General features: G+C 44.1%; 3 protein-coding genes and 3 pseudogenes across 4 annotated transcripts; all 6 read right to left on the bottom strand.

Moving 5' to 3' along the window:
* Positions 1 to 17,334: 17,334 nt before the first annotated feature.
* Positions 17,335 to 20,573, bottom strand: LOC144686482 (gamma-crystallin S-1-like). Its single transcript, XM_078551750.1, has 3 exons — positions 20,565 to 20,573; positions 20,237 to 20,479; positions 17,335 to 17,645 (listed from the first exon to the last, which is right to left on the bottom strand). Exons 1-3 carry the CDS (start codon positions 20,571 to 20,573, stop codon positions 17,370 to 17,372), a joined length of 528 nt encoding a protein of 175 aa, XP_078407876.1. The 3' UTR covers positions 17,335 to 17,369.
* A 21,178-nt stretch (positions 20,574 to 41,751) lies between these two features.
* On the bottom strand, positions 41,752 to 66,167 carry LOC144686970 (gamma-crystallin S-1 pseudogene; annotated as a pseudogene). The gene is made up of 3 exons (XR_013578021.1): positions 65,853 to 66,167; positions 42,954 to 43,196; positions 41,752 to 42,027 (listed from the first exon to the last, which is right to left on the bottom strand). The product of XR_013578021.1 is annotated as a gamma-crystallin S-1 pseudogene (transcript).
* Positions 66,168 to 78,453: 12,286 nt separating this feature from the next.
* On the bottom strand, positions 78,454 to 85,363 carry LOC144686969 (gamma-crystallin S-1 pseudogene; annotated as a pseudogene).
* Positions 85,364 to 92,446: 7,083 nt separating this feature from the next.
* LOC144686968 (gamma-crystallin S-1-like) lies at positions 92,447 to 103,841 on the bottom strand. Its single transcript, XM_078552812.1, has 4 exons — positions 103,824 to 103,841; positions 95,239 to 95,481; positions 93,890 to 93,947; positions 92,447 to 92,722 (listed from the first exon to the last, which is right to left on the bottom strand). Exons 1-4 carry the CDS (start codon positions 103,839 to 103,841, stop codon positions 92,454 to 92,456), a joined length of 588 nt encoding a protein of 195 aa, XP_078408938.1. The 3' UTR covers positions 92,447 to 92,453.
* Positions 103,842 to 116,316: 12,475 nt separating this feature from the next.
* Positions 116,317 to 127,607, bottom strand: LOC144686967 (gamma-crystallin S-1-like). The gene is made up of 5 exons (XM_078552811.1): positions 127,599 to 127,607; positions 125,685 to 125,746; positions 123,767 to 123,776; positions 118,383 to 118,625; positions 116,317 to 116,641 (listed from the first exon to the last, which is right to left on the bottom strand). Exons 1-5 carry the CDS (start codon positions 127,605 to 127,607, stop codon positions 116,366 to 116,368), a joined length of 600 nt encoding a protein of 199 aa, XP_078408937.1. The 3' UTR covers positions 116,317 to 116,365.
* A 4,946-nt stretch (positions 127,608 to 132,553) lies between these two features.
* On the bottom strand, positions 132,554 to 142,500 carry LOC144686966 (gamma-crystallin S-1 pseudogene; annotated as a pseudogene).
* Positions 142,501 to 144,179: the final 1,679 nt, after the last annotated feature.

The raw sequence follows: 144,179 nt of genomic DNA, 5'->3' as shown, positions 1-144,179 counted from the left end.
CACACTATCAGGCAGTATATACAGATCCTAAACACTCCACACTATCAGGCAGTATACACAGATCCAAACATTCTGCATCATCAAGCATTGTATTCAGATCCTAAATACTCCACACTATCAGGCAGTGTATACAGATCCTAAACATGCCATGTTACCAGGCAGTGTATAAAGATCCAAACACTCCACAAAGTCAGGCAGTGTATACACATCCTAAAGACTCCACACTATCAGGCGGTGTATACCGATCCTAAACTGTCTGTACTATCAGGCAGCGTATACAGATCATAAACACTCTGCACTAACAGGTAGTGTGCATGTCCTGAACACTCCACACTATGTGGCCGTGTATATATATCCTAAAATCTGCACACTACAAGGCAGTGTATACCTATCCTAAGCACTCTGTGCCATCAGGCAGTGTATAGAGATCCTAACCACTCCACACAATCAGGCAGTGTATTCAGGTATAAAACACTTCACACTAGCAGGCAGTGTATACCGATCCTAAACTCTCTGTGCTATCAGTCAGTGTATACAGATCCTAAACAGTCTACACTATCAGGCAGTGTACAAAGTTCCTAAACATTCCACACTCTCAGCTATGTATACAGGTCATGTGCACTTCGCAGTATCAGGCACTGCATTCAGATCCTAAGCACTCAACACTTAACAGGCAGTGTGTACAGATCCTAAGCACTCAACAGTATAAGGCAATGTATGGGGATCCTAAGCACTCCGAACTAACAGTCAGTGTATACAGACCCTAAGTACTCCGCACTATCTTGGCAGTGTATACAGATCCTAAACAATCGGCACTATCAAGCTGTGTATACAGATCCTAAACACTCCACACTATCAGGCAGTGTACACAGATGCTAAAGACTCCGCACTGTGAGGCAGTGCATATAGATCTTAAAGATTCTGCACCATCAGGCAGTTTATGCAGCTTCTGAACATTCCACACTATCAGGCAGTGTATGCAGATCCTAAACACTCCAGACTATCAGGCAATGCATACAGATCATAAACACCATCCACTCTCAGACAGTCTGCACATCCTAAACATTCCGCAGTATCAAGCAGTGTGTACAGATCCTAAACAATCTGCACAAACATGCAGATCCTAAACACTCCACACTATCAGGCAGTGAACACCTAATGTTAAGCACACTGTACTATCAGGCAGCGAATTCAGGTCGTAAACACTCCGTACTATCAGGCAGTTTATACAGATCCTAATGACTCCACACTGCCAGGCAGTGTATACAGGCCCTAAACACTCCACACTATCAGGCAGTATATACAGATCCTAAACATTTCACACTATCAGGCAGTGTATACAGATCCTAAACACTCGGCACTATCAGGCAGTGTATACAGATCCTAAACACTCGGCACTATCAGGCCGTGCATACAGATCATAAACACTACGCACTGTCAGGCAGTCTGCACATCCTAAACATTCTGCAGTATCAAGCAGTGTATACACATCCTAAACAATCCGCACAAACATGCAGTGTATGCAGATCCCAAACACTCCACACTATCAGGCAGTGTATATCTATGCTAAGCACACTGTACTATCAGGCAGCGTATACACATCGTAAACACTGCTTACTATCAGGCAGTGTATAGAGACCCTAACCGCTACACACTATCAGGCAGTGTTTGCAAATTCTAAACACTCTGTACTATCAGGCAGCATATGCAGATCCTAAACACACTATCAGGCAGTGTAGACAGACCCTGAGCACTGCACACTATCAGGCAGTGTAGGCAGATCCTGAGCACTGCACACTATCAGGCAGTGTATACAGATCCTGAGCACTGCACACTATCAAGCAGTGTATGAGATTCTAAACACTTCACACTATCAGGCAGTGTATACAGATCCTAATGACTCCACACTGCCAGGTAGTGTATACAGGCCCTAAACTCTCCACACTATCGGGCAGTGTATACAGATCCTAAACACTTCACACTATCAGGCCGTGTATACAGATCATAAACACTACGCACTGTCAGGCAGTCTGCACATCCTAAACATTCCACGCTATCAGGCAGTGACTACCTATGTGTAGGGGGTGGTGGTGTGTGTCAGCTTCACCTCTGACTTCTGTGTGGTCCTAATCGCTCCCACTCCCTGGGTTCTAGACCTTGGACTTATTTGGGGGTTGTGACCAAGTGCAGCAGACAACTGGTTTTGGTGCAAGAAAAAAGACTGTGTTTATTGAAGTCACAAATGAATTTATAACATGAGGATTACACTGAGATTATACAGACTTACAAAGTACACTTAGTTAAGAATGGGGAACACACGGCATAACGAGGGAAAATCACGCTACTAATGCCCTTACCCTTGTCCCACCCCCAAAACCTAACTAAATTAAACTAGGAGAGGTCAGGGATCATGCTCACCAACCAGGGTTCCTTGACAGTTCGAAATCCAGCCAGGTAAGCCGGTTGCAGTTTTGGGGTACGCTCTTTGTGTCCTCTGGGGCCTTCCGTCCCCACATGGTCCTGGTCTGTGGAATCTGCGAAGGTTCTTCAGTTGGGTGGAGGGCGTGGTTGTGGGTGGTCGATGTTCGTAGAGGGCTGCGGTTGCGGCCTTGTTGTATTCGGTTGAGCCTGCCATCCCGTGCCCCTTACCGTGATGTTGCCTGAGGGCCTGCAAACCTCCAGATCTCCTTCCTCCACTTGGCTCAGCTCCCTGCTTAAACTCGGCTTCAGCTGCTCCCAACTGCTCAATTCCCTGTGTCAGCTTTCAAAACTGCTCACCCTTCTGTGTCCCTGCCCAAAACTGTTTTTATTTCGAATTTCTTATCTCAATCCAAATCAAGGTTAGTTCTTTGTTTGATTTTGGTGGGCTTCCCCAGGTGATTGTTGTCTCGTTTTTAATGGGCTCACATGATGTTTATCATTGTCTTCCTGCCCCCGTAACTAGTCTTGAACTGAAAGCCATTGTATGTGTGGAGTATTGCTAGGTTCGCATAAATGCATTGATTGTTGTCTTCCTGCCTTAGTGGTTAGTAGCGATTATTTATGCAAGATTTTGATGGGCTTTAGTTTCGTGTCTTTCTCTGGATTGATTGTTTTAAAGGGAAGAATGCGTATTCTGTCTCCTCTCGTTGTCTGGTTTCAGGTAAAAGTCCAAAAGTCATATCCTTGTTGATGATATTAAAAATATGGGAATTTTGAGAACCCGTCATATGCTAAGCACATTGTACTATCAGGCAGCGTATACAGATCGTAAACACTCCACACTATCAGGCAGTGTATACAGACCCTGAGCACTGCACACTATCAGGCAGTGTATAGAGACACTAAATAGTTCACACTATCAGGCAGCGTATAGAAATCCTAAACACTCTACACTATCAGGCAGTGTATATAGATCCTAATGACTCCACACTGTCAGGCAGTATATACAGGTCCTAAACACTCCATACTCTTAGCCACTGTATACAGACCATATGCGTTCCGCACTATCAGGCAGTGCATACAGATCCTAAGCACTTGACAGTATAAGGCAATGTATGGGGATCCTAAGCACTCCGAACTATCAGGCCGTGTATACAGATCCTAAACACTGCACACTATCAGGCAGTGTGTGCAGATACTAAACACTCCTTCTGCAAAAATGTTTTTCCTCGTGTCATGTTTGGCTTTTTTGTCAATCACCTCAGATCAGCCTCTTCTGGTTCTCACTCCATCGGCAGGTGGGAACAGTGTCTCTCTATCCCACCTGTCTAGACCACTCATGGTATTGGACACCTCTATCAGATATTCTCTCAACCTTCTCACCTTTAAGGTGAACAGTGCCAGCTTGTCCAATCTATCCCTGTAACTCAAGTTGCTCATGCCTGAGGCCATTCCCTAGAAAATTTTCTGCACCCTCCCACAAACCTTTACATCCTTCCTAAAGTGCGGTACCCACAGTTGGAAAATAATACTCCAGTTGAGGTCGAAATAGTGCTTTTATTAAAGTTCTTCATAACTTCCTTGCTTTTGTATTCTATGCCTATATTTATAAAGCCCAGATCCTGTCTGCCTATTTAACCACTTTCTCAACCTGTGCTACCATCTTGAATGAAATATGCTCACATATGCCCAGCAGTACCTGTTCTTCACCCACTTTATAATTGTACCCATTATTTTATAATGCATCTTCTCATTCTTCATACCAAAATGTATTTGTTCACACTTTCCTGCATGAAATTTCATCTGCTATGTGTCTGCCCAAGAGTCTATGTTCTCTTGAAGCTTCATCCTTCTCACAGCTTACAATATTTAAACTAAGGGTACACAACAGCAAATTCCAGATTGTGCTCTGTATTTTCGTAAACCTTTATGACTCCACGTATCTATTTGCTGACATTCCTACCGCAGTGTTGAGTGTAATGTTTATGCCCACTGATTATCACCCCTACTCAATTTTGACTTTTATTGGGGCTTCTTTGTTGCACTCTACCTACTATCTTTAATTTTGTTCTAAATTTTACGTTAGCTGAAGGCACATTAGAACAGGCAAGAGAACAATAGAAAGTCAAATGGCATAAAAGAGGCAAGTGGAATATAAACAGTTTTTGGTATGCAGGCACTTGAAGGAGAAGAGTTGAATCCTTTAGAAGATTCTGCAAATTATCAAATCAACTGAAATCTAAATTATTTTTGAAACAACTTATAAGCAGAGGTGACATCCGCGCCCATATTCCGCGAACGAATAAAAAAAAAACAGCAAGAGTGTCATTATTCACCATCATTAGTCCTTGGAAATTGGCAGCAGATTTTGGAACCCTCACATGGGTGTTTAAACACAGAAATCAGAGTTTGCAATCTATGATTTGATGACTTCCCATAGAGTGCGGTGCTGAAGTAACCGCAGACTACAATCAAGTAGAAATCACTAAATTGATAAAAAGTTCACTTTTACGCTATTTACTTTAACTACTGCTGAAAATGCTCTATTTTGTTGAATGGATTTTAAAAATGGATTATAGGTTGATAATTACCACTGAACAGCCTCAAATTTCCTGCAAAACCAATTTGATATTTGTGGAATGTGAAATATCTCCATATGGAATAAAAATATTATAAAATAATACATTTGAAGCTTTTACACTCTCTGTAAAATATTAATTGAAATTGAAAAATTCCGTGCATTTTACTTTCTGGCTTTGCTGTCTGGGAGAATACTTCAATGTAATTGGCTTACCCTGATTGATGACATCACTGTTGTTGGATGACTGGAGGTTCCATTCACTTGAAGGCAAATTCAAGCTGAGGTGAGGAAAATAGAAATGCACCCCACAGAAATTAGTGGACACCTCTGGGATTTTTTTCCCAAAGCCAGCATGAGTGTAGTCACTGCATTACTGCATATGAAATCCAGGCTGTAAAATGCAATTAGTCGCATTCCTCCAATCTTTGCTCATAACACTGCATTTTTTTTCTTTTTGTAGTATATGCCCAAACCCCTTGTGAAAGTTACTATTGAATCTGCTTCCATCACCATTTTAGACATTGCTTTCTATAACAAAATAACATATCAAGTTCAAGGACAGTGGCTTCATTTGGGTTCATATTTAGTAGTCAGGCAGTGTTCGCGAGCGATCTAGGAGAATTTGTCACAGTGTCAGGCAGTCAGCGTCAGCCAATGGAGTATGGAGGTAGTTGTTGGGGTGGGGGGGTAGTCTTGGGTTGGGATGGTCAGCTGGCCAGTGGGGGTTGAAGGGTGGAGTACTATAGTACCCAGGAGTTAGAAGTGGTTTTAATTATTTTAACCTTTCCTGGGTAACTATTCCCGTAAGACAGTTGGAACCGTCCAAAGCCTGCGATTTAATTCAGAGTATTGGATGGCTCCCAGTATGGGTAATTACCCAACAGAAGTTTGAACTTCCCTGGCAATTGCCATGCAATCCTTATGTGCAGACTTCCGGGAGAGGGGGGGGAGTACTGCAGTGCCCCTTTGGGGTACCTGCTGGGTACGATGTCTTGGAGAATGGGAGTTATGGGCCTTTTTAAAAATTTATTCATGGGATGTGGGCATTACTGGCTAGGCTAGCATTTATTGCCCAATCCTAATTGCCCTTGAAAAGAAACTTTCAACATTGGGAATGTTGCAAATGGGCAATATCTGATCAACAGCCCATTATATACCCACCCTGGTCTCCCATATGCAGAATTTCCTCTCAGTTGTAGTCACTATCAAGATCATTCTAGTGGCCTATATAACATGTTAGATGTTACATGTCAAAACCCTCTGGCAAAGTTGAAAACTCCATTGAGTGTGATTTGTGTTCAATTCCATGTGCAATATAACCCAAGATGTATTTGCATTACACAGCACTGTCATTCACCAATCCATTCAGATCCTTTCCTATTCTACATTTTGTTCATGAACACTTGTTAATTTATCGCTCTAATGTTTATTACATTTTCCTATCTCATAACCTTTCATCTGACCAACTTGCTTTTGATTGTTTGCAATCCGCACCATGATTTCATTTGGAAATTCAGACAGTTTTGTCTCTATTCCCATTTCCAAATCATTGGTCTGCAATGTGAATGGGATGTGCTCAATCATTTCTCAGTATTCTGACACAGCTCTATTTGCGAAACTCCCTCACTCTCTTTCGGTTTCCTTCTCTCACCATTCTCTATTCATTTGATGCAGTAATTTGCCAATCAACTTCAATAATTATACACTAACCAACAAGATGGCACTGTACCAAAGTCCAGATGAAAATATTCATTTGAGTTACTTTTATCCATAATCTCCAACACATTCTTAAGGAATTCTAACTGACGTCCCTCCATAATGACCAGTTAACTTGTTCTTGAAGACTTCATGTTCCTTGGTATTAAATGATGTCCTCGGTTAAGATAGCCTCTTAATCTATGTCCTCAAAACAGATGTCAGACTCACTAACCTATAATTTCCAAGGCTTTCCTCTTTCCTCCTTTTAATGTTGATGGCTATTTTCATTTCTCTGCATACCTTTGGTACAAATCCTAATCCTATAGCCCTCCACCAAAACATGACCAAATTTCTTGGCCATTTCCTAAGTATCCTATTCTTCTGGCCCGAGGGATCTTAACTTTTAAGTGCAGTTATAAGGAGAGACTCCGGAATGAAGTGGCTACTTCCTGTTTTAAGTAGGAACAGTGCAAAAATCCTTCAATCAGTAAATATGTAACAGATATGATTACCATGCACATAAACTTGCTGAGAAAGTGATTCATAGCAATATAAAGTGCAATGTGTATTGTTTGCACACACCAGAGAATTATGGACACGGCACTCATATAGCAATTAATCGCGCAAATATCTGTGATGAGAAACTTGATTGGCAGCAGAGGTTTTGTATATGTTTGTGCACTGATGCAATGTAAAGCTTTGATCTGACAATGAAGAATTCCATTTGCTCCAGACATGGAAAGAAGTGGAACTAATCACTTGAATACCTTAGGGACACTGAGAGTTAATCAGCTGGAATGGAAGTTTCAAACCATTTGCATCTTAGTCACTTGAGTTCTGGGACAGAGTTTGAGTCCAGTTCAACGTACTGAAGCAATCGGCAATCATTTGAACTAATTTAGAAACCAAAAGACGGCTGTTGCAAAAATAAGGTCAGATTGGTTGCATTTATGTGTGGTACTCCGAGGGATGGGGTCAGAGTGCGTTGTTAGAGAAGAACAAGAGCTTTCCTTACTTGTTACTTCTATTTTATTGGCTCATGAATACTTGAGATTTGTGGAGATACAAGCAAGCTCCATTGTATAACACACGTTAACATCAATCAGAGCAAATAATCCCTCATTAAGACATTTGATAACCATTTATCATTGACGTACAATTTTTAAAAATTTATTCGTTGGTGGGATGTTAGCGTCACTGGCACGGCTGGCATTTATTGCCCATCCCAAATTGCCCTTGAGAAGGTGGTGGTGAGCCGCCTCTTGAACTGCTGCAATCCATGTGCTGTAGGTACACCTACAGTGCTGTTAGGAAGGGAGTTCCAGGATTTTGTCGAATTGACAGTGAAGAAATAGTGATATAGCCCCAAGTCAGAATAGTGTGTGTCTTAGAGGGAAACTTGAAGGTGGTGGTGTTCCCATTAACCTGCCACCCTTTTTCTTCCAGGTAGTGGAGCCTGCAGGTCAGGAAGGTGCTGTCAAAGAAGCCTTGGCGAGTTCCTGCAGTGCATCTTGTATATGGTACACACTGCTGCCACTGTGCATCGGTGGTAGAGAGAGTGAATGTTTGTGGATGGGGTGCCAATCAAGCAGGCTGCTTTGTCCTGGATGGTGTCAAGCTTCTTGAGTGTTGTTGGAGCTGCATTCATCCAGACAAGTGGAGAGTATTCCATCACACTCCTGACTTGTGCCTTGTAGATGCTAGACAGGCTTTGGTGAGTAAGGAGGTGAGTTAATCACCGCAGAATTCCGATTCTCTGATTTGCTTGTAACCATCATATTTATATAACTGGTAGAGTTCAGTTTCTGGTCAATGGTAACTCCCAGGATGTTGATAGTGGGGAACTCAGCGATGGTAATGTCATTCAACGTCAATGGGATATGGACTGCTTCAGTATCTGAGGAGTCAAGAATGGTGCTGAACATTGTGCAATCGTCAGCGAACATCCCCACTTCTGACCTTATGATGGAGGGAAGGTCATTGATGAAGGAGCTGAAGATGGTTGGGCCTAGGATACTACCCTGAGGAATTTACACTTTAGAGATTGGATCAGACAATATCTGCTATGTCCATTAGATCAGTAAATATCTGATAAATCACTATTATTTATAAACATTCAGTTAACCTTTTATTATTGCTAAATGGGACTGAGACTAAGGAAAGAAGGAAATGTATTTCTTTATCACACTTTTCACAACCTCAAGTCATCTCAAGGCACTTCACACATTGCAATTAGGAAACAGTTGTACAGAATAATAACAGGAGTAGATATTTTTCTTGGGTTGCGTTCTGGCAAATCTGCTTGAGATGTATTTGTCATTTGATACCTTTCTAAATGTGTTTTTTTTTAATAATTCTCATTCTCTTCATGTATTCCCTATGTAACTCCCTCTGCTGCTTCCTCCCTTCCCCAAGTCCATCATAACAAAAATTCTCTAGGGACCGCCCCTCCCAAGTCCTCATTTTTCTTCTTTCTCCATCTTCTTTCTTATCTTACTACATGCTCTCTCCAAGTTCAATTTGTCCACAAATCTCACTACCCAAATTCCCTATTTGTCCCCCATGTTAGCTGATCTGTTAACTACTGTCTCTCTTTGCATGTGGTTCCCAATTCCTTCAAATCTGCTGTCATCACCCCTCTGTCAAAGAAAACCCTGACCTCGTCATCCTTGCAAATTATTGCCCCATCTCCAAACTCCTTTCCACTTTAAAGTCCTTAAACATGTTGTTGCCTCTCAAATCCTCCAATCCCTCCAATCCCTCCCTTACTCCCACAGGCATAGGACAGAAACAGCTCTTTTTTATTATTCATTCATGGGATGTGGGGGTTGCTGGCTAGGCCAACATTTATTGCCCATCTCAAATTGCCCTTGGGAAAGTGGTGGTGAGCTGCCTTCTTGAACCACTGCAGTCCATGGGTACACCCATAGTGCTGTTAGGGAGGGGGTTCCAGGATTTTGACCCAGCAACAGTGAAGGATCGTGATATATTTCCAAGTCAGCATGGTGAATGGATTGGAGGGGAAATTCTAAGTGGTGGTGTTCCCATGTATCTGCTGCCCTTGCCCTTATAGATGGTAGTGGTCATGGGTTTCGAAGGTGCTGTCGAAGGATCCTACATGATTTCCCGCAGTGCAATTTGTAGATGGTACACACTGCTGCTACCATGCGTCGGTGGTGGAGGGAGTGAATGTTTGTGGATGTGGTGCCAATCAAGTGGGCTGACTTTGTCCTGGAAGCTTCTTGAGTGTTGTTGGAGCTGCACTCATCCTGGCAAGCGGAGTGTATTCCATTACACTCCTGACTTGTGCCTTGTAGATGGCGGACAGGCTTTGAGGATCCAGCAGGTGAGTTACTCGCCACAGGATTCCTACCCTCTAACCTGTTCTTATAGCCATGGTATTTATATAGCTAGCCCAGTTCAGTTTCTGATCAATGGTAATTCCCAGGATGTTGATAATGAGGGATTCAGTGATGGCAATGCTATTTAATGTTAAGGGGCGATGGTTAGATTCTCTTTTGTTGGAGATAGTCATCGTCTGGCACTTGTGTGGCACAAATGTTATTTGCCTCTTGTTGGCCCAAGCCTGCATATTGTCCAGATCTTGCTGCATTTGGGCATAGAGTGCTTCAGTACCTGAGGAGTCATGAATGGTGCTGAACATTATGCAATCATCAGCGAACATCCCCACTTCTGACCTTATGATGGAGGGAAGGTCATTGATGAAGCAGCTGAAGATGGTTGGGCCTAGGCTCCTGAGGAACTCCTGCAGTGATATCCTGGGACTGAGATGATTGACCTCCAACAACCACAACCATCTTCCTTTGTGCTAGGTATGACACCAACCAGTGGAGAGTTTTCCCCTTGATTCCTACTGACTCCAGTTTTGCTAGGGCTCCTTGATGCCATACTCGGTCAAATGCTACCCTGATGTCAAGGGCACTCACCCTAACCACACCTCTGGAGTTCTGCTCTTTTGTCCATGTTTGAACCAAGGCTGTAGTGAGGTCAGGAGCTGATTGACCCTGGTGGAACCCAGACCTACCGTCAGTGAGCAGGTTATTGTTAAGCAATTGCTGTTTGATAGCACTGTTGATGACTTCTTACACCACTTTACTAATGATCAAGAGTAGACTGATGGGGTGGTAATTGGTCAGTTTGGATTTGTCCTGCTTTTTGTGTAGAGGACATACCTGGGCAATGTTCCACATAGCTGGGCTGATGCCAGTGCTGTAGCTGTACTGGAACAGCATGGCTAGGGGCACAGTAAGTTCTGGAGAATAAGTCTTCAGTACTTTTGCCAGAATATTGTCAGCGCCCATAGCCTTTGCAGTATCCAGTGCCTTCAGCCATTTCCTGATATCATGTGGAGTGAATCAAATTGGCTGAAGACTGGAATCTGTGATTCTGGGGACCTCCAGAGGAGGCTGAGATGGATCATCCATTCGGCACTTCTGGCTGAAGGTTGTTGCAAATGGTTCTGCCTCACCTTTTGCACTGATGTGCTGGGCTCCCCCATCATTTAGGATGGGGATATTTGTGGAGCCTCCTCCTCCAGTGAGTTGTTTAATTGTCTGCTGGATGTGACAGGGCTTAGGAGCTTAGGTCTAATCCATTGATTATGGAATCGCTTAGCTCTGTCTATTGCTTGCTGCTTACATTGTTTGGCACACAAGTAGTCCTGTGTTGTAGCTTCACCAGATTGACACCTCATTTTTAGGTATGCCTGGTGTTGCTCCTGACATTCCCACCTGCACTCTTCATTGAACCAGGTCAATCCACTGGCTTGATGGGAATGGTAGAGTAGGGGATCTGCCGGGCCATGAGATTGCAGATTATGGTTGAGTACAATGCTGCTGCTACTGATGGCCACAGCACCTCATGGCTGCTCAGTCTTGAGTTGCTAGATCTGGGGAGTGGGGTGGGTTGGGGGCATGTGATGAGCAGCAGGAGGTTTCCTTGTCCATCTTTGACGTGATGGCATGATACTTCATGAGGTCTAGAGTTGATGTTGAGGACTCCCAGGGCAACCCCCTCCTGACTGTATATCACTGTGCCGCCACCCCTTCTGTGCATGTCCTGTCCCACCGTTGATGCCCAAGGATGGTGATGGTGGTATTTGGAGCATTGTTTGTAAGATATGATTCTGTGAGAATGACTATGTCAGGCTGTTGCTTGCCTAGTCTATGAGACAGCTCTCCCAAATTGGCAGTAGCCCCCAGGGGGACTTTGCTGGGTCAACAGGGCTGAGATTGCCATCGTCATTTCCAGTGCCTAGGTCGATGCTGGGTGGTCCATCTGTTTTCATTCCTTCTTGACTTTCCTGGTAGCTTGATACAATTGAGTGGCTTGCTCGGCCACTCAGGAGCAGTTAAGAGTCATTGCTGGCCAAACCAGATAAGGATGGCAGATTTCCCTCCCATAAGGGCATTAGTGAGCCAGATGGGTTTTTACGACAATCAACAATGGTTTCATGGTCATCATTTGATGGGCCGACTTGCTGGGCCGTAGGGCCTCTTCTGCACTGTGTGATTCTGTGATTAGACTTTTAATCCCAGATTGCCACTGGTTGAATTTAATTTTCACCATCTGCCATGATGGGATTTGAATCCAGGGTAGATATATAGTAGATGTCAGTCATGGAGTGTCCAACCACCACAGCATTACCCTGGGTCACTGGATTACTAGCCCAGTGACAATACCACTACACCACGGCACCCCCCTTTAAAGTCACATATGACATCTTAATGTTACTGTGTAAAAGATAAACTATCCCCCTTCATTCCTTTTGACAAGAGCAACTTATATTTAGATAGCAAAAACAAAAATAAAAATACCTGGAAAAACTCATCAGGTCTGACAACATCTGCGGAGAGGAATACAGTTAACGTTTCGAGTCCGTATGATTCTTCAACAGTTCTGTTGAAGAGTCATACGGACGCGAAACGTTAACTGTATTCCTCTCCGCAGATGCTGTCAGGCCTGCTGAGTTTTTCCAGGTATTTTTATTTTTGTTTTTGTTTTGGATTTCCAGCATCCGCAGTTTTTTGCTTTTATATTTAGATAGCACCTGTCTTGTAATGAACCCTCCCAAGGCACTTCACAGGAGTATTATAAAACAAAGCATGATACAGAGCCACATATTAGATCAGATGACCAAAAGCTTGGTCAAAGAGTTAGGTTTTAAGGAGTGTCTTATAGCAGGAAAGTGAGGCAGAGAGTTGTAGGGAGGGTAGTCCAGAGCTTGGGGCCTAGGCAACTGAAAGCACAGCCACCAATGGCAGAGCAATTTAAATTAGGGATGCTGAAAGGCTAGTATTAGATATCTCACAGGGGAATGGGGCTGAAAGGTGACAAGGATATGGCAGGGCAAGGTCAAGGAAGGGATTGAAAATACATGAATTTTAAAATCAAAACGTTGCTTGATCTGCAACCAATGTAGATCAGCCAGCACGGGCTGATAAGGGAATAGGACTTGCTGCAAGTTAAGACACTGGCAGCAGAATTTTAGATGACCTCAAGTTTATGGAGGGTAGAATGTGGGTGACCAGCCCTGAGTGCATTGGACTAGTCAAGCCTAGAGGTAACAAAGGTGTAGAAGAGGGTTTCAGCAGCAGATGGGCTGAGATAGGGCCAAAGTCAGGCTATGTTACGGAGGTGGAAATAGGCGGTCTTAGTGCTGGCATGAATATGAGGTCAGAACCTCATCTTGGGATCAAATGCGGCAGCAAGGTTGCAAACAGACTGGCTCAACAAAAAGTCTTGTCGATGAAAGGGCTGGACTCAGTAGCTAGGGAACGGAGTTCGGAGTAGGGATCAAAAACAATGGCTTCAGTCTTTTTAATATTTAATTGGATGAAATTTATGCTTATCCAGTACTGGATACCGGATAACCAGCCTGATAATTCAGTAACAGTGGACAAGTTGAGAGAAGCTGAGGTGAGGTAGAGCTGGGTGCTATTAGCTTACAAGTAAAGATTAACGCCATGGCTTCAGATTATGACACCAAGATAGATAAGAAATAGGAGGGGGCCAAGGATGGACCCTTGGGGGACGTGCGGGGTAATGGTGTGGGAGCAGGAGCAGAAGCCATTGCAAATGATTCTCTGGCTACGAATAGACGAATAAGCCTGGAAGCAGGTGAGAGCAGTCCCATCCAGCTGGACAACAATGGAGAGGTATTGCAGGAGGTAGGTGATTTCATCCATGTCAAAGATTGCAAACAGGTCAAGAAGGACGAGGAGGGAAACTTTACGTTTTGTCATAGTCATATAGGATGTAATTTGTGACTTTGATAAGAGCTGTTTAGGTACTGTGGCAGGAGCGGAAACCTGATTGTAGGGATTCAACAATGGAGCACTGGGAAAGATGGGATTTAGGAAGAGGCAGTATTTTCAAGGACCTTGGAGAGGAAAGGGTGCATTGACATGGGATGGTAGGACATGGGGTGATAAGATTTGCAAGGACTGTGTCCAGCATTTGTTGTGGTTGACCACACAACCTTCATGCCCCTCCCTTTCGTACAACTGAATTGGACTACACTTCCATTCTTATCTATCCAGTCATATCCAGGGAATTGCCTGAAATGGCTTCCCTTCCTTCTCCTGCACCATTACTTCTGATGTACCCCAAGAATCCATCAAGGGTCGATTTCTAGTTCTCACCTTAGTGGCAGGTAACTTTTGTACCGTATGCTAATGATACCCATTTCTTCCTCACCTCCACCTGCTCAACCCTCCACTGTCTGTCCGACTGCTTGTCCGACATCCAACACTGGTTGAATTTAAGTTTCAGCTCACGAAATTTTGGGAAGACTAAAACCATTGTCTTTGTGGCCTGCCAAAACTCAATTCACTTGCTAGCATGTCTATCCCTCTCACTGGCAACTCCCTGAGGCTGAAGCGGATTGTTTGCAGTTTTGGTATCATATTTCAGCCTGAAGTGAGCTTCGAAACCCATACCCACACCATCACTAGAACTGCTTAGCTCCAACTCGTAAGTATTGCCGACTCCATCCAGCCTTAGCTTACCTGCTACTGAAAGCCTAATCCAGGCCTTAGTTACCTCTAATTTTGACTATTACAATGCTCTCCTGGCCGGCCTGCCATGTTCCATCCCCTATAATTTGGAGGTCATCCAAACTCTGCTGCCTGAGTCCAATCTCACATTATGTCTCATCATCCAATATCACTACACTTGTGACTACTCTGGCTCCCAGTTAAGCAACGTGTCGATTTTAATATTATCCCATTTGTTTACGAATGCCTACATGGCCTTACCCCTCCCTCTTGTTGTAATCCTCTCCAACTCTACAGCCATTCGAGAGATCTGTGTTCCTCCAATTCTGGCCTCTTGAGTGTTCTCAATGTTAATCACTCGTCCACTGGCAGCCATGCCTTTAGCCAAATCCCCAAGCTCATCCAGTCCTAAAGATGCCAATAGATGATTCCCAACAGGACCACACTGACTGGTTATCCTATCACGCAAATGAGAAACCACATACCCAATTCATGGGGGTTACTCCTGAGCAGGTGTACTAGTACAAATGTAAGACACACTCTGTACAGCATAACAAATTAGTGGCCTTACTTATGTCTCTTCATTGATCAGCTGGTACGGTAGCCAACATTTAAAAGAAAAATCTTTCAGGGGATATGGGCATTACTGGCAAGGTATTTATTAACCATTCCTAATTTCCCTTGAGGAGGTAGTGGAGAGCTACCTTCTTGAACCATTGCCATCTATTTGGTATAAGTACACCCACAGTGATGTTAGGAAGTGAGTTCCACAACTTTGACCCAGTGACACTGTCCATATCACCAGTGCAATACTGTTGTTCCTGCTTCACCAAACAGCAAAACTTCTGCACCACAGACCAGCAACCACTGGCACTTGTAGCAATGCTCTCCCAATTTTGACTGGCACTAAAAGACAGAAGGGGCCTATCTACAATGGGAAAATCAGGACTCATAACTAAATAGGATGCCCACAAGCAGATGGATACTCTTCAGCTGATCAATTTGCTAAAGTGGAAGAGGAGCATGGTCAGCCATGTGGAAATCTAGTCCTTTACAGTAGATGTCAGTCATGGAGTGTCCAACCACCAGCTCTCCACCCACTACACTATTGCCCTACACCCCTTACAAATTCAACATGAGCCCTATTGCCAGAACCACAAGCAGCAAGACAAAGGGAAACCTCTTCCACAACCCACGTCACATGCCCACTGTATGAATCTCCCAATCCGTGAGTCACAATCAGTCCTCATGTATAAAGAGTCTTGGCGCTACTTCCCAGTTGCGTGTTTGCCACCCAGTTATGTGGGGGACTTCTTCTAAATGTTTCACTCAACACCTGTGGACAGTCAAGGGTCATTGGAAGCGATTTTCTCTAAAATCATAGGATCAGCCTGGTGACCCTCTAAATTTGTTGTTGTCCAGAGAGTTGGTCGACATTTAATTTGCCTGCAGCATAACCCAGGTGCTAGTCTTAATAGAGCAATTTTAAGATTCGTGCCTCCCCCAGACTGTCCTTGGACTGTATTCAAATTGATTTTATTGGGCCACTATCACAAATTCTAGGTAGTTCAGTTCACTGTCTAGTCATCATGGATAAGGTTACTTATCCCTGTCATATCTCACAGGGAATTTTTTTACTGAGCTACAAGTAATGTTAGAAATCATGCAGAAGTTAAGCATCTCCCAACAGCGTATCAGGATAAGACCAGAATTTTGCTAAGGATAGCAGGGGGTTTATTTTAGCTAAGGGGAGAAAACAGGCCCTAAATGGATACTATGCTAATAAGATCTGTTAACCTGAAGGTCTGGACTTCGGACACAATTTTGGCCCTAATTGCTGACTATCATAATTTCAAGCTGCATGAGGTGCTAAGCTAGACATCTGCAAATTTGCCACTCAAGTACTGATTAAACACAATGTTCTTAGAGCTGCATATTTGAAGGCCTTGCAGTCAACTCCACAGAAGGTGTGGAATGCACTGCCTAAAACACAGTGACATGTTGTCAGATGATTCAGGGCCTGAAGCACAGCTTCTCAGATGTGGCACTGGAGATCCTGGTGGAGGATGTCAAGAGGAGTAATAATGACAAAGAGGAAGAACACTATCTTGCCCTTTCACATTCCTTCCTGCAGCAGCTGGTGATGATCTGCCTCATGACTTCTTTTCATTCATTGTCCAGTGCCGGGGAGCCCTGATCAAGATGCCAATGAACAAATACTCTTTCCCTTGGTGACTACTGACAAGTGTTCAATATGGTGGACTAGTAAAGCACTTAATCTTTTTATATGAAGATCTCAGAGAACTTCTCTGTTGATGAAGTTTCAACAAAGTGCCCAGAAAGTGTGCATTAAAAACAGAAAATGTTGGAAATATTCAGCACCATATTTTGCATGAAACATGCTGGGGCTTGTCTGAATGAATAACTGAAATCAAGAAAATTAACAGCTCTTGCTATGTATTTTTCCTATTTTCAATTTTATATTCAGAATTTATTTCTCGACAATTACTGTGTTCCCCAGATTATAAAATATGTCTGCAGTAGAAGAAACACAGAAACACGATCCAAAAAAATTAATCAGTTCTGATGATAGCATATTTATTATCTTTAAGAATATTTCAGCCTGAGAAAATTCAGTTTACAATAAGGAATTAAAAATCCCTCGTGCGCCTGAAAGATCCGATAGTTGAGCTGTAGCCGCCCCAGTCACTGTATCTCCTGTATTCACCGGGTCTCAGGAAGTACTGTCGGCCTCTGTAGTTGGGATGTTCATAGAAGACCCAGTAACCGTCCATCACATGGCAGGAGTGGATGTCATGGTGATGGAAATGATCATAGACAGATGGACAGTCATCCATGAATTCCATCATCTGTCCTCCAAAGTCAGGTCTCTCGTAAATCATCATTCTGTAGTTTCCACCTTGGTACTGTTATAGAAAGAAATGAAACATTTGGGACACAGGTGTAAATATATCTACACAACACTCAAGAAAATTATTGCAAAGGTATTCTTTATATGCTTGCAATATTATCAGGAAACCCATCTGCAATTTTGATGAAAATTCCCCACCCAAAACTTCAACCAACCTTAAAAACAAAACACTGCGGATGCTGGAAATCTGAAATAAAAACAGAAATGCTGGAAAAAATCAACAGGCCTAGCAACATCTTTGGAGGGAGAAACTGAGTTAATATTTCAAGTCCAATATGAGTGCTCTTCGGAAATCCAAAACGTTAACTCAGTTTCACTCTCCACAGATACTGTCAAACCTGATAAGTTTTTCCAGCACTTTCTGTTTTTTGTCATGACAGTGGATCATAGCCCCGGATTACTTACCGACATATTGAACCATTGAAGTAAGACCTGTACTTTTTTTAGATAAAGGACATATAAGAAAAATCTGGCTGAGACTGTAAAGTAACCACTTGCTGGGAAATTTCTCGGTGGATTACCTAGTTGGCCAGAGAGAACGGAATGTTGCACCTAAAAAGTTGTCAAGGCCGACTTCAAAAACACTTCAAAGGAAGAGATGCAATGCAAAAAAACTGATTACCATCTCAGCAAAAACCATCTCCTGTTGAGTTATATCCCAGATTGTGGACGTGATCTGAGTTGAAAGAAAGCAGATTCTGGGCGAAAGACTTTTTTGTTTTTCCCTTCCAGGAATGCACAAGGAAAGGGGTTAAAGAGCCAGTTGCAACCCTGATCTGTGTGTGCTAGTCTGGTGTTCTAGTGTGTGCTGTGCTAGTGTGTGCTGTGAAGGTCGCAGCTGAAGAACAGCAACTTGGCATCCCTGCAGCTGCAGGTAAACATCTCTCCTGAAACTACTGATTGCTGGAAGCAAGTCACAAGTCAATAAAGTCACGGTTGAAAAGGAAACAGGACAAATCCTTTCAGCTAACCTGTAGAACCAAGAATCTCCAAACCAACCACTCAACTGCCAAAGTCAGCTCTGCCGGAATCACCCAATTTAACGGTTGCAATATTTCACCATCTATTCCTCATGGGAAAGCCAAAGACTGATACGTTAATATTTTTTAACTTTTGTTTTTGGACTCTAAGCTAAGTGCTGCCTCAGGGAGATCGCTGACATTTTTAAAAATATGAAAAATAGAAAAAAAAAATTCCCTAACATGTCCCCCTCATGTGACAACATGAGATGGGACATGTTCATAATGTACATAATAACTTTATTAAACTTTTTAAAACCCTACACGAAACCTCATCTCGCCGGTGGATGAGGTTTATATTTGATCAATTTGTCGCTGGGGCTCCTGGCCTGCCCGCCAACCTTAAGGTTGGACAGGCAGGTCCTTTAATTTTATAATTGGTCCTGTCAATGGCCTCAATTGGCCATTGATAGGTCAGCGGGCCCGCAGCTGATTATGCTGTGGGCCCGACGTCATCCTGCGTCATTTTATGCGTCGGCGAGCGGGCCCCGCCCCCTGCTCGCCGACGGCAAAATTCTGCCCTTGGACTGGGAAAAAGTGGCGACCAACCAAGGGGGTTGAATAAAGAAGGGGAACCAGTTCATCCCTCCTCACCCGAGAGCATGACAATTTGGGGTACCTCATCTGGGATCATAACAAATTGGGGGAACTTCGCCTAGGGACCAGTCGTAACATTTTAGAAAACAACGTTTTCTGCCTGCATATTTCCTGCATTTTTTCTTTGGTTATCATACGCTAGCAATCAAAAGTTTAAGGTTTCATCAATATTATTAAAACTTCAATGAAAGCCATTACAGCTAAAAGCTATGAGCTAGAAGGTTTTGAATTGAAAACCCACTCCAGACATCACTGGAGAATGGAAATGAAAATTCAGTCGCTGAATACTGATTTGGTATTCACCAGATTACTTGCATTTAGTGGGAAGTTCGGGAAAGAAGTAAGTCATTTAGACCCTCAAGCTTGTTCCGCTGCCAATCCATGAGATCATGGTTGATCAATGACCTAAATCCATATACTCACCAAGAGGGTTTATTTGTCCGGTCTTGTATGCATCACCTGGGTGAGGGATGGAACAAAGTCTGGGCACTTCTTTCGTGCCATGTTTCATGGTAACTTACTCAATAAGTAGCATCGGCTACATCTATGAAAATGCTTGGGGGGCTGAAAATTTCCCTCACTTTTCTAGAACTTGTTTACTTTAAGTGCTTAGGAACTCTTTTATTCTTTCTCTTGCTAAGGCATACTGCATTGGAAGTTTGCTCAGAGATTGTCCTGATTGGTCACTGTAAGTTCTATGGGGGATTAGTGGAAATCCATCCTTGCTCCCACTGGTGTATCCTGCAGTTCCATCAATTTTCCTTATAGCAATCAATCAGGACAGCCCTGAGAGAAGTCCTGAATGTTACAGTGTAGGCCAACATTTGCAGCTGCAACTTAGATTTCATGTTAACATTTGGATTAATGACTTTTGATTTATTAAATAAACAATAGATAAACAGACAATTACAAATATAAATCAATTGATGAGTTAATTAATGCCTATCAGGGCCATGAATTTATTAGTCACATATGGGTAAGAGCGACATGACCTGATGCAGTCATTGAATCCCATCCAGCTCTGGTAATCAGGGTATTCTCCCCTGCTCAGAACATACTGGTATCCCATGTAATTGGGTCTCTCATACATCACCCACCAGGCACTCTCAACACGGATGGAGTTACAGCAACTGAAGTAAGGGGACAGGTCAGCACAGTCAGTACTGCACTCATAGTGGCGACCCTGGAAGTTTCTGTCCTCGTAAAAGATGACCTGTGGGGAAAGAAAATGAAATAAAATACTTGTATTTTTTAATGAATTATTAAAAACATGTGAAAAATGTGAGAGTTAACTTTACCTTTCCCATTTTGAGCTCACAGCTGGAAAAGCAAGAGCCTGAACATATTATTGCTCTGGAAGCTCAGTATTTATATGTTTGTGAGACCATTGCAGAGACTACCTTTGTTATTTCAGACAATCTCAAGCACACATCAGCAAAAAAAAAACAAGAATTAAAAAGTGTCAAGATATTGCAACAAAACACCATTGTTCGGAGCAGTGGACTACCATTGGCTCTTTTTGTTTTGCTTTCATGTCATTTTGATTGTCCTGTAGTAAAAAAGAAACAATGGATGAGAGGCCATATCCATTCTCAAAGTAAAATACACAAAAACTTTAACATCTGAACTGTGCTGAGTTGTCGTAACTCAGATATCATTTTTTTGTTTATTTTGTTTTATTTCGCATACAAGTATAAAGTAAGTGAATACTTGTCACTTTTACAAAGCTTTATATCTATACAACTATTTTGATGTTTTAGGGCTGCACAATCAGCAGACTATTATACTGTAATTGACCATCATCTCTTTCTAACTCTCCATGCTCTGATTTTTCATGCTTTTTTTTCCTTTATTCTTTCATGGGATGTGGGCGTTGCTGGCAAGGCCAGCATTTGTTGCTTACCCCTAATTACCCTTGAACTGAGTGGCTTGCTCAGCCATTTCAGAGGGATGTTGGAAGTTGCTGTGGGTATGGTGTCACATGTGGGCCAGACCAGATAAGGACAGCAGATTTCCTTCCCTGAAGAGCATTAGTGAATCAGATGGGTTTATATGACAATCGATGATAGTTTCATGGTCACCATCACTGAGACTAGGGGTGGGATTTTCCGGTCCTGCCAGCGATGGGTATCATGGTGGGCAGGGGCATAAAATTTGGACTGATGGCAAAAGTTAGTTTTACGCCAGCAGGAAAATAAATTGGAATTTTCAACTCGGACTTACATGGCAGGTCGAATTTCCCACTCCATGTCGGGAACCACATTTGCATCCCTTTTCATCTCATGAGTGCTCATTAAAACCCCAGCTCATCGGAATCATGTTCGCACTCCCAATCTAATTGTCCCGCCAGCAGATAATTAGACGGGTCTGATTCACGACTGGATATAAATAGCAAACTGCTCTTCAGTCACAACTTCGCCTACCTTTCACTGTGCTGTTCTCGCAGCTGCTCCAACCACATGCCAGGGCTGCTCAGGCAAGAACAGTAGGAAGGGAACAGGGTGGAAGGCAGACGCTTGACTGGGGTGTGCAGCGTGAGGGTGGCTTGATGGAGGCAAGGGAAGGGGTGAATGGCAGATGCTTAACTGCCTAACCGGGGGATAGGGTGACTGGAGGAAAGGAGGGAAGAGGTGGACAAAGACACATGACTGGCTGGTGACTGCAGCCCAGGAGGGAATAGGAGTGGACAGAGACAAATGACTTGGGGGGTTACGGGTTAAAGGAAGAGAGGGAATAGTATAAGGCAGTCCTGGGGCAGTGTGCAGCACAGTGTCAGGCCCAGAATTTAAAGGCAATTCTGGGTCATTGCAAACAATTCTACAAGGCTATGCCTGGCACGCATGTCTTGGTCCCTGTCTAGGGAGTGGCAGGACAGGGGTTAGGGGGCCTGTCTGTGCTGTGTCGGTCGTGCACAGCATGATGTGCAGGGTGTGATCAGTCTCTCAAATATTTGGGTCCTGGGGGTTGGTGGCTGGGTACTGGGCAGCAGATGGCACTGTCACGATCAGGAGAAGCATCTGCAGCCTATAAATGGGGAACTGGTTAGTAAGAGGGGGATAATCAATGGTCTCATGGGGGCCTCTTGCAGAATAACGCAATCCTCCGCTCATAAATGCATCCAAGACATTACTGTTGCCCTATTCAGTAAGGCATACAATTGCATCCAGTTCTCCCTGGATGCCAGAGCACTGGGATTTGCAGTGATCTCTGGCTTCCCACAGGTGCAGGGTGCCATCCACTGCACACGTGGCCTTAAGAGCTCCTTCCACTCTCTCAACGTGTAGCTGCTCTGTGATCACCAAAAGCAGATTATGCAGGTCGGTGTGAGGTACCCTGGGAGCACACACAGCTCTTACATCTTGAGTCACTCGCAGGTGGCACAGATCTTCAAGGGCCCTCAGCACATTCAGGGTTGGCTCATTGGTGATAAAGGCTACCCACAAAAAAGGTGGTTAATGATGCACATTCGGTGGCCACAGAGCACTTCAGAGGAGAGGCGCAATGTGGCTCATTCTGCAACACGCTCCTTGACTGAGAAGACCATTGGCATGTTGAATATGCGTTTCAGATGTCTGGACCAATCAGTTGGCACTCTCCATTACTCTCCCCAGAGGGTGTCCTGCATCATTGTGGTTTGCTGCGCTCTACACAACCTGGCATTCCAAAGCGGGGTTGAGTTGCCACATGGAGAGATGGAGGAGTTGCATATCTCCTTCGACGAGGGGGACACCAAAATGGATGACCTTGAAGAGGTCAAGGATGATGATGCCCCACAGGAAGAGGCCATTGCATGGGCCAGATACACAACAAACATGCACATGAGACCCTTATAGCAACAATGTTCCAGGGCGATGAAGAAGACTAACTCATACAAACCCATTTCACCTGTCCTTTCAATGCAGGATAGACATTAACACCTTCTCAATATCTCAATGAAGGACATCAATCTCAGAATGAGTAGTCATAATCTTGCGTAATGATTGCCTCATCCTTAGAAGGCAAGGCACCCTATGGAGCATGTAACTTCTGTTATGGGGTAGGGACTCCACCAGCGTGCACTGTGAAGAAATTGGACATGTTGCAGTCCTCTCAAGCATCACAACAACGTTTCACTGCCTATGGCATCTTTCAAGAGGCAGGAGCAGCACAGCAAACATCAATGCGCTCATGGCAGTATGGAGCATTGCAAGGTTCCTCAAAGAGGACAATCATCTTGATTCTTGGTTCTTGCTTGACCTTTTGAGGACTGATTTGAATCTGAACTGCGGCATCTCTCTAAAGGCCATCTCTCATGCAAGAATAGAGTCCCCAGCGTGAGATCATTCTTTGAGACACTGTGATCCATCACTGTCAACCATGGATGGGAGCCTGCGAGTCAGGTTACCCTTGTGTGCACAGAGAGAGCTTCAGCAGTACCATCACCTGATCATTGTCAAGCACTCATGACCCAGCCTTTGTTTGGAGTTTCCCATGTTCTCATTCAGTATTGCCATGGTATCCGGGAGTGAGGGTGGCCCAGTCAATCTTGAACCTGCTTTTAAAGATTACTTAGTAATTTTGTTTATACTAAAGACCACACAATAGATGTACCAGAGCTTTGCTCTCATCCCTTTAGAGGCCTCCACATTTTCATTCTAACAGATTAAGCTATACACGAGGGAGCCTAGGACACTGATGACACTGTCACAATCAGATAACCATGTCAATTGCCTTTCTGAGAGCTAGCACAGGGATTATGTTAAGCCACGCTAGCCAGACCTTCAGGTGCAAACCAGCACCCTCACACTAATAGACCAGCATCATGAGGTTAGACACATACCCATAACATCGCATGGTTGTGGCCGTCAGCAGACATTTTAGCAGTCCCCAAGTGCTAACTGGGTCCATTGCTCTGCATCATGTCGGTGGAGAGTGGGAACTATTATAAGATATGTTTAGCTGTAAACACAGTCATGAATTAATGGTGCACGCTGCCAAGAAAGGCTAAGGCTGCTGACGATTTCTTAAACTGTAACCCACACCCAAACCTATTGAACTTGCGAGTTAAACAGGTAAACTTGTAGCCTATCTGAACTCTTTAAGAACTCTGCTACATTTCTATTTTGAAACACTTTGTATCATGATCATATGGAGGCCATTGGAAAGTTCACTGGGTTGGAATGACTCCAAGGCGGGCTGTGTATAAAAACTATAACATCCACAGGGAACAGACTTCAGTTCAGCAGCATCAGGTGAATAAAAAAAATCCTAAAATTATACTCATGAGGCCACATTATATGGTCCTCTGACACAAGCCTTACATGTGCATTGTCCAAACATCATGCTCATGTAGGAACTGGCTTTGTTCATGTCGCTTCTGTGGACATAAAGGCAACTGATTGAGCTGAGAATGAGCGAGACTCCATAGACCTGAGGGACGTGATGGGAGGTACTTGAGGAGGGGCGGCATCTTTTCACTCGGATAACCTCGGAACATTGCATCACATGGAAAAGCCATTCACGAGCTGAGATTTTGAGGTAGAAAAGCACAACACATGAGCAAAGTATATACAGTGAATGAACACCCATTCACCGTTGCGCACTCAGTACTTCTTAATTTTTCTAACCCTACAGCTACATCTAGGTGCAGTACCTATAACTGCAGCAGAGGTGCAGACAGTCTGCTGACTGCTACGCCCTGTTGTCTGAGTTGACCTTGGTCGACATTCTCTGGTGGCTCAAGGCCCCCAGCTTCCTCTGCCTGACCAGCTGGAGTTGATGGGGTCACAGGCAGAGGAGCTTTAGAGCTGCAGGATCCCCTTGGAGCATCCTTTTTGGAGGCCTCCAGGGTGTCTGACTGATAGTCCTCTTCCCTGTGGGTCCCTGAGGGCCCCATACTTCTCAAGGCAAAGGGGCACCTGGAAAGAGGTCAAGGTGCCCCGTCCCGCTCTTGCCTAGCCACAGATGGATCCCACCCACGGCTACAGCGGTGACATGCAGGTCTGAGCACATATCCGGCACAAACTGCTGGACCAAGGTCTTCATGGTGGATGTCACCCTTTTAATAGTGACCTTGATGCAATCTCATGTTGGAGCCACGACATCAGACAGAACATGGAAGACTCCTCCATCCTTCGTCCTAATCTGTTACATGTCTATGGAGCTCCAATATTTCTCTGAGCGGTGATTCCAGAGGCTTGTCATTGGACTTGGACTCAGCAGGAACCTGGCCTCCAGCAGTCCTCTGAGTGTCTGAGACCTTGGCTGACACTGCCTCTGCCTTCTGTGGAGCTGTTTCTGTGTTGTGCTCACCAGGTAGTGACCTCGAGCCTGCTCTAGAACTAGGTCTCACTGAAGTGTGTTTCTCCATGCTGGTGGAGGGTGCAGGTGATGCTTCCTCAGGATTCTCATCCGAGGTGCCCTGGGGGCTAGGGCTCATGGGCTGACTGGTGGTGTTTCTTCTTTCCTTGCTAGTGGCTGTACTAGAGGGAAGAGATAATTAGTGATTGGCTAGACAGTCACCTACATTAAATAGCACTCACAGTTTCAGAGGGTGGATGAAGACTCCTAGAAGGATCCTCACTGGCTTGTTGGGGGACACTAATCTTGCTTTTGGCACGGGAATGGTCTCTGTCCTAGCCAGCCAGCTTTGCCCCCTGCTCCTCGAAGCAGGTGAGTGATCTCAACTCTGGCATCCCCCCCTCCGGTCTGGGATCTCTCTCTCTTGTTTTGGGTGATCCTGTTCTGCATAAAGACAGTTGGATAAACTGTGAGCAGCACGTATGCAAGAGCAGATCATAAGCATGCATGACTGCTGTGTGTGCTGAGTCCTACACAGTAAGGGCTGAAGACGTGACTTGTGCAGGATGTTACAGGAGATGATGACGTTGAAATGTTTGTGAGACAATCAGTAGTGATGTCCCTTGTGCTGGTAGTGTGTGAGATCCCTGTGGACTATAAACCTGTGAATGCCTGATGGCCTTATCAGAGTGTGAGATTGGAGTGAGGAGAAGATTGACTTACCCTGGCAGAGCGGATGAGATCATTCATCCTTTTTCAGCACTGCAGGGCGGTCCTCTTATGAGGTCCACAGATGCCAACCTCCCTGTTGACCTCTCCCAAGCCTGCATGGTAAGGTTGGTGGGCTTCCTGCTGCCATCTCTGCGATAGAGGACCTCCTGCTGGCCCTGGACTGCCTGGAAGAGTCACTATAGGCACTTGTTGTTGAACTTGGGAACAGAGGGCTTGGATGTTCTCAGGGCCTTTCTTGTCTTTGCCACAAGTCCTGGGTTACAGAGAGTGAATATGCGTGTGGGTGCTTGTGGTAATTGTAAGTTAAACCTTTCCTTACTGTTATGGGAATCATGTGACTGTACAGATGAATCAGCCTTAAGCATGGAGAATCTTAGGGGCGGAGCTTCCTAGCCTTGGTCTCGGAACAAGCATGTAGCTTCACCAGAAGCTCTGTAAATAAAGTTTAATGCTTCTTATAAAAAACCTGCCCTGCATTCCAAGTTTATTACAATTGGCAATGAGGATAAATAGCACCGACACAGCACCTCACCTTGTGACTGAGTATTTCGAAATTTTAGGGAAAGAAAAAAAAGAAGCATACTGACCAGCAATGCCTCTCTTTGGCAGAATTGACGCGTCCGTCGAGGACTGGAGTCAGTACGTAGAGTGCCTAGGTTTCTACTTTGTGACTAACGAAATAACGGCGGAGGAGAAACAGAAGGCAATCCTCCTAAGTGTCTGCAGGAGTAAAACTTATAACCTAATCTGTAGTTTGATGGCTCTGAAAGCACCCAACTCCAGATCCTTCACCAAGTTAGTTAAACTTCATTTTCAGCCTAAACCCTCGGTAACCATGCAAAGATTCAAGTTCAACTCTGAGTAAGGTGAGTACACTGCAAAGCTAAAACAGTTAACAGAGCACTGTGACTTGAGTGATACTTTGAAAGACATGTTGCAAGATCGTTTGGTTTGTGGCATAAACGACGACACCATTCAATGCCGTTTGCTTGCAGAATTTGAGATAGACCTGAAGTGCACCATGGAGATAGCACTAGCAATGGATAGTGCTAAGGGAGACTCACAGGCTTTGCAGAGTGTGCAACACGCTGCATTCTGCAGTTAGGGTGGAAGCTTGCTGCCAGGCATGGCATGAAGATCAGGGAGGCTACGGTGAAGTGGGACATGGTTCCTACCATTAGAAAAACAAAAGGAAATGATGGAAGCAGCTTACCAGTGTTACCGATGTGAGGGAAATCATGTACCCAAAGCCTGCAGATTTAAAGAGGTAGAATTCCACTACTGTCACAAAAAAGACCATGTTGTTAAACAGTGCAGGGCTAGATCAAGACAGTCATTTAGACAGCAGGTCAAGTTAAGTGAAGTGAACAGCATCGATGAATCACTGAGACTGACATTTATTCCCTACACAATATGAAGGCCAGGAAAACTGGACTAATCACTGTTACCCTTCAAGTAAATGGAAAGTTTCTTCTCATGGAGGTTGACACAGGATCAGCGACCACAGTGGTGGGAAAACACATCTTTAAGTACCTCAGAGAAGGTACCCAGCCATTAAGTTTGGAGAAAACCGCTGCTCAGTTAAAAACATATACAGGAGAAGCAATACAGGTGAAAGGCATCACCTCTGCACCTGCATCCTACAGGTAACAGCCCAGCTGCCAATAATTGTTGTAACAGGAGAAGGACCTGGTCTTCTGGGCCGTGATTGGTTGAAAGAAATCAAACTAAACTGGTCAGAAATTTTTCAGGTCAGGACTGGAAGAAATCCTGAGTTGACAAGGGAATGTGATGGTGTCTTTTTGAATGTGAGTGAAGAACTATAGGACCTTTTCAGGAAGCAAGGACCCCTCAGGTCAGCGTTGGTTCCATGGGAAAATCATGGAAAGAAGCTAAACAAATGCAGTACCATTCTGAATAAACTGAAGAAACAGTTGGCAAAAAAGACTCGACAATGTTTAATGTTCCAAGAGGAAACCAAAAGATACAAAAAAGAGACAGAAGAACTGAAGAATCAGTTGATTGAGACAGAAGAGGCATTAGAAGGAAAAGCTGTGGAACTTCCCAAGATGCAAATGGGTAGCTCGACCCCCGAACTGAATCAAGTTAAGATTTCACCAGAGAGAAACTTGGCCAACTGTGGAATCAAAATGAAGGATTGGACAAAACCTTGTGACAAACACAAGAAGGAAAAAAACAGAAATCAAAGCTGAAAAGCTGATCGGATATCACAGAATCACAGAATTTTAACCGCACAGAAGGAGGCCATTTGGCCCATTATGCCTGCACTGGCTCTCCAAATGAGCATTATGACTTGCTGCCATTGCCCTGCCTTTTCCCATACCTCTACACATTGTTTCTATTCAAATAGTCATCTAATGCCTTCTCGAATGCCTTGATTGAACCTGCCTCCGACACACTTCCAGGCAGTGCATTCCAGACCTGAGCAATCATGTGAAAAAGTTTTTCTCACGTCACATTTACTCCTTTTGCAAATCACTTTAAATCTGTGCATATGTATACAGAACCCTTTCTGTAGCCGAGAAAGGTTACTCACAAATTAAAAAAGAAGGCTTATCTATCGTATTTGGAGTAAAGAAGTTCCATCAATATTAGCACGGTCAACACTTCACCATAGTGTCAGATCACAAGCCACTGTTAGTATTGTTTAGTGAAGATAAGGCAATCCCACCGATAGCCTCTGCTAGAATTCAAAGATGGGCTTTAATTTTGTCGGCATATGAATAACTTTTTATGCACAGTCCAAATGCACAAGTCCCTGAAGAATTAAAACTATTCTTTGCCCACAAATCTAAATTGAGTTGTCAAGATGGTATCTTGTTATGCATATAGCAAATGCAGATGCTCTCAGTAGTCTCCCTTTGTCAGATGGCATTACACATGTTCCAGTCCCTCAAGAGATAGCACTTGTGTTGAATTTCCTGGACTCCTCATCAGTCTGCGCAAGACAGAAAAAGAATTGGACAAACTGGGATCCAATTTTATCAAGAGTGCATGAACAGGTATTGCAAGGATGGTCAAATGCACAAGTCCCTGAAGAATTAAAAATATTCTTTGCCCACAAATCTAAATTGAGTTGTCAAGATGGTATATTGTTATGGGGAGCAAGAGTCATCATCCATTTGCAAGGAAGAGAACCACTGTTGACAGAGCTTCATAGTGCACACCCTGATATTTCAAAAATGAGGGGTCTTGACAGGGTGGATGTGGAGAGGATGTTTCCTCTTGTGGGAGAATCTAGAACTAGGGGTCACCGTTTAAAAATAAGGGGTCACTCATTTAAGCCAGATGAGGAGAATTTTTTTCCCTCAGAGGTTTGAGAGTCTTTGGATCTCTCTTCCTCGAAAGGCGGTGGAAGCAGACTCTTCAGATATTTTTTTAAGGCAGAGCTAGATAACAAGGTGGGTGAAAGGTTATTGGGGGTAGGCAGGAATATATGGTTGAGGTTACATTCAGATCAGCCACGATCTTATTGAATGGCAGAGCAGGCTTGAGGAGCCGAGTGGCCTACTCCTGCTCCTAATTTCTATGTTAGGCTCATCAGGGAGCTATCTTCCTACCTACCTCTTAGCCATGACCGATGTTTGAGATGCCAGGGTTTGAATAAGGAGGAACATGCTAAAATCAGCTGCAGACATGGCTCCAACCCTCTAATATTTCCAACTTTGCTGAATGATGATCAATTGTAATATTTCCAAGTTTGCTGATGACAGAAAACTAGGTGGGAGTGAGTTGTGAGGAGGATGCAACAAGGCTTCAAGGGGATTTAGTCAGGCTAAGTGAGTGAGCAAGAATGTGGCAGAATGTGGAATATAATGCAAAGAAAATGAGAAGTTGGTAGGAAAAACAGAAATGCGGAGTATTTGTTATATGATGAGAGGTTGGGAAGTGTTGAAGTCCAAAGGGATATGGGTGTCCTTGTTCATGAGTATTATTTAAATGGAGAAAGACTGCAGAAGGCTGCAGCACAGAGGGATTTGTGAGTCCTTGCGCATGAATCCCAAAAAGCTAACATACAAGTGCAACAGGTAATAGGGAAAGCAAATGGAATGTTGGTCTTTGTTGCAAGAGAATTTGACCGACTGTAGGAGTAAGGAAATCTTCCTGCAATTGTATGGACCCATGGTGAGACCACACCTGGAGTTTTATGTACAGTTTTGGTTTCCTTAGTTAAAGAAGGATATACTTGCCTTAGAGTGAGCAATTGGTGTTTGACCATAGGCAGCAAATCATGCAGGACAATGCTCAGTACTCTGGCAGTAATCCCAATGTTGTTAATTCTGCCACAGTCCTCAGTGTCAGCTAGGTCATAGGATCATAAGAAATAGTTGCAGGAGTAGGCCTTTTTTTTTCTTCATTCATGGGATGGACAATAAATGTTGGCCTCCCCAGCAACGCCCACATCCCATGAATGAATAAAAAAAAATCCAGCCTGCGCCACCATTCAATAATATCACAGCTGATCTGATTGTGGCCTTAACTCCACTTTCCTGCCCACCGCCATAACCCTTGGCTCCCTGTAGATCAAAAACCTGTCTAACTTGGCCTTGAATATATTCAATGAATCAGCCTGCACTGCTCCCTGTGGAGGAGAATTCCAAAGGCTAACAGCCTTGCGATAGAAGAATTTCCTCTTCATCTTCATCCAAAGATGCAGGACACCTTTCTTCTGTCTCACTTCTTCAACTAAGGTCTCCAGTGCTGCATCTGAAAATCTGGGTGTCCACTGTCTATTTTGGTCAGCCATTCCTCACTCTTTCCCCAGATCTGGTTCACTTTTCGAACAATTCCCAACATCTATTCCAGCAACAGGGTATTTCCCTTTAAAAGGTGCAAGCTAACTTGAATTAGTGTAGACAAAATTTAAGCACTGCTAGGCACCCATAATATTGGGCCCCCTGCTGATGCACGTACCAATGAACAGTGTGAGGAGTGCTGGCTGCACATAGCAATCACCGTAATGAATAAGCAGCACAAAGTTGTTGTGCTGCATATATGGTACTGAACAGGGGCAGGTTATCCCACATTGTAATTACTAAGCCCATTTTCATAAGCAATTGAACCTCTGTGAATATGCTTCTTAAACATTTTTGAATTCTCCAATAATTCACAACCTGCAGGAGTGAAACTCTACACTGTTAACTGTTCACTTTGTGGGCAAGAGTCGTTAACTGGTAATCATTAACAATGATTATGTAATTAAACGGTATTTACACTGTTAATTACTAGCCATATCGTTTTGTGGTGTGTTTAATGGGCAAGGAGAACATGCTGTTTTTGTGACACTAACATGGGGCAATGTCAATCAGCCAAAAACTTACAGCAATTTGCAATTCATGGGGTATCTCTTCCTTATCACAAATTGTTGGCCAATTTGTTCATTAATAACAGTGTTTGGCATTCAGATGCTGTTAGTTATTCAGCATCTGAATGCCACATGCTACATTTTAAGTTATTTTTTCCTTCTTGGGAGAAAGCATGGACTTTGTTCAGTACTTCTCCACAGCAATGATAGAGAAGAATAGAGGGTGGTAGCTCCAAAAGCAAAAATACCCGTCCATGTGATAATATGCTTTGCTGTGCTGTACTGTGTTCACTGACTCAGCGTTCATCCAGACGCCTACAGTGTTAAAGTCAAAGACATTTGGGCCATGGCTCTGTGCACAGCTATCTGTGAGAACAAGGAAATATTAAATCTCTCACTTAAAAACAAGGTGAATTAGAAATAGCTACAAACAGCAAAGGAGTCAACTGTCTTGATACAAACTATCTCATAAAATAGTTTCTAACACTTATTTGTTTCTCCTTCAGAACCTTAACTTGAACTCAGAGGGCCTGACATGTGACACTAATTGAGAGGCCAACAAAAAGCTGATGGAAAATGCTACAAGTGTGTCAGAGGAAGGAGCTTCATTCCGTATCTAACCTGTGCCATAGTCAATCTATAAATGCTCAGGTAATGCAGTTAAGTAGTGAAGATGTTATATTAGCACTGACATCTCACCTGAATGTGCATAAATTATTCTCCCCATAACTGTCACTGACCATTGTAGAGAATATCAGTTGGATCTTTTGTCATCAGCACCAATAAAAGTGATAAACCCAGACACAATAATGCAGATAAATTGACTTTTTTACTATATGGCTGTTGATATGGCAGCAGCTGTGCAGTTTCATTGTCTAAAGGCTTACCAGCCTGTCAATTTCTGTCAACGATCCCCCACTGCGCTCTCGCCTTGTTCACCCTGGCGAGTTCTACACAGGCTGTTAAAGCCAGAATCCTGGGTTAAAGGCAGAAGTGGATGTTTGAGCTGCTGACTTGGCATTCCACGGGGATTTCCCACATACCTCAAAACCTAAAAGTTTGAAGTGAGTAGATCATGTTGGGTTTCTTACATGCTGGCATTTTTGGGGGCTTTAACTTGCTGTCTACATCTGAAATGCTTCAGCCTTGGCATTTAAAATTTTGTCCAATTGCCATGCAATTGTTGAGAAAGTAATTCAGAGTGATATAAGATGTAAGTGTACATTGTTTGCATGTACCAGTGAAATATGGACACTCTGCAATCTATCTCTCAGACATCTGTGATGAAAGACTCAACAGACATGGGAACAATGTTTTTGTTTATGTCCATGAAGCCAAGCAAATAAATATTTTGATCTAATGAGGATGGTTCGCTACAGAGCTGTGCAGGAGTGGAAGAAATCATACGAATACTATCACTTTAAGGACACTGACAGTCAATCACCTGGAATGGAAATTTGAAATAGTTGACATCTTAGTCGCTTCACTTTCACTACATGGGTTCCAACTGAGGTCAGCAAAGAAAACAATTTGTGATCATTCAAACATATTCAGAAAGCAGATGACGGGAGTTGGAAATGTAATGTGTGTGGTGCTCCAAGGGTGAGGCACACTGTTAGGGAAGAGGAATGAGACCTCTCTCCTGCATTTGACTTCTGTTGTGTTGCCTCATGAATGCTTGACATTTGATGAGACAAGAATATGCTCCATCCTATAACACTGACATAGTTCACCACAATCACACAAAGTACTACCTCCCTGTAGTATTCATAGTTTTGGGAAATGTTGGATTGTAGCTTTAAGAATAATCCTGTGCTGTAAGATCACATGATCTGTGTAAACCAATGTGTTAGCAGCACGGGGAACCTCTACAGGAAAGTTCTTCTTTAGTTATGGAGTTTGATGAATACGTGTAGTTGCGACTGCTGCCTTGCAAATAAAGGTAAATGTTTCCACTAAGATAAATTGGCTGAAGATCAATTCTATAATAAAGTGGTGATAAGGATAAATCAGAGTTGGTGCTGTACCTCGCCCAGTGATTGTATCTAAGTTTGTTAAACATAACAGAAAATATACTCATCTGAAATGCCATAGTTTGGCAGAATCGATCCATTTCAGCCAGCCACAGACAATTGGTCTCCATATATAGAACGTCTTGCATTCTTTTTTCAAGTAAATCACAGGGGAAAAGAAGAGGAGAGTGATCCCCCTGAGTACTTGTGGGAGCAAAACCTACAGTTTCATTCAAAGCTTGACAGCCCCCAGTGCCCCAGGTCCGAAGACTTTCAGTGAATTAGTAGACCTCGTTAAGGGACATTTTCAACCCAAGCCCTCAGTCACAATGCAGAGGTTCAGATTCAATTCACGAAGTAGATCCCCTGGTGAGACATTTGCTACCTTCTTGGTGAAATTAAAGCAACTAATGGAATACGGTGATTTTGATGAAGCCCTTTATTTTTGTTCATTCACAGAACACCTGCTGGCTGGGCCCTCATTTATTGCCCATCCATAGTTGCCATGCAGAAGGCGGTCGTTGGCTGCCTTCTTGAACCGCTGCAGTCCATGTGGTGTAGGTACACCCACAGTGCTGTTAGGAAGGGAGTTCCAGGCTTTTGACACAGTGACAGTGAAGGAACGGCAATATATTTCCAAGTCAGGATGGTGAGTGACTTGGAGGGGAACTTCCAGGTGGTGGTGTTGCCATCTATCTGATGCCCTTGTCCTTCTAGATGTTAGTGGTCATGGGTTTGGAAGGTGCTGGCTAAGGAGCCTTGGTGAATTCTTGCAGTGCATCTTGTCGATGGCACACACCACTGCTACTGTGTGTCGGTAGTGAAGGAGTGAATGCTTGTGGATGCGGTGCCAGTCAAGTGGGCTGTTTTGTCCTGGATAGTGTCAAGCTTTTTGAGCATTGCAGGAGCTGCACTCATCCAGGCAAGTGGGGAGTATTCCATCACATTCCTGACTTGTGCCTTGTAGATGATGGACAGCCTTTGGGGAGTCAGGAGGTGAGTTACTCGTCACAGGATTCCTAGCCCCTGACCTGCTCTTGTAGCCACAGTATTTACGTGGCTAGTCCAGTTCAGTTTCTGGCCAATGGTAACCCTAAGGATGTTGATAGTGGGGGATTTAGCGATGGTAATGCCATTGGACATCATGGGGTGATGGTTATATTCTCTCTTGTTGGAGATAGCCATTGCTTGCCACTTGTGTGGAGCGATTGTTACTTGCCACTTGTCAACCCAAGGGTGGATATTGTCCAGGTCTTGCTGCATTTGTATATGGACTGCTTCAGTATCTGATGAGTCATGAATGGTGCTGAACATTGTGCAATCATCAGCGAACATCCCACTTCCGACCAAATGATGGAAGAAAGGTCATTGATGAGGCAGCTGAAGATGGTTGAGCCGAGGACACTACCATGAGGAACACCTGCAGTGATGTCATGCTCAGAGATCGTTTAGATTGTGGCATGCAGGAAGACTCTGTTCAGCGAAGATTGCTAGCTGAAGTGAATCTTGATTTTAAGAAAGCATTAGAAATAGCGTTGGTAATGGAAGCGCTGTACGGGATTCACAACCAATTCAAGGTGCCATATTCCAAACTGGGTGGGAACAGTCAGCAGAAAGTGGCGCGAAAAGCCTGGACTCCGCCACGAAGCAAGAAACAGCCCTCGCTAACCAAAAAATGAGAAGAAACAACTTAGCACCTAAATTGATAAATAACTTTTAGTGAGGTGGAAACAATCAGTCTTCTAGTGATTGGCGATATAAGAAAGTAGAATGTTATTTTTGTCACAGAAGTGGACACATAATGAGACAGTGCAAAGCAAGCTTAAAATAGACTTCCAAACAACAAACGAAGTCCAATGAAGTCTTTAGTGTAGAAGAGCCTGACATTCTGACATTCATTATTCAACATGAAAGTTGGGAAGATAGAGCCAATATTTGTTACATTGCAAATGAATTGTAAACCATTAAAAATGGAAGTAGACATGGGAGCTTCTACCACTGTAATAGGAGAACACACTTTCAGATATTTAAATAAAGGTGATCAACAATTACATTTGGAACAACATCTGCCAAGTTGAAAACATACACAGGCAAAGAAATCCAAATAAAAGGCATCACCGGAGCAACTGTTCATTGTAGAAACCAATTGGCATTTCTACCAATGATGGTATTGAAAGGCAGAGGACCAAAGCCTTCTAGGGCGAAATTGATTTAAGGGAAATCAACATTGATTGGCCAGTGAGATTTCAAAAAGAAGCTGGAAGAGTTCCTGTCTTGAAAAAGAAACAAGGCGAGGTATTGCAGAAAGAGCCTGGACAGTCCAAGGACCGCAACTGTATGAAAAAGGAGTGTGTAAGGATTCAAGAACCTGAAGAAATGAAGACTGCCTTAAACAACAACGTGGAAGAACAGCAGAAAAAACTCAAGGAGACTCTGCTGAATGATAGAGTTCAAGATGAAGTGAGTAATCTTCACAAAGGAAGGGAAAATCTGTTGAAAGACCTTCACGCACTACAAGATTCCCTCGGGTCAAAGTTTGCGTCTCTGGAAAAGTACAAATTATAACAGGAAGAATTTGACACCTCTCTTGAACAAACTGAAGAACCAGTTGGCAGAGAAGATGCAGCAATGTTCAAGTTTCCAGGAGGAAGCCAACAGATATAAGAAAGAAACAGAAGAGCTGAAGAATCAGCTAAATGAAGCTAAAGAGGCTTTGAAAGCAAAAGTCATAGAACTTTCCAAGAGGCAAGCAGATAATGAAATCATGGGTAGCTCAACTACTGAACCAAGGCAAGTTGAGATTGCATCTGAGAGAAGGCTTGCCAACAGTGAAGTCAAAAAGAAGGCTGAGATTAAATTCTGTGGTAAAAAGATGAGGACACGTAGAAAGAAGATGCAGAATTATTGATGAGGCACCGTCTTCGGACAAAATTGAGCCTAGCACTTCCCAATTTAGAGAAGAAGGTGGAGAAAAGTTGAGGGAACCAAAAAAGCAACTCATGATTTGCATAGTTGTGAGAGACAATTAACTGTTGGATAAGCAGTATATGTATGGAATTTCAGTGGAGGACCAAAATGGTTACCTGGTAAAGTAAGTTCAGTGACCAGACCATTATCATACCACGTGGAAGTGGAGGGCCAGATCATCTGTAAGCATGTGGATCATTTAAGAAAAAGAGAGATACCACAACAAGATATTGTTCCACCTGTAACTATTACTGAACCAGTGGTTCCAGTTGAAGATGCTCAACCAACGGCAGACATGCCTGATGTCTCTATCAGAGCGGAAGATACTGAACTGCAAGTGCCTAGTGAGGCATCTGATGTTAATGCGGTTCCAGAGAATGTGTTTCCTGCAAAAGAATCTGAAGTCATGGAGCTGCGACGTTCCACACGGATCAGGAAACCACCTGAAAGACTGAACTTGTAATTTCATGACCTTTCTAAATATTGTAATGTCATGAGATAAATATCCTTGTGGATACAAAGTGTATAGATAAGTTAAAGGGGGAGGAATGTTGTAATGAAGCACATGATCTGTGTAAACCAATGTGTTAGCAGCGTGGGGAACCTCTACAGGAGAGTTCTTCTTTAGTTGTGGAGTTTGATGAACATGTAGTTGCTACTACTGTCTTGTAAATAAAGCTAAATGTTTCCACTAAGAAAAGTTGTCTGAAGATAACTTTATAACACTCCCTTAAACAGATGTGTCATTTATTACTAATCGACATTAGAATAAAGAATATAAATCACATCTAATTTATCAGAAAATATCTGATCAATTGCTATTATTCACGAACATTTACATAATCTATTCTTTCATTTGTTTTCATTTTTTCATGCATGGGATTTGGGCATTGCTGGAAAGGCCAGCACTTATTACCCATCCCTAATTTTCTTTGAGAAGGTGCAGGTGAACTACCATCTTGAACCTCATGTTTGGACCAAGGCAGTGTCCTGGCAAAACCCAAAGTGAACATTGGTGAGCAGGTTATTGCTGGATATGTGCACTTGATAGCATTGTCAGCAACAGCTTCCACCATTTGCTAATGTTTGAAAGTAGATGATGGGGTGTTAATTGGCCAAATTGGAGTTGTACAGCTTTTTTTGTGAACAGGACATGGCTGGGCAATTTTCCACATTGTTGTAGGAAAAGAAACCACTCGAGTCTGTAAACTGCAAATAACCTAGGACTTTAATTTACAAGCATATGTTGGGAGGACACAACCTGGGTTCTACAGTCTGACTCCCCAATACAAAGATGGGTATATTTATATATTTTAATTATCACATTTCACTATACTGCCTAGTACAAACTCCAATTACATACCTAAATGAGCAGAATTATTCAGGCTGCAGATGTCTCTTATCTCACTGGGAGGCTGGGAAATGCCTCGGTCCTAATGCCTCCCAGTCTGTGCTCTTATCACCCTAACATTTGTTTACCGATCCTGTGAAGGCCATCAAATTTTATAACTTGTGATTGTTAGTTGGGTTCCCACAGTACCATGCCCATCATGCCTATGTGTTGGCTATATTTCCCATCATGCTTAGAAAGAGCTCTCATAACTACAGTTATCTACTTTTCAAGCTGTTAATGCACGTCTTAATATCAAATTATTTCAATTACCCCACTTCAGTCCCTCCTTTGGAGCCCTAATCAGGCACTACCTGGCCCAGGAGGGACATTCCCAACATCCTCTGCCCGCCAGAAGCTCTAGGGATTCTACTCCAGTCCGGTGGGCTTCGGGTCTGGTATTCTACTGTTCTCTTACAGCTTTGCCTAAGTCCTACTGACCTAAGCTAGGCCCGGAACTATCATTTCATTAAATTGCAACATCCTAATAAATGTTCTCGATTTTTGTATTCCCTGGGAAGGGAGTTTCAGTTGCAGTGAGTTTTTATTTCAGAGTTCCAGCATCCACAGTATTTTGCTTTTAACATCATGTAATATCACTTTGGGTTTCCCACTTCTAATTATCCCATCCTGGGATGGTGACATGTTGGCTGGGCACTTAGTGGGTTTCTGATACCCACAGGTAAGTGTCACTAGCTAGGTTAGCATTTATTGCCCATCCCTAATTGCCCTTGTTCAGAGGGCATTTAAGAGTAAACCAAATTGCTTTGGGCCTGGAGTCACATGTAGGCAAGAACAGGTAAGGACAGCAGATTTCCTTCCCTAAAGAACATTAGTGAATCATATGGGTTTTTACGAGAATCGTCAATGGTTTCATGGTCATCATTGGACTTTCAATTCCAGATTTTTATTGAATTCAAATTTCACCATCTGCTGTGGCAGGATTTGAATCCAGATCCCTAGAGCAATACCCTGGAATATTAGTTCAGTGACAATGTCACTATGCCATTCCCCCCGTCATAGTTACATTTGCATTTGTCTCAAAATAAAAATTTAAGGGTCCTTTCTGCTCAAGGCAGACTGGACTAATTCGGCAGCCTGAAAGCTGAAGCTGCTAGTGGAAAGAGTTAACTCCCTGCTAGTCTGCAAGAGGGTGGTGCAAAGGCTGGTTTGTTCCAAACAAAGGAAAGCTCTGTTATATCTATAGAATATCTTTTGAATTGTGATTTTTGGTCAGAAATCTCAACTTGAACCTTATAACTTAAAAATTGGAATGTTTGAGTATACTTTCCTTTAATCCAACTCATAATCCGAGGCTTTTAACTCAAAGTGCTGAAGAAAACACATTAAAGCTCACAAATTCTTCACTGCACACAAACATACATATATATATAAAGATATGTGTATTTTCATTCTTATAACATATATCTTAACAACTTAAAACTTTCAGACTATAAACGAAACTTCTAGTAGCATTGGGGAGAAAAGGAATTTTCCAGACTTCCATCTAGAGGTACAATCAAATCGATAAAGCTCATATTTCCTCTGCCCCTGCCTGTCATTGCTTATTAACCCCACTAGGGGTATGAACCCACCACCCTCCCCACCTCTGCCTGTCTCGCTGTCTCGCTCTCTTGCTCTCCCCAGATCGAAAGCTTTAATGACTTATATAAGTTTAGTTTTGTTTTCACCTTATCAGTTATTTGCCAAAAGTTCAGCCGGGGCCCTTCGAGTCCCTACTCTAAACTTTTGTCTACGATGGCTAATGTTATATTTACAGTCTGGCTACTATTATTGCTTTCTTACTAGGTGATGGATCCCTCCCTGTTCCACAGCTCTCTCACTACACCGGACACTAGGAAATGGTCGATACCGTTTTACTGCACCGGTTTTCTTACTACATCAGACACTAGGAAACGGTCAATACCGTTTTACTGCACCGGTTTTCTTACTACATCAGACACTAGGAAACGGTCGATACCGTTTTACTGCACCGGTTTTCTTACTACATCGGACACTAGGAAATGGTCGATACCGTTTTACTGCACTGGTTTTTTCACTACACTGGACACTAGGAAACGCTCGGTACCATTTTACTGTACAGTGTAGTGAGAAAACCGGTGGGGTAAAACGGGATTGACTGTTTCCTAGTGTCTGGTGTAGTGAGAAAACCAGGACACTAGGAAACGTCAGTACCATTTTACCTCTCAGGTTTTCTCACTAGATTGGTCCCTTGTCTTGATGGCAATGGTAGAGTGAGGGATATGCAAGGCTTCACATTGTGGTGAAATATATTTCTGCTGCTGCTAATGACACACAGCATCTTGTTGATACCTGGTATTGAGCTGTTACATTTGTTTAGCACAGTGTTAGCGGCACACTGCAATGGAACATGTCCTTGGTGTGAAGATGGAACCTCGTTTCTGCAAGGACTGTGCACTGATCACTCCTATCAATACTGTCATGGTCAGATATATCTGCAAAAGGTAGATTGCTAAGGGTTATGTCAAGTAGGTATTCCTTTATGTTGGTTTTCTTACAACCTGCTACAAGACCAGTCTGGCACACATGTCCTTCAGGACTCAGCAATCTCACTCTCTACTGGTGCTACCAAGCCACTATTAGTAATGGGCATTGAAGTACCCCACCAAGAGTACATTCTGTGCTCTTGTAACCCTCAATTTCTCTTCCAAGTGGTGTTCAACATGAAGGAGTATGAATTCATCATCTGAGGATAGCAATAGGTTGTAGATTGATACTGATATTAAAGAAAGAAAGAAAAAATTGTACTTATATGGAAACCTTTCACAACCTCAGGTTGCACCAAGGTCCTTCACATGTTAACATGTAGGAAATAGGCATGAAAACTAATAGCAGGAATAGATCTGTTTTGAAATATAATGAGATTTTTGTCATGTGACACGTTTCCTAATGTGTTTTCAATTTAATGAATCACATTCTATCGGGCTATTCTCTGCCCCACTTCCTTGAGCCCAACGAGCCAAAATTCCTCTGAAAATCTGCCGTGCCCTAGACCTGATCTTACATCATTGTCTAGTTTCTCTCTTATGTTCCTCATGCCCTCGCCAAGCACATTTTGCCCAAAGAAACATCTCCAAATCCCTTGAACCTGTCCCAACTAAATTGCCGACTTATCCAACTTCCCTCCTTATCTCACACGTTAGATAATAAGGTTAATGGTTTTCTCTCCTCAGATTCTGTCTCTCTTTCTTCAAATCCGCTTACATCACCCATCTGCTCATGAAACCTCAGTGTGGGAGGTGCTGAGGATGGGGATTGTGCTGCAGGTTCCCATTTTTCCAGTCTGCAGATGTGCTGGTGGAACACTGGAGCCTGAATAGGCCCAGTGAGCTGAAGCAAAACAGCTTCAGGAAAGCTGGAACTCTTCATTATCTGAGGATGTTCTAGGAAAAAGGTGCCTGCAGTTTCCAGAGAAATTAGATAATCTCCTGTTGACCACACAACCTCCTTCAAGATTAGCACTAAATGGTACTATTGGCCCCTTCCCGACTTTTCTGGCAGGATCGTGGTCCACGCATTTCCAACTTCTCTATTTTCTCAATTTAATGATAATCACATACTTGAGATCATTGTGGTAAAATATTCTACATGTGACCACCAGATAAGCCGCACTGTTTTGAACAATTTCTAAGAGGACCTAAAAATAAGTGATTTCAACAAGATGACAGTTTATTAGAGGGTATTTATTATGTTGACAACTGATTCAACAAAATGAGATCATACTTTACAATAACAGTCTAGAAATCTCTCATTCGCCTGAAAGATCCGATAGTTGAGTTGTAAACGCCCCAGTCACCGTATCTCCTGTATTCACCGGGTCTCAGGAAGTACTGTCGGCCTCTGTAGTTGGGATGTTCATAGAAGATCCAGTAACCGTCCATCACATGGGAGGAGTGAATGTCATGGTGACGGAAACGATCATAGACAGATGGACAGTCATCCATGAATTCCATCATCTGTCCTCCAAAGTCAGGCCTCTCGTAAATCTTCATTCTGTAGTTTCCACCTCGGTACTGTAAAAGCAATAAGATGATATTAGCGATGAAACTGCAAAGGTACATTCGGTATATGTAGAAAAAGAGGAACATGGTAAAGGAAGGAATATAACGGAGCCCAGATGGTGACATCAACAATGAGAGAAAAGCTGAGATAATTTATTAACATCAATTCAATAGGTTGATTATATTTGAGACATGTTACCAACAAGTAGCTCCTATGTAATTTTATACAGTTAATCAGTGAAGTGTGTGTATAAGTGCACAAGGGACTGATGTTGGTTGGTGCACAAAGACAGAGGTTTATCATATCAGTAAAAATCTAAATGTGCTTCTGGTTCCTATTCGGATCAGACTCTTTCTCTGTTTTTCTGTGTGGGGGCAGCTTTCTCTTTTCTATAATGTATTAAACAATTACAGTAGGATGAATGGGGTGAGCACAAGTATGTCTGTCAGCCAGTTTTAGCCAGTCATGTCTTAGTCAATCTGTCAATGAATTTATCACTCTCTACAATGTCAATGCATCAATATGGCTTTCAGTTATCTGATTAATTGTAAATAAATGTATCCAATTATATCCCAGATGATCTTGCATTTTGCAACAGGCTGCTGATATGACACTCAGGACTAACTTCCCAATTTGCAAATTATTGACTTAAGGAACGAATCGTACAACTTAACAGCAACTACAAAATTAAGAGGGCTGATCCTAACTTCTGGCAGTGACAGAAATACATGTTAGTGGATTGGTAAATCAGGCTGGCTGTGTGACAGGCAGGCAATCCACTACCTGTTAACCACCACTGAAGAAAGTTAAAATCAGACCTGTGAAAATAGCTGATGGCTCTTCAGAGCTGATGCGCACAAACTCAAATGTTGAGCACACTGATCATTTTCTCAGCATCAGTTCGGGTAGGAAATACAAACCAACAAAGGCAACTCACACGTGGGTAGGTGCGACATGACCTGATGTTGTCATTGAATCCCATCCAGCGCTGGTAGTCAGGATATTCTCCCCTGCTCAGAACATACTGGTATCCCATGTAATTGGGTCTCTCATACACCACCCACCAGTCGCTCATGACACGGATGGAGTTACAGCGGCTGAAGTAAGAGTGCAGGTCAGCACAGTCACTACTGCACTCATAGTGCCGACCCTGGAAGTTCCTGTCCTCGTAAAATATGATCTGTGGAAAGATTATAGGTTTGTAAATTAACAATTTATCAAACCCACCAATACTTAATGAAGTATTCTTATACAATATACTAAATGAATAATTCTTGCCTTTCCCATTTTGAGCTGAGAGCTTAGTAACTAACTGTTTCACTGCTTCACACAGCTTGGTATTTATATGCTAGACAGAAATGCCTCTCTGAGCTGTACTTTTGTTATTTTAATGATTGCAATAGTTTGAACTCAGCACAAAAGCAGCAAAACACATGTCACATACACTCATTGTAAAGACACCTATGTGTTTTGCCTCCATATCATTTTAATTGTGTGAAGAAGGTAACAATGCATTGGTATCTATTGTGCTCCTTTCACTGTCATACACTGAAATTTCGGAACTGTGGCATTACACATTCAACCACGTATGTCTCAGATAGTTCAGTGTAATTACTGAAGCCAACTCCAAAACTGGTTAAGATGCAGATGTACGTTTCCAGAACAAGTTGCTTTATTTACAGCACTCTAAATAATGGCTGATGCATGACTGCCAGTGTGTTTAGGTTCCAGACTGTGCTCCAAAGGCCATTAAACTTTTCTTATTGCATATAATTGTATGACGATATTGCGACTACAGTTTTGGGGGGGTGTTGTTTGTTAACACTGGTTACAGTCCATACTCATTTTCATATTTTGTTGTATATTACCTTTTATATTGCTCTAAGTTTCAGTTTACCTGGGGCCATATTAGGACAGTAAACAGAACAATAGAAAGGCAGATGGTAGTGTGACCAAAGTCATTTTTGAATATATGTAGAGGCGGGGGGAGGCTGGATTCTTTACCAAACAAAAAAATCTGTAAAGGAGAAAAGAGGCTCTGGGGTGAATGAAACCTAATATGATTTTGACATAATCACAAATTCAACCACCAGAGGTGATATCCTCAAGCTCAGAAACAGCAATGTGACATGAAGAGGGTTATTGAATCATGAAATGTAGATTGTGGTTCATCCCACAGCGCCTGCTCTTTCTTTGAATGAGTGATCCAATTAGGCACAATCCTCTGTTCTTTCCCCATAGATTTCAACTTTTCCCTTTTCATGTGTAAGTCAATAAAAGAAATCCATCAATAAATAAAGAGATAAGAGACAACATTAAAATAAAGAAATTGCATACAAAAATGGAATCAAAGCAATGATACTAGTGACCGGGAAAGATACAAAGAACAGCAGCGGTGACAAACCAGATTGTACAAAAAATAAGTATGAAGAAGAATTTGCAATTTGCAAAGGAAAGCAATTTCAAAACAAAAATGTTTTACCATTATTTTTGGAGAAAATATATTGATCAGGACCCTTGCATACTGATAACAGTGATGTTGTCAATGATAATAAGGAAGTGGTGAACAAGCTAAATAGTGATGTTGTGTCAGTACTTACATTAGAGGAAGAGGTCAGAATGCTAGACGTCCCAAGGAAATTAATATTGAATCAGAGACGGTGATTCACTCAAATTAACTTAAGCAAAATAATGGGAATGAAGAAAATGATGACACTAAAGCATGGCAAATCTCTAGGATCAAGATTTAAAAGAAGTAGGGGAGGCCATTGCAATTATGGATGGGCAATAAATGCTGGTCTTCTCGTTGCATCCACATCTCATGAACAAATATTTTAAAAATGACATCCTAAATATAACCGTCGAAATTTCTCTTGATTTGGGAACTGCTCCTTTAGATTGGGAAATTTTGCATGTCGCTCTGTGGGGACAGGTAGATAAGGTGGTTAAGAAGGCATTCGGCATACTTGCCTTCATTAGACGAAGCATAGGATGCAGGGAGATTATGCTGGAACTGTATAAAACACTGGTTAGGCCGCAGCTAGAGTATTGCGTGCAGTTCTGGAATCCGCATTATAGGAAGCATGTGATTGCACTAGAGAGAGTGCAGAGGAGATTTACCAGGATGTTGCCTGGGCTGGAGAGTTTTAGTTATGAGGAGAGATTGGATAGACTGGGGTTATTTTCCTTGGAGCAGAGGAGATTGAGGGGGAACATGATTGAGGTGTATAAAATTATGAGGGACATAGATAGGGTAGACAGGAAGGAACTTTTCCCCTTAGTGAAGGGATCAATAACCGGGGGCATAGATTTAAGGTAAGGGGCAGGAGGTTTAGAGGCGATGTGAGTAAGAATTTTTTAACCCAGAGGGTGGTGGGAATCTGGAACTCACTGCCCAAAAGGGTGGTAAATGCAGAAACCCTTATAAAATTTAAGAAGTATTTAGATATGCACTTGCGATGCCATGGCATACAAGGCTATGGACCTAGTGCTGGAAAATGGGATTAGAATGGTTAGGTACTTGTTTGACCGGCACAGACTCGATGGGCCGAAGGGCCTTTTTCTGTGTTGTAGACTTCTTTGACTCTATAAGAAACCCTTGTAGGGTGTGGTGGTGTGTGTGTCACCTTCACCTCTGATTTCTGAGCGGTTCGAATCGCTCCCACTCCCTGGGTTCTAGACCTTGGACTTATTTGGGGGTTGTGACAAAGTGCAGCAGACAACTGGTTTTGGTGCAAGGAAAAAACTGAATTTATTGAAGTCACAAGTGAATTTATAACATTAGGATTACACTGAGATTATACAGACCTACAAAATACACTTAATTAAGAATGGGGAACACACGGCATAATGAGGGAAAATCACGCTACCAATCCCTTTACCCTTGTCCCACCCCACAAAACCAAACTAAATTAAACTAGGAGAGGTCAGGGATCATGCTCACCAACCAGAGTTCCTTGACAGTTTGAAATCCAGCCAGGTAAGCCGGTTGCAGTTTTGGGGTACGCTTTTTGTGTCCTCTGGGGCCTTCCGTCCCCACGTGGTCCTGGCTGTGGAATCTGCGAAGGTTCTTCAGTTGGGTGGAGGGCGTGGTTGTGGGTGGTCGATCTTCATGGAGGGCTGCGGTTGCGGCCTTGTCTTCAGTTGAGCCTGCCACCCCGTGCCCCTCTCCGTGATGTTGCCTGCAAGCCTGCAAACCTCCAGATCTCCTTCCTCCGCTTGGCTCAGCTCCCTGCTTAAGCTCTGCTCACCCTCCGGTGTCAGCTTTCAAAATTGCTCACCCTTCTGTGTCACTGCCCAAAACTGCTTTCAAAACTGCTCACCCTTCTGTGTTCCTGCCCAAAAACTGCTTTCAAAACTGCTCACCCTTCTGTGTTCCTGCCCAAAAACTGCTCATTTCAGATCTGCTGGCCCAGTTATACTGTTGTTTTTTTCAAATTTCTTATCTCAATCCAAATCAAGGTTAGTTCTTTGTTTGATTTTGATGGGCTTCCCCAGGTGATTGATGTCTCGTTGTTTTTAATGGGCTCGCATGACTTTTATCATTGTCTTCCTGCCCCCGTAGTCTTGAACTGAAAGCCATTGTATTTGTGGAGTATTGATGGGTTCGCATAATTGCATTGATTGTGGTCTTCCTGACTTAGTAGTTAGTAGCGATTATTTATCCAAGATTTTGATGGGCTTTAGTTTCATGTTGATTGTTTTAAAAGGAAGAATGCTTATTCTGTCTCCTTTCGTTGTCTGGTTTCAAGTAAAAGTCCAAAAGTCATATCCTTGTTGATGATATGAAAAACGTGGGAATTTTGAGAACCCTTCACCCGATGGAGGGAAACCAGGGAATTATAGTTCAGTTAGTCTAACATCTGTTGTCAGGTAATTTCTAGACCTATAAATTGAGGATAGGGTGACTGAACACCTTGAAATTTTTAACTGATCAGTGAAAGTGAATATTTGGAAGAGGTGACAAAGGTAATGGTCAGGGAAATGCCTGTGGATTTTATTCATATGGGCTTCCAAAAGTCATTTCATAAAATCCTTCATATGAGACTGTTCATCAAAGCTGAAGTTCATGCAATTGCAGGTAAAGTATTGACCTGGTTAGGAATTTGGTTGAATGGCAGGAGTACAGGGAAGGGGTAATGGGGATACAAGTGGGTAGAAGTTATGCTTCATCTATACAAAGTTCTGGTTAGACCACATCTAGAGTAATGCGAATAAATCTGAGCATCACCCCTTAGGAAGAATAAACTGGCTTTGGAGAGACTGCAGAATAGGTTTACCAGAATGATACCTGAGCTCAAATGATTAAATTATGAGGAGAGAAGATACAAACTGGCCTTTTATTTCCTTGAATTCAGAAAGTTAAGTGGTGATTTGATTGAAGTTTTCAAGATATTAAAGGAAACAGATAAGTCAGATAGATAGAAAATAATTCTGATATTTGGGGAGTCTAGGATCATGGAACATAGTCTAAAAATTTGAACCAGGCATTTCGGAGGTGAAATTAGGAAACACCTCTTCACACAAAGGGAGGTAGAAATTTGGAAATCTCTTCTGCAAGCAGCAATTGTTGCTAGATTAATCATAAATTTTAATCTGAGATTACTATATTTTTGTTAACCAGAGGTATTAAGGGATAAAAAGCAGAGGCAATTGGAGTAAATTGCAATTACATTTGTCTGTGGGAAGCCTCTTTGCATGACTTTCCATCAATGCCCATCAGGAATGAGGAGTTAAAGTAGCCCAGGGTTCTTTTATAGAACAATGGGGAGAGTTTCATCGCTTTCCTCAGTAACCATCTACCTAGAGTGAAAATCAGGTCTGTCAGGGTGGGGAGCTGTGATTGTGGGGGCTACGAGTTCAGATTGAAATGGATTAACGTGAGTAAAGGTAGGATGGAATCTGAGGCAGCCGATAGCATGGTGCCATTTCTCAATGTGAGGAGTGCAGCAGAGGCCAGAGGATGGGAGCTGAGAAGGTTTCAGAATTCACGCATGGAAGTTTCAAATTTTGTAATCAAAGAATCACGGAATTGTTACAGTGTAGAAGGAGGCCATTTGGCCCATTGTGTCTGGACGGGCTCTCTGAGCATTTTAACTTAGTGCCAATCTCTTGCCTTTTCCCTGTAACCCTGCACATTGTTTCTATTAAGATAATCATCCAAAGCCCTCTTGAATGCCTCAATTGAGCCTGCCGCCACCACACTTCCAGGCAGTCCATTCCAAATCCTAACTACTCGCCATGTGAGAAAGTTTTTTCTCACCTCGCATTTGCTTCTTCTGCAAAACACTTTAAAACTATGTCCTCTGGTTCTCGATCTGTTTATGAGCGGATTCAGAATTCACAAGTGGAAGTTTCAAATTTTGTCCAGACCCCTCTTTATTTTGAAAACTTCTTTCAAGTCTCCTCTCAGCCTTCTCCTCTCCAAGGAAAACAGTCCCAACTTCTTCAATCTTTCCTCATAACTGAAGTATCTCACCCCTGGAACCATTCTTGTAAACCTCTTCTGCACTCTCTCCGGTGCAATCACATCCTTCCTATAGCGTGGCCCCCAGAACTGTACACAATACTCAAGCTAACCAGTGTCTTATATAAGTTCATCATAACCTCCCTGCTCTTGTACACTATGCCCCTATTAATTAAGTCTAGAATACTGTATGCTTTAGAAACAGCTCTCTCTACCTGTCCTGCCACCTTTATTGGCTTATGTACATATACACCCAGGTCTCTCTGCTCTTGCACACCTTTTAGAATAGTATCCTTTATTTTATACTGTCTCTCCATGTTCTTTGTACGAAAGTGTATCACCTCACACTTCTCTGAATTGAACTTCATCTGCCACCTATCTGCCCACCTCACCAATGTGTCAATGTCCTTTTGAAGTTCTATGCTGTCCTCCTCATAGTTTACAATTCTCCCAAGTTTTGTGTTGTTCGCAAACTTGAAATTGTCCCCTGCACACCAAGATCTAGATCATTTATTTATATCAGGAAGAGCAAAGATCCCAATACCAAACCCTGGGGAACTCCACTGCAAACCTTCCTCCAGCCTGAAAAATACCCATTAACCATTACTCTCTATTTCCTATCTCTCAGCCAATTTTGTATCCACATTGCTCCTGCCCTTTTTATTCCAAGGCCTATAACTTTCCTTGCAAGCCTGTTGTGTGGCACTGTATCAAATGCCTTTTAGAAGTCCATATACACCACACCAATGGCTTTTCCCTCATCAACCATCTCTGTTATCTCTTCAAAAAACTCCAAATTAGACTTTCCTTTAACAAATCCATGCTGACCCTTCTGAATCAATCTAATTTTTTCCATGTGACTATTAATTCTATCCCAAATAATTATTTCTAGAGGTTTCCCCACCACCAAGGTTAAACTGACTGGTCTGTAATTGCATGGCAGATCTTTACACCCTTTTTTGAACAAGGGCGTAATGTTTGCAATTCTCCAGTCCTCTGGTACCTCCCCTGAATCCAGGGAACATTGAAAGATTATTGCCAGTGCGTCTGCAATTTCCACTCTCACTTCCTTCAATGTTCTTGGATGCATTTCATCTGGTCCCGTTGCCTTATCAACTTTAAGTACTGACAGCTTATCCAATATCTCCTCCTTATCAATTTTAAACCCTTCTAGTGACTGAGTTTACTCCTCTGTCACCAAGGCCTGGGCAGCATCTATCTCATAGGTAAAGAGAAATGCAAAATATTCACTTAACACCTCAGCCATGCCTCTTGCCTCCATGTGTAAATCCCCTTTTAGCTCCCTAATTGACCCTACTCCTTTTACCACACTTTTACTATTGATGTGTTTATAGAATACTTTGGGATTTCCTTTTATGTTAGCTGCCAGTCTTTTTTTTAATAACCCCTCTTTGCTTCTCGTAATCGCTTTTTCACACCCCTTCTGAACCTTTTGTATTCAGCTTGGTCCTCAATTGTATTTGTTACCTGACACTGGTCGTAAGCACTATCTAATTTCTATCTCCTTTATCATCCAGAGAGCTCTGGATTTGTTTGTCCTACCCTTCCCTTTTGAAGGAACATACCTTGACTGTGTTCAAACCATCTCCTCTTTGAAGGTAGCCCATTGTTCAGCTACTGTTTCCCCGTCAACCTTTGGTTCCAGTCTATTCGGCCCAGCTCCGTTCTTGCCCCATTGAGGTCTGCTCTGTGCCAGTTGATTATTCTTACTCTGGATTGATCAATATCCTTTTCCACCGTACTCCTAAACCTTATGATACAACGATCGCTGTTCCCCACTGTTACTTGATCTACTTGGCCCACCTCATTCCCAAGAACCAGGTCTAGCAGTGTCTCTTTTTTTGTTGGACTGGACACATTCTGCTGTAGGAAATTCTCCTAAACACAATCTAGGAACACTTGTCTCTCACAGCCCCTTACACTACCACTATCCCAGTCTATATACGGGTCATTAAAGTCCCCCATAATAACTAGTCTATGATGTTTGCACCTCTCTGTAATTTCCTTTGCAGATTTGTCCTCTATATCTTTCCCACTGACTGGTGGTCTATACATTACACCGTGCAATGTAATTGCATCCTTCTTATTCCTTAGTTCTAGCCAAATCAATTCTGTCCTTGAATCCTCTGACACATCCTCTTTCTCCACTATTGCAATACTCTTCTTAACCAAAAATGCCACCCCTCCTATCTTTTCTGAACACTTTGTAACCAGGAATATTTAGCACCCAGATCGGTCCTTCCTTAAACCAGATCTCCATTATCGCCACAACGTCATAATCCCACAAGGCAATCTGTGCCTATAACTCCCCAATTTTATTAACTATACTTTATGCATTCACATACATGCAGTGTAACCCTAATTTAGACTTCATTACTTGCTGCCTTACTCCCACTCCATCTATTAACTTACTATTCTCTATTTTAATGTTATCTGCCTCTCCCAACATTCCATGCACCCTGGCATTACTTTATAATATTCTCTCCTGGTTCCCACATCCCTGCTGAATTAGTTTATACCCTCCCCAATAGCACGAGCAAAATGACCAACAAGGAACTCAGTCCCAGCTCAGCTCAGATGCAACCCATCTGGCTTGTACAGGTGTCATCTCCGCCAAAGCCAATCCCAGTGTCCCAGGAATCTAAAGCTCTCCCTCCTGCACCATCTTTCCAGCCAGGCATTCATCTGTCTTATCTTCCTAGTTCTGTACTCACTTGTACTGGGAATAATCCGGAGATTACTATTTTAGAGGTTCTGATTGCTAAGTTTCTACCTAGCTCCCTAAATTCCAATTGCATGACCACACCCACCTTCCTGCCTATGTTGTTAGTACCAATGTGGACCATGACCCCTAGCTGTTCACCCTCCCCCACAAGAATGTTCTGCAGCCGTTCTGTGACATCCTGACCCGAGCACCAGTGAGGCAACAACCCATCCTGGAGTCACGTTGATGACTGTAGATATGTCTGTCTGCTTCTCTAGCTAAAGAATCCCATCAGCACTGGCTTTCCACTCTTCTTCCTCCCCTCCTATACAGCTGGGCCACCCGTGGTGCCGCTTGCTTGGCTCTTGCTGCAGTCCTCCAAGGATCCATCACCTTCACCAATATCCAGTGAGCGGGACCTTTGGGGACTCCTGCACTACCTGCCTGTTTCTCTTGAACTGCCTAGCGGTCACCCATTTACTATCTGCCTGCTTGACCCTAACTTGCAATGTGACCACCTCTCTGAATGTGCTATCCACACAGTTCTCTGCCTCACGGATGCACCTCAGTGACTCCAGCTGCTGCTCAGGCTCCGAAATGCGGAGCTCAAGCTTGTGTAGCTAGTGACACTTCCTGTACATGGGTTCATCTGGGTCACGAGAAGTGTCCACATCTCCCCACATGCCACAGGACGGGCATTCTGCTTGGCTGAGCTGTCCTGCCATGCTTTAACCCTAAACTTTTAAATCACTTAAACTTTAAAATCCTACTTATTAAACCTTACCAAAAAGGACAGTTCCTACTTTATTCTAAACCTTAGGAACAGAATAAACCTTAAACAGTTACTAGATACTCAACAGATACTCAGCAAACAGCTAGCTTCTTCTCCAACCAATCAAATTGCTTCTTTCCTGTGATGTCACAATTTGTTTTTTCTCACTCTCCTTTCGAACTCAGCCTGGGCCGATTTCCAGCAGCTGACAGGTCCGCCTCTCCGACTGCTCTTCCTGAAGGTGAGTGATGTAGGCCGCGCTCCCTGGGCTGTATTTATTCTCTCCCCGCTCCATGTATCTCCTGCAGGTCTGCCTATCTGACTGCTCTTCCTGAAGGTGAGTTTCCATTGTGACTACTGTCAAGGTAGTTCCAGTGGGCTACATAATAGGCAGCTGATCCACTATTAGTTTTTTAAAGCCCCTGCCGAATCATTGCTCATAACTTTGGCCAGAATCTTTTGCTCCCGTTGGCGGCGGGCGTGTTTGGTGGCATCAGTGGACAATATGGCAAGAAGGCCAAAAATCGGTTTTACGCTGTTGTGAAACCAGTTTGCAGTCGTCCACTCCGCCTGTCAATGGCGGGCTGCGTTTCCCACCGCTGCACGTCAGGAGAATTTTAATACTTTAGCACCTCATTATAAACTCATCACCACCACCACCCCCCCCCCCACCCCCCGCCCCACATGCTGGATCATCCGGGCACATTGGCGTGATTGCACGGCAATGTTTTTCACAATTGTACATAAGCGACATGCACCTGGTGAGCTGCACTTTGCTCAGGACTTCAAAGTTTGTTTGCCTACCTTGCTTCGGGCAGCACTCATGGTCATCAGCGCCAGACTTCACAGGCAGTGCCACATCACTTTTAGGGGGGCTCACGGGCAGGTCTCTACCTACCAGACCAGCCGTAAGGCGGGGGGTGACTTTTCAGTTGCTGCAGGGCTAGAGCTTGCCTGGGGAAGGGAAGGGAAGGGAAGAGACTGCAGGGTGGGGATGGCACTGGGGAAGGGGAGAATCCCAGGGTGTGTGTGGGGGCACATGTTGATCTGTGCAAGTGGCCTCAAGATGGTGAGGGCTGAGGCCACGGTCTCCAGGGCAAATGAGGCCAGATGGAGATGTGAGGGTGTATGAGAGAGAGCGAGTTGTGATGTCCCTTGAGCTGGCAGTGAGTGAGATGACACTGAATGTGTGATGGGCTTGTGACTATGTGACTTTGGAGTGATGAGATGGTTGTCTTACCCTGGTGGCACGGGTAAGATTATTCATCCTCTTGTTGCACTGGATGGCCAACCTGTTCTGTGCAGTGTTGGCACTGACCAGCATTGCCATTGCCTCCCATACAAGAGTGGTGAGATTGTTGGACCTCCTGCAGCCAGAGTGGGGGTGGAGGGCATCACGGCGGGCCTCCAAAGGGCATTCCAGTGATGGGTCACTGAATTCTTCTTGGCTTTCAGGGCCATGTCTTCACTGGAGCAGTCCTGGACTGCAAGCATTGAGAACTGTGTGCATGGCTGCAATTTAGAAATGGCACCCGGAGTGAGGTAAAGGCATGGCGGACGATTCGGAGGCTGCGTGCCAGTGAGATGGAGTGTTTCCTGTGGTTGCATAATTAATGAGGTGGGAAGTGGACAATATGACGTGAAAAGCTGCCACTGTAGCCAGCAAGTAAAACATCGTTTTTCATGCCCGCTACCGCACTTAGTGCAATTCAGGGACGATTCCGCCCTTTGACCATTTGCACAATTCTTTCTCATACTCACATTCTCTCCTCCATTTAATGCAATTATTTGCCAATCAACTTCAACTGTTCACCAACAACTATACAGCACAGTATTAAAGTATAGATAAATAATATCCATAGAGCTACTTTGAGCCAGATCATCCAATACCTCCTTCAGGAATTCTCAATATGGACATGCTAATTTGCCCTGATGACTTCATGCCTTCCTGGTGTTAAATGATGTCTTTGGTTAATATAGCTGTAGTAACTGAAGGTATAACTCTCCTACTGCCCATGGGGGTCATGTGATTGTTCTTGGCGGCTCCAACGAATGAGCCCTAAGCGAGGGTAATCCGGGGGAGGGTGCTGCTTGTCTAGGACCTGCTTCAAGCCTGTAGCATCTGAAAAGCTCTCTGTAATAAAGTTACCTGTTTCTAGTTGAACCTGTCTGGTACGTCAAGCCATTGCATTTGGCGATGAGGGTAAAATAGCTCTGCTGCACCTCGCCTTGTTAACGTGAGTACATCAAATCTAAAGAAAAAAGGAAAGAATACTCATTAGCCATGCCACTCTTCAGCAGAATCAATCCCTACGATACAACTGGAAGACTGGAACCAGTATGTAGAGTGCCTCGGATTTTATTTCAGAACTAATGAAATTACCGCGGAGGAGAAGCAGACGCAATTCTTTTAAGTGGATGTGGTAGCAAGACATACAATCTCATTCACAGTCTGATGGCCCCGAACGGGCCCAATTCTAAGTCCTTTAATGAATTAGCAGACCCCATGAAAAGGTATTTTCAGCCGAAGCCACCCGTAATAATGCAGAGGTTTAAGTTTAATTCCAGAATTCGTGTCCCGGGAGAGTCCATCGCAACCTATATAGCGAAGTCAGAGTGCTCAGTCAACTGCTTCGACTTAGGAGACACACTTAATGGTATGCTGCGGGACCGATTAGTTTGTGGAGTTCACGACGATGCCATTCAGTGCAGTCATGGAAGCACGTCATGGAAATAGCAGTAGCCATGGAAAGTGCTGAGAGAGACTTGCAGGCTTTACAACACATACAACATGGCGCTGTTCTCCAGGTGGGGTGAGAACCTACAGCTAGGCGTAGCACGAAAAGCAGAGAAACAGCAGCGAAGAGAGAGAGGCAATGTCCACTGTTAGAAAAAGAAAAGGCCTAGTAAAAACATTTCAGCAGGGAATCCAAGGTTAATCTGTTACAGATGTGGGGGTGATCACGTAACAGACATCTGCAGATTCAAGGAGGCAGAATACCATTACTGCCATAAGAAAGGTCACGTAATAAAGCAAAGCAGGGTGAAATCGAAACAGCCCATAAAGCAGCAAACCAAAATGATTGAATTGAATAATACAACAGAACCTGAAGCTGCCGATACCGACATCTATTCCCTGTACAACGTCACAGCGGTAAAAACCGAACCTATTATTGTCACAATCCAAGTTAATGGGAAGCCATTAATAATGAAGGTAGATATGGGAGCCTCAACCACAGTGGTGGGAGAGCACACATTTAAATACCTAAATGAAGGTATCCAGCCACTGAATCTGGAGCGAACAACGGCTCAATTGAAGACATACACTGGAGAATCCATACAGATAAAGGGCATTGCCACAGTACCTGTGTCCTAGAGGCAATAGACAGCCCAGCTTCCAGTGATCATAATGACAGGTAAAAGACCTAGTCTCCTGGGACGAGACTGGTTACAAAGAATTAAGCTCAACTGGTCTGAAATATTTCACTTGAGAACAGGAGGAGTTCCTGAGTTGTTATGGAAATGCAACAGTGTATTTCGTGATAAATTAGGGAAGTTAAAAGGTTTGCAAGCAAAAATATATGTGGATATTCAGGCGACAACCCATTTCTTTAAGGCCAGATCTGTGCCTTAGGCCTTAAAGGAGAAGGCGGATGTAGAACTGTGCTGGTTAGAAAAGCTAGGCATCATCCAAACAGTCCAATTTTCGGAATGAGCAGCGCCCATAGTCTCAGTGGTGAAGCCTGACCAAAGTATACGCATTTGTAGGGACAAGGCAGCCGAACTAGATAAATATCCTATCCCAAGGATAGACAACTTATATGCAAATCTAGCTGGAGGCAAATCCTATACAAAACTCGACATTAGCCATGCATACCAACAGTTAGAGCTTGATAGCACATCTAGAGACTATTGTAAAGAACATATTTTTATTTTTCTTGGACTGTGGCTTTAGGATTGGAATGTGGATTCAAAAATTACCATGGCTGCAGTTTAAAAGAGATGTTTACTGGAGCTGAAAGAAGAAAATCTACAATGTTGCTATCTCTTGGAACAGTGTGTGCCAGGTTGGACAGAATGGTGCTGGAAAGGAGACCAGGTTTAAGAGGAAACTGCCTAGTGACGGTGTTTTGATTAGCTCCTGACCAAGTGGCCAGGTTCGGTGTGAGGATACTGCAGTAGATCAGCTCCTAGTCTGAAAAAAGGAAAGACCTGAAATCTCTCTCTCTTGTGTTTTGTAAGATTCCACTAATCCTGCCTTAGTAGCTAGCTGGCTATTCCTCTCATCGCTGTATCCTACTTTCTTTGAGAAACACCTGTCAGGAGGAAAAGGGGGAAAATCACCAGTAGAGACATTAAAAACAAGTTTCAACCAGAGAATCACAGACTGAAAGCGCTGGGAGACCACCTCGTGTCAGTCACAACAACCTGCAAGGAATTTGGAAGAAAGCAATCAAAGTCAACCCATCTAATCCTGAACTCCGAATTGGTGCTATTGAACGGTTTTATCTCACCGTTAAAATCCATGTTTTGTGTGTCTTATATGTGTGTGTGTGTTTTTGTATAGGGGTTTAAGAAGGGGTAGAGTTTAAGTTATAGAGTTAAAAGTTATCAGTTCACATTTCTTTCTTTTGCCGCTGGTTACAGACAATTGTTTAATAAACAATCATTTATTTGTTAAGTTTACAAACCTAGTGCTCGTATTCTTTTAACCTAAGTTAAACAGTAAGGTAGAATTGGGGAAATTTGGTGGTCTGATTAAACGTCTCACATTTTTCATGGCTCGGGGAGCAGTGGGGCTTGATACTGCAGTGCATTATCCCCAGTGAGTTATGACACTATGTAATCATCAACACGCAGAAGGGTTTGTATCAATATACTCGCCTACTCTTTGGAGTATCGTCTGCATGTGCAATCTTCCAAAGGACAATGGAGAGCCTTTTGCAAGGACTTGCCCGAGTAGTAGTATACCTAGATGATGATCTGATCACAGGGTCAACTGAAGCTGAACACTTGACCAACCTGAAGGAGGTGTTAAGAAGATCCGTGGAAGCCAGTGTATGATTAAAGAAAGAGAAATGTATATTCCAAGTGCCAGAAGTTACTTACCTGGGTCACAGGGTGGAAGCCATAGGTTTGCATCCTGTAGAAGCGAAAGTTAGGGCAATCAAAGATGAGCCCTCTCTGTCCAGTGTAACCGAACTCAAGTCTTTTCTGGGCATGATCAACTACTATGGCCACTTCTTGCCAAACTTGTCAACAATGTTAGCACCATTATACTTGTTAAAAAAGAATCATTGCTGGTTGTGGAATTCACAACAAGAAGAAACCTTTGTGAAAGTTAAGAAGCTATTACATTCATCATGTTTATTGGCACACCAAGATCCATCGAAAGAATTGGTGACATGATGTGTCTCCTTATGGTGTGGGAGATGTGTCATCACATAGGATGGAAGATAGATCAGAAAGGCCAATTGGATATGTCTCCAGACCCCTCTCTGCAGCCGAGAAGGGTTATTCCCAACTAGAAAAGGAAGGTTTATCAGTGATATTCGGAGTGAAGAAATTCCACCAGTATCTGCACGGACGACACTTCACCATTGTATCGGACCATAAACCATTAATGGGTTTATAGAGTGAAGATAAAGCCTTTCTGCCAATAGCATCAGCAAGAATTCAACACTGGGTTTTGATATTATTTGCATATGAGTATACCTTTCTGCACCGTACTGACTTGCATATTGCAAATGCGGACGCACTCAGTTGCCTCCCATTACCAGATGCCAAGTACATGCTCCAGTGCCACAAGAAGGTGTGCTAATACTGAATTTCTTGGTATTGTGTATTGCCTGAAGCAAATTAGAAATTGGACGAACAGAGGTCCAATTTTGTCAGAAGTTAGAGACCTTGGGCAGAATTTTCCGAGTCCGTTGGCGGCGGGCGTGATAGGTGGCGTGTGCGGAAAATATGGCGTGACCTGCTTCATGACGGCGTGAAGGCAGGTTGCGATTGTCCACTGAGCCCGCCAGTATTTCCTGCAATTGGTCAGCGCGGAGCTTATTGTAATACATCAGCATATAATTAAAAGGCCATCTCGCCAGGCTCTTGGAACCCCACCATATCGTGCGTACATGTCGGTGGGAAAGCAAGCCGACATGTTTCACAACAGCATGCAGGCAATGTAGACTTGGCAGCCTTCACTTTGGGGTAACTGAGGTGAGCGAGCAGCAGCATTTTCCACAGCTCGCCTGTTGTTTACAGGCCTCAGGGGCGCCATGGGGTGGGGGCAACTGATGCCTTGCCCCAGAGGTGACTGCTGAGGGAGGGGTGTCTAGGGCAAGCGCTGGCCAGCCTTGGAGGTGACTACCGAAGGGGGGTTGTCCCTGGGCAAGTGCTGGCCAGCCTTGGAGTGACCATTGTCGGGGAGGGGGGTGTCAAGTGCTGCCCTGGCGCTGCATCCCGTGCATGGGCAATCGATGTAGGGGTCAGGCTAAGCGAGGGAAGAGGCCACGCATTAGGGACACCTGTATAAACTGACCATGCCTCTGCAACTGAGATAGATCAGGCGCAACCACCGTGATATGATTGGGGTCGGGCTCCTAGCCTGCCCGCTTATGCAAGCAATGAGGCGGCACCAAGTGCTCCATATCTTACCATTCCCCCCACGCCAACCCCCTCAGCGCAGATTTTGAGTCTGCCACTACTTTATTAGGCCGCGGAGCAGTTGGGCTGCACATGTTGTACAATCTCCTCGCCAGCGCTGGCCATGTAGCAGTCACTGCTGGAGGTGCTCACAGCCCCTTGCAATCTCAGCATCCTGGTTTGGATCAGTGTCCCCCATGTTGCAGGTTGACAGGACAGCCATGCAGCGCACTCATCTGTGGTCATCCAAGGGGTGACCAGCACTCTCCGGGAAGCATTAAGGGCCGGTCACACAGGGCCAGGAAAGGTGCTAAGTACAGCCATGATAACCACATCTGTCTCTTCTTCATGCTGCAGGAGGACCACATCAGAATCATGGATCCTGGTGACCTAGCTGTATGCCTGATGGCCAGAGGCCGTAGAAGATGGAAGAGAGAGTGACTGAGGCACCTGGCTGCACAAAGGCAGGAGCAGCAACCTCATGAAGAAGGAGCAGCAGGGCTCCCGCACACGCTGCCCAGAAGCGACAGTGAGCCTTGGCTAGTCGGCGCCTAGTGACACCCAGGGTCTATAGAAACCACCTGTCCTTCCTGCAGATGACTGAGAACCAGTATCACCAATGACTGCGCATGTCTGGGGACCTGGTGGCTCACATCTGCCTCTTACTGCAGGATTTGACGCCAAGGGGACATGGAGGGCATCCACTGCCAGTGGCTGTGAAAGTGACCGCGGCGCTCAATTTCTATGCCAGTGGCTCCTTTCAGGGCTCCAAAGGTGACCTCTGTGGGATATCACAAGCCGCCACCCACAAATGCATCCATAAGCTCACGGATGCCATCTTCTCCATGGCACACAACTTTGTGTATTTTGCCCGGGACCGGGACAGCCAAGATGCAAAGGCCATTGGATTCTCCCTGATCTCAGGATTCCCACAGGTGCAGGATGCAATTGACTGCACTCATGTGACCTCAGTTTTCCGTCGCTGTACTCGGTGTACTTCATCAACCGCAAGGGCTTCCACTCACTGAATGTGCAGCTGGAATACGACCACAAGAAACGCATCCTGCAGGTGTGCGCAAGGTTTCCAGGGAGTGTGCACAACGCCTACATCCTGAATCGCTCTCAGATCCCTGCAGCCTTCCATGGTCGACAGAGCATGCAGGGTTGGCTCCTTGGGGTAAGGGCCATCCACAGAGGCCATGGCTGATGACACCCGTGCAGCGACGCTATAATGAGGCTCATGCAGCAGCTCACAACTTGGTGGAGCAGACCATCGGGATGCTGAAGATGTGGTTCCAGTGCCTGGACCGGTCTAGTGGAGCCCTGCAACACAGCCTGCAGAGGGTGTCACACATCGTCCATCTGCTGCAACCTTTACAACCTGGCGCTCCAACAGGGAGAGGAGTTGGTTACGGAGGAGATGGAGGAGCTGAAGGTCTCCTCCGATGAGGAGGACGCTGATGGGGATGAGGGTGACGGGGCCCTATGTGGTGATGATGACAGGGATGAGGCTCTCGCACTGGCTAGGTGCGGGCATGCACGGGAGGCCCTCATAGCTGCCAAATTTGTGCAGGATGATGACGACATGCAATGCGGTGTCCCCAAAGATACTCACATCGCAGTTGTGAACGTTTGACACCAGTCTGGCTTATGGCAGCGCCAATACCATCTGTGAGAATGCTCCTTTCATGGAGATGCAGTGGAGGCCCAAATAGTCACTCAATCACAGGAGGATGATGAAAACATGCAGTGAGGACACTCTATAGATCTTCACATAGCCTCTGAGAATGTCAGACTCCTGTCTGGCCGAGGGCAACTCGCTTCTGCTCCATGATCAGGGCCATCTCAGAGACGTAGCCATGAAACTTTAGACGCATCTGATGCTGTGTCCGCCTTCAGCACCTCAGCCCTTCAGGAGTTGGTGCACAGCATCATTGGTCACAGATGCTGGTGTGATGGAGGCCAGCCCCATCTTAAAGGTGCTGAGAGGGAATGAGAGAGTTCTGTGGTGCCTGCCCACTACATTCTGGCAATAATAACCAGCACCGCCGAAGTGCAGGAATCAGTAATATTTCCAGGGAGTGTAAGGTTACATCATCACTGTGGTCTAATGGCTGCACAGAGCACAGGGAAGAGGCCCTGACTGAGGCATCTGCTTTTTATGTTGTGCAGAAAGGTTTCATATCTGAGTGACAAGAACACTGCTCATCAGAACAAGGAGCCATAGGCAGGGAGACATTCTTAGGAGTGTTTTGATAATAGTGAACAGTATGTACAAGTGATTAACGCCCGTGCCCAGGCTGTGCTTCCTGATTGGTCTCAGCTGTAGCTTGTTACTGCTGAGCTGTGTGCTGTTGCTGAGGTTGTGCTTGGTGCTGGCTGTTGCTGTTGCCATTGCTGCTGCTGTGGGATTTCCTGTGGCTGTTCCTGCTGCTTTGGGATTTCCTGTGGCTGTTCCTGCTGCTGTGGGATTTCCTGTGATTTTTCCTGCTGCTGTGGGATTTCCTGTGGCTGTTCCTGCTGCTGTGGGATTTCCTGTGGCTGTTCCTGCTGCTGTGGGATTTCCTGTGGCTGTTCCTGCTGCTGTGGGATTTCCTGTGGCTGTTCCTGCTGCTGTGGGATTTCCTGTGGCTGTTCCTGCTGCTGTGGGATTTCCTGTGGCTGTTCCTGCTGCTGTTTTCCTGTGGATGTTTCTGCTGCTGTGGGATTTCCTGTGGCTGTTCCTGCTGCTTTGGGATTTCCTGTGGCTGTTCCTGCTGCTGTGGGATTTCCTGTGATTTTTCCTGCTGCTGTGGGATTTCCTGTGGCTGTTCCTGCTGCTGTGGGATTTCCTGTGGCTGTTCCTGCTGCTGTGGGATTTCCTGTGGCTGTTCCTGCTGCTGTGGGATTTCCTGTGGCTGTTCCTGCTGCTGTGGGATTTCCTGTGGCTGTTCCTGCTGCTGTGGGATTTCCTGTGGCTGTTCCTGCTGCTGTTTTCCTGTGGATGTTTCTGCTGCTGTGGGATTTCCTGTGGCTGTTCCTGTTGCTGTGGGATTTCCTGTTGTTGCTCCTGCTGCTGTTTTCCTGTGGCTGTTTCTATTATTGTGTTGGTGCCTTCCCTCAAGCCTCCTTCCATCCTTTGTGTTACTGGGGACCTGGAGCCTGCAGGGCCTGAGGCCTGGAGGAGAGAGAGAGAGAGGAGGTGCTGCTGCTGCAGGACAGGGAGGCCAGGAGGCAAGGACTGTTTGATTTAACATCTGAGGTGGGCGCCTGGCCTTTTGTTTGGTGGGAGCTGAAGACAGCCGTATGTTTTGTAGGGGGAGGAGAGAAGACCACGGCAGAGACTTGGGGAGAAGGGGTGTGTGTGTGCGTTGTTTAAGATCTTGCCACCACCACCATCACCACCCCCCCCAACCCCCTCCTCACTCCAGTCGTGTCTGAGTCCAGGTAGCTGGTGCTGCCTGGTGAAGAGGGACAGGGCTGACTCCTGTGTGCCAGGCAGTACCAGTTGCCTGGTGAAGACATCGCCCTCCCCCTACGGGAAGAACATCGAGGTCCTCCCCACACTCCACTCCATCGAGTGACACCCACCTACCCTTTACACTTTCCCTCCTGTGTCTCCCTGTGCTTTACCCATCTCCCTCCTCTCCTCTCTTTTTTTCATCATCCCAGAGGGGGAGGTTACACCATCCTTTTCCCCTCTCCCCGGGCTGGGATATTGTTGATTATAGAGCTCAGGGTGGGTGTGACTCAGCCCCTATGGCTGCGATAGGGTTGATGGTAGTCGGGCCTTCCCGGTGACTGTGGAGATGGTGCTGTCACCGGAGGTGGGGCCTCCCAAGAAAACTTATGCAGGTGTAGCTGCGTCTGCAGCCCCTGCTGCTCCCGCGGCCCTGTCAGCCTTCCGCCTCCTCACCAAGGTCCTGGGGGTGGAGAGCTACACATACCCCGAAATGACGATTGAGGTGTGTACGAAGGCTATGGCTTGGGTTGTCGGCCCCTCAGCCGTAGTCGCTGCCTCGAAAATGTAGGGCAAAACTGTAACTTTCTTGAGGTCAGAGCGGGCAGTACACCTGGCCCTAGAAAAGGGGCTCACTGTGGGCGGGATGTTTCTGGCCGTGGACCCCTGGGAGGCCACTGCCCAGAGGATCATCATTTCCAATGTCCCGCCCTTTGTCCCCAGTGAGCTCCTCCTCCCCCAGCTCCATCAACTGGGGGAGGTCAGGTCAGGGGTTGCACCGATCCCGCTCGGCCTCAAGGATGCGGCCCGCCGACATGTCTACTCCTTCCGGCGCCAGGTTTTCGTCTGCCTGGCCTGGCAGGAGTACGTAGATGGGGGCTTTAATGTGGAATATGAGGGGGCCACCTACAGGGTCTTCTGGATTGCGGATGGCGTGCGTTGCCATGCCTGCAAAGAGGTGGGGCTCGTCTGTAAGAACTTTCCCGCCTCCAAGGCTGCCAGCACCATCCAGGCAGCTGCGGCTGGCACCACTCCATCTCCCTCCCCACAAGGGGAGGCGCCGCCGGCAGCCACCACCATCTCGTCTGCCAGCAAGGCAAGGGGAGAGACTCCATGTTGCAAGAAGGCACGGAGGAAGACCCGCCACCCGACCCCCCAGACCCCCCAAACCCACCCTGATCCCCAGACCCCTGAAAACACCGGCTTGGGGGTATAAACATCATCCAGCCTCAGCGACGTGTCAGCGCGTGCTCCCGGGGCCGAGTGCGTCTCAGCGCCATGTGCTGGACCTAGTGGCATCCCTGTGCAGGTTACTGGGTCCTGCAGCGGTGGGGCACACAACCCTGAGCCAGTGGTCCTATTAAAGAGGGTGGACCTACCCAAACCCCAGAGAGCGGTGGGTCCGGAGGGGCTGGACGAGGCGGCGGGGGCCTTGCAGATAGAGGTCTCCCCAGCCCCCACCTTACCCCGGAAGAGACGCCACCCCGAGAGGGAGGACCTCGCGCTTCGCGAGGTCGGATTTGTCCCCTCCCCCCATGAAAAGGTGGTGGCGTCTCCGCCCCATAAGTCCTCGCTCTGTCCTCTGGGGGGAGCCCAAACCCCTGTTCCCTTGCTGCGCTTCCCTGAGCAGGGCCCCTCAGGGATCGGTGAGGGTATCGCTCTTGCGCTGGTGCCCAACCCAGACCCAGCTTGTACCCCCGAGACGCCATCTGGCGTACCAGGGGACTGCAGCAGTCCCTTCTTGGCCCCGACAACAAAGGCATCGGGCGACGGTGGCGAGGAAGGCCTCCCAGCTCCCTCCCAACTTTTAGCGCCGGGGCCTCCATGCTAGATCCAGAGCTTTTTCCGGACTCATGGACGACCCAATGCCTGAGGGGGAGCAGGGCTCTGAGCCACCACCGGCCTTTGGCCCATATCCCCAAGAGGAGACCAGAGAGGACCCTCTGCCCTTGATCCTGGGGGTGGGTTCAAGGTGGAGGTGGAGCCGACTGGCAGCTCTGAACCAGCCCCCGTACTCAATACGGGGAAGGGGTTGGAAGCTGGAGGCGACGACATAGAGGATGATGGGTTTTCGGTGTTGAGCACCGGGGACGACTTAGAGCCATTGTCGGGTGAGGTAGTGGATCCCCTGGTGCCCCTCACTGATTTTCCCCTCATCCCTTTATGGGAACTCCAGGATTTTTTAGCGAGTAACCGCGGTCACTGAGACAAGGTCCAGTCGGCCCTGGACCGGTGGTATTCTTTTCCTCTTGTGTTCTGGTCCACCCGTGAGACCCTAAAAGCCCCTGGGCTGGACCAGAACAGTAAGAGGAGGGTCTACATGTTTCCCACTGGGCTCCTGAAGGATAGGAAGGATTAAAATAGTCCTCTCCTTCTTGCACTTTGCATTAGGTGATGGTAGCACATACTTCTGACAATAAAAACTACCATAGCTAGCCTCAACATCAACGGCAGCAGGGACACACAGCGCAGGTCCCAGAAATTCTCGGTCCTCAGGGACAGGAAGTATGCAGTGTGCTTCCTGCAGGAAACCCATACCGCTCTGGGAGACAAAGCTACGTGGCTCCTGGAGTGGCGAGGGGGGGCCTACATGAATCACCTAGCCTCCAATTCTGGCAGGGTGGCTATCTTGTTGGCCTCACATTTTCAGCCGGAGATCTTGGGGGTCAAGGAGCCAGCACCAGGCCGGTTGCTACACCTTACTGTGCGCCTAGGGGGTGCGGTACTTCACTTTGTGAATGTGTACGCTCCCCTGGGCGCGCAGCAGCAAGCGAGCTTCTTTGAGGAAGTGTCCACTCATCTCAGCTCCATCAACGCGGGCAAGTGCATCATCCTTTTAGGGGGGAGTTTCAACTGTACCCCCAGGGCCAGGGACCATCATGGTGCCCAGCACTGGTCTAGATGTGAGTAAGTTGTGGGACCTGGCCGGGTCCTTCAACTTGGCGGACATCTGGTGACATCCCCATCCTGACTCCAGCGTTTTCATTTTTGTGTCACCTGGAGTCGGAGCGTTTAGACTCAACCGCCTTACGTTTCCAAGGCGTTTGTATCCTGTGGAACGTTGGCTTCTGTGCAGCAGGTGCCATGCACAGACCACCATCTGGTGTGGGTGGAGCTTGTTCCATTCTGCGCTCGGACGGTATCCACGTACTGGTACTTTAACAACCTACTGCTGGAGGATGAACGGTTCCTGGACTCGTTCCGTCATTTCTGGGCTGGCTGGAGAAGGAAGCAGGGAGGCTTCCCCTCCTTGAGCCCAGCAGTGCTGGGCACCATGGTAGGACATGGGCAAGGCTCACGTCCGTGTCTTCTGTCAGGAGTACATGAGGGGGGTCAACAAAGAGGCGGAAATCCAGGGTCGAGGAGTTGGAGAAGGAGGTGCTTGACCTAGAGGCACATCTCCATCAGCCTGATGTGGATCCGGCCCTGTGGCTAGTGTACGATGAGAAGAAGGACGCGCAGCAGGACCTGCAACTCATCGGGTCCTGCGGTGCGTATGTGAGGTCACAGATCCAGTTCCTCAAGGACCTGGATCGTGGCTCCCCCTTCTTCTTTTACTCGCTGGAAAAAAAACGGGGTCTATCAGCAACTCCTTACGTTGCTGGCTGACAACGGATCCATTATCTCGGATCCAGAAGGCATCAGGGCCATTGCCAAACCCTACTACACTGCCCTGTTCTCTCCGGATCCATCCAGTGAGGATGCTCGCAGAGTTTTGTGAGAGGACCTGCCGCAGGTTGGCCTGGAGGGCGCCGGAAAGCTCGACTCCCCTATAAGTCTGGGGGAGCTGACCGGCACCCTCGACAGCCTCTGCAGGGGCAAGTCCCCTTGGTGGGACAGGCTGACCGTGGAGTTCTTCAGGGCATTCTGGGTCCTGGGGTAGAGTATCGCTACATGGGAGATGCCCCTCTTGTGGCACAGGGCTGTGATTTCCCTCCTAACTGGCACCAGGTCTCCCTCCTCAGCACGGATTATAAAATCTTTGTCAGGGCAATGTCTTCTCTCCTTGGCATCATGCTGGACCACATGGTCCACCCTGACCAGTCCTACACGATCCCGGGCCACACCATCTTTGATAACATCCATCTGGTCCAGGACATTATCCATTTTTCCCAGAGTACTAGTCTGTCGCGCGCCTTCCTGTTTCTTGACCAGGAGAAGGCATTTGACTGGGTGGATCACGAATATTTATTGGGGATCCTGTGAGCATTTAGGTCCGGGGTGCATTTCGTCGCCCAATCCGATTTCTGTATGCTGCCACAGATTGTCTATTTAAGGTTAACGGGTCCCTGTCGGTGCCCCTTTGCTTTGGGAGAGGAGTGCATCAGGGCTGCCCCTTGTCTGGCCAATTGCATTCTATTTGCATGGAGCATTTCCTGCGCCTCTTGCGGAGGAGGTTGCCGGGATTGGTTCTGCTTAGGCCGGACATTGGGGTGGTCCTCTCATCTTATGCCGATGACGCGCTCCTCATGTTCACCAACCTGGCTGACCTGCAGAGGATGCGCGAGTGCCAGGAGGTCTACTCTGCCGTGTCCTCTGCCAGGATCAACTGGGACAAGTGTTCTGGCCTCCTGGTCGGTCAGTGGCAGATAGATCCCCTACCCGAGGAGATCAGGCCTTTCACCTGGAGCAGGACCAGCCTCCACTACCTGGGGGTCCATCTCTGCCCTGCTGAGGAATCCTGGCCGCTGAATTGGCAGGAGCTGGAGACCAAAGTCACCACTCACCTGCGCGCAGTACAGGACTGCTCCGAGTGCTGTCTTAGCGGGGTCGAGTTCTGGTCATAAACCAGCTGATTGCCGCCATGTTGTGGTACCGGCTGGTCACTTTGACTCCTCCCCCGGACTTTGTCACAAAAATCCAGAGAATGCTCATCGACTTCTTCTAGGACAAAAGGCTGCACTGGGTCGGTGCTGAGGTTCTGAGTCTCCCACTTAGGGAGGACGGTCAGGTGCTGGTGTGCCTACGCACCCTGATGGTGACTTTCTGCCTTCAGGCCCTGCAGTGATACCTTTACGTCGAGCCCCCTCCGAGCTGGTGTGCCCTGGCGACGCACTTCTTCCGCCAGGTGAACGGCCTGAATTATGACGTGCAGCTCCTGTTTATAGACCTGAGGGGTCTTCATGGCTCCTTGCAGGCGTTACCTGTCTTTTACCAGGACCTGATAAAAGCCTGGAACATGGTCACCTCGCGACGCATCTCTCCGCGTCAGGAGTAGCGGCTATCATCAGAAAGCTGCTGCTCAGGAATCTGTTCCTTTGCCTTTTCAGTGGCTGGCGGACAGAAGGGCTGTGGCTGCTGGGGTCAGCACGATCAGGGACGTGTTGGGTGGCAGAGTAGTGGACTGGATGCTACCACAGGAGTTGGCGCATCGCACGTCCATGGACGTCCGGCTCGTGGCCAATGCATCCAAGACCTTAGACAGCTGTGCTTGGCCCCACATTCATACTGGGACTCAAGGTGGCACAGGTGCACGGTGGTCTTCTGTTCAAGCGTACCACTGTTCGGATGGAATTCCATATTAGCCCCAAGCCCTGAACCCTCCCTCAGAGCCAGTGCCCTGCAACCTGAGTCGCCTTGCGGAAGTGCCCTCCATGGCCTTTAGCAGGGGCTGCTGCTGCACGCCCTTCACTTCCTTGCCCTCACCCACTGCCCAGACATGCCCTGGTGTGCCTTGTTGTCATCCAGCAGCAGAGGTCCCCAGTGGGGGGCCCTCTATGGGGGTGTCCTCCCATTTTCCATCGGGGACCTGGGGTAGAGGGTATTGCATGCAGCAGTCCCATATAATCATAGGTTGTGTCAATTCAAGGACACCCAAGATGCCTGCATCTTTTGCGGCCTTGTGAAGTCCGTGGACCATCTATATGTTAATTGTTGTAGACAGCACTCCCTTTCCAGTTATTTAAAAAATCTTTTACTGTTGTTTTGTTTGCACGTCAGTCCCATGTTCCTGACCTATGGGCACCCGGTGTGGAGGGGTCCGGGAGGGAGGAGGGCTCCTTGTGAACCTGCTCCTGGGCCTGGCAAAGTTGGCCATTAACAGGTCTGGGCAGCGGGCGATCCTGGGGGTCATCCGACCCGACTGCCTGCCCCTCTTCTGCGGCTACGTTTGCGGCCTGGTGTGCCTGGAGAGGGAGCATGTGGTGTCTGCAGGCACTGTCGAGGCCATCCGTGCTCAGTGAGCACCATGGGGACTGGGGTGCTTTATTGACCCTCGTAATCACATTTTGGTTTAATGTTTGCAAGTTTCCTTAAAATTTTGTCTTTGTTTTTGCAGTTTCCCTTTAAGGGGCTGCCTTTTACTTTGTCCCTGATTCTGTTAGTTTAGTTTACTTGGTTGACTCAAAAGAATTACTTTACCTAACTTTCCGAACCCTGCCGCTATGTCTTGGTGCTCCCCGGACTTCCACAGAAGAAGTGATGCCTTCTGACTGTGACACCCTGTCTGTGATGACTTTGCCAGGTGTCCTCTGGAGGGCCGAGACTTGGAGGGCCCTGGCCTGTTTTTGGAGTCCTGTTGTGTGGTAGTGGCACCCTCCTCGGCCTGTGAAGCTGGTGCTACGGGGGCCACAGGAAGATGGGGTTCAAATGGACCGGTCACTCCCAGAGTCACCTGGGTGGATGGCCCCGGAGTGTGCACCTGCTGATCCTTCTCCCTATGGGTGCCCGAGGGCCCCTGGCTGACTCCGTGAGCGGAAGGGGTAGCTGGAGTGAGATTGAGCTGTCCAGCGCCTCTCTCGCGTACACACTGTTGGAGGCCAACTAAGGCATCAGCGATGGAGTTCAGGCTGCGCAGCAGTGCAGGAGTGATGTCCTGGACCAAGGTCTCCTGCTGGTATTGACGTTGGTGCTTTGCAATGCTGGTGCTATCGCCTCAGCCTGAAGACGGACAGAGTCTTCCATCTTGCCCTGCAATCTGAGGAGTTCAGCGGACATCCCTTCCTGATGTTCCCTAGCTTGCCTTTAAGCTCCAGCAACTGTGCATGGCTGAGCCCAGAGGCTCGTCATCGGACTCAGACTCAACAATGTTCACAAGATAAGATTACATGGAGTTAAGGGTAATATATTAGCTTGGATAGAGGATTGGCTAACCAACAGAAAGCAGAAAGTCAGGATAAATGGGTCTTTTTCTGGATGGCAAGCTGTAACTAGTGGGGTGCCACAGAGTTTGGTCCTTGGGCACCAACTATTTACAATCTATATTTATGACTTGAATTCAGGGATAGAAGGGTACTATAGCTAAATTTGCAGATGGCACCAAAATAGGTGGGAAAGTAAGTTGTAATGAAGAAATAAGAAATTTACAAATGGATATGGACAGGTTAGGTGAATGGGCCAAAATTTGGCAGATGGAGTTTAATGTGGATAAATGTGAGGTTATCCGTTTTGGTTGGAAGAATAAAAAGGCGATTTATTATTTAAAGGGAGAGAAACTTCAGAATGCTTCAGTGCAGAGGGATCTGGGTGTCCTCGTGCATGAATCGCTGAAAGCTAGTCTGTAGGTATAGCAGGTAATAAGGAAGGCAAATGGAATTTTGGCATTTATTGCTAAAGGAATAGAGTATAAAAATAGGGAAGTGTTGTTGCAACTGTACAAGGCATTGGTGAGACCGCACCTGGAGTACTGTGCACAGTTTTGGTCCCCTTACTTGAGGAAGGATGTAGTTTCATTGGAGGCGATTCAGAAGAGGTTCACTAGATTGATTCCAGAGATGCGGGGCTTGTCTTATGAGGAGAGGTTGAACAGTTTAGGCCTATACTTGCTAGAGTTTAGAAGGATGAGAGGAGATCTAATTGAGGTATATAAGATGCTAAAGACAATGTAGACGTGGAGCGGATGTTTCCCCTTGTGGGGTATTCTAGAATGAGAGGCCATAGTTTTAGGCTAAAGGGTGGTAGATTAAATCAGAGATGAGGAGTAATTACTTTTCTCAAAGGGTCGTGAATCTGTGGAATTCACCACCTCAGAGTGCCTTGGATGCCGGGACGCTGAATAAATTTAAGGAGGAGATAGACAGATTTTTAATTAGTATTGGGTTGAAAGGTTATGGGGAGAGGGCGGGAAATTGGAGTTGAGGCTGAAATGAGATCAGCCATGATCGTATTGAATGGCGGGGTAGGCTCGAGGGGCTGAATTGCCTATTCCTGCTCCTAGTTCTTACGTTCTTAAGTTCTTATTTCTTATGTTATATTCTTTTGTTATATATATTAATGATCTAGCCTTGGGTATGCAGGGCATAATTTCAAAATTTTCTGGTGACACAAACCTTAGAAGTATTGCAAACTGTGAGGAGGATAGTGTTAGACTTCAAGAGGACATAGACAAGCTGTTGGAATGGGTGGATATCAAACAAGCAGATGCCATTTAATGCAGAGAAATGTGAAGTTATACACTTTGGTAGGTAGAATGAGGAGAGGCAATAAAATATGAAGGATACAATTCTAAATAGGGTGCAGGTGCAGAGGGCCATGGGTGTATATGTGCACAGATCATTGAAGGTGACAGAGCAGGCTGAGAAAACGATTAATAAGGCATGTGGGATCCTGGGTTTTATAAACAGATGCAAAGAGTACAAATGCTAGGGAGTTATGATGAACCTTTATGATGAACCTGGTTCAGCCTCAACTGGAGTATTGTGTCCAATTCTGGGCAATGCATTTTGGGAAGGATGTGAAAATATTAGAGAGGGTGCAGAAAGCATTTACAAGAATGGTTCCAGACATGAGGGACTTTTGTAACATGGATAGATTGGAGAAGTTGGGGATGTACTCCTTACAGAGGATATTTGACAGAAGTGTTAAAAATCATGAGTGGTGTGGGCAGAGTAGATAGGGAGAAACTGTCCCCATTGGTGGAAAGGCTGAGGACCAGCAAGCACCAATTTAAGGTGAATGGCAAAAGAACCAAAGGCGAAAAGAGAAAGCTTTTTTACACAGCGAGTAGTTAGGATCTGGAATGCACTCCCTGTAAGTGTGGTGGAGGCAGATTCAATCAGGGCTTTCAAAAGACAATTGGATGATTATCTGAAGAGAAAATTTTGCAGGGATATGGGGAAAAGGTGAGGGAGTGAACTAACTGAGTTACACTTACAGAGAGCCGCCATGGTTACAATAGGCTGAATGACCTCCTCCAGTGCTGTAACCATTCAATGATTCCATGATCTGCTGCTGAATCATTCATCCATGCCTTTGTTGCCTCTAGACTTGACGATTATAATGCACCCCTGGCTGGCCTCCTAATTTCCATACCCTATAAATTTGAGATCATTCAAAATTCTGCTGTCCATGTCTTAACTAGCATCAAGTTCCATTATCCATCAGCCTGTATCAAAGACCAACATTGACTGCCTGTTAATCAATACCTCGTCTTAAAATTCTCATGATTGTTTTAAAATTCCTGCAAAGCCTCAATCCTCTCTAACCCTGTAATCTTCTCCAGCACCACAACCCTCCAAGATACCTCCCTCACCCAATTCTGGCCTCTTGAATATTCGGGATGTTAATCACTCCACAATTGGTAGCTGTACCATCAGGTACAAATGCCTTAAGCTCTGAGGTTTCCTCCAAAAAGTTCTCTAGTTCACTTCCTCTCTTTTCTCATTTTAGGCACCCCTTAAAACCTACCTCTTTGAGCATATTTTTGGTCATATGCCCTAATATCGCTTTATGTGGCTCAGTGTAAGATGTTTCTTACCACTCCTATGGAAGGCCTTTGGATGTTTTACTCTGTTAAAGACACTGAAGGCAATGTTATGGCTGCCTGCTGGAGAATTTTATGTAAATCCTAAAAAGTTTTTGCTTGAAAAGTATACCTTTGTTTTGAATTCCTTGGCAAACTGAAATGCTACAGAATTGACCACCTTAGATTCCATCTTGGGACTAGCAGTCCTTGTTCATAGTGAGTTACATTTTCAGTCTCTCCTTCTTGAAGTCACCATGTTAAATTGTCAATGTCACTCGAATTTACGTGTCTTAATGTCTTCAGACATACCAGACACCCGACCACAAAGCTGGGCAAAAGGCCATGTCTCAGATATGTCAAGATCTGATCTTAATTGTGAATTCCCGCTCAGCCTTGTAAGTGATACAGTCTCTGCCCTGCCCAGGGAAGTTGTAGGTTGCAAGTTCCTGTTTCTCCAGTCCACAGATTTACTGATGGAACATTGGAGGCTATTAGGCCCTGTAAGCTGAAACATGCCTCAAGGAAATTAAAAATAATTATCAGCAAAGGAGGACCAGCTTAGGTCCTATACTCCTACTGACTGCACAGATTCCCAAAAGACCAGCAGTGGAGGGTGGACCATTCACAGTTTTTCTTTTTTTGGGCCCATGCATTTCTCCTTTTTCTGATGACTTAGTTTAATGATAACCATATAAGTGAGATCATTGTGGTGAAAATATTCTGCATGAGAACACCAGATACCAGAGCTATTTTGAACAATTTCGATGAGGATCTAGAAATAAATGATTGTGCCAAGATGACAGAGTAATGGAGGGTATGTTATTATGTTGCCAAATTATTCAACAAAATGAGGTCATGTTTTACAATTGCAGACTAAAAATCCCTCATGCGCCTGAAAGATCCGATAGTTGAGTTGTAGCTGCCCCAGTCACCGTATCTCCTGTATTCACCGGGTGTCAGGAAGTACTGTCGGACTTTGTAGTTGGGTTGTTCATAGAAGATCCAATAACCGTCCATCACATGGCAGGAGTGAATGTCACGATAACGGAAACGATCATAGACAGATGGACAGTCATCCATGAATTCCATCATCTGTCCTCCAAAATCAGGTCTCTCATAAATCCTCATTCTGTAGTTTCCACCTTGGTACTGTAACAGAAATAAAATGAAACCACAAATACACATTCAGTATATGTAGAAAAAGAGGAACATGGTAAAGGAAGGAATATAACGGAGTCCAGATGATGACATCAACAATGAGAGAAAAACTGAGACAATTTATTCAATAGGTTGATTATGATTGAGACTTGTTACCAGCAAGCAGCTCCTATGTAATTTTATGCAGTTAATCAGTGAAGTGTGTGTAAGAGCACACAAGGGACTGATATTAGTTGGTGCACAAAGACAGAGGTTTATAAATATCAGTAAAAATCTAAATGTGCTTCTGGTTCCTACTCGGATCGGACTCTTTTTCTGTTTTTCTGTATGGGGGCAGCTTTCTCTTTTCTATAATGTATTAAACAATTATAGTAGGATGAATGGGGTGAGTACAAGTATGTCTGTCAGCCAGTTGTAGTCAGTCATGTCTTAGCCTATCTGTAGATGACCTTATTACTTTCTACAATGTCAATGTGTCAATTGGACTTTCAGTTCTGAATATCTGATTAATAATAAATAAGTGTTCCCAATTGTATCCCAGATGTTCCGTATTCCGTATTCCGTATGCTAATCAGTGCCCTTTTGATGCATACAACATTTCACTTTGTTCTAAATGACACATTAGCTGAAGCCATATTAAAATAGTAAGCGGAACAATGGAAAGTGAGATGGTACTGTGATCAAAGTTGTACTTAGAATGTACGTACATGTGGAGGGATACTGGATTCTTCAGTGGTTACTAAAAGAAATCAGTGAAGCAGAGACTCTGGAGTTACCCAATTCAAGGGACACTGTTCAACTGAAATCTAATACGTTTATGACATAATCACAAATTCAGTTACCTTAACTGACATCGTTAAGCTCAGAAAGGGGAATGTGAGCATGGAATCATTGAATAAGACAGCACAGAAGGTGGCCATTCATCCCATTATGCCGGTACTGCTCTTTGAAAGAGCTATCCAATTAGTCCTGTTCCTCTGCTCTTTCCCTATAGCCCTGCTTTTTTTTTTCCTTTCCACGTTCATGTCCAATCCCCTTTTAAAAGTCACTACTGAATCTGTGTCCTTTATGGCATTGTATTCCATAGTGAAATAATACATTCAGATTTTACGGTTCCACCCTGACAGTGCAACGACAACTCATTGAAACAGTGAAGATTTGTTAATTCATCAATTAATTGGGCTGATAAGTAGCAAGTGTCATTCATGCCACAACAAGTGCCAGGCAATGACCATCTCAAACAAGAGACAATCAAACCATCTCCCCTTGAAGTCCATTAGCATTACTATCACTGAGCCCCTCACTACAAACATCCTGGGGGTTGGTTAGGAGAATGGGCAAAGAAGCGGCAGATGAAATACAACGTGGAGAAGTGTGAGGTCACGTACTTTGGTAGGAAGAATAGAGGCATAGATTATTTTCTAAATGGGGAGAGAATTCAGAAATCTGGAGTGCAAAGGGACTTGGGAGTCCTAGTCCAGGATTCTCTTAAGGTTAATTTGCAGGTTGAGTCGGTAGTTAGGAAGGCAAATGCAATGTTGGCATTTATTTCAAGAGGACTAGAATATAAAAGCAGGGATGTGCTGCTGAGGCTTTATAAGGCTCTGGTCAGTCCACATTTAGAATATTGTGAGAAATTTTGGGCCCCGTATCTCAGGAAGGATGTTCTGGCCCTGGAGAGGGTCCAGAGCAGGTTCACAAGAATGATCCCAGGAATGAAAGGCTTAACATATGAGGAACGTTTGAGGACTCTGGGTCTATACTTGATGGAGTTTAGAAGGATGAGGGGGGATCTGATTGAAACTTACAGAATACTGAAAGGCCTGGATAGAGTGGACGTGGGGAAGATATTTCCATTAGTAGGAGAGACTAGGACCCGAGGGCACAGCCTCAGAGTAAAGGGAAGACCTTTTAGAACAGAGATGAGGAGAAACTTCTTTAGCCAGAGAGTGGTGAATCTATGGAATTCATTGCCACAGAAGGCTGTGGAGGCCAGGTCATTGAGTGTATTTAAGACCGAGATAGATAGGTTCTTGATTGGTAAGGGGATCAAAGGTTATGGGGAGAAGGCGGGAGAATGGGGTTGAGAAACTTATCAGCCATGATTGAATGGCAGAACAGACTCGATTGGCCGAATGGCCTAATTTCTGCTCCTATGTCTTATGGTCTTACCAGTGACTAGAAACTGAACTGGGCCAGCCATATAAATTCTGTGGCTACCAGAGCAGGTCAGAGGCTGGAAATTCTGTGACAAGTAACTCACCTCCTGATTTCCCAGGTCTTGTTCACCATCTATAAGTCACAAATCAGGAATGTGATGGAATATTCTCCACTTACCTGCATGAGTGAGCTCCAACAACACTTAAGAAGCTCGACACCAACCAGGACAAAGCAGCTCACTTGATTGACATCCCATCCCCCACCTTCAACATTCACTCCCTCCACCACTGCCGCACAGTGGCAGCAATATTTACCATTTTCAAAATGTACTGCAGCAGCTCACCAAGGTTTCTTCAACAGCACCCGCCAAACCCGTCACCTCTACCACCTAGAAGGATAAGGGCAGTAGGTGCATGGGAACACCACGAGCTGCAATTTCCCCTCCAAGCCACCATCCTGACTTGAAATTATATCGCCGTTCTTTCAATGTCGCTGGATCAAAATCCTGGAACTACTTTCCTAGCCTCACTATAGGTGTACCTGCACCACATGGACTGTTGTGGTTCAAGGCAGTTCACTACCACCTTCTCAAGGGCAATTAAGGATGGGCATTAAATGCGGATCTTGCCAGTGTTCACATCCCATGAATGAAAAAAAAAGGTAATTTGTTGTTGTTTTTTCAAAATCTGGGAGAGCTGCTTTTGAAGATAACTGGGAAAATGGATTTTGGAGGACTTGGAAATGGCCATTATAGTTAAATGTTTGGTGTCTGAGAGGCAGTGTTCCTCTCACCTTCAACCTTTCCGTTTGTTGGTCAGATTTTGTGGAAGTGAGATTGCGTGAATTTTATAGTATTGTCTTTGATCATCTTGGGATAACACAGTATTTATGAAGATCTTTCCTCAGGAGATTCAATTATCTGTTAGATTCCATGGTAACCGTACACGTTGGGGTGACTTTCACCTCATAATTTATGTGCCAAATAAGTGAAGAGTTGGCCACGTTGGGGTTGTAAGCTGAAAAGATAGTTTAGTGCAAGTTGCCATCTTGGTATTGGAGTTGAAGTCAGTGCAAGGGCCGGCTGTCTGGAGACTTGTCAAATAGCTGATTGAGACTTAAAACATCTACTAGAGCTCATTAACGAGCGCTGCATGGCATTTTGGTGCTCAGTGCTTCAATTTTCCCCTTTCCTAACGGCAACTAACTATTTTCAAGTAAACATGTTGATGTCAATGTCAAACACTATTTAAAGTGATACTCACAACTTAAAGGGATACTCACCATTTCGTAACCATTGCTGATGGAGCTGTGAAGAGGATCTTTGAAATACATCAATAAACTTTCTGGGGCACTTTGTCAAGCCTTCACCAACATCTGAGCAGGATTTATTTCGGAAATTCTCTGAGGACTTCACCTGCAAAGAATAGATGTTGTGCTACTCTACATTATCAAATGCTTTCTAGAAGCTACCAGGAGAAATGGAGTGCTTGGTCATGGGCATCTTGCTCAGGATCCCCTTTGGCCTGAATGAGGAATAAAGGGAGGACCAGAGACCAGGCAGTGCAGCATCAACTGCTGTGGGAGAGGAGGGTGAGCAGCACAAGATGGCATCCTTCCTGTATGCAGGTGCAGGATCCTTCCTGCTATGGACCCCCTCCAAGAGGATCATGAGAACCTGTGTGCCGCTCCTTGGCCCCCAGAACCAATCTGAAACCTGCCCTAATGTGTCAACTGGAGCAATCCACAACTTCAGTGAAAGTGAATGGATGAAGCCCACATATACAGCTCCAAGAAAATCACACCCAAACAGCACTTGTATTCTAAACCAGCACGGGTTCTCCTTGGTGTCTGCAAACTCAGTCAGAATTACTAGGGTTAACTAGGACCTTATCTGGGGTAGCAAAAACTATTCTGGCTTTGTTTGCCTTCCTGAGTTGCAGTACCTTAAGTGGCCATAGTCTTAGCTGGTCATAGGTCATTGCCTGAATGCAATGGTGGTGCTGCTGAGCTGTTTCTGGTTTCCCAGGTTTAGGTTAAGCGCTGCCTACAAAACAGTGAATTTGGTGTATGAATGGACTCCAGACTTTAAAGGGAAAATGAAACAGTGAAAAAAGATGTTTTGTAGCCTTCTTCTGGCTGTTAGAAGTTGTTGGGAGCTGTCTGTGGTAGAGATTGACAGCAGTTTAAGGTATGTCACTTTAAAGGTACATGCACATCATATCACAACAAGATATATGAAGATGGCTCAGGAAAAACACCACTTTCCCATTTTTCCAGCTTTCTCTCTCTCTGAGGAACAGCCAAACCTCAGTTTTAAGCAGTTACAGAACTATGAAAAGCTATTTTAGAAGCGAGGGGAGTGGTGCAAAGGACTGCAGCTTCCAAATCCTCTCACACCTCACTGCAACTTCATCGCTTGATTTTCTAACTTGCTGTGTTACATCAGCAAATTGTGGCACTTTTCTGTGCTTTAATTTTTGGGTTTGTATTTCTTTCATTACACTGAATATTGCATCTTTCTGCTTTTATTTTCTCCAACACATTTGGTTACACTTTATTTCTCCAACTTGTTTTCATTTTTTTGTTTGCAGTTTTTATTTGCAGAATAAATTCACATGTACCTGCCTTGTTCTCTTTTTCACATCAATTAATACAAATGCTTATGCTCATGCTTAATGTACCCTCAGTACTTTATTTCCCACGTTGTTAAATCTAAAACGACATTTCTCGTACACATTTCCATGCTTCGTGTGTCTTTAGCCATTTGGCCCTGTTTTAAATATGGCTATTGTTATAAAAGTAATATATTCTAATAATCTGCAGCAAACATGTAATCTGTAATTGGGCATTTAGATGTCAAAGTGATGCTTCTTGCTTTGGAAAAATTACGCAAGTTTCAGCATGGCTGGCGGTTTGGATAATTGATCTTACATAAGGACTCAAAAACAGAAATCCGGTAGATCTTTGGATATTTTCCACATTTTAAGTTCAAGAGAATCACATTCTTCCGGAGCTGTGTGCACAGTGAAACTTGACTTAATCTTCTTTACATTTTTACTGTTAAGCTTTTAGCCAGCTTTCAATGAAGGTAAAAACTGAACAATTGACCAGCTTTGATTTCCACTGGGGTAAAGAAGCATTCATTCATCGTGCCTTACACCTTCATTTTCTTTCTCAGCAGTTCAAATCTTCAGGGTAGAATTTATTTTCCACTTGAATGGCAGCTGAGACCAATTTTGTAAAATACTCTGCCTGTGATTCTGAGATATCATTGTATTCTGATGAAAATTGTACAGTTAATGATAAAAACACAAGATGGTAAGTGAAGTAGAGGATATTTTATTATTCTCATAAATATTTCAGAGAGAAAAAATGATATTTTAAAGCAACAATCTAGAAATCTCTCATACGACGGAAAGATCCAATGGTTGAGTTGTAGCCGCCCCAGTCACTGTATCTCCTGTATTCACCGGGTCTCATGAAGTACTGTCGGCCTCTGTAGTTGGGATGTTCATAGAAGATCCAGTAACCGTCCATCACTTGGCAGGAGTGAATGTCATAGTAACGGAAACAATCATAGACAGCTGGACAGTCATCCATGAATTCCATCATCTGTCCTCCAAAGTCAGGTCTCTCATAAATCCTCATTCTGTAGTTTCCACCTCGGTACTGTAATAGAAATGAAAGATCACATTTGTAATAAAGCTAACAATCTTTAGTATTTCAAAACAAAGACCCCCCCAGTTAGAAGAGAGTGTAAGAAAGGTTCTAGATGTTCCTGAGCAGCAAGAGACGGCTCGGTGACATCCATTTAAGCAGTTATTATTTGCTAATGGAAATCACCAAGCGACTAATAGGGAAAACTGTTACAGAAATCAGAGAAATGTTTAGAACAACAAATTCATGACTGATGGTATATGGACACACACAGATAGGAGGTTTTCATTATCATTATTTAAAATTTCCATATTAAGCATATGATATTTCTCTCTCATTTAATTTTTTTAAAATTGTAGTGCAAGTGTGAACAATGGCATCAATGATTAGCTGTCTGAGTGAGATCTAAGTCTCACTGAAAGTGATATTTTTACATTCTAAACTTCCAATCTAACCATTAGCCTTTCAGTTAAAAATAATTATTGTAAAACTATTCATGGAATTAGGTAGATGATACAGCACAGAAGCAGACCATCCAGCCCTACTAGTCCATGCTCGTGTTATACTCTACACACGATTCCTTGGATTCCATCTACCTCATCCCAGCTTGCAGCAGTCCTTGCTTGTCCTTTGTTCAGCCAATTAACTGCCTGCAGACATGGCTTCTACCCCTCTGGGATTGCCACAGGCTCCAGACCAGCAGCCATCAAGGAGGCCCAGAGAGCAGGCCAAGCACGGTCGAAGATCACCATGGCCAGTCAGGCAGCCCCCTCCTGTGCTGGGGGGACTTCCAAGGGCCAAAGGGCACCTGATCTGGAGGGAAACCCCCTCGAGTTAGCAGGGAGGACTCCAGGTTTTACTGAACAGCCTCCCCAGTGGTGAAGTACCCATTTCTCACTTGCAAAATACCAACAGCAGCAGGAAGAAGGCCTTAACTGGCTGTTAATTGGCATCCCCTGCTATCCTACTTGATTTTACAATATTACATCAACCAATCCCGCACCCCCAACACCACCTTCTGCTGGGTGTGTAAAATTCTGACCAAAGCTTTAGTACACAAGAAAACATCTGATGGTTGATACCAATAAACTTAATTGATCAGTGTTGTTATTTTCCAGTCCTTCATTGGGGCGAAATAAGCAAATTTTCAAAGGTCACTTACATATGGGTAGGAGCGACATGACCTGATGCTGTCACTGAATCCCATCCAGCGCTGGTAGTCAGGATATTCTCCCCTGCTCAGAACATACTGGTATCCCATGTAATTGGGTCTCTCATACACCACCCACCAGTCACTCATGACACGGATGGAGTTACAGCGGCTGAAATAAGGAGACAGGTCAGCACAGTCACTATTGCATTCATAGTGACGACCCTGGAAGTTCCTGTCCTCGTAAAAGATGATCTGTGGAAAGATACAGAGCTGGAAATTAATAATTTCTCTTACTAGTTGAAGAATTCTAATGCAATGTATAACTCAGAGTTATCCTTGCCTTTCCCATTTTGAATTCACAGTTAGTTTCGTAACTGACTGAATATTTCACTGTATCACACAGCTTGGTATTTATATACTGGGCAGAAATGCCTCAATGTGCTGTACTTTGTTATTCTAATGATTCAACCCTGAAAAATCAGCAGAATTCAACAAAACACATGTTGTATTTATTGTAGTTAAACACCTGAAAGACATTTGATGCGTCATTGATTCTTTTCCATTTGCCTCCATGCCACTTTAGTTGTTGTTTGAATAAAGCATTTCTGGAACATTCACAGCTCATAAGTCACCCAGATCTGTTTAAATAGTTTGGTGTAACCACCTGGCTCTGCTCTCAAACCGGCGAAGATAAATTTTTACATATATAGACAATGTAACTTTGGATCTGGCCTTGTACCCTAGTTAATATATAATTATGTGGTAATTTATTCTCCAGATTGTGCAATTATCCACTCCCGAAACCTGTCATGTAATAACATCGTGGCTGGCATCAATTGTTGCCTGCACATGCGGCTATACTGTGGATAAAAACAAAAAGCTAAAAGCTACTGCGGATGCTGGAAATCCAAAACAAAAACAGAATTACCCGAAAAAACTCAGCAGGTCTGGCAGCATCGGTGGAGAAGAAATCAGTTAACGTTTCGAGCCTTCACGGCCCTTCGGCAGAACTGAAGCATAGTTAGGAGAAAGGTGAAATATAAGCTGGTTTAAGGTGGGGGAGGGCGGGGGGGGAGAGAGAAGTTGAGGGTGTGGTGATTGTGGAGATAAGCAAGCAGTGATAGGAGCAGATAATCAAAAAATGTCACAGACAATCAAAAAATGTCACAGACAAAAGGATCAAAGAGGTGTTGAAGGTGGTGATATTTGTCTAAGAAAAGTGCTAATTAAGAATGGAAGACAGGACACTCAAAGTACAGCTCTAGTGGGGGTGGGGTGGAAAGACTAACAAGGTTTTAGTTTTAGATTTAAAAATAATGGAAATAGGTGGGGAAAGAAGAATCTATATAAATTATTGAAAAAAAAGTGGGGGGGAGAAACGGGGTGGGGATGGGGGAGGGGGAGTTTAAGATCTAAAGTTGTTGAATTCAATATTCAGCCCGGAAGGCTGTAAAGTGCCTAGTCGGAAGATGAGGTGCTGTTCCTCCAGTTTGCGTTGGGCTTCACTGGAACAATGCAGCAAGCCAAGGACAGACATGTGGGCAAGAGAACAGGGTGGAGTGTTAAAATGGCAAGCGACAGGGAGGTTTGGGTCTTTCTTGCGGACAAACTGCAGGTGTTCTGCAAAACGGTCGCCCAGTTTGCGTTTTGTCTCTCCAATGTAGAGGAGACCGCATTGGGAGCAACGAATGCAGTAGACTAAGTTAGGGGAAATGCAAGTGAAATGCTGCTTCACTTGAAAGGAGTGTTTTGGCCCTTGGACGGTGAGGAGAGAGGAAGTGAAGGGGCAGGTGTTGCATCTTCTGCGTGGGCATGGGGAGGTGCCATAGGTGGGGGTTGGGGAGTAGGGGGTGATGGAGGAGTGGACCAGGGTGTCCCGTACTGTGGATGGTGTTTATTAACACAACTTGCAGATCATACTTAGCTCATGTATTCTAAACAGAGTCGTGCATACGAATGCACTGCCTGCGTTTTGTTTTAAAGTTCAGGGCAACTAAATATCAATATTGGTAAGACAACAACAGTAAGTTAAGATGTAGAAAACAGTGACAGGGACAATTGGCGACAATAGAAGGTAAAAGATCAGGAAAGAACAGGCTAGGTTGGAGTAGGGCTGATTGGCTGAACAACATTAGAAACTGGAAAAATGACAGTGGCACGCAGAATTGCAGTGAACAGCGAGAGATGCCTACATCCCTCACGGACAATGGCTAATTATAAATGGATCCTGAAGGCAAGTTATCCTTAGAGATAATGTGGAAAAAATAATGTGAGATTGAAGAACTTTCCTCGAGATCGCTGTATTCACCTAGACATCATTGTATTGTTACAATCCCCATGGGAAACTATAAACTAACTTAATCAAATTTATTGAATGACCCCCAAATGAAGAAATTACCATCAAGATTTCCCTTTTTGTAACTTTTAAGAATCAAAACCAATGTAAATTAAACATGAATTGACAGGCAAACGATGCTTCAATTAAAAAGGTAAGTAACTAACTGATACAACAAAGATATGTCAAACTCAACCACAAGAATCAGCATTACTTCCCGCAGACATGTGGCACTACGCTTCTGCTTTAGCTGTGTTGACATCACAGCCAAATATCTGTATTCTGCCAATATTTACATGCTAACGCTAGCTAAACCAGGCGCGACCTGCTGAGATGGTAATCTTCATAATGAAAACTTTTAAATGGGGCAGAATTTTGCCCTCGTCGGGCGAACGCGGCAGGCGGGCCTGGGAGCGGCCGGGAAACTGACCGCTGCCCACAATTGGGTCTGCACCACAATTTCACGCTGGCTGGCCAATTAACGGCCAGCCATTATGAAACGTGTGCTGCAGCGCTCAGCACTGCCATGGTTGGGGGTGGGAGGAGGGTGAGCTCTGAAGTTTGTGCATGCGTGCGGGTGCACGTAATAAAAGCTCCCTGAGGCACAGAGCTGCCTCAAGATTTCCATCAATAAAAATAAATATTTTTAACACAATGAAAACATGTCCCCTCATTGACTCGGTCACATGGGCACGGACATGTTAAATATGAGTGTAAAAAGTATTTTTTAAATCACTGGTCGAAACCTCATCCTGCCTGTGGATGAGGTTTCGCCAAAAATGCAAAGGCTGCTTGGCCTTTTCACCCACCTGCCAACCGAATGGTTGGATGGGCAACGAAAAATTCCAATCAATTAGTTGATTAAGGGTCTTAATAGGCCACTTAATTGTCAGCAGACGTACTGCCAACTCCCACGTGCGCCCACTGACTGAATTATCGCGTGAGTGCACGATGACGTCGGGACGCTTGCCCAATGTCACCGTGCGTAATTTTACGCTCGAGCATGTCGGGCGCACGCCTGCATGCCGAGCGAAAAATTCTGGCCATGGAAATAATCTAAATTCGGGTCTTAAAGAGTTAAATGACAGGTCTGTGATCTATTTCCTTTGGCAGTTTGTTCCAGTGTGGGATTGTCCTTTGGAAGAAAGATCGTTGATACACTGGGCGGAATCGTCCCAGATTTGCACTAAGTGCGGTAGCGGGCAAATTTTACCCACCAGCTGCAATGACGGCTTTTCATGCCGTATCATCCCAAACCCATCGCATTAATTATGAATTCCCGGGAAACACGCTGTTTCGATGGCAGACGGAATCCGATTTGCCTGCCATGCCGTCACCTTGCTGCTTCATCACGCCGGGCGCAACATTTAAAGTACAGCCACACGCACACCTCTCAGCTTCCAGCCCAGGACTGCTGCAAAGAAGACTGCAGCCCCTGGTTTAGTGATGCATCCCTTGAACACCTTTTGGACACTGTGGAGGCCTGCCGTGATGTCCTCTACCCACGCTCTGGCAGCCGGAGGGCAGCAACATTACCATTCTGGCTTGATAGGTGATGGCAGTGGTGAGCAGTGTGAAGGGTTCTCAAAATTCCCACATTTTTCATGTCATCAACAAGGATATGACTTTTGGACTTTTATGGCAGAGGACCCAACTGCTGGGTTAAGTGTAGAACCCTGCAGACAGGAGGCTAGGCCCATGAAGGCCTGGGACTGGACATGCCCGGGCTTGTTGAATCAAAAGTAGTATTTTGCTGTATTTTCCCTGAGGGCAAAGGGTTAAAGGTCAAAACTGAAAAAGGGGATGATAAAGGGCCAGAGAGGGAGTTTAGAGAAATGGAGTTTAGGAGAATGGAGTTTAGAAGAATGAGAGGTGACCTTATTGAAACATATAAGATTCTTAGGAGGTTTGACAGGGTAGATTCTGAAAGGTTGTTTCCCCTTGTGGGAGAGTCTAGGACCAGAGGGCATAATCTCAGAGTAAGGAGTCACCCATTTAAGACAGAGATGAGGAGGAATTTCTTCTCTCAGAGGGTAGTGAATCTGTGGAATTCTTTACCGCCAAGGGCTGTAGAGATTGAGCAGTTAAGCATATTCAAGGCTGAGATAGACAGATTTTTAATCAGTAAGGGAATCAAAGGTTATGGGGTAAAGGCAGGAAAATGAAATTGAGGATTATCAGATCAGCCATGAAATAAGAGTGCCTGGCTTATTTTTGTATTCATTGATGTTTTTGAGCTGCCTCTCAAAATGTGGTTCAAAAGGTGAACAGTGATCCACCAGCAATGATTATATTTTCCCCAAATGCTGCCAAGGCTCTTTTTGACATCACCTTTCAAACCCACAACCTCTATTACCTAGAAGGACAAGGGCGACATGTGCATGGCAGCAACACCACCACCCACAAGTTCCTCTCTAAGTCGCACACCAGCCTGACTTGGGACTCTATTGCAGTTCCTTTACTGTCACTGGGTTAAAATCCTGGATCTCACTCCCAAACAACGCTACACCACATGGACTGCAGCAGTTAATAAAGGTAGTTTACCACCCCTTTCTCAAGGGCAATTATAGATGGGGCAATAAATGTTGGCCTTGCCAGCAATGCCTATATCCGCAAAATTTAAAAAAACAAACTCTTTCTACTCTTTCTGCTCTTTTAATTCTTTTAATTTAATTCTTGTAATTTACTCTTTCTACTCTTTCAACTTTTTCAATGTCCAGCTGGTGTGTAACAATAGGCATCAAATCATGCATGTGTCCCAACAACTGTCATGATGCCTTACTCTCTGGCACTCTGCTGTGCCAGCTGCATTTGAAAATGAGCGTCACAAATCAAAGGGTGGCTACTGAGCAATAAGTGATACCTGCTGATTACATGATGGGCGGAATTTTCCCCTGATTGCACCAGGTGCAGCAGTGGGCATGAGAAATGGCATTCTACCCACTGGCCGCAATGACGGGTTTTCATGCCATATTGTCCGCTTCCCAGCACATTAATTATGCACGCACGGGAACCACGCTGGATCACGGGCTGGCAGCCTCTGATTCGCTCTCCCCGCCGTAAGATCACCACTTCCTCACTCTGGTCACCATATTTAAATGGCAGCTGCGTACACATTTTTTATTGTCTGCAGCCCAGGACTGCTCCCTGGAGGACATGGGTCCCAAAGAGAAGAAGCATGTTGCACCAAAATTCAGTGATGTCTCACTGGAACGCCTTTTGGACACAGCCAAGGTCCGCCGCAATGTTCTCTACCCCCGTGATGGCCAAAGTAGGTCACCAACCTTACCATTCCAGCTTGGCAGGCGATGGCAGCGATGGTCAGTGCCAAGGCAACACAGTGCCAAGGTCAGCCGCCCAGCACAGAAAGAGGATGAATGAACTCATCTGTGCCACCAGGGTAAGTCAACCATCCCATCACCCTGAACTCACACTCACACGCTGCCAGCTCAAGGGTCATCACCACTCACTCCCTCACACACACCGTCACATATCCATCTGGACTCATCTCTCTGGAGTTCACGTCCACATCCTGTCCATGGCTGCACCCACTACCCACACATGGCGGGCATCCTTATCATCTGTCCTGGCATGCATCCTGCTCACACTCCCCATCTGTCTTTATGCAAGACAAGCTCACACATAATCACAGGGAGAGGTCTCAGACTGGGGGTGGATTGGCTGAAATCCAAGTCCTCACTCCCTACGAGAATGGAGCCATCGAGCTGGCCAGAGAGGATATGGAACCTGCCTGCGCCAATGGTGAGGTCAGCATTGGACACCCAAGTGAGGATCCTGCACCAGCTTATCCCTCAGACAACCATACTGTGAGTGCATTGTCCTGTTTGAGAGTCACCTGCCATGCCCTAATTATCTCTCCATTCTTTCATGAGCACCCCTGGAAAATGCCCAAGAGCATCCACAAGTCAGGCCCTCAGCTTCAACCCCAAGGTTAAATGAGGAACCAGAGGAGAGCACCATTGAAGACCCATCACAGTGCTCACCCACACCCTTCAGCATCACAGAGGCACATACCTCACTGGGACCTAGTTCTAGAGTAGCCTCAGGGCCGCAATCTGGTGAACATAGCACTCGATCTGGTCCACAGCAGGCAGGGGCAGGGACACCCAAGGTCACTGGCACTTGGAGGACTGCTGGAGGCCAAGATTCTGATGATTCCGAGTCAGATGACAAGCCTCCAGACTTGGTCATAAATTCGTTGACGGAGCTGCAGCAAAAATCATGGGAACATCAGGAAAGGATGTTAGCAGCATTCCTCAAATTGCAATGGACGATGGAAGAGTCCTTCCACGTTCAGTCTGAGGTCATAGCACTGTCATGCCAAAGCACCGAGGCCAATACCGGTGGGATGGTGGCTGCCATGGAGACCTTGGTCCAGGACATCGGTCCTGCACTGTTGCAGGGTCAGCACTCCATTGCTGTAGCCCTTGGTGGCATCCATCAGTGGCTAGACAAGAGGGGGCAGGAAACCTAGATCTCACTCCAGCTGCCCTTCTGCTCAAGGAGTTAGCCGGGAGCCCTCCAGCACCCATTGGAAGGAGGATCAGCTGGTGCATACCCTTGGGCCATCCATCCAGGTGACTCCGGAACCCTCCGGCCGATCCCAATTCCCTCTTCCTGTGACCCCATCACCTCCAGCTCCACAGGCCGAGGAGGGTGCATCTGCCCCACAGCAGGGTAACCAAATCAGGCCAGGGCCCTCCCAGCCTCTGTCATTCAGAGGCCGCCTGCCAAGTTCGTTATAGACAACAGGCCGTAGCAGTCAGCAGGCTGCCTCCACCTCCACTGTGGATGTCGGGGGGAGCACCAATAAGTAGCAGTAGGGTTAGGAAAGTTTAAAGTTTTAGGAGCACAACAGTGGTATAGGTGTTCACACCATGTATATAATGTTCACAAACGTAAATAGGATCACATCCATTTCACATCTCTTTACAGAAGGTAAAGTCACACAGGATCAGAGGTGAGCTGGTGAGATGGATACAGAATTGGCTTGGTCATAGAAGACAGAGGGTAGCAGTGGAAGGGTGTTTTCTGAATGGAGAGCTGTGACTAGTGGAGTTCCGCAGGGATCAGTGCTGGGACCTTTGCTGTTTGTAGTATACGTAAATGATTTGGAGGAAAATGTAACTGGGCTAATTAGTAAGTTTGCAGACGACACTAAGGTTGGAGAAGTTGCAGATAGTGAAGAGGATTGTCAAAGGATACAATGGGATATAGATCGGTTGGAGACTTGGGCGGAGAAATGGCAGATGGAGTTTAATCCGGACAAATGCAAGGTAATGCATTTTGGAAAGTCTAATACAGGTGGGAATTATACAGTAAATGGCAGAACCCTTAAGTGCATCGACGGGCAGAGAGATTTGGGTGTACAGGTCCACAGGTCACTGAAAGTGGCAACACAGATGGATAAGGTAGTCAGGAAGGCACATGGCATGCCTGCCTTCATCGGCAGGGGTATTGAGTATAAAAGCTGGGAAGTCATGCTGCAGCTGTATAGAACTTTGGTTAGGCCACACTTGGAATATTGCGTGCAATTCTGGTCGCCACATTATCAGAAGGATATGGAGGCGTTGGAGAGGGTGCAGAGGAGGTTTACCAGGATGCTGCCTGGTCTGGAGGTTATTAGCTATGAGGAGAGGTTGGAGAAACTCGGATTGTTCTCACTAGAGCGATGGAGATTGAGGGGCGACTTGATAGAAATTTACAAAATTATGAGTGGCATGGACAGAGTAGATAGTCAGAAGCTTTTTCCCAGGGTGGAAGAGTCAATTACTAGGGGACATAGATTTAAGGTGAGAGGAGAAAATTTTAGAGGAGGTGTGCGGGGCAAGTTTTTTACGAGAGGGTAGTGAGTGTCTGGAATTCGCTGCCAGAAGAGGTGGTGGAAGCAGGTACGATAGTGGTGTTTAAGAGGCAGCTTGACAAATACATGAATAGGATGGGAATAGAGGGATACGGACCCCGGAAGTGCAAAATGTTTTAGTTTGACAAGCAATTTGATTGGCGCAGGCTTGGAGGGCCGAAGGACCTGTTCCTGTGCTGTACCTTTCTTTGTTCTTGTTCTTTGTATGCCTTCTTTTTATGATGAGCTGTGTTCTGTCAATCAGGTTTGACACCATGGTGCCTCCCCCCACTTATCACAGATGTCAGTATGATGGGCCTCTCGTCTATGTAGTGTGTTTCCGTATCACCACAGTGTGCGCCCCTTTATCAGATCATTCCCGACATCAGTGATGCCTCGATCTTAATGTTGTGTGTGTGTGGAAGGAACCTTGTTCAAATGCTTTGCAAGGTCATGTCATGTTTATTCTTGGTTGTGTAAGATTGCGGCAGAGGTGTCCTCCTATCTTGTCTGCATTCTTTAAAGGTAAAAGTGGAGTGTAGATGGAGAAGTGAGTTTACGCATGGAGAAGGGTCATATATCCTGGAAATCCATCTGTCATCCAGCAGAGTTTTTGTGCTATGAGCCCAAACTCAGATCTCATGTGAGCTCCTGTCTGTCAGCCACATTACTGACTTTGAGTGTACGTCTGCTAAGCTCACCAGTAAGTGGGAGCACCTTGCCACCTCAAGGTGCCGAAGCTTTGCTCCTCTCAGCCACATTATTGCCTTGATACTCAAACTTACAACCTTGAGCATTTCTGTAATTATCTGGATTGTGGCCGCAGGGCTCTTGTCACAATGTTCAGATGCAACACTGTGCATCCCCTCATCTAAACACTGGCCGAGACGTGTGATGCTAATTGCAAATGGTGATTTTTGGCAGTCAGTAGAGCCTTTGAGCATGCTCTGGAAGTGCACATTATAGCTTTAGACAATGTTGAGGGATAGGAGAAAGGATGTACTGAAGCTGAAGGCTGCTCTTTATTAGCAATGCATGTCATCTTGAGGGCCTCATAGTGTCTGAGAATTTTGGAGTTCGCAAGGGCCAGGGCTGGCTATGAGGGCACAATGTGTGTCTTAAAGAGGAGGCATTTTAATGTCTGGCACGCAAGTAGTTGAACATCATCATCCTCAGGTAGTCCATATACTTGGTAAGGTGAGGATAAAAGCATGTCAGCATCTCTAACTGAGATGGCTGGATGTTAATGTGATAGAGAAGAAGACGGCACAGAGGATTGCGCCATCTCAGATTAGATGCACGCCTGTGGGACGTCCTCAGCTGTCTTGGCCCAAGTGTCACCTATCAGTTTCACCATCGACATTACACAGAATGCCTTGTCCCATTGTCCCATTGCTGGAGATGGATCTCCTTGGGGAGATTTGTCACACTGAAGGTATGCAGCTACAAGCTCACTGAGGATAGTGGAAGAGCTCCTGGCTCTTGTAGGCTGCCGCTGCGACTGGGATGCTGGGGAGACTCTTGAAGAGGCAGTGCCTTCTGACATCTGGTGCCAGGACTCCCGCCTCCAGTTATCTCTTCATCTCAGCAAGGACACATGCTGCCGAAGGTTAATCATCCTTCAAAGGACCAGGACAATGTGAGCCTGTTGGCCCTTGGTCTTGAGGATTTTGTTTCTCCCTTTGGCGAGCCAGGCACCTCCATCACAATCTTCACCTTCTTCTTTTCTAACTGTGTGTGATTGTGCAAGCAGCAATAAATCCAGCCTCCATCTTCCTGATGGTCTCCTTTCTGCAGCATCAGTGAGAAACAGATATGAGTCAACATTAGACTCCAAAGGTCCTGATTTTGTCAGTGACTTGTCAGTGAATGTGGGTTCAAGGGCTTTGTTTCCGTGTCAGCAACGACTCATTTCTGAAATGATGGCCAGTGTGGCGTGTGTTTCAAGGTGCTCCCCACCACACCCCCTTTACATGACCAATTTCTATGACTTTGCTTGGATGAATTGCTTTCAGCCCAGGCACTGGGATCTTCATTCACTGCACTCTTTGAAATAAACATGAGGGTATATGTTTGGTCAGGAAATGAGATTGTTTGAGGAGAACCTGAGGCTTCTCTTCTGTAAATCTACCAGTGCTACAATTCTAACACTTTTGTGAAGCTTGTCCAGCTGCCCAAATGCTCTGGAGTTTGTTATGGCTCTAGGGAGTCTCCACGCTATGAAGAAGGAGTTAAAACTAGGAGATCAATTAGCAGCACTTTTCTGGATTGATCTCGCATGAATAGCTTCACTTTCCTGATTCCCTGCAATGTCATTGAAAGACTCCTAACATGTCTCAGCTGTGCCTCTCTCCTCATTTGGAAATGCACAGTTCAGTTGCGTGCCAATGTAATTAGGCCCCCCAGTATGTGTAGCTGCCCTTCAATCTACCCACAGAGCCCTCATCAGCGGAGCTTGTCCTCATTTTAATTTTGTACTTCACCATCACTGCAGGTTGGAAGATGGTGGTACAGAACTCTCAGTGTCAGAACAGCTCGGACCCCCTCTGTGTGAGTATGGACATCCCTCCCATTGTCCTGGAGGAGCTTCATGTCCAGGTTTCCCTCCCTCAAAGACCTCTCCATCCACCCCTGTATTCCTTGACCCCATCATGCTTCTGGTGCATGTCCAATTGTTAAACCCTGAACATTTTGAAGTGAATGTGCCTATGGCATGTGTTGACCACACCCATCCCCATCTCGAGGCTGCTTACACTGTTTGACTTTCCATTTCCCGCACCCTCCACCACGCCCCTCCCCCCGCTGTCATGTGTCTGGGTGCAACCTTCCCCACTCGTAACGCCCAGTACAGCCCTAGCCCTGCAGCCCTTTCTCCTGCCTGAGGCTACTCTTCCCCCTTTCCCATTACAGGCCCAGCCCTACAGACCATGAAAAACCACCACCAACTTACCGTGGGTCTGGTAGGTAGACACTTGCCTGTGACAATCCCCTGAAAACGATGTGGTGCAGCCTGCGAAGCTTCACACTGATTTTCACGAGTGCTATACGATGCAAGGTAGGCGAACTAACCTTGAAGTGAGGAGCGAAGTGCAGGTTGCCAGGTGCACGTCATTTTTACGACCTGGTTTTATGACGACATAAAACCGATTTTTGACCTTCTCGCAATATTTTCAGCTCCCACCCACCATGACGGCCGCCACCAACTTGAGTGGAAAGTCCCGGCCATCTTGTGCAATTAGTCAAGTATGTGTTTTATTGGCAGTTTTGAAAAGGATTTGTTGTTATTCAAGACTGTTTGGTGCCAGTCACTTTCCAGGAAATATTTAGCAACCTGCCTTGTTTAAATCAGGATTTGTCTGAAACCTTTAAAGAGAGATATTCGGCTCAGACAGCTTCAGTGGATGGTGATAAAAAGAAAAGAAATATACCATAAAACATATTACTTAAATCAAAGGTTAGAGCAGCAGTTACAATCCATTTACTTTACATTTATTGTGGTCCATACCCTTAGTTTTATCAATTTTAAATAAATTTTTTTTGTATCGAGTGGAGAGTCTGCCAGGGCTTGACTGTGTTTCATGGTACAGCTTCTGTAAAGATGAGTTGGAACCAAAGTTGTCAACACCAGAAAAGCTCTGGGATTGGGGCATGTTGGTGAGAATACCCGTGCAAAGAAAAGGCCAAGGTGTACATGATACCAGATGTATTGACCTCTTGGCATTCATTAAAGCTTTCTTCAATCAATTTTTCATGTGTTAATGCAAAGGTTAAAGCTTTCAATGCTCTCTGCCCTAACCGTATGATTAAACACGAAACTGGAACTGAATTTAACTATTGATACATTTGGCTTCTATGTTTTAGATTCAGAAGTTAAGAAAAATGGAACTTCTGATCCCGTTTAGATATTAGGCAGTCCTATTTCATAGTCTGGTATATTTGCATTATCGTAAAATTTGTTTATCTAATGGTCAATGTCACGGGCACAATTTACCAAAAGGAAAAACCAGTAAAATTCGGAAATGTCTGGTACTGGTCCGAACTGGTCTTGTATACCTTCAAATGGAACTCCAGTTCAAACCAGTACCAGGCATTTCCAGGTTTTACTGGTTTTTCCTTCAATCCCATGGAATGAAAAATGAGACAGCGTCTATAATGGGAAGACCTTCCCATATATGCCCTAAATTTGACTTTTATCATCCTGAACATGCTTCTGAAGCTATTGCCTCAGGCATTCTTTCTCCATCCTATTCAATATTTTAACATTATAGACAATTTTCCTGACAATTCAAACACAAAGTAATTGAGAGAAACAGTAGTTAAGTTATGTATATTTATTCTGCTAACACATATGTCAGAAAAGCAAAACTATATTTGTCAAAAACTATCTAGAAATCTCTCATGCGCCTGAAAGATCCGATAGTTGAGTTGTAACCGCCCCAGTCACTGTATCTCCTGTATTCACCGGGTCTCAGGAAGTACTGTCGGCCTCTGTAGTTGGGATGTTCATAGAAGATCCAGTAACCGTCCATCACATGGCAGGAGTGAATGTCACGGTAACGGAAACGATCATAGACAGATGGAGAGTCATCCATGAATTCCATCATCTGTCCTCCAAAGTCAGGCCTCTCGTAAATCCTCATTCTGTAGTTTCCACCTCGGTATTGTAATAAAAATAAGATGATATTGGTGATGAAAGTATTCATTATATGTTTGAAATATGTAAAAATGGAGCAGGTTGGTTAGAAGGGAACATCTAAGGATCATTTCATCAACACTGAGATCAAAGCTGAGGCAATTTAATAATATAAACAGGACCTGTTGTTTATATTCTCACCTGATTGCCAGTGTGCAACTTTTGGATAATTTTATACAGGTAAAACAGAAATATTGGTCACACCAAATGTAAGGCCCATGCAGGCAGGATGTTTCTTATTATCAGTAAGAGCCTGGTTTACTTTTTTCCTTAAGATTAATACCATCTTGTCTCTCTATATGGGTGATGCAAGAATGAGAGTTCAACTCCCTGACAGCCTCAAAGTCCTGGGCTGTTTGCGAAATCGGCACATCATGAGTTGTAACAGCTTTCTGCTGAGCATTAATGCATTGTGCAAGCAGACTTAGGGAAAGGATATCTTCACAGCTAATGGGGTGATGGAATGGGAGCAATTCATTCCACCTTGTCTGTGATGGTCTGGAATATACTAGCTTGATTGCTTGTGTTTATGGGTAGGCCAACATAACCAAGCGAATAAAATGATTAGAAGGCTTTGAGTATAGCGATGTGCATTTTTGTTAGGCTCATGTTATTCTCATGTCACTTTTATGTATCTTAGATGTAAAATGAAGCGTGACTGAGACTCTCTATGCTACAGTCTCACTGGAATGGTGGAGTACGATATTTCAGTAAAAACCTGACCTTACATTGTGACAAAGCAAGTTGGAACAAGAAAGCAGCCTGCCAGGTAGCAATAACAACTTGCATCAATAAGTCCTATCCAACAGCTTCTCAGCCTAAACCTACATTCTAAACCCTTAATTTAACTCTTTGAATTGATCCACTTAGTGAGTCAATGCGGTGATTGAAGTATTATCAAAAGTAGAAAATATACTATTCATGCATTTAAGGGGAAGCTAGACAAGTGCATGAGGGTAAAAGGAATACAAGGATATGCTCACAGTGTAAAATGAAGGGAGATAGGAGAATATTCGTGTAGAGCATCAACACAGCTGATGCGGTCTGTGTTTCTGTGCTATAAAGTCTACGTAAGTAAATTATCCAATCACAGTCAAATATTCATGGTCTTTAACTAATACTATTTACGAGGTAGAAATTCGTGTCCCATTTTTGTTCCTCGGCTTGGAGGCAGCCATGTAGCAACCTAAGGTCCAAAATTCAGCATCAGCACTCATTAACACTTGATGCACAAATGCCTTCCAGATGCAGTTTGCGCATTTGAGGGGCAGAGAAGTGGATTAGAGTGGGCACTGGGGATGGGGGCTATGAAGATGGTGGGTTGGTTGTGATCACAATGACTGTGGAGTCAGGCAGTACCCCTACTCTGCTTAGGCAAACAGGAAGGCTTTTCATGTTTCTTGGCAGTCTCTGCTTATGACACTGCAGCAATTTAAGAATCCATCACAATCAAGCTTCTCTGAGGGAACTGTTTGTTGCCAATGCTGTGCATATGCAGTTGTATGCGTGGCTGCCATATTTATAGGGGGCAATGTGCAACATGAACCCAGTTAATCTACTTTCAAGAACTATGTACTATGAATCAAAATAAAGTCACTGTCAGTACTTTGCAAAATCATATTTAGTTCTGCAAAATCATTAATTAATTGATTGTTCTTAAACTGAAGACATTTGAGAATGTGACAGAATATGCAGACCTTTTAAGGCAGGGCTCTGCCCTTTTGCTAAACCGCTAGAATTAGCGAGCTCAGTACAACATTGCAACAATTTTCTTTCCTGTCTTGCCTGAATCTTTTGGATCACTGAGTGTTTAACAACATATGTTCACAGCGCTTATAAATTGCGAGAAGACAGAAATCATTAAAGTGAATTGAAACATCAGTGTTCAGTAATGATTCTGGATTGTCCCTGTCAGTCCTTGTAAAATACTGTAACACTTTCTCCAAAAATCAGTACAGTGCTTATGAGCTATCATTCTGAGCAACCTGCTGACTAAGTGATGTGTGGGATCCATGGAATCCACAAACTAACAGCATATTACAATAACCAAGTTAGAAAGCAAAATGAGTTGGTGGTGCACTGGGTAAACTGATGTGCCATTGGATTTCTGCGCATGCACGGACCAGTGCGCATGTCACATACAGATGGGTATCAGCCTGCCATATTGCGTTGGCAGGAGACACAGTGGCACCGGAAACCAGGTCTTAGGTCCCTTGTTTGCATTTTAAATAACCTAACCCCTGTTTTAAATGGCCATCAGTAATGCCTGAAAAATGACTTGACCCAATTTCGAGGATCAACGTGTTCCAATTTCTGTCAATGCACATTTATACCCTTAAGAACTCAGCTGTATATCTTTACTGTTATTACAAATATCAAGTGTGAAAAAAAGGATAACATCCCAAACTCAGATGTTTTGCTCAATGAACATTTTCTATACCTCAATCTGAGTAGAAATATGTAAACAGCCAACCTACATATGGGTAGGAGCGACATGAGCCGATGCTGTCATTGAATTCCATCCAGTGCTGGTAGTCAGGATATTCTCCCCTGCTCAGAACATACTGGTATCCCATGTAATTGGGTCTCTCATTCATCACCCACCAGTCACTCTCAACACGGATGGAGTGACAGTGGCTGAAGTAAAGGGACAGGTCAGCACAGTCACTACTGCACTCATAGTACCGACCCTGGAAGTTCCTGTCCTCGTAAAAGATGATCTGTGGAAAGATACAAGATAAATGAATAAGCTTGAAAATCTAGAGATAGGAATAAAGAACTCTAGCATCTTGTACAAAATCAGACTGGTTCTTGCCTTTCCCATTTTGAACTCACAGTTAGATGAGTAACTGATTTAACATAGCAATGCATGGTATGTACATGCTGTACAAAATGACCACTCTACTCTGTACTTATTATTCAAATGGTTTGGTGCTGAACATCAGCAAAAAGTTAACAAAAGACATCACTTGAAATGTTGCTGGACATGTCACTGATTCTTTCCACTTTGCTTTCACTTCATTTTATTTGACGTGTGAAAACAAAGAGGGAGCGTCCATTGTGCTTTCTACATTCGAACAGTTTACAATTAGCAATGGTTAGAAAATTCATTTTCAAGAACTTATTTCCAAAGTATAGCCAGTTAGCTCGGTTTCTAAATTCACCAAAAGAGGAGAAACAAAACCTCCAGTATTTGCTTTGCTGATTGTAGCAACTATTTGCACTTACAGTACATATGTAAATGGTTTGTTGCTCTGTTTGAGTCCAATGAAACTAACGTGCACATGAACGTGATACATGAATGAAGGTGGAAAAGTTTTGTAGGTTATGTGCTAACCACAAATTTGTGCTTAAAGACTCTACCCCTGATTTTATTTGCTGTTTTTCATTATGTCCATGTGTGTCCTGTTCCACAAAAAGCAGGACAAAAACAACCTGCCCAATTATTGTCCCGTCAGTCTACTCTGGATCATTAGCAAAGTGAGGAAAGGGGTCATGGACAGTTCTATCAACCTGTTCACTGGTGCTCAATTTGGGTTCGGTAAGGGCCATTCAGCACCTGACCTCATTACAGCCTCGGTCCAAACATAGACAAAAGAGCTGAACTCATGAGGTGAGGTGAGAGTGACTGCCTTTGACAACAAGACAGCATTTGACCGAGTATGGCATTAAGGAGAACTAGCAAAACCGGAGTCAATGTGTATTAGGGGGAAAACTCTCCACTGGTTGGAGTCATACCTAACACAAAGGAAGATGGTTGTGGTTGTTGAAGGTCAATCACCTCAGTTCCAGGACATAAGTGCAGGAGTTCCTCAAGGTAGTTTCCTAGGCCGAACCATCTTCAGCTGTTTCATCAATGACCTTCCTTCCATCATAAGGTCAGAAGTAGGGATGTTCATTGATGGTTGCACAAAAATCAGTGCCATTCACGACTCTTCAGATATTGAAGCAGTCCTTGTCCATGTGCAGCAAGAGCTGGACAACATCCAGGCTTGTAGTAATGAATAAAAAACAAAAACAGAATTACCTGGAAAAACACAGCAGGTCTGGCAGCATTGGCGGGGAAGAAAAGAGTTGACGTTTCGAGTCCTCATGACCCTTCAACAGAACTGAGTAATATTAGGAGAGGGGTGAAATATAAGCTGGTTTAAGGTGGGGGGGCGGGGGGGGGGGAGGTGGGGGTGGGGAGAGAGAAGTTGAGGGGGGTGGGGGGTGGTTGTAGGGTCAAGCAAGCAGTGATAGGAACAGATAATCAAAAAATGTCACAGACAAAGGAACAAAGAGGTGTTGAAGGTGGCGATATTATCTAAACGAATGTGCTAATTAAGAATGGATGGCAGGACACTCAAGGTACAGCTCTAGTGGGGATGGGGTGGAAAGACTAACAGGGCATTAAAGGTATAGATTTAAAAATAATGGAAATAGGTGGGAAAAGAAAAATCTTTATAAATTATTGGAAAAAAACAAAAGGGAGGGGGAAGAAATGGAAAGGGGGTGGGGATGGAGGAGGAGTTCAAGATCTAAAGTTGTTGAATTCAATATTCAGTCCGGAAGGCTGTAAAGTGCCTAGTCGGAAGATGAGGTGCTGTTCCTCCAGTTTGCGTTGGGATCTTTGTGGCAATGAATGTCAAGTAATATTGAGGCCACAAGTGCCAGGCAATGATCATCTCCACAAGAAAGAATCTAACCATCCCCCCTTGACATTCAATGACATTACCATCGCTGAATCCCCCACTATTGACGTCCTGGGGGTTAACATTGACCAGAAACTGAACCGGACTAGCCATATAAATACTGTGGCTACAAGACCAGGTCAGAGGCTAGGAATTGTGCAATGAGTAATGAGTTGACTCCCCAAACCTTTCCATCATCTACAAGTCAGGAGTGTGATGGTAAACTCTCCACTTGCCTGGATGAGTGCAACTCTAACAAGACTCAAGAAGCTTGACACCATCCAAGACAAAGCAGTCTGTTTGTTTGGCACCCCATCCACCATCTTAAACATTTACTTCCTCCATCACAAACACATAGTGGCAGCAGTTTGTACCATCTACAAGATGCACTGCAACAGCTCACCAAGGCCCCTTAATAGCATCTTCCAAATCAGTGACCTCTACCACCTCGAAGGCAAGGGCAGCAGGCACATGGGAACACCTGCAACCTGCAAGGTTACCCTTCGCCCTCCGCATCCTGCCAGCTCCCCTCCCCCTCGCCCACCAGCCACATACCATCCTGACTAGGAACTATATCGCAATTCCTTCACTGTTGCTGGGTGAAAAATCCTCCCTAACAGCACTGTGGGTGTACCTACACCACGTCAACTGTAGTAGTTCAAAAAAGTGGCTGACCGCTACCTTCTCAAGGGAAATTAGGGATGGGCAATAAATGCTGGCCTAGAGAGCGATGCACACTTCCCATGAAAGTCTGGTCTGGTCAGGGCTGTAGTCGGTTTGGTGGGGTTTGGTGGTTGTTGGGTTTTAGTTGGGGTGGGTGCTTGGGTCTGAAAATCAGTTGGTCGGGAGTGTGATCAGGTCTGGTCGGGGAGGAGGGGCAATCAGGTGAGGTTGGGACATTAATCGGATCTAGTTGGGGGGGATGTCAGGTGGGTAGGGATTGGTGGTTGGGGGTTTAGATATGAAGTGCCCCAGCTGTTGGACCAGGTTTTAAACTGTCTAACCTCTCCTGAGTAACTATCCAGATAAGTTGCATGGATCTGTCCCAAGTCTCCGACTCCAGCTCAAAGTCCAACACATTCACGGAGGGTCCTGTGCAGCAGGGAATTAGCCACTGGAAGTTTGAACTTCCCATGCAATTCCCAGGAATGACCACACATCAGGACTTCGACAGGGTCCTGACACATATCTTCCATTGTATGTCCAAATTCTGAAGACCCCGAGACCGGAAGATTTGGGCATTGTAACATTAATCATTTTCTGTCATTGTAGCACTGTCAGTGATCCAGGACAAGACAGCATCTTGCATCCTTCGATCATTGTTTATCTATGTCCAAGACAGGATCTAACCATTCAATTTACATTAGGATGGATAACAAGGGTTTGAAGGGATGGAGAAGAGGTTTAGAAACAGAAAATGCTGGAAAAACTCAGCAAATCTGATAGCATCTGTGGAGAGAGAAAGAGTTAACATTTCGAGTCTGTATGACCCTTCTTCACAGCTTGTTAGATTTGCTGAGTTTTTCCAGCATTTTCTGTTTTTATTTCAGATTTCCAGCATCTGCAGTATTTTGATTTTATTTTACTGGACTGGTACCTGAGATGTGGGATTTTAATTACACAGAGATATTAGAAAGCTGGGATTGGCTTTCCTTTGAGCAGAGAAAGTTCAGGAGAGAGTTAATAAAGGTGCGCAAAATCATTAAGCCTTTCGATAGAGTAAATAAGGATCAACTGCTTCCAGTGGGAGAAGGGTTAGGTAACCAGGGGACACAGATTTAAAGTGATTGGCAAAATAACTAGAGGGGAGATCAGGAGAATTTTTTGTTACACTGAAAATTGTCATGATCTAGAACACACTACCTGAAAGGGTGGTGGAATCAGTTTCAATCATAACTTTCAAAAGGGAATTAGATAATAGATCCTTGGCTCAGATGTAGCAGTCTTGCTTCTGAGTCAGAGGTGGTGAGTTTTAATCCTGCTCCAGCACTTGAGCCCAACAATCCAGACGGTCACTTCAGTGCACTACTGAGGGAGTGCTGCATTGTTGGAGATGTCATAAACCAAGGTCCTGTTTGTCCTTTGATGTGGATATAAAAAGTCCCAGAGCACTATCATGAACAAGAGAAGGGGAATTAAGCCCAGTGTTTTGGCTAAAATATATCACTCAATTAATGTCACAAGAAACAAGTTATCTTGACATTATCACATTGCAGTTTGTGGGAGCTTTCTGTGCGAAAATTGTCTGCTGTGTTTCTTACATTAAAACAGTGACTCCAGTTCAAAAATACTTCATTGGATACATACATACGAACATATTAATTAGGAGCAGGAGTAGACCACTCAGCCCCTCGAGCCTGTTCCTCCATTCAATAAGATCATGGCTGACCTGAATGTAACCTCAACCTCACATTCCTGCCTAACCCTGATAACCTTTCACCCCCTTGTTAATCAAGAATCTATCTAGCTCTGCCTTAAAACTGTTCCAAGACTCTGCTTCCACCACCTTTGAGGAAGAGAGTTCCAAAGACTAACAACCCCCTGAGAGAAAACATTTTTCCTCATCTCTGTTTTAAATGAGCGACCTCTTATTTTTAAACAGTGACCCCTAGTTCTAGATTTTGCCACAAGAGGAAACATCCTCTCCACGTCCACCCTGTCAAGACCCCTCAGGATCTTAAGGTTTCAATTAAGTCGCGAATTACTCTTCTAAACTCCAGTGGATACAAGCCTAACCTGTCCAGCCTTTTCTCAAAGGACAACCTGCCTGTTCCTGGTATAAGCCTCGTAAACCTTCTCTGAACTGCTTCTAATGCATTTACATCCTTCTTTAAATAAGGAGACCAGTACTGTACACAATATTCCAGGTGTGGTCTCAGCAATGCCCTGTACAACTGAAGCATAACCTCCCTACTTTTGTAATCAATTCCCCTCACAATGAATGACAACATTCAATTAGCTTTCCTCATTACTTTCTATACCTGCATACTAACCTTTTGTGATTCATGCACTAGGACACCAGATCCCTTTGAATCTCAGAATTCTGCAATCTCTCACCATTTAGATAATAACCTTTTTTATTCTTCCTGCCAAAATGAATGATTTCACATTTGCCCAGATTATACTCCCTTTGCCAGATCTTTGCCCATTCAATTAACCTATCTATGTCACTTTGTAGCCTCCCTACGTCCTCTTCATAATTTACTTTCCTACCTCTCTTTGTGTTGTCAGCAAATTTAGCAACCATTCTTTCGGTCCCTTTATCCAAGTCATTTATATAAATTGTAAAAAGTTGAGGCCCCAGCACTGATCCCTGTAGCACACCACTCATCACATCCTGCCAACCAGAAAAAGACCCATTTATGCCAACTCTCTGCTTCCTATTAGTTAGCTAATCTTCTATCCATGCAAATATGTTACACCCTACATCATGAGCTTTTATTTTCTGCAATAACCTTTAATGTGGCACTTTATCAAATGCCTTCTGGAATCTAAGTACAGTACATCTGCTGGTTCCCCTTTATCCACAGCACATGTGGTTCCTTCAAAGAACTTCAATAAATTGGTTAAACACGATTTCCCTTTTACAAAACCATGTTGACTCTGCCTGATTACCTTAAATTTTTCTAAGTGTCCTGCTATAACATCTTTACTAATAGTTTCTAACATTTTCCCTTTGACAGATGTTAAGCTAACTGGCCTATAGTTTCCTGCTTTCTGTCTCCCTTTTTGAATAAAGGAGTTATATTTGCTGTTTTCCAATCTAATGGAACCTTCCCCGAATCGACGGAATTTTATAAAATTAAAACCAGTGCAGCTATCTCACTTGCCACTTCTTTCAAGACTTAATCTCCAGACCTGGGGATTTGTCAGCCCGCAGCCCCAACAATTTCCTCAATACCACTTCACTGTTGATTGTAATTTTCTGAGTTCGTCCCTCCCTTCCATTTCCTGATTTGCGGGATGTTACTTGTGTCCTCTATAGTGAAGACTGAAGCACAATACCTGTTTAATTCATCCGCCAACTCCCTACTTTCCATTATCAATTCCCAAGGCGCATTTTCTATAGGACCAAAGCTCACTTTGTTAGCTTTTCTTATTTAAATATCTATAGAAACTCTTACTATCCGTCTTTATGTTAATAGCTAGCTTTTTCTCGTACTCTAATTTTTTCCTCCTTATTAATCTGTTTGTCATTCTTCGCTGTTCTTTATATTCTTTCCAATCTTCTGACCTGCCACCCATCTTTGGCTGGCTTTAACATTTTTAGTTAACCACGGATGATGGGCCCTCCCCTGGGAATTTTTCTTTCTCATTGGAATGTATATATTCTGTGGTATTCTGAAATACCCCTTTAAAAGTCTGCCACCGAACTTCGATTGACATATCCCTTAACCTCATTTGACGGCTCACTTTAGCTAGCTCTGCTTTCATGTCCTCATAATTGCTCTTATTTAAGTTTAAAATACTAGTCTTGGACACACTCATTTCTCCCTCAAAATGAATGTACAATTCAATCATATTGTGATTGTTGTTATGTGTGGGTTCCTTCACTATGAGGTCATCAATTAATCCTATTTCGTTGCACAAAACCAGGTCTAGTATAGCCTGCTCTCTGGTTGGCTCCAGAACATGCTGTTCTAAGAAACTATCCTGAAAACATTCCATGAACTCCTCATCTACGCTACCTTTACCCATCTGATTTTTCCAGCCTATATGTAGATTAAAATCCCCCATGATTATTGCTGTACCTTTCTGACAACCTCCCATTGTCTCTTCTTTTATACTCTGTCCTACACTGTAGTTACAATTAAGGGGCCTGTACGTCACTCCCACAAGTGACTTCTTAACTTTATCATTCCTCATCTCAACCCAAACTGCTTCTACATCCTGGTTTCCTAAACTTAGGTCATTCCTCTCTAATACCATCATACCCACCCCTCCACCTTTTCCTACCTCCTGTCCTTCCTAAATGTCACATACCCTTCAATATTCAGGTACCAAGCTATGTCATCCTGTAGCCATGTCTCTGTAATGGCTATCAAATCGTACTTATTTATTTCTATTTGCGCTACCAGGTCAGTTGTTTTGTTTCGATTGCCAAGTGCACTTAGATACAGGGCCTTTAGTTTTGTCCTTTTATTATATTGTAGCGTCTAGCCTTATCTGCTAATTTACTCTTAGATTTGTACACTCTGTCCCTTCCTGGCACAGTCTACTATTTCCCATATTAATACCTGCCTCTCTTGCCTTGTCCCTACTCTTTGGTTTACTACATCTTCCTCAATTTGATCCCTTGCCCCCACTATTCAGTTTAAAACCTTTTCCACTTCCCTAGTTATGCAGCTCACGAGGACACCAGCCCCTAGCACGGTTCAGGCATAGACCGTCCCAACGGTACAGATCCCACTTTCCCCAATTCTGGTGCTAGTGCCCCACGAACCAGAACCCACTTCTCCCAGCACTAGTCTTTAAGCCATGCATTCATTTCCCTAATCGTATTTGTCCTATGCCGATTTGCATGTGGCTCAGGTAATAATCCAGAAATTATTACCTTTGAGGTTCCGCTTCTTAATTTGGTGCCTAGCTCATCATATTGACTATGCTGAGCCTCCTTCCTCATCCTGCCTATGTCATTGGTACCTACATGGACCATGACCACTGGATCCTCCCCCTTCCACTGCAAGTTCCTCTCCAGCCCTGAGCAGATGTCCCGAACACTGGCACCGAGCAGGCAACAAAGCCCTCTAGACTCTCGCTCTTTGCTACAGAGAACAGTGTCAATCCCCCTTACTATACTGTTCCCTACTACCACTACATTCCTTTTTGCTCCCCCGACTTGTATGGCTTCCTGTACCACAGTGCCATGATCAGTTTGCTCATCCACCCTGCAGCCCCCACTCTCATCCAAACAAGCTGAGAGAACCACAAACCTGCTGGACAATTGTAGAGGCTCACTCCTGCACGCCTGCCCACTGGGTCCCCTTACCTGCCTCACTCGCAGTCATACCTTCCTATCCCTGGCCACTGACCAAATCAGAGGACCCTATCCTAAGGGGTGTGACTGCCTCCTGGTTTAAAGCATCCAGGTAACTTTCCCCCTCCCTGATGTGTCTCAGAGTCTGCTGCTCAGCCTCCAGCTCAGTGACTCTGAGCCGAAGCCACAAGCACTGCTGATATGTTTGCCCTGGATCACAATGTTATCCAGGAGCTCCCACATGCTGCAGCCTTGACACATCACCTGTCCTTCCATGCTTAATGTGTTTTAAGTAATTACTTAACTATATTAATCACTTAGAAATGTTGCTTTCTTATATATTGTATTAATTTTACCACCAAATTGTGTACTATTTTAAACCTTAGGGACGGAATAGAACTTACCCACTTACCAGGTATCCAGATATCATGCTGTATATCATGCAAACTCATGAACGTGCCTAAGGCCGTCACTTCTGGCCCTGAAAAGTGCCCTGTGGGATATCCAGTGTCTGTGAAAGGTGCTATATAAATGCAAGTCTTTCTTTATTTGGAAGGGGAAAATTTTGCAGGGCTATGGGGAAATGACAAGGAAGTTGAATTATTTGGCTGGGTATTTCAAAGAAGCATGGTTCGCTGAATGGTCTGTAATGTATCAGCATTTAATCAATGATTCTATGAAATAGAAACATGAGTCTTGCTGAAAAAGAAGACATGTCGAATATCATTTCGCGCTGTATATCACGCAAACTCATGAACGCGCCTAAGGCCGTCATTTTAGGCCCTGAAAAGTGCCCAATCGACCTCAGATTACCCTGAAAGGGCAAAGTATCTCAAAAATTTGAGCAGCAGGAGAAGCTAGCCATTTCATGCTGCTACTGTGCAGTAGCAACACAAGTGTTATTCGCCATTACCGGATGCTGCCATCAAGCCAAAGAGACTTTCTGCCTATCACCAAAATGAGTAATGTGGTAAATGAATGGCAGTGCCAGTGTGATGCTAGGTATTATGCTGTACATCCCAAAGACTGGAGGATAGTATCAAACAACATGCCCCAGCCACTGTTTGTCATGGGCAAGGTACAGACTGTACGCAACCAGCCTGTGTTTGCAAAATTCAAAACACAGTGTCCAGCACTAGTTGTGATTCTGCGATTGGACAACATTTGCTAAATAATCCTCAGTGTACTAAAAATTACACTGACAACCAGTTTAAGATTTTCATTTGGGATTGCAGTATGGTGCATTTGCATGACCTGGGAGCTACATATATCAATACACAGAGCCCTGTTCTTTGCAGGCAGAAAGAACATGTACCCACATTGCACCTGTTTCAGCTAAACAAAATAAATGACAGCCATTCACTGATTCATTCCTCAGGGCAATGCCTTGACCAATCAGGGTCAAGCTGCCTGGTTTAAATTTCAAATAACGCTTGGCAGTTAACTGTCAGTACCATAAGCAGTGCATTCTCTATGGCAATACCTCTATCAATCAGAGTCCACTTGCCAGCCAGTCAGCACTCTCTTCTTATACAGCCTAAATTGTTGATTTCCCCTTATATTTGTATTCTTGCAATGTTTCCTGATGAGTGCTTTGACATGTCTCTTTTTTTCAGTAATACTTAAGTTCTGTACTACCAAACCACTATAAATAGAAATATCTTGTATAATTAGTCAAGAATATGGTTGGTTGGCAGGTTTAAAGGAATTGATTAATCAGGGTCAGTTTTAAACCTTTAAAGAGAGATATTCAGCTCAGATGGCTTCAGCTGATGGCGAGAAAGAAAGAAATATTCCATAAGACATATTATTTGAATCAGAGTTTAGGGCAACAGTTACAACTATATACTTTCCACTAATCAAGGAATGATATAAGCCTCATACCTACTGTGAAGGAATTTATTATTGCTCTAACTCCTTTATTTTATTAATTTTAAATAAATTTCTCCTCTATTGAGTGGAGACTATTCCAGGCTTGACCTGGCTTCATAAGAAGAGCCTTGATCAAAATGAACTGGAACAAAGTGGCCAACACCAGAAAAGCCCTGGAACTGGAACATTTAGTGAGAATGTTGTTGCAAAGAAAGAGTCAGAGTGTATGAACCTAGAGATCTTTTCATTCATGGCAGCTTCCTTCAATCAGTTTTTCATGTGTTAATGCAAAGCATAAAGATCTTACTGCTCTCTGTCGCAACATTTCAATTAACTGCAGATCCAAAGGAATACAGGCATCTTCTGTTATTTAGTTAACTATTAATACTTATAGCTCCAATGTTTTAGACTCAGAAATTATAATGATCAGAATGTTTGATTCTTTTAAGAGAGCATACGAACAAGGAGCAGGAGTAGGCCATTCAGCCGCTCGAGTCTCCTCCTCCATTTAATAAGATCATGGCTGATCTGATAGTAAGCTGAAACCTGCATCCCACCTACCACCAATAATCTATCATCCCCTTGCTTATAATGAATCTATCCACTTCTGCCTTAAAAATATTCAAAGACTCTGCTTCCGCCACCTTTTCAGGAAGAGAGTTCCAAAGACTCACGACCCTCTGAGTGAAATAATTTTGCCTCATCTCTGTTTTAAATGGGTGACCTCTTATTTTCAAACAGTGACCCCTAGTTCTAGATTCTTCCACAAGAGGAAACATCCTCTCCAAATCCACCCTGTCAAGTCCCCTCAGGATCTTATATGTTTCAATCAAGTCACCTCTTACTCTTCTATTCCAGCAGATACAAGCTTAGTCTGTCCAACCTTTCCTCATAAGACAACCCACCCATTCCAGGTATTAGTCTGATAAAGCTTCTCTGAACTGCTTCCAACGCATTTATATCCTTCCTTAAATAAGGTGACCAATACTGTATACAGTACTCCAAATGTGGTCTCACTAGTGCCCTGTACAACTGAAGCATAACCTCCCGACTTTTGTATTCAATGCTCCTTGCATTAAATGATAACATTCTATTAGTTTTCCTAATTACTTGCTATACTTTCATACTAGCCTTTTGTGAGTCATGCACTAGGACACCCAGATCCCTCTGCACCTCAGAGCTCTGAAATCTTTCACTATTTATATAATATGCTTCTCTTTTATTCTTCCTGCCAAAATGAACAATTTTATATTTTCCCACATTATACTCCACCTGTCAATTCTTTGCCACTCACTTAACCTCTCTTTATTTGTTTGTAGCCTCCTTATGTCCTCTTCATAACTTACTTTCCTACCTCTCTTTGTGTCACCAGAAAATTTGGCAACCATCCTTCAATCTTTTCATCCAAGTCATTAATATAAATTGTAAACAGCTGAGGTCCCAGCACTGATCCTGCGGCACAGCACTGATTACATCTTGCCACAGAGACTTGGATTTGTATTATCATGAAATTAGTTTAGCTAATGGTCAATGTCATGAACACAATTTGTGTGGAATCCTCAATTTCAATTCCATTAAATGGCAAATAAGACAGGGTGTATAATGGGAAGACTTTCCCATATATGCCCTATGTTTGCCTTTTATCACCCTGCACATGTCTCTAAAGCTATTGTCTCAGGTATTCAATACCCATCTGTGGTAATCTGATGTGTCATACACCTTTGAGAAGAATGTTATAATGGAAGATCACATGATCTTAGTATCCAATAGCAAAGTAATGCGGGCTACCTTTATAGTCAGTAGTCAGTAGGAGAAGTCTAGAGTTAGAGTCCATAGTGTAGAGACAAGGTTTGAGTTGTAAGCACACAAGTGTAGCTGTTGAATTCCTTTGTAAATAAATAGAATGTGTTCTACATAAGAACTGTCTGCTGATCTACTCTGTCTATGGTACCAACTCGGCCATCCCAAAACGAGGGTGCCATCCGGATCCATTAGTCCAACTAAATTAGTGACTAGGATCCCACAAACTGGTGATGAGGAAAACCAAGAAAAAGCAAGGAAGGATGACAAAAAACAAGAAAAGGTGAGGAAGGAAATCAAGTGAACCGAAATCGGGCCATACCTCGCACAGTAATTGTAAGTAGAATTTCCGCCCTAAGGTGTCGAAGCAGTCCCCACAAAGCATGCTGCAGTTTGGAACAGTTGATCCTTTTGACTCAACCAACGATGATTGGTCTCATTATGTTGACCGCCTCATGTTCTTTTTCCAACCTAACGGCATTGAGGGGGAGAAGAGGCAAGTGATCCTCTTACCTATGTGGGGGAGTAAGACCTATGGATTGATTCGAAGTTTGAAGGCACCCAGTGTCCTGGATTTGAAAAGCTTTGATGACTTAGTGAACCTTGTAAAGAGTCTTAACCAGCCCAAGCCTTCGGTAATGATGCAACGGTTCAAATTTAACTGAAGAAATAGAGCCCCAGGGGAGACAGTTGCTTGTAATGTGGCAACTCTGAAACAGTTAACAGAATATTGCGAGTTTGGTACATCTATAAATGATATGCTCAGAGATCATTTGGTGTGCGGTATAAATGAAGATACGATTCAGTAGAGATTGCTGACTGAAACAAATTTGGATTTTCAGAAGGCACTAGAAATAGCATTGGTCATGGAAAGTGCGGTGAGGAACTTGAAAGCCATACGTGAAGCGCAAAATGGCACCATCCTCCACGTTGGGTGGGGAGCTCCAGCCAAAAAGGGCGCAAAAATGCACAGCTCTGTTGAGAAGTGGGAAGCAGCCATCGCTTGCAGACAAATAAAAAGAAATGACTTAGCAGCGAAAACATGGAATGATGGTAACAGAGGTGGAAGCAGGCAACCTTGTAATGAATGGAAGTTTTAAAAAATTGAATGTTTTTACTGTCATCGAAATGGACACCTCATGAGACATTGCCAGGATAGAATCAGGCAGATTTTCAATCAAAAGAAAAAAACCCGTGAGATCCATAACGTAGAAGAGCCTGAAGTATCAGATTCAGATATTTATTCATTGCGTAATGTAAAGGTAGGATGAACAGAACCAATCTATGTAACAGTAGGGTGAATGATAAACCTCATAGTCACAGAGTCATAGAAGTCTCCAGCACAGAAAAAGGCCCTTCGGCCCATCGAGCCTGCGCCAGTCAAACAAGTATCTGACTATTCTAATCCGATTTTCCAGCACTAGGCCCATAGCCTTGTATGCCATGGCATCACAAGTGCACATCCAAATACATTCTTAAATATTTTGAGGGTTTCTGCATTTACCACCCTTTCAGGCAGTGAGTTCGAGATTCCCACCACCCTCTGGACGAAAAAATTCTTCCTCACATCCGCTCTAAACCTCCTGCCCCTTACCTTAAATCTATGTCCCCTGGCTATTGATTCCTCCACCAAGGGGAAAAGTTCCTTCCTTTCCACCCTATCTATACCCCTCATAACCTATGAACTATCAGAATGCAGATGGACACAGAAGCTCCCACAACAATAAAAGGTGAGTATACCTTTAAATACCTGAATCATGGGGAATATAAATTAAATTTAGAAGAAACAGATGCCAAATTGAAAACTTACATGGAAGAAGGCATCAAAATCAAAGGCATAAGCAGGGTTACTGTACAGTACGGAATTCAATCAATAAAATTACCCTTGATGGTGGTAACAGGTGAAGGGCCAAGCCTCCTTGGACAAAATTGGCTGAAAGAAATTGAATTGGATTGGGCTGAGACTTTCCAACTGAGAGCCGGTGGACTACCTGAACTACTACAAAAATACTCTTCAGCTTTCCAAGACGAACTCAGGAAGATCCAGGGGCTACAAGCAAAAATTCATCCAGACTCTACACCCCCTCAAACCACCCCACGCCGCCCCCCCACTTATGAAGGCAAGACCAGTACCTTATGCAATGCGGGAAAAGGTAGACACCAAATTGGATAGATTAAAGAAACTGGGAGTTATACAATCTGTTCAGTTCTCAGAATGGGCAGCACCAATAGTCCCTGTACTTAAACCCAGCCAAAGCGTTCAAATTTGTGGAGACTACAAATTGACTGTAAATAAAGTGGCTAAGTTGGACACCCTATACCAAAAACTGAAGACCCATATGCTAAGCTGGTAGGTGGAACTGCCCACAAGAAGCTTTATATGAATCATGCTTATCAACAATTGGAGTTAGAGAAGGCCTCCCAGAAATTTGTTACAATTAATACACACAAAGGATTGTACCAATATACCTATTTATCTTTTGGTGTATCCTCAGTTTGCACCATATTCCAGAGAACAATGGAAAGTTTACTGCAGGGATTGCCCCACGTTGTAGTCTATTTAGATGACGTTCTGGTGACAGGACTCACTGAAAAGGAGCATTTGGCAAGCTTGAAAGAAGTTTTGAAATGTTTCTCACAGGTGGGAGTACGTTTAAAAAAGAAAGAGCGAAAGAGGTAATCTATTTAGGTCACAGGGTAGATTCACAGGGCCTCCACTCGGTTGAGGAAAAATTGAGAGCCATTAGAGAGGCACCAGCACCAAAGAAGCCCTCCCAGCGCAAATCATTCTTGAGGATGATCAATTACTATGGACGCTTCTAGCCTAATTTGTCAACAGAATTGGTGCTCCTATATTACCTACTCGAGAAAAACCAACGTTGGTCTTGGCAAACACCACAGAAAGCAACTTTCAAGAAGATGAAACAACTGTTACACTCATTCAACCTATTAGTACATTTTGAGCAAAGGAAAGAGCTAGTTTTGACATGTGACACATCTCCCTATGGAGTGGGAGCAGTGCTCCCCCATCGACTGGATGATGGCTCAGAACGTGGATATGTATCAAGAACACTCAACACAGCGGAAAAGGGATACTCACAGATAGAAAAAGAAAGCTTGTCAATCATCTTTGGTGTCAAGAAATTTCACAAGTATGTACACGGTTGTCATTTTACTATCATTTTGGACCACATTTCGGATCATTTCAGATTGTTCAGTGAGGTCAAGGCTATACCACCCATAGCCTCAGCAAGAATACAGAGGTGGGCATTGATCTTGGCAGTATATGAGTATACTTTCATCCACAGGCCTGGAAACCAGATTGCAAACATTGATGCACTTAGTCATTTGCCTTTGAAAGAAAATGATGAGGATGTTCCAGTTCCTCAAGATGTTTTATTATTGAGCTTCTTAGGTTCATCACTGGTATGTGCTGGACAGATTAGAGATTAGAGAAGTCGAGACCCAGACTTATCCAAAGTACAAGAACAAGTTCTTCACGGTTGGTCACAAGAACAGGAATCTGACGAAATGAAACTGTATTTTCACAGAAGATATGAGATAACCAGCCAGGATGGCATCTTATTGTGGGGAGCTCGAGTGATTGTTCCTCCAAAAGGATGAAAGCCATTGTTAACTGAACTACATACTGCACATCCAGATATTTCCCGAATGAAGACCATAGCACGCAGTACCTATGGTGGCCTGGAATGGATGGAGAAATAGAGAGCCCAGTGAAAAGTTGTATGCAGTGTCGGCGAATGCAAAAGTTACCTACTACAGTTCCGTTCCATCCTTGGAAATGACCAGGAAGGCCATGGATGTGATTACCTATTGACTATGTGGGAGCTCTTATGGGAACAATGTTTCTCCTTATTGTTGATGCTCATTCAAAATTGATGGACATATATGAGGTGAAGTCACCAACATCTTCTGCTACAATTGACAGGCTACGTCAAAGTTTTGCCATCAATGGACTGCCAGAAGTGGTTGTATCAGATAATGGCACGGCATTTATGAGTGCTGAGTTTCAACGGTAAAAACTTCATCATACCGCCTTTCCTCAAATGGACTGGCTGAGAGTGTGGTTCAAACATTCAAAACTGGCATGAAGAAATTAACTGGAGACTCCATAGCGACCAAGCTAGCACATTTTCCTTTCCATTATAGGACCACCCCTCATACAACAAGAGATGTCACACCTGCGGAATTGTTGATAAAATGCCGTTTCAGAAATAGGGGAGAGTGCAAGAGGACCTTGGGACAGGCAGTCAGCAGTACCGAAAGGAAGACCCTGGGTCAGGCAGTTAACAACACCTAGAGGACAGTGTGAGAGGAGGACCCTGGACAGGCAGTCAATAGCACTAGAGAGTGCGAGAGGAGGACCCTCATATAGGCAGTCATCAGCACCTAGATGAGAGTGCGAGAGGAGGTCCCTGGGACAGGCAGTCAGCAGCACCTAGAGGATCTAGTCTATCTAGAGAATCAAGCAACTAGTCCATACTCAAGTAGGAGTAAAGGTAAAATAAAAGCAAAGATCCATATTCTATTTAGTAAAGATATGTCTGGGGAGGTCAGTCCCGTTATTTGCACACCCTGTGCAATGTAGGAAACCCTAGATGCTCCTGGCTGTCTGGATGACCATGTATACAGGAAGTGCCTCCAACTGGAGGAACTCAGGCTCTGGGTTTTGGAACTTGAGCGGCAGCTGGGGGAACTATGGTGCAATCACGAGGCTGAGAGGTTCATGGATAGCACGTTTCAGGACATGATCACCCACAGCTTAAGGAAATGCAAGCAGAGGGGGAATGGGTAACCACCAACCAGAAAAAGGGGACTAGGCAGGTAGCGAGGGAACCCCTGAGTGCATCTTGCTCACATACATTCTGCTTTCTTACTTTACTACCACTATCAGCACCTCCTTTAGACCTAACCACTACCATTAACACCCACTTTGTCCTTTTGTTCATGATATCTTGTCCATCTCCCCTTTGCCCCCACCTATCGCTTGTCTTCTATCCAGCTTCCCCTGCTCCACCCCCCTTAAACAGTATAAATTGCATCACAATTTTACTTCCCTTTAGCTCTGAAGAAGAGTTATACGGACTCGAAACGTTAACTCTGTTTTTCTATCCATAGATGCTAGTCATAAAGTCATAAAGGTTTATAGCACAGAGAAAGGCCCTTTGACTCATCAAGCCTGCACTAGTCAAACAAGTACCTAACTATTCTAATCCCATTTTCCAGCACTAGGCCCAATGCTGAGTTTTTCCAGCATTTTCTATTTTTGTTTCAGATTTAAACTAAATTGGCAGGGAGATGGGATTCTGAAAAGTAATTCAGAAGGGAGAGAAGCTGAGATGGAATTAGAAGTTAAAACGCTAGTAAGTGAGCCTGAAAGGCAGAGGAAACAGAGGCTAGATAAGAAAGAAGTAAGTTTAGCAAGGCTAAATGTAATATATTTTAATGCAAGGAGCTTGAGGAATAACGCAGATGAGCTGAGGGCACAGATAGGCACATGGGCGTATGATATCATTACTATGACCAAGACTTGACTAAAAGAAGGAAAGGATTGACAGCTCAACATTCCTGGTTATAGGGTATTCAGATGAGATAGAGAGAGGGATAGAAGACGGTGGGTGGGGGTTGCAATATTGATCAAGGAATCAATTATAGCAGTGAGGAGGGATGATATGCTGGAAGGATCATCAAATGAGGCTATATGGATAGAAGTAAAAAACCTAAAAGGGGCTAACACACTTTTGGGTGTGTACTATAGGCCCCCAAACAGTCAGGCAGAGATAGAGGATCAAATATATAATCAGATTTTGGAGAAGTGTAAGAATAATAAGGCAGTAATAATAGGGGATTTTAACTACCCAAATATTAACTGGGATAGTTTTAGTGTGCAAGGTAGGGAGGGAGCAAAATTCTTAAGTTGCATCCAGGAGAGCCTTTTTAGCCAATACGTAGAAAGCCCAACAAGGGAGGGGGCAGTTCTGGACCTAATATTCAGAAATGAACCTGGGCAGGTGGAAGACATATCAATAGGGGAGCATATTGGAGACAGTGACCATAACTCAGTTAGATTTAGGATAGGTATGGAAAAGGGTAAGGTTGGGCCAGGAATAAAAGTTCTAAACTGGGAAAAGGCTAATTTTACTAAAATGAGATGCAATTTGGCCCAAGTGGACTGGGAGCAGCTACTTGCAGATAAAACTGAGTCAGAGCAGTGGGAGGAATTCAAGGAGAAACTAGCGAGAGTACAGAGCAAATATGTTTCCATAAAGACAAAAGGGGGGACCAAGTCCAGAGGACCCGGGATGTCAAGGGACATAAAGGTTAGGATTAAGAAGAAAAGAGAAGCTTATGGCAGATGCCGAGGGCTCAGTATGGCAGAGTCCCTAGAGGAGCATAAAAAGTGCAGGGAAGAGCTTAACAAGGAAATTAAGAAAGCTAAGAGAGTGCATGAGAAAGCATTGGTGGATAGAATAAAGGAAAACCCAAAGGGTTTTTTTAAAATATAAAGAGCCAGAGAATAACTAAGGGAAGAGTAGGGCCAATTAGGGACTTGAGAGGTAATCTGTGTGTGGACCCAGAAGACGTGGGTACAGCCCTCAATGAATACTTTGTGTCGGTCTTCACAATGGAAAAGGATGACGCAGGTATAGACATCAGGGTAGAGGACTGTGAAATATTAGAGGAAATTAACATAAAGAGAGAGGAAGCACTAGTGGGGTTAGCAGCCTTAAAGGTGGATAAATCCGCAGGCCCAGGTGAGATGTATCCCAGGCTGTTGAGGACTGGAGGACTGCTAACGTTGTCCCATTATTAAAAAAGGGAGGAAGGAATAGACCAGGAAATTATAGCCAGTCAGTCTAACCTCGGTGGTGGTGAAGTTACTAGAAAGAATTCTGAGGGACAGAATATATCTGCACTTGGAGAGACATGGATTAATCGGGGTAGTCAGCATGGATTTGTTAAGGGAAGGTCATGTTTGACAATTTTTATTAAGTTTTTTGAGGAGGTTACCAGGAGTGTTGATGAGGGTAATGCACTTGATATGGTCTACATGGACTTTAGCAAGGCTTTTGATAAGGTCCCTCATGGCAGACTGGTCAAGAAAGTAAGAGCCCATGGGATTCAAGGCAAAGTGTCACGTTGGATCCAAAATTTGCTGAGAGGCAGGAAGCAGAGGGTGATGGTAGAGGGATGTTTCTGTGACTGGAAGTCTGATTCCATTGGGGTTCCACACGGCTTGGTGATGGGCCCTTGCTGTTTGTGGTGTACATAAATGATTTGGACTTAAATGTAAGGGGGTATGATCAAGAAGTTCGCAGATGGTTCGAAAATTGGTAGGGTGGTAAATAGTGAGGAGGATAGCCATAAACTGAAGGAGGATATTAATGGACTGGTCAGGTGGGCAGAACAATGGCAAATGGAATTCAACCAGGAAAAGTGTGAGGTAATGCAATTGGGGAGGGCTAACAAGGCAGGGGATTACACTATGAATGGTAGGACCCTGGAAAGTACTGAAGATCAGAAGGGCCATGGTGTGCATAGCCACAGTTCCCTGAATGTACCAGGGCAGGTAGATAAGATGGTTAAGAAGGCATATGGGATATTTGCCTTTATTAGTCGAGGTATAGAATACAAGAGCAGGGAGGTTATGCTGGAACTGTATAAAATGCTGGTTAGGCCACAACTGGAGTACTGCATGTAGTTCTGGTCATCACATTATAGGAAGGATGTGGCTGCATTGGAGAGGGTGCAGAGGAGACTTACCAGGATGCTGCCTGGGCTGGAGGGTTTGAGCTATGAGGAAAGATCGGATAGGCTGGAGTTGTTTTCCTTGGAGCAACGAAGGTTGAGAGGGGGCCTGATAGTGGTGTATAAGATTATGAGGGACCTAGATAGGGTGGATAGGAAGGCACTTTTTCCATTAGTAGAGGGGTCAATAACCAGGGGGCATAGATTTAAGGTAAGAGGTAGAAGGCTAAGAGGGGAATTGAGGAGAAATTCTTTTCATCCAGAGGGTGGTGGGAGTCTGGAACTCACTGCCTGAAAAGGTGATTGAGTCAGAAACTCTCGTAACATTTAAGAAGTATTCAGATATTCACTTGTGTTGCCATAGCCTCCAGGGCTATGGGCCAAGCACTGGAAAATGGGATTAGTGTAGTCAGATCTTTGTTGACCACATGGACATGATGGGTCGAATGGTCTCCTTCTGAGCTGTAAATGACTATGAGATTGAGCTTAATAATGCCAAATTTAGGACCGAAGGTGGAAAGGAGTCAGGGAAATCAGAAAACTGAACGTGACTGGCATAGTTGTGACAGAGAGCTTACCGTAGGAGAGCTGGTATATGTGAAACATTTTGGAGAAGGACCCAAGTGGTTATCAGGTGAAATAAGTGCAGTTACTGGACCTCTTTCTTACCATGTGACAGTGGAAGACCGAGTCATACGGAGACATACAGATCATATAAGGAGAGAAACACAGTATCAGGAAATGATTCTTCCAGTGTTCACAACTGCATCAGCATCTCCTGTTGAAAGAACTCAACTGAGTACAGATGTGTCTGAAGGATCGGCTGTACCTGCAAGAGTTGAGGAAACAGATTTGCAGGTGCCCACCGAAGAACCTGATGTTCAGACAACACTAGGAAAGGAGGTTCCTGACAACGCATCTGAAGCTGTAGCGCTGAGATGTTCTACATGCATAAGGAAACCCCCAGAAAGACTAAATTTGTAAATTACTTATCTGTGTAAATAATTTTATATTTTGAGTAAAGGGGGAGGGATGTGGTAATCTGATTTGTAATATACCTTTAAGAAGAATGGCATAATGGAAGATCACATGATCTTAGCATCCAATAGCAGAGTAGCGTGGGCTATCTTAGTAGTCAGTAGTGAGTAGTCTAGAATTAGAGTCCGTACTGTACAGACAGGGTTTGAGTTGTAAGCACACAAGTGCACAAGTGTAGCTGCTGAATTCCTTTGTAAATGAATAGAATGTGTTCTACATATGAATTGTCTGCTGATCTACTCTGTCTATGGTACCAACTCGGCCATCCCGAAACAAGCATGCGACCCGGATCCATTAATCCAACTAAACTAGTGACCAAGTTCCAACACCATCCTATTCAATATTTTAACATTATAGACAATTGTCCTGACAATCCAAACACAAATCAATTGAGAGAAACAGCAGTAAAGTTATGTATATTTATTCTTCTGACTCATGCATCAGAAAAACAAAACCATATTTGTCAAAAAAAATCTAAAAATCCCTCATACGCCTGAAAGATCCGATAGTTGAGTTGTAGCCGCCCCAGTCACTGTATCTCCTGTATTCACCGGGTCTCAGGAAGTACTGTCGGCCTCTGTAGTTGGGATGTTCATAGAAGATCCAGTAACCGTCCATCACATGGCAGGAGTGAATGTCATGGTAACGGAAACGATCATAGACAGATGGAGAGTCATCCATGAATTCCATCATCTGTCCTCCAAAGTCAGGTCTCTCATAAATCCTCATTCTGTAGTTTCCTCCTCGGTACTGTAATAGAAATAAAACCACATTTGTGATGGTATCAATTTTTTACTTGAAATTTGTAAAACAAAAGGAGCTGGTTGGTTTGAAGGGAACAGCTGATGGATCATCTCATTAACAGTGAAAGTAAAGCTGAGACAACTTAATAACATGAACGGACCTGTGGATTATATTCTCACCTGATTAACAACTTTTGTGTAATTTTATTCCATTAAAAAGGAAATTTTAATCACAACAAAAGTAAGGCCAATGTTATTGACTCATATAGGCAGGAGTTGTTTTAATATCAGTAAGAGTCTGTTTTCTTCAGATTATTATTATCTTGTCCCTCTATGTGGGTGATGCAGGAATGAGAGTTCACATTAGCTGACAACCTCGATGTCCTGGGCTGTTTGTGGAATCAGTACACCATGAGCTATAACAGCTTTCCATTGAGCATTAATGCATTGTGTAAGCAGACCTAAGATATGGATATCTCCACAGATAATGGGGTGATGGAATTGAAGCAATTCACTCAGTCATGTCTGTGATGGTCTGGAATATTGACCTTTTGTCAGTGACTGGATTTTTGTTGGGCTCATGTTGTTACCCCCGTGTCACTTTTATGTACCTTTGATGCAATATGAAGTGGGACTGAGAGTCCAAATGCTGCACTCACTGAAATTGAGACATCTGGTATTTCAATGCAAAATTGGCCTTATGTTGTAACAAAACAAGTTACACAAAGAAAGTCGCCCACAAGATAACAATAACAATTTAATGAGTCCTATTCTGCAGATTCTCAGCCTAAACCTGCTTGCCAAACCACCAATCCAATAAACTCCTTTTCAGACTAAAATATCATTTAATATGAACAAGTCTAGTTGTGGATGTGCAAAATATTTGAATGTATCCATTTCAAGAGGCAATGTGGTGTTGGGATTATCAAAAATAGAAAATTTTCTATTGATGTATTTAAGGAGAAGCCAGGTAAGTGCATGGGAGTAAAAGGAATAGAAAGATATGCTTACAGTGTAAGGTGAAGAAAGATGGAAGAATATTTGTGTGGAGCACATGACAGCATAGACATGACTGAATAGACATGCTGGGCCAAAAGGCCCATTTGTATGTAAATACCTTATTCAGATAAATGGTCAGATGCTCATGGTATTCAATGAAAAGTATTTAAAAAGTAGAAACTCATCAGGTCCAATTTTTGTTCCCAGTCTTGAAGGCAGCTGCATGCCAACCTGCATCAAAATTCAGCATCGTTGCTCATTAACATTTGATGCACAAACAACCTCCAGAGGCAGTTTGCATATTTGAGGGGCACAGGAGTGGATTAAAGTGGGCATGGGAGTTGGAGGGTATGAAGTGAGTGGAGAGGCTGTGATCACAAGGACTGTGGAGTCAGGCAAGCACCCTTACCCTCCTTCAGCCAACAGGATTAAGGCTTTTCAAAAAAACAATTTCATAAGAGAACCTAAAGCCATGAGTTAGGCCCCTCATTTGTGTTTTAATAACCTAACCCCTGTTTTAGATAACCAACAGCAATGCCTGAAAAATTACTTGATCCAATTTCGAGGAGCAACGAGTTCCAATTTCTACCAATGCACATTTATACCCTTAAGAACTCAGCTGTATACCTTTACTGTTATTACAAATGTCAAGCATGAAAAACAGGATAACATCTCCAAATTGAGGTGCTTTGCTGAATGAACATTTCCCAGACCTCGATCTGAGTAGAATATGTAAACAGACAGCTTACTTCTGGGTAGGAGCGACATGACCTGATGCAGTCATTGAATCCCATCCAGCGCTGGTAGTCAGGATATTCTCCCCTGCTCAGAACATACTGGTATCCCATGTAATTGGGTCTCTCATACAACACCCACCAGTCATCCTCAACACGGATGGAGTTGCAGCGTCTGAAGTAAGGGGACAGGTCAGCACAGTCACTACTACATTCATAGTGCGGTCCCTGGAAGTTCCTGTCCTCGTAAAAGATGATCTGTGGAAAGAGACAAAATAAATTAATATGCTTGAAAATCTAGAGATAGTAATCAAGAACTCTAGCATTCTGTACAAAATCAGACTGGTTCTTGCCTTTCCCATTTTGAGCTCACAGTTAGATGAGTAACTGATCTAACATAGCAACGAGTTCTACACCGTGGTATATATATGCTGTACAAAATGACCACTCTACTCTACTCTTGTTATTCAAATGATTTGGTGCTGAACGTCAGCAAAAAGAGAACAAAAGACATCACTTGACATGTTGCTAGACATGTCACTGATTCTTTTCATTTTGCTTTCACTTCATTTTATTTGACGTGTGAAAACACGTGCTTTTGTGCTTTCTGCATTCAAACACTTTTGAAACAGCAATGGTTACAAAATCCATCTTCAAGAACTTATTTTCAAAGCATAGCCAGCTAGCTCGGTTTCTAAATTAACCCAAAGAGGAGAAACAAAACTCACACTTAGTTGCTTTGCTCATTGACGTAAGTACTTCCAGTGACAGTGCAACTGTAAATGGGTTTATTGTTCTATTTGAGTCCAATTAAATTAAGGTGCAAGTTGAAAGCAAAATATTGCAGATGCTGGAAATCTGAAATAAAAACAAAAAATGCTGGAAAAACTCAGGTCTGGCAGCATCTGTGGAGAGAGAAACAGAGTTAACGTTTTGAATCCGTATCGGACTCGAAATGTTAACTCTGGGCTGAATTCTGTGGTTGGTGAGCGGGGGTGGGGCCCGCTCACCAACGCGTAAAATGACGCACAGTAATGTTGGGCGGGCGTCCTGACATCACCGCACGTTATTTAGATTTCCAGTTCAGCGGGTGCACAGCCAAGTCGGTTGCGTGCCTGCCGAACTGTCAAAGGCCTTTTAAAGCCTGTTAAAAACTAATTAAAGCAATTAAATGAGCTGCCCATCCAACCTTAAGGTTGGCGGGCAGGCGAAGAGCCCAGGCGGCCTTCACGAACGGGATGAGGTTTCATGAAGGGTTTTAAAATTCAATAAAAAATTTTTAAATAATTCTTTGACATGTCCCAATTCATGTGACAGTTCACATGGTGGGGCATGCTTTAAAAGTTTTTAAATGCTTTATTTCAGGTTTTAAATGTCAAACTGATCCCCCTGAGGCACCTTTGTGCCTAAGGGAGATTTTTGCGCTCTTTAGCGCACATGTGCAGGCCCGGACTTAGGGAACATCCCCCCGCACGAACAGGGCGCTCACAGCGCTTCTGGGCAAGCGTCACGATGGGCCTGCCCGCGTAAAAAGGCAGCGCGGCCCTGATCGAGGGCGCCGATTGGGTTCATGCCCGCCGCCAGACAGCCCCCCTAACGGGGGGGAAACTTTTCCCCTCTGTTTCTCTGTTCCACAGATGCTGCCAAACCTCCAGAGTTTTTCCAGCATTTTTTGTTTCTGTTAAACTAAGGTGTGCATCAAAATGATAATGCAATTGAATTAAGATGGAAAAGTTTTGCAGGTAATGTGCAGGGACACCAACTACTATTTTTGTACTTTAAGACTTTATCTCTGATTTTTTTTTTGCTTTCATTGACAATGTACCACATAGCAGACTTGTCAGCAATTTTGGTTGCCATGGAATGAAAGGGACACTAGCAGCATGGACACAATGAAGGCTGATTGTTAGGAAGCAGAGCATAGTGGTGAATGGCTGTTTGTCATACTGGAGCATGATAAAATGGTGGGATTCCCCAGGGGTTGGTATTAGGACCAGTGCTTTTCCTGAGCTATATTTGTCATCAGCTGACCCTTGATTCGAGGATGACATCTACTCAGCCTTACAAGTTTCTACCATGGGTCTTCATGTGACCTGCAGATCTTTTTTTCAACTCTCAAATGGACAGGAGGCTGTGGGTTCTGGAGCGCAGGATTTGCTTACTTATCTTTCTTTCCTGGCTGCTGGTCTGCCTCATCGATGAGGCATTTGGACTAAAAGCATGATGCAGCTTGATGGACAAGTTGTCGCCGTTTTGAACAATTGGTAGCAAGCTCCTTCCAGTCATTAATGTCAATACTTCTGTGCATCAATGAGGGCTTTGGAATGTCTTTGAAGTGTTTTCTTTGTTCCCCGCCCCCCGGAAAGCTGGCCATTTGAGAGTTGAAAAATATAGGACCTGACATGGGAGATGGTTTTTGACCAGATGGTATCCAGTCAATTGTAGTTGATTATGCAGGAGCTTTGCCTGAATGCTTGTGGAGTTGACTTTAAGAAATGCAGGAGCATTTGTGCGATAGTCCTCCCAATGAATCCTGAGGATGCAGCGGAGGCATTGCTAGTGGAATTTCTCTAGCGCTGTTATGTGTCACTGATATCAGACATTTGAGGGGATATTTCAGAATACTTAGAATAAGTATATTTCTATTTTAAAGATAAATTCTAAGAGGAGAACTCACCATTCATGGTTAACTAAAGAAGTTAAGAAAAGCATCAAACTTAAGGAAAAAGTGTATAACTGTGCGAAGATGAGTGGCAAGTCAGATGATTGGTCAGAATATAAAGAACAGCAGAGAATGACTAAAATGTTAATCAGGAGAAATAAATTAGAGTATGAGGGAAAGCTAGCCAGAAATGTAAAAATGGACAGCAAGAGTTTCTACAGGTATTTAAACAGCTAAAGAGTAGATAAAGTGAGTGTTGGCCCTCTAGTGAGAATGGGGCGTTAGTAGTAGATCATAAGGAAATGATGGATGAAATTAACAAATATTTTGCTTCTGTCTTCACTTTGGGGGATACAAAAACATTCCAGTAATAACTATAAATCAAGAGGTCGAAGGGAGAGGGGAACGTGGTGAAATTACAATCATTAGGGAAAAGGCACTAAGCAAACTGATGGAGCTGTGGGCTGATAAGTCTCCAGATCCAGATGAACTTCATCCTAGGGTCTTAAAAGAGGTGGCTAATGAGGTAGTAGATGCGTTGGTATTAATTTTCCAAAATTCACTAGATTCTGAAAAGTTTCCATCAGACTGGAAAGTAGCAAATATAACCCCTCTATTCAAGAAGAGCGGGAGGCAGACAACAGGAAACTATCGGCCAGTTAGCTTGACTTCTGTCATGGGGAATGTGTTAGAATTGATCATCAAGGAGGTTATAGCCAGGCACTTAGAAAAATTCAATGCAATCAGGCAGAATCAACATGGTTCTGTGAAAGGGAAATCATGTTTAACCAAGTTATTGGAGTTCTTTGAAGGAGTCACATGTGCTGTGGATAAAGGAGAACTGGTGGATGTACTATACTTAGATTTCCAGAAAGCATTTTATAAGGTGCCACATCAAAAGTTATTATGGAAAATAAAAGCTCGTGCTGTAGGAGGTAACATATTGGCATGTTTAGAAGATTGGCTGGCTGACAGGAAACAGAGGGCAGCCATAAATGAGTCTTTTTCTGGTTGGCAGAATGTAACTAGTGGTGTCCCATAGCATTGAGTGCTGGGCCACAACTTGTTACAATTTATATGAATGACTTGGATGAAGGGATCAAAGGTATGGTTGCTAGGTTTACTAATGATACAAAGATAGGTAGAAAAGTAAGTTGTGAAAAGGACGTAAGGAGGCTACAAAGGGAAATAGATAGTATAAGGGAGTGGGCAAAGGCCTGGCAAAATGAAGTATAATGTGGGCAAGTGTGAAATCATTCATTTTGGCAGGAAGAATAAAAAGAAGCTTATTATCTAAACGGTGAAAAAGCTAAATGGTGAGAGAATGCTCTCCCACTGCCACTCCTGCCATCTGCCTAGCTTTATTTCCTAAAACTAAGTCCACACCCTCTCTTAGAAAAATCAAAATGCTGCAGATGCTGGAAATCTTAAATAAAAACAGAAAATGCTTGAAAAACTTAACAGATCTAGCAGCATCTGTGGAGAGAGAAACAGTGTTAACGTTTTGAGTCTGTATGACCCTTCTTCAGAGCTCCCTTTGTCTGAAAAGCCAACCCTGTCTCTCTTTAAGCCATGTTTCTGTAATAGCTGTAATAGTATTATTGCCATGTTTCTACCTGTCCCCTCAGCTAGTCTGCTTTATTTGCTATATCCCTTGCATTGAAGTATATACCCTTGAGCAATGACAAACTCTTGTTACTTTCTAACTTTTGTTCCTCTGCCTTCCTGACTCATTCACTAACCTTCTCCCTTCCATTTACATTTCCAATTTTGTCTCTTCTGAATTCACCCTCAGGTTCCCATCCCCCTGCCAAACTAGTTTAAACCCTGCCCAACACTATTAGCAAACCTCCCTGCAAGGATATTTGTCCTGGCCCTGTTGAGGTGAAAACCATTGGCTTTTTTGCTCCCATCTCCCGCAGGACCAGTTCCAATACCACAGAAATCTAAAGCCCTCCCCCCTGCATCATGTCTCCAGACACACATTCATCTGCTCTATGCTCACGGTCACGTGGCACTGGGAGGAATCTGGAGATTACTACTTTTGAGGTCTTGTTTCTCTACCTAGCTCCATAAATTTTGACTGCAGGACCACAGCCCTTTTTTTTATGTATGTCGTTTGTGCCAATGTGACCCACGACTACTAGCTGTTCATCCTCCCCCCTCAGGATGCTCTCCAGCCAACATCCTTAACCCTGGCACCAGGGAGACAACACACCATCTTGGATTCACGCCTGTGGCCATAGAAATGCCTCTCTGCTCTCCTAACTATCGAATCAGCTATCACTACGGCTCTTCCAGTGTTCCTTGCAACCCCATGTGCAGCTGAGCCACCCGTGATGCCATCACTCTCATCAGTATTTGGAACTGAATACTCGTTGGAGAGTGGGATGCACTCAGGGTACTCCTGCACTACCTGTCTGTTCCTTTTCAATGGTCATCTGGTCACCCATTCCCTCTCTCCCTGCAGACTGCTAAGCTGCAGGGTGACCACATCTATAAATGTGCTAACCACATAATGCTCAACCTCACAGATGCACTGCAGCGACACCAGCTGCTACTCAAGCTCTGAAAACTGGAGCTCAAGCTGCTGCAGCTGACGACACTTCCTGCACAAATAATTATCCAGGACATGGGAAACATCCTGGAGCTCCCATATCGCACAGGATGTGCCATTTCTCAATGTATTAACTGATAACCTTGTTACTCCAGATAAACCTCATTACTGGTAATAAACTTTACCAATACTAATAAAGCTTTACTACACTAGTAAACCTTACTACTATTAATAAACCTTACTAATACTGATAAACCCTACCAACACTTACTACACCTTACTGGTGGTAATAAACCTTACTTAAGAATGAAAGATAAGACTCACCAGCTACTCATTTGTTACTAATAGTTAATATTTTGAATGTTATTTTATACTCCTACTTGTTTAGACTCAGTCCCTAAACAGCAATACTCACCAACCAATCACCTCACAACTTCCCTGTGATGTCACTATTCACTTTTTTTTCAAAATCCTGGTGTACCTGCTCCTCTGTGCTTATCTTCCAAAGGTAAGTGCTCTAGGCCTCGCTCCTTGGCCTTTATTTATCCGCCCCAGCTGTGTTCTACCTGCAGCTCTGCCTCTCTCCCGAAGGTAAGTGCTCTAGGCCTCACTCCTTGGTCTTTATTTATCTGCTCACTGCCTCTCTCCTGAGAGTAAGTGAAGGTCCTCTTTTTGCCTGCTCTACTAGGCAGTGGTTACTGCCTTCGGATCCTTTTTCACCCACTCTGATAACCAATCCTCCATGTGTGCCAATGTGTTATTTCCTACATGCTGAGCTCTTATTTTGTGTTGTAACCTTTGATGTGGAACCTTATCGAATGTCTTCTGGAAATTCAAGTATACCACATCTACAGGTGCCCCTTTACCCACCTTGCTTGTTACTTCCTTAAAGAACTCTAATAAATTAGCCAAACATGATTTCCCTTTCACAAAACCAATGGTTGATTGTATTATGATTGTCTAAACATCCTGTTATTACCTCCTTGATAATGGATTCCAGCATTTTCCCTGTGACAGATATTAGGCTAACTGGCCTATAGTTTCCCGCTTTCTTTCTCCCTCCTTTTTTGATTAGAGGTGTTACATTAGCAATTTTGCAATCCACTGGGACTTTACGGAATCTAGGGAATCTTGGAAGTTCACAACCAATGCATCTACTATTTCTACTGCCACTTCTTTTAAGGCGCAAGGATGAAAACAGGCAGGTCCAGGGGACTTGTCAACTTTTAGTTCTAATATTTTTCCCAGTACCTTTTCCCTAGGTAATTGTTTTAAGTTTCTTTCTCCCCTTTACCTCTTGATTTTCAAATATTCTTGGGTTTTTTTAATGTTTTCTGCAGTGAAGACAGACACAAAATACCTGTTCAATTCCTCCACATTTCTTCATTTTCCACTATTAATTCTCCAGTCTCACCCTTAAGGGACCAGTGATCACTTTTCCTTTTTAAATACTTGTAGAAACTCTTAGGGCTGAATTTTACGTCCTCGGGCAGGCACCCGCCCAACCTGATCGGGCGTAAAATTGCGCGAGAAGATGTCGGGCGAGTGTCCCGACATCATCGCACACTCGCGCGATATTTCGCTCGGCAGGCACGCCCAAAAATCAGAAGCACACCTGCCGACAATTAAGAGAGCAATTAAGCCCATTAATGCCGCAATTATCTGCGATTTTTCATTGCCCATCCAACCTTACAGCTGGCAGATGGGTGAATTGGCCAGGCGGCCTTTGCATTTTTCATCAAACCTCATCCAAGGGTGAGATGAAATTTTCGTTATGAAATGAAATAAAAATAAATATTTGTGGACAGCATTTTTATCAGTTATATTTTCAGGTGATCGATTGTGTTGCATGGAGAGCTTTTTGCAGCTTTTTAAAACTTTGTTTTAGCATTTTCAGGTCTGCAGCTCCCTGAGGCAGCTGTCTGCTTTCAGGGAGCTTTCTCACAGCGCTCACCTGCACCCGCGTAAACGTTATCACCTGCCCCCATCCCGCCCCCACCCTGGCAACGCTGAGCTTTTCAGCGTGTGTTTCATGCTGGCTGACCATTAATTGAAATCACGGTTGGGTGCCGATCGCGGTCGGGGCCTGTTTCCCTACTGCTCCCGGGCCCGCCAATCTTCACTAATCTTCACAATGTAGTACTCATTTTCTTTCAACATCTGTCATTGGGAAAATGTTAGAGTCTATTATAAAGGATGTAATAGCAGAGCATTTAGAAATACATAATATAATCAAGCAGAGTCAGCATGGCTTCATGAAGGGAAATCATGCCTAACAAATTTATTAGAATTCTTTGAGATAACAAGCAGGATAGATAAAGGGAAATCAATAGATATAATATATTTGGATTTCCAAAAGGTGTTTGATAAGGTACCGCACATGAGGCTACTTAATAAGATAAGAGACCATAGCTAACTAATAGAAGACAGAGTTGAGATAAGGGGGGCATTTTCAGGATGGCAACCTGTAACTAGTGGAGTGCCACAGGGATCAGTGCTGGGGCCACAATTATTTACAATATATATATTAATGACTTGGATGAGGAAAATGATTATACTATTGACAAGTTTGCAGGTGAGACAAAAATAGGTGGGAAGGCAAATGGTGAAGTTAACGCAAAGAGTCTACAGAGGGATATAGACAGGTTAAATGAGTTGGAAAAAAATTAACAGATGAAATATAATATGGGAAAATGTGAGGTTATGCACTTTGGCAGGAAGAACAGAGGAGCTGAATGTTATTTAAATGGAGAAAGATTGCAGAAAGAGGGATTTGGGGGTCTTTGTATCTGAATCACAAAAAGCTAGCATACAAGTTCAGCAGGTAATAAGGAATGCAAATGGAATGTTGGCCTTTATTTCAAAGGGAATAGAGTATAAAAATAGGGAAGTCTTGCTAAAACTATACAAGGCACTAATTAGGCCACACCTAGAATACTGTGAATGGTTTTGATCCCCCAATCTAAGGAAATATATATTGGCATTGGAGGCAGTCCAGAGAAGGTTCACTAGGTTGATCCCAGATATGGAGGGATTTTCTTAGAGGAGAGGTTGACTAGGTTGGGCCTGTACTCATTGGAGTTTATAAGAATGAGAGGCGACCTTAATGTAATATATAAGATTTTTAGGGGTTTGAGAGGGGAGATGCTGAGAAGTTGTTTTCTCAGAGCAAGGGGTCACCCATTTAAGACAGAGATGAGGAGGAATTTCTTCTCTCAGAGGATAGTGAATCTGTGGCATTCTTTATCGCAGAGGGCTATAGAGGCTGGGTCATTAAGCATATTCAAGGCTGAGATAAACAGATTTTTAATCAGTAAGGGAAACAAGGGTTATGGGGAAAAGGCAGGAAAGTGGAATTAAGGATTGTCAGATCAGCCATGATCCCATTGAATGGCAGGGCAGATGTCTTATGGTCTATTTCATACTATCCTTAGCCTCCTTAGTTAGCCATGGATGATGCATCCTTCTCATGGTGTCTTCCTTTCTCAATGGAATATATTTTCACTGAGAGTTATGAAATATCTCCTTAAATGTTTCCCTAATATCCTACCTTTTAAGCTTTTTACCAAGTTCACTTTATCCAAGTCTGTCCTCATACCATTGTAATTGCCTTTTTTTAGGTTTAAAACCCTGGTCTTAGACCTACACTTCTCACCCCAAAACTGAATATGAAATTCTGTCATGTTATGATCATTGTTGCCTTGTATTCCTTTACTATGAGGTAATGAATTAATCCTGTTTCATTGCACATTACCAGGTCTAAAATAGTCTTCTCCTTAGTTGGCACTAGAATGTACTGCTCTAAGAAATTGCCCCAAATACACTCTATGAACTAATTTCCCAGGCTATCTTTGCCAATCTGTTTCATCCAGTCTATATGAAGATTAAAATCACCCATGATTAATGCAGTACCTTTCTTACAAGCCCCCCATTATTTCTTCCTGTATACTCTGTCCTACAGTGTAGCTACTGTTAGAGGGCCTATTAACCACTCCTACAAGTGGCTTCTTACCTTTACCATTTCTTATCTCTACCCAAACTGTTTCTACATCTTGGTTTTCTGAACTAAGGTCAATCTCACTACTGTACTAAAGTCATCTTTAATTATCAGAGTTACCCCTCAGCTTTTCTGATCGTCCTGTCCTTCCAAAAAGTTGAATACCTTTGAATGTTTATGTGCCAGCCTTGGTCACCTAGCAACCATGTCTCTGAAATGGCTATCAGGTCATAGATATTTATTTTTATTGTGTTATCAATTCATCCTGTTTTTGTCCGACACTGCTTGAACCCAATGGTTTGGCCACAGTTGGCTTTGCTTGACCCCACTATTCTGCACTTGGAATTCATCTCTTTAGTCAGGCTGCTTTAGGGCTGAGACACTGATCTTCTTTCTCTTGGACTTCTGGGTCTTGTAATGTTTTGATGCTAGGTGGATATTCAAAACCAATCGAACAAAGTTGATGATCTGTCCAGCAGGCATCAGTCCCCCACATGGGTTGAACGATTCAGACATCACTTTGATTTTTGACTCGAACAATGGCATAATCCAGGGGCTGCTAGTGCTTTGATCTAGGATGCATCTTGATGGTTTTGAATTTGTCCTTCAGGCAGAAGAGAGTGTTTGTTATAATGAGGCCATGCTGAGCACACTTTGTCAGCAGGAGGACATTATTTGTATTGGTTTTTTTGATTGGTTGCTCTCCAAACATCAGAATCACAGTCAAGACTGGCATTAAAGTCCCCCAGAAGGATGATCCTCTTCTTTTGGATGGCAGTGAGGACTTCATCAATGTCAGAATAGAATTTTTCTTGAACACCTTCATCAGAGTCAAGCTCCTGATTATAGTGGCAAGTTGATGACGGCTGAGCTGTGGGTGAAGTGCATTAAGACTTTCATTTATACAATAAGGGAGTTCTGGCAGTGCATTCAAGAATCTATTCCAGATGGCAAAATCAACTCCTTGGACACAAGGTCGCTGTCAGCATTTCCTTTCCAGCAGGAGGTATATCCCTCTGCTTCTTCCTTCAGCTGCCTGTCCCCAGGAAGGCGGGTTTCACTGAGGGTGACAATGTCAATTTGGAGTCTTGGCAGTTCACATACTACGATTGCAATTCTTGTCTCAGTACAGTCACTCTTGAGATTATTCATGAGTGTTCTAACATTCCAAGTTGCAAAATTTAAAGTTTTCTTTCTTTGACCATGAAGATTGTGATTCAGTAGGGTGTGGTTACCCAGCCAGGAGAAAGCGGGACAATCTATTGTTGGGGCACTTTTTCTAGCCCCCTCCCACTTTGGGGTGAGCACAGGGTATCATGAAGAGGACTGCTCAGTCAAAGATCCTACTGCCCAAAGAAACCTCTGCCCCAGCACAGGTTCCAACAACCTTCATGCATCTGTTGCCTGGGTGCAGATTCTTGACAGAGGGTCTCCCAGGTTCAGAGCACGGCCCCCAATTCCAATTCTCCATCAAAGGACTTGGAAAATGGAAGCCTATGTGTGAATTTGTTCAACATGCAGACCTTGGGGCACTGTCATTTTCCACATGATTTTGATGGTTTTGTGGTCAGATTATCGGTGACATGTCGAACCACGATGACCGAGAACTTCTTCCACCTTTGCAGTCAGTGAGATGAACAACCTTCCTTCGTCTATTTGCCATTGAGGACTTTGTGGACTGCATTTTGTCTGGCACATCCCCCACCTCCCGACATTGCCACCATGGGCAGCCCTAACAGGAGCAAGTAGTTCCCGACGGCATCGCACCAGGAATCATCGGAATGCACAAGCCTCTCCACCACATCAAGCTTGTGATCCACGGATTGTGATTATATTATTCACCTACACTCTGGTGTACAGAGCACAATTTTAAAATTTGTGGATGACACAAAACTTGGAAACACTGTGAACTGTGAGAAGGATAGTGTTAAACTTCAAGTGAACTTAGGCAGGCTGCTAGCATGGCCAGGCATTTGACAGGTGAAACTGAATGCACAGAAGCATGAAGTGATTCATTTTAGTAGGTAAAAATAGAGAGGCAATACAAAATAAAGGGTACAATTCTAACAAAAGAGGGTGCAAGAGTGGAGGGACTTTGGGGTTTGTGTGCACAGATCATTGAAGGTGCCAGTGCAGATTGAGAAAGTGGTTAATAAAGCATATGGGCTCCTTGGCTTTATAAATAGGGGCATTGAGTGTAAAAACAAGCAAGTTATGATGAACCTGTATAAAACCCGGCTTCAGCCTCAACTGGAGTATTGGGTCCAATTCTGGTCACCACACGTTAGGAAAGATGTGAAGACATTAGAGAAGCTGCAGGAAAGATTCACAAGCATGATTCCAGGAATGAGGAACTTCAGCCATGTGTGTAGATTGGAGAATCTGTCACGTTCTGCTTGGAGAAGAGAAGATTAAGAGGAGATTTGATAAATGGTGTCATGAGGGGTCAAGACAGAGAAGATAGAGATTAAACTGTTGGCAGAAGGATTGAGAACTGGAGGACACTGATTTAAGGTAAAAGAAGCAACAGCAACATGAGGTAAAGATGTTTTACACCGTCAGTGTTTATGATCTGCAATGCTCTACCTTGAGGGTGTAGTGAAAGCATATTCAATTGAGACTTTCAAAGGGAATTGTATAATTACTTGTAGTGAAAATGCAGTGGAGTGGGACTAGGTGAGTTGCTCTTGTACAGTGTAGGCATAAAAAAGGTGGGCCGAATAGCATCTTTCTGTGCTGTAATCATTCTATGGTTCCATGTAATCATGCAGATTGATATCTGATGTCCTAACAGTTGTCATGCTGCCATCATTCTCTGGCACGCCAGTTGCATTTGAATGACCACAGGGTGGTTACTGGGCGACAAGTGCTATTTGATGATGATAGGCTGATGATTCCAGTGTGCAACCCATGGACACATGTACTGCATGTATAGTATGAAAGCCATGCTGCCAACTGGAATGTGATCATGCATGCTGTTGATACGCTGAATCAATACTTCTGCTTCCTGGCCTGCTCTTCATAAGAGTAGACCTCAAGGTTTGTGGTGCCCTGCTGTGTGCTGCAGGAACTCAGCATCATGAAGGGGCCGCACACATCATTCACTTTATGGTGGGCAGCTGAGGAGTATGAGAAAGAGGAGGAGCAAGAAGACGAAGAGGAATAAAGAGGAAGGGAGGAGGGTTCTTTTGATCCACATGAAAAAGTGAGAGCAGGTTCCATAGGAAATTTCAAAAGGCAATTGAACATATATTTGAAGGGGATTGATTGTGAGGGTTATGAGAAAAAAGCTGTGGGACTAAATTGAACAACTCTTTCAGAGAGCTAGCATGGGCACAAAGAGCCAAATTGCCTCCACCTGTGATGTAAGATTCAACGATTCTAAGAGAAATTAAATCTGAAAGACTTTTCCTTGTTATGGGTTTGTGGGATCCAGTGGCTGCTGCCTAATTGCTTCCCACACAGCCATAGAGATGGCCACAAAAATTGAAAATGTAATTGGTAACTTGAAATGTAACTTGAAATTCTCTGCTGGTAGATATCTCTTAAATGGAGATGCTAGAATGCTAGGGTTGGCTCTCCTTAGAGCAGAGAAAGTCCAGGAGAGATTTTAATAAAGGTGTTCAAAACCACGAAGCCTTTCGATAGAGTAAATAAAGATAAACTGTTTCCAGTGGCAGGAGGGTTGGGCAATCAGATGACACAGATTTAAGGTAATTGGCAAAAGAACCGTGTGGAGATGAGGAGAATATATTTTTACACAGAAAATTGTCAAGAACACACTACCTGAAAGGTTGGTGGAAGCAGATTCAATCATAACTTTCAAAAGGGAACTAGATAATAGAGTCATGGTTCAGTTGTAACAGTCTTGCCTCTGAGACGGAGGTTGTGAGTTTAAGTCCTGCTACAGCGCTTGAGCCCAACAATCCAGGCTGATACTCCACTGCACTACTGAGGGAGTGCTGCATTGTTGGAGATGCCGTCTTTCACATGAGATTTTAAACCAAAGTTCTGTTTGCCCTTTGAGGCAGCCATTAAAAAATCCCACAGTGCTATTTTGAAGAAGAGCAGGAGAATTACTCCCAGTGCCCTGGCCAATATTTATCCCACAACCAATGTCACAAAAACACTGCTCAAGACTGAGATGAGGAGAAATGTTTACGCTCAATGGATCATTGGTATATGGAATTCTCTTCCCCAGAGAGCAATGGAGGCTGAATCAATGAATTTATTCAAGGAAGAGATAAACAGATTTTTGATAGACAAGGGGTCAAGAGTTATGGGGGCAGACAGCAAAGAGAAGTTGAGAGCACAACCTGATCAGCCATCGTCTTATTGAATGGCGGAGCAGGTTCCAATGGCTGAATGTATTATCCCTGCTCCTAAGTCCAATGTTCCTGTTTTCCTATTTGTTCCAATCCTGTCATTTTCAATCACATTGTTGCTTGTGGGAACTTGCTGTGCACAAACTGTCCACTGTGTTTCCTACATTACAACAGTGACTACACTACAAAAATACTTCATTTGAAGTGAAGCCCTTTGGGACATGGGCTGTGGAAGGCACTATATAAATACAAGTGTTTCTTTCCTTGGAAGCAGAAGAATTTACAAGGTTGTGGGGCAATAACAGGGAAGTAGAAATATTGGGTTGGCACAGAAATTGGATTTGCATGATTATGAAATTGGTTTACTTAATGGACAATGTCATGGACACAATTTTTGAGAAATTCTCAGCTTCAATTCCATGGAATGAAAAATGAGACAGCATCTACCTTTCCATATATGCCCTAAATTTGCCTTTTATTATCCTGGACATGTCTCTGAAGCTATTGTCTCAGGCATTCTTTACCCCTCCCACTCAATATCTTAACACGACAGAAAATTTCCCTTCCAATCCAAACACAAATCAATTAAGAAAAACAGTAGTAAAGTTATGTATATTTATTCTGATGACACATATGTGAGAAAAACAATACCATATTTGTCAAGAATAATCTAGAAATCTCTCATGCGCCTGAAAGATCCGATAGTTGAGTTGTAGCCGCCCCAGTCACTGAATCTCCTGTATTCACCGGGTCTCATGAAGTACTGTTGGCCTCTGTAGTTGGGATGTTCATAGAAGATCCAGTAACCATCCATCACATGGCAGGAGTGAATGTCACGATAATGGAAATGATTGTAGACAGATGGACAGTCATCCATGAATTCCATCATCTGTCCTCCAAAGTCAGGTCTCTCATAAATCCTCATTCTGTAGTTTCCACCTTGGTACTATAATAGAAATAAAGCCATATTTGTGACGATAGCATTAATTATACATTTGAAATAGGTTATAAAAATGTAGCTGGTAGATTAAGAGGGCATATCTGAAGGATTATCTCAGTAACAATAAGAATAAAGCTGAGACAATTTAATAGCATGAACAGGACTTTTGGATTATATCCTCACCTGATTAACAGTGTGCAATGTTTGTGTAATTTTTAACAGGTAAAACAGTTAAAGAACATTTGAAATAGGAGCAGAAGTAGGCCATTCGACCTCTCAAACCTCTTTGCCATTCAATAGTATCATGGTTGATCAGTTTGTGTTTCGAGTTCTACATTCCCATCTACCCCCAACAACCTATGACTCCCTTGCCTAACAAGAATCTATCTACCTCTGCCTAAAAATATTCAGTGCCCCCAATTCCACTGCCTTCTATACTGGTCACACCAAATGTAAGGCCCACAAGGATATCTCCTATTATGAGTAAAAGCGTAGCTTATCTTTTTTCTTCAGATTAATATCTCTTGTCCTTCTATGTGGGTGATGCGCGAATGCAAGTCCACACTATGTGACTATCTTGATTGCTTGGGCTTTTTGTGGCATCAGTATATTATGAGTTATAACAGCTTTCTGCTAAGCATTAATGCATTGTGTAAGTGGACTTAAGGTTAGGATATCTCCACAGATAATGGAGTGATGGAATGGGACCAATTCACTCATCAATGTCTGTGATGGTCTGAAATACATTAACCTATTCATCTGTTTTTATGGAGAATGGGATGAGTTAACTAGGGCAATGTAACCAAGGGAATAAAATGATCAGAAGAGTTTGAGTGTAGCAATATGCATTTTGTTGGACTCATGTTGTTACCCTGACGTCACTTTTATGTATCTTTGATGCAATATGAAGTGGGACTGAGAGTCTCTATGCTGCACTCGCTGAAATCGAGTCATCTGATATTTCATTACAAAACTAGCCTTATATTGTAACAAAACAGGTTAGAACAAGAAAATAGTCCACCAAGTAACATTAATAATTTACATCAATGAGTCCTATCTAACAGCTTCTCAGTCTAAAACGACATTCTAATCCCACAATTCAATAACACCCACTTCTGATCAGAAGAATGTGTGTTTAATATGAACATGTCTAGTTGGGGTTGTGCAGAATATTTGAATTGATCCACTTAGTGCGTCAATGTTGGTGTTAAGATTATTATCAAAAATAGAAAATATTCTGTTGCTGCATTTAAGGGGAAACTAGGTAAGTGCAGGAGGGTAAAATTAATACAAGGATATGCTCATCATGTTTGACATAGAGAGATGGGAGAATATTCGCATGGGACAAGAACACAACTGCATTGACTGAATAGATTGTTGGGCTGAATGGCCTGTTTCTGTCCTATAAATTCTATGTAAATATTTTATCCAGTCATTGTCAAATGCAAGTAGTCTCTAACTGGTAGTATTTACGAGGAAGAAACTCATCTGGTCCCATTTCTTTCCCAGACTTGGAAGCAGACAAGTTTCAACATACGGGCCAACATGAAGCAGCAGCAGCAGCACTCATTAACATTTGATGCACAAACACCGTCTGCAGGCAGTTTGCACTTTTGAAGGGCACAGGAGTGGATCAGAGTGGGTACTGGAGATGGGGTGTGGTATGGAGTGGTTGGAGAGGTTGTGATCACAATGAATGTGGAGTGAGTCAAGCACCTCTACTCTCCTTAGGCAAAGAGGAAGGCTTTTTGGAAAAACGATTTCTTGGCGTTTTCTGTAGCCATGTAAGAATCCATGGCAATCAAACTTCTCTGAGGGCACCTAAAACCAGGTCTTAGGCTCCTCGTTTGTGTTTTAAGTAACCTAACCCCTGTTTTAGATGGCCATCAGCAATGCCTGAATACTTACTTGACCCGATTTCAAGGACCAACGAGTTCCAATTTCTGTCAATGCACATTTATACCCTTAAGAACTCAGCTGTATATCTTTACTGTTATTACAAATGTAAAGAATGAAAAACAGGATAACATCTCCAAACTGAGGTGCTTTGCTGAATGAACATTTCCCAGACCTCGATCTGAGTAGAATGTGCAAACAGACAACTTACATATGGGTAGGAGCGACATGACCCGATGCTGTCATTGAATCCCATCCAGCACTGGTAGTCAGTATATTCTCCCCTGCTCAGAACATACTGGTATCCCATGTAATTGGGTCTCTCATACATCACCCACCAGTCATCCTCAACACGGATGGAGTTGCAGCGGCTGAAGTAAGGGGACAGGTCAGCACAGTCACTACTGCACTCATAGTGCCGACCCCGGAAGTTCCTGTCCTCGTAAAAGATAATCCGTGGAAAGAGACAAGATAAGTGAATAAGCTTGAAAATCTAGAGATAGGAATAAAGAACTTTAGCATCTTGTACAAAATCAGACTAGTCCTTGCCTTTCCCATTTTGAGCTCACAGTTAGGTGAGTAACTGATCTAACATAGCAACGAGTTCGACACCGTGGTATATATATGCTGTACAAAATGACCACTCTACTCAACTCCTGTTATTCAAATGATTTGGTGCTGAACATCAGCAAAAAGAGAACAAAAGACATCACTTGAAATGTTGCTGGATATGTCACTGATTCTTTTCACCTTGCTTTCACTTCATTTTATTTGACATGTGAAAACAAAGAGGGAGGCCTGAATTTCATGCTTAGTGTGCGCGCTAAGTCCACGGAAGCATATGTGTAATCCGCTCCGGGACGCAGTCGCATTGCAAACGTGATTTCACGCTGGATGGCCAGTTAGTTCGCCCAGCACGAAACACATCTTTTGGCCATCCCACCTGTGGAGCTCTGATGTGTTTGATTCTGAGTGCCAACTGTCAATGATGCCGGAGCTGGCCAAGTGGATGGGCCCTGGCTGCTTGGGCTGAGTGTCTTGTGGGTCAGATGTGCCCTGTTCCTCGGGTGGGGTTAGCCAGGCTGCAATGGCACTGCAGGTAGAGTGTGGACTAATCAATGCTCCTCTGTCCTTTCAGTAGAAGAGGAACCAAAACAACATAGGGAGGTCAAGGACAGGCTGAGACCCCAAATCTCCCAATCTTGACGAGGTACAAATTGGATGCATTGGAGCTGGAGAGCCGCCACCCACCTAGGTCGGCCGGTCATGAAGAGGTGGGGGTCTCTGACGAAGGTAAGAGTGCAGTGCACAAAGGGGAGAGTGTCGGATTGTGCAAATATTCTTGTGTAGTGTCATCATTAATGGGAGCCTCAAACCTGGAGTCCCCTTTGTTCATTGAAAGGCAATGGCACCACAATGCAGATCTCCAATGTCTCACCAGGGCACCTGGTGTGCACAGTGGTAGTGTGATGACTTAAACTAATGACGTGTCATTGTTCTCCCTTAGATTCGCCAGTATGCACTTGATTGCAAGACCCCAAAGAGCCACCCTTGACACTAGAGGATCACGGGGCCTCAGATGCACCTGCATCACACCCACTCTTTGAACTAGGCTCCAGCGCAGATACCAGCACCTTGGTGGGCATTAGATCGTCGTCTAGAATTTCGATGCACAGCGGTGAGGGCACTTCAGACTCATTTAAGGAGCAGGCAGAGGCAGAGAGTGCCCAGTGTGCCGGCGGTCAGAGGAGTATGCAGAGCAGGACCATGCTGAACTGAAGGCAGGTGAGGAGCCTCCGGAGTTGTCCATCGGATGGCAGATGCTGGATGTTCAGCGGGATCTGTGGGAGGATCTGGCGGAGATCCATGAGGGCATGTGTGCCATGTCTTTGTTGTGGAGGGGTCCATGTGGAACATAAGCACTGCATTGACCCTCATGGCCGAGCGCACTGGCTCCTCCATTGAGAGAGTGGCGACTCCAGGGACAGATTCAGGGGTTCTTGGGGTAGCGCTTGACCTGCAAGCCCTCACACAGGCCATGACCTCAGGTGGTCAGTACCAGTGTGGGAGATGGATGAGGCAACCAGTGTCCTAGCTAGGTGCCCGTCCATCAATGGTGAGCAGGGAGGTCCAGAGTGACCTCATGTTGGCACACGAATTGCTTGTTGTCTCTGTGGCCTTCACCTAGGGCACTCTGGATGACGTCAGCAGCTCCTCCTTCCCTCTGCCAATGACCGTGGCATCTGATGAGGCTGCAATGACTGGGGAAATGCCCGGTCCCTCCCAGGCAGGGCCAGCACAGGCTCCACTGGCCAGAGGATGACCGCCAAGGTCATCAAGTCCAACAGGATAGCACAGTCAGCAGGTTGTCTCCAATGCTGCTGCTGGTGAGGCGGGGTGGGGGGGCCAGTGAGACACAGCACTCACAAACCCAAGTGTATGGCAACATGAGCGCAAAAGAGCCTGGTCACAGGCGATCTGTTCTGCCATGTTTTGTTAATATGTTTACTAGTGTGGCCATTAACACCTTATATAGTTCTGTTCATTTGATGTGATTGTCAAAATGATATAAATTTTGCTTTTGTCTTAATGGCCTGAGTATGGTTCACATGTTTTGTAGGTGCAGGGTATCTAATGCTGAGCCTGGCTGGCCTCGTCCGTTCGGAAATGAATAAATCTCATTACCCACCTGAACAGAGCGTCTGTCACCAGCTTGATGCAACCATGGTCAGCTGATTGGGACACCCCGCAAGGATCCCCCACTGAACCCTGGAAACAGCCGAAGGCATAGAGGTTGAGGGCCACTGTGACCTTCAGAGCCAAAACCAGAAAATTCTGGAAAAACTCAGCAGGTCTAGCAGAACCTGTGAAGAGAGAAACAGAATTAACGTTTCGAGTCCATATGACCCTTCTTCAGAACCACTGGCATGTGGTGTCCACCCACTCAGTTGGAGGTGAACTCAAGCCCAATCATCTGATAAATGGAGGTCACAGTCTCCCTGAAGAGGTGGACCCTCCTTCAGCATTGCACCTCCGACATGTTGAGGTAGCTGTATTGCTGCCTGTTATCCCTGGCAGCAGGATAGTGACGTTTTCTGCTGGCCCTGTGCCCCTTGTGCCTGTGCCTCTCCTTCCATCGGTCACTTGTCTGGAATTAGCACAGGGACACCTGGCCTCCTCTCCCTTCTGCCCCTCTATTCCTCCTAAGAGGAGGTGCCTTCAGCGGAGAGCACAATCTCCATTACCAGGGTAACAGAAGGATGTCTGACACTTGGAAGGGTCCACATGGTCAAAATCCTCCGGGGGCCTTGGATATACCAATGGGTCCTGAAATGATGCCGAGAAATGCTAAGAATGAAGCACAGAACAGATATGAAGCAAACTATCTCCTAAACTCCTCACTACTCACAATGGTAACACTGTTCACCATTTTTATCCTGCCCTTGGATGAGGTTTTGCAAAATGTGGGCTGCCTGCCTGCCCATTTTGCACATGTGATGAACATGAAATTGCGCGGGCAACATTAAATCAAGTACAATTGGCTTTTTCATGGTATTAAGTGGCACTTTAATTGTTGGCGGGCGTGGGTTTGACACCCACACAGGCCTGCAGACCTGAGGATTGCTTGTGGACGAGACGATGTTGGGCCACTCACCCAACGTCGTCTCGTGCTATTTCACGTCTATTCGGGTTGGGCACACACCCGCCCACGAGGCGCAAAATTCTACCTGGAGCATCCATTGTGCTTTCTACATTCAAACTGTTTACAATTAGCAATGGTTGTAAAATCCATTTTCAAGAACTTATTTCCAAAGTATAGCCAGCTAGCTCAGTTTCTAAATTAACCCAAAGGGAAGAAACAAAGTCTGCTTCAGCTGCTTTGCTCATTGACATAACCACTGCCGACTACAATACAACTGTAAATGGATTTGTTGCTCTATTTGAATCCAGTTAAACTAAGGTTAACATCAATGTGATGATGTAGGTGAATGAAGATTTTGGTAGGCAATGTGCAGGGATACCAGTTACTATTTTTGTACTTTAAGACTCCATCTCTTCTTTTATTTTCTATTGTTCATTGATTTCATTGATAAAGTATCACGTAACAAACTTGTCAGCAAATCTTATTGCCATGGAAAGAAAGGGACATTGGCAGCATGGACATAAAGTTGGCTGAGTGTTAGGAAACAGAGTGTTGGTTATCTTGTTTTTTTGGTTTCAATGTTGCACATAAGCTGTTGATGTTGTAGCTGACTTTATTGATAACACATTTTCCTAACATAAATACATATATCTGCAGTAACTGAATTCAATCAAGACAGGCCCCAACATGTGATATTTGACCTTCAAACCCCAGGTCAGGTGACTCCCTATCTAGTATAGGGTACCGTATAGTATCTAATATTGGAGTCCATTACCACAATCAACTATTATCATGACATTTCCCTTTTTTAAAAAACAACTTTTATACAACTCAAGTACACAAAGTCTCTTATCTAGTCTTTCTCACTCTGTTATGATCAGTCTGTTTTGTATTTTGTATTTTACTGATCTCTGTATATCAGTTTTTTCACAATTCTTCCACTGGATGTTCTGAATGGTGACAGAGGTGATTTTGAAGGACAAGGGGCTTGTCCAGCTCTGTGTTACTATCACCCCTTTGAAAGCTTTCAGGACTTCCAGGCTTTGTCTGGTTATCTTCACCTAGTCTTTCTGGTTCAGACCAGGGTTGCGTTTCATTTGTTTCCTGTAGGAATTTCCAGTTTCTCCTGTACTGTTGTCCATTTGGAGTCTGCACTGTGTAAGATTTTGGCTCCCCTGTGATTCTGGTGACAACAGCAGGATTCCAGATCCTTTCATGCTGAATCCTCACTGTCTCTCCCATGTTCAGGTCAGGCAGTGGTCAGGCAACCCAATCAAAGTACTGTTTCTGCTTCTGCTGTCTCAGTTTGAACAGGTCCTGCACGCTGTAGCTCACTGCCTGTGGAAATAACAGTAGGGGCGCAGTTGGAAGCTTAGCTCTTAGTCTTCTCCCCAACAGGAGCTGTGCTGGAGATAATCCAATGCCCTCTAACAGAGTATTCCTGAAATCCAGCAGAGACAGGTAGGGGTCTCTTTTGTCCACCTTTGCCTTCTTCAACAGGTGTTTTAAGGCCTGCACAGTACGTTCTGCCATTCCGTTGGATTGTGGATATTTGGGATTTGACGTAGTGTGGCAAAACTGCCAGTCTTGTGCAAATTTGCAAAACTTAGTACCTGAGAATTGTGGACCTTTACCTGAGATGAGCACTTCAGGTTTGCGGTTGGCGAGAAAAAATTTGATTTTAAATGATTTATTACTGTGATGCTCTTACTATCATTTCTCAGCAGCACAGACTCAAAAAACTTTGAGTAGTAATCTACTGCTAGTAGGTACTCACTGTTGTCAAATCTTAACAAGTCCACTCCAATTTTCTGTCAGAGCCTCTCTGGAACAATGTGTTGAAGTGATTTTTTTTTTTGTTGCGACTTACTGTACTTTTGGCACACAGCTCATGCATTCACCATTTCCCCAATTTGTACTCCCATTCCAGGCCAATACATTACATCTCGAGCGCTTCTCCTGCGTGTTTCTATGCCGAGGTGACTTTCATGGATGCGCTGCAGCACTTCTTTCCTCAGTATTGCATGAATTATGATCTTTTCTCCCTTGTAAAGTATTCCTTCTGCTACATGACGTTCCTCACGAAAGTTCCATTTCTCTTGTGCAGCAGAAGAGGCTGCGCTCCGATGTGTGGGACAGCCAGTTTGCACAATCTGCTGCAGTTTTCTCAGGGTGGCATCGTTCTTGGTCGCTTCCCTGATCTCATCCAGTTTGGTTATAACCACAGGTAAGTTCATTGTCAGCATGTGAACCTGTGCTTCTGCCTATTTATCCTCTTCCTCCATGATGGGTAAGTATGCACATGACAGAGGGTCTGCGATGTACATTTCCTTGCCAATTTTGTATTTAACTCTGATCTGGTGCTTCTGCAGAGGCATTAGTAATCTTTGGATTCTTGGTGGTACACAGTTCAGGGGCTTTTTAGGTATAGCTTCCAAAGGCTTCTGATCAGGCTCTGCCTCCACGTCTTTGCCATAATCAAACTGGTGGAAACATTCTAGACCAAACACAATTGCTTGCGTTTTTTTTCTCTATTTGGGCATACTGCTGCTGAGCGTTTTCTTCATACTGGTAAAAGCTTCCTGGTGACTTTGTTCCCTGAGCCATTCCACATCGTTTTGTAGAAATTCTCTGACAGATGCTGTCAGGTCTGACATGTTTGGAATGAATTTCCCAAGATAGGTCACCATTCCCAAAAACCTCTCCAAATCTTTCTTACATTCTGGGGGTGGCATGTTCACAACAGCTTTGATTTTACTTGGGTCTGGCTTCAGCCCGCACTTGTTAGCACTTGTCCCAAATACTTGATTTCATTAAGACTTATTTTGTGCTTTTCCTCCCTCAACTTGAAGTTCCTTTCTCTAGCTCTGCCCAGCACCTGCCTCAGTCTGTGGTCGTGTTAAGGCTCCCCAGACCAGCATATCATCAGTATAGTTTTCCACGTCCTCTAACCCTTCAAGCAGCTGCTTCACTGTTCTGTGGAACACCCCCAGAGCTGAATTAATATCAAAAGTTAAGCATAAAAACCTGTATCGCCCATATGTTGGGTTGAAGGTACAGAGATAGGAGCTGCATTCATCCAGCTTGGCCTGGCAGAAGCCTGAATTCGCATCCAGGACTGAATAGTATTTAGCATCGGCTAGCTTACGCGTGATCTCTTCTACGGTGGGCAGCTGGTAATGCTCTCTTTGTGCTTCCTGGTTTAGGTCTCAGGGATCCAAACAGAGTCGCAGATTCCCATCTGATATTTCTACAATTACAATTGGATTAACGCATTTTGTCGGTTCTTTAATTGTCTTGATGATGTGAAGTTTCTCCATTCTGTCCAACTCTGCTTTCAGTCGGTTTCTCAGCATTACTGGTATTTTCCTGGGTGGGTATATTTTGGGTGTCACAGTTTCGTCAATCTTGATGGTGTGTTCTCCTTTTAGGAACCAATCCCCTGGAACACATCTTTTACTTGCTCACGATGTCATCAGTGGTGACAGTCATTACTTCCCTTATTAGTTTCAGATTTTCACAAGTTTGATTCCAAGAATGGGCTTTGCATCAGTTTTCACCACTATGAATGGAAGTGCTTGAGTTCACTTTAAGTGTGCACTTGCCTTCTACTGCAATTTTTTTACTTTTATAAGTAGACAGCTTCACTTCTGTTTTAGTTAGCTGTTTTTCTTTGCTTATCTTGCAATACAGGCTTATGGGAATGACATTTGCTTGTGCATCTATGTCAAGCTTGAAATTCATCATCATGTTGGCAATTTTTAAATCTATCTTCCATTTGTCTTCTTTGGAATTTGTTGTTACTGCACCCACGAAAAGTTCAGTTTCAGTTTCTGTGTCATCATCTGCAATCATGTGCACTTTGTTCAATTTACGGATCTTACACAAATGATGCAGTTTATCACAGTTTATGCTTTCCGTAGGCTGCACAACTACATGGTAAATGCTCTGTTCCGCATTGGCTACATTTAAATGTTTTAATAGCAGTTTTGTTCTTTTTACGTTCAGACTGCCTATTTGTTCTTTCCCGGGCTGATTCTGTTTAACTGCAACTAACCGCTTGACCGTGTGTAGCTTATCATCTTCTGTCATTTCTTTAATTTGGCATTTCATTGTCTCTGCCGCTCTGCAGATATTTATGGCTTTCTGCAGCCTGAGATCAACTTCTCTCAAAAGCCGTTCTCTTAGAAAGCCATTCGCGATTCCGCAAATTATTCTATCTTGGAATAATGATTCTTAAAGTTCTCCAAAATCACCTGATTTAGCTCATTTTCTCAGCTCAGTTACATACTGACTAATGTTGTCCCTGCCTTGCGTGCACGTAAAAAAAATTGGTATCTTTCATATGTGGTTTTTTTTAGGGCTGCAGTAGACTTCAAATTTTTCCATTATTTCTTTCAAGTCATTTTATTTCTCATCACTTTCAAACGTGAATGTGTTATGGACTTCTAGGACTGCGTGAAGAATGATGTAACATTGTACCTGAGGGCTTTTTTTTATCACTGCCCGTCGGTGTGAGGTACAGCTCAAATTGCTACCAGAAACTCCTCCAGTTTTTGTCGAGATTTCCATCCAAACTAAGATCTGTCAGTGGTTTCAGAATCTCCATTGTTGCATTTAGCTTACTACTGACACCATGGGCAGAATTTCGCCTTTGTCGGGCGGGTTTGGCAGGGGCAGTCAGGAAGCCAACCAATTGGCAGGCCAATTAAGGCCCGCCCAGCGTGAAACGCGAGTGGCAGCACTCAGCACTGCTTCTGCGGGTGGGAGGGAGGAGGGTGAGCAAGGCGTGCGAAAAGTTTGTGCATTCGCGCGAGTGAGTGCTTGATAATCTCCCTGAGGCACAGAGCTGCCTCAGGGAAATGAGGTTAAAAAAAAAATAAAGAAATTAAAAATGTTATAAAACATGTCACCTCATGTGACTCACATGAGCAGGGACATGTTATTAATTAAGTTCTAAAATTTTTATTTTATTTTTATTTGCTTTAGGAAACATCATCCCACCCGTGGATGAGGTTCCTAAAAAGTGCAAAGGCCGCTTGGCCTTTTTGCCTGCCCGCCAACCATAAGGTTGGATGGGCAGCAAAAAATTTCTATTCATTACCTTGTTAATGGCCTTACTAGGCCATTTAATTGTCAGAGGGCACACACCGGAGTCGGTGACTGAAATATCATGCAATTGCATGTTGACTTAGGGACGCTTGCCCGACTTCAACATGTGTCATTTTACGCTCAAGCGGGTTGGGCACACGCCCACCCGCCGAGGTAAACATTTTGCCACATGTCTTGTTTTTAGGTTTCAATAATGTACACCGGCTGTTGACATTGTAGCTGAGCAAACTTATTATTGATATCACATTTTCCTAACGTAAACACATATCTCTGCAGTATCTGAATTCAATGAAGACAGGCTCCAACATGTGCTATCTGACTTTCAAATCCCAGGACCAGAATTTTTGGGTTGGCGAGCGGGAGCGGCAGCAGGACCCACTTGCCGACCCGTAAAATGACGTGTGGTGATGACGGTCATGCGTCCCGATGTCACCACGCGACAGTCAGATCTTGAGTAAGGCCATTTGAACAGCAATTAAACTAATTAAATGAGCTGCCCATCCAACTTTAGGGTTGGTGGGCAGGCGATGAGCCCAGGCAGCCTTCGCATTTATAATGAAACCTCATCCACAAGCGGGGTGAGGTTTCATGAAGGTTTTTAAAGTTTAATAAAAATTTTAAATAAAATTCATTAAAATATCCACATCTTAAAAATGTTTTTTTAAATATTAAAATTTTCA

This window comes from Cetorhinus maximus, chromosome 11 (assembly GCF_964194155.1).
Source record: "Cetorhinus maximus chromosome 11, sCetMax3.hap1.1, whole genome shotgun sequence".
NCBI lineage: Eukaryota > Metazoa > Chordata > Chondrichthyes > Lamniformes > Cetorhinidae > Cetorhinus > Cetorhinus maximus.
The sequence above is the reverse complement of the archived record's forward strand: the minus strand, read 5'-3'. Positions and strand labels throughout refer to the sequence as shown.

Bases quoted from the DNA above. Each gene is read 5' to 3' on its own strand.
- LOC144686482 (XM_078551750.1), bottom strand. The intron at 17,646-20,236 runs GTGACTAATAAA...TTTCTATAACAG, and splicing joins CATGTCGCTCTTACCCATAT to TACCAAGGTGGAAACTACAG.
- LOC144686968 (XM_078552812.1), bottom strand. The intron at 93,948-95,238 runs GTAGGTTGGCTG...TTTGGACCTTAG, and splicing joins CATGTCGCTCCTACCCATAT to GTTGCTACATGGCTGCCTCC. The intron at 92,723-93,889 runs GTAAATAGTATT...TACAATACCGAG, and splicing joins GGGACACGAATTTCTACCTC to GTGGAAACTACAGAATGAGG.
- LOC144686967 (XM_078552811.1), bottom strand. The intron at 116,642-118,382 runs GTAAGCTGTCTG...TTTCTATTACAG, and splicing joins CATGTCGCTCCTACCCAGAA to TACCGAGGAGGAAACTACAG.